The sequence below is a fragment of the Emydura macquarii genome, unplaced genomic scaffold, assembly GCF_026122565.2.
Source record: "Emydura macquarii macquarii isolate MOO-44397 ecotype Brisbane River unplaced genomic scaffold, CSIRO-AGI_Emac_v2 contig_1254, whole genome shotgun sequence".
Taxonomy (NCBI): Eukaryota; Metazoa; Chordata; order Testudines; family Chelidae; genus Emydura; species Emydura macquarii.
The window spans coordinates 5849917-5994095 of NW_027131391.1; the positions used below are offsets into that span (position 1 = coordinate 5849917).

General features: G+C 44.1%; 1 protein-coding gene and 2 long non-coding RNA genes across 3 annotated transcripts; 1 reads left to right on the plus strand and 2 right to left on the minus strand.

The window, feature by feature from the left end:
- Positions 1-9507: 9507 nt before the first annotated feature.
- LOC137154478 (uncharacterized) lies at positions 9508-40370 on the minus strand. Its single transcript, XR_010920219.1, has 3 exons — positions 40256-40370; positions 38329-38451; positions 9508-10001 (listed from the first exon to the last, which is right to left on the minus strand). It is a non-coding gene; the product is annotated as an uncharacterized lncRNA (long non-coding RNA).
- Positions 40371-41592: 1222 nt separating this feature from the next.
- On the plus strand, positions 41593-87934 carry TBX5 (T-box transcription factor 5). The gene is made up of 9 exons (XM_067550158.1): positions 41593-41856; positions 44212-44387; positions 45956-46050; positions 48844-48963; positions 49711-49858; positions 53700-53852; positions 61968-62059; positions 75795-76021; positions 85986-87934. The coding sequence occupies exons 1-9, from the start codon at positions 41838-41840 to the stop codon at positions 86564-86566; spliced, it is 1611 nt and encodes a 536-aa protein (XP_067406259.1). The 5' UTR covers positions 41593-41837; the 3' UTR covers positions 86567-87934.
- LOC137154477 (uncharacterized) lies at positions 55102-70113 on the minus strand. The gene is made up of 2 exons (XR_010920218.1): positions 69397-70113; positions 55102-55927 (listed from the first exon to the last, which is right to left on the minus strand). It is a non-coding gene; the product is annotated as an uncharacterized lncRNA (long non-coding RNA).
- Positions 87935-144179: the final 56245 nt, after the last annotated feature.

Sequence of the window (144179 nt, forward strand, 5' to 3'; positions counted from 1 at the left end):
CAAAGGTGAGGAGAAAGTGGCCCTTTGTCTGACCCATGAGAAGAATATAAGTGTTGCATGCACCACTCATGGGACATGTTTGCATTCATGTAGAAGTCTAGTGACATGTGCAACATACATTTATGTGGGCTGTGGGTTTGCAATCTTTTTTTTTTTTTACTTAGCATCTATGAGAAATGCTTGGAAAGGAAACCTGCAATATGTCATAGCCAAGAGCGTAAAGCCAAAGCCATCATGCCCAAACCCCAAGCCACAGGGCTAGGCTGAGTGATTTGCAGCTGCAATGTACTTGTGGATAAACAAATAGAGGTACAGTCCACTACCTCATTGATCTCCCCTCAACTCCATTGGCCTCCACTTCAGAAGGTAGCTGCATGGCAGTGGATAGGGAACTGGGCTTAGTTCAGGTCAGTTGGGCACTCTTCTCCGACAATGACCTGTTGTACCACCCTGGTCAAGTCTGTTTCCCTTTCTTTGTCTTGTTTATTTTGTCTGAATTGTCCCATACTAAGTATTTGTATTAGCGAGTTCTGAAATTGGTCGGGTCCTGTAAGCACTAAGTAATATAGCCAATAAACAGCAGCTATGCCTGTTCCTGTTCCAATTTATATGTCCACTATGCAGAGTCAACAAGGGTTGCAGCCTCGCACATGCCTTATTCACTGCACACACACCCCTTTCCACAGCTTTCTACTCGGGAGGAACAGAAACTTGACTATGATCAGAAAAAGATGATCCGGTGATTAGGGCTTTAGCATAGCGCTGGGGGGATGGATCTAGGGTCAAGTCCATGCTTTGCTACAGGCTTCCAATGTGACTGAGGGCCAGATAGTCAAAGGTATTCGGGCACCTAAAGATGCAGCTTGTCACCTGGTGGAATTTTCAAGACGCACCTGGGCACCTAACGCCTCTTCATTTCAATACTGTAGAAAATCTCACTTGGGCACTTAAATACCTTTGAAAAATCTGTCCTTTCATCTCTCTATGCCACTGGTCCCGAGCTGTAAAATGAGCATAATAGACCTGCCCTACCTCAGAGGGGTGTTGTGAGGAGAATCACCTTACAGCTCACAACAGGCTCAGATGCTATAGCAATGGGGACCATATAAGTACCTAAGATAGGTCGGGGGGAGCAAGCCCATGCCACATGTGGAGTTCAGAGCACTCCAGTGGGTGACCAACACATGTACTGTAAGTGGGGGGAAGTTATCTGCTCCTGGGCTACACATTTAGTTACTTTGTGCACCCCTCCCCCCCATATTGAGTCTTCCATTGGGAAGAGCATCCTTGTAATAAGAAGGGCCTAACTGATGTATGTTGCCTTCAGTAAAAAAAATGTTCACACTAACGTAGAGCTCAGATTGTGTGGCAGTAAATCTGCATAGCCCCTACCGGCATTTTGAGGAGTTATACACAGATACGTATGGACGGGAAAAAGAGGAATGTCATTGGGACTGTCACTTACCCAGCATCCCTCAGGATCTGATCCAGTGGTAGCCTTGTTTGAGGATGGAATTCAGGATTTGTTTCCCCCGTGGATACAGAGAAGGTGGATGTGTTACATCCCTCATAGTGCCTGGCCTGAGCTGTAGAGTCTGCGCACAGTCCTTCCTCGGGCAGAGCCCCCATTGAAATCGAGAGGAATGCCATCTTTGCCCTCAGTGGGAACTACGGGTGCTCAGGACCTCTCAAAACCAGATTTGTTATTTAGGTGCTTGAATATGGAACTAGGTGCCTGACGCATGCCAAGGGCCTGATTCTGCTTCCCTTACTTTGGTTGAGTAGCACATTACTATATCAGCAGTCCCATTGTTTTCAGTAGCACATGCAGTGGAATCAGGCCCTAAATGTTGGCCATATTGCTAAGCTCCTTACTTAGGAAGGCTTCCCACTGACTTCACCAGGGGCACTGGCTGAATAAGAAATAGAGGCTTCAGACCTGCGTGCCGCTGGGGCTCAAATCTACTCCCAGTGAAGCTAGAACAATGTCTCCGTTCACTACAAGGAGAGCAAGATCAGATCCTTACAGCCTAGCGGGAATCAGAACAAAGCTGCCTGTAAAGGGGTCCCACTCGCTGCCGCTCCACCTTCTTGGGGCTAGGTGTGGGAAGCAGCTCTCTCTGCCTGATGCCCCCTTCCATCAGTTACTCACACTGGGACCTCTCTCTCTGCAATGCAGGGTGCTTCCTTTCCATGATGTGGCCCTCTGGCCAGGTCACTATGCAGTCCCTCACCTGCTGGGGTAACAAAGTCCCAGCAGACAAGCGGTCTGGCTGTCACCCCAGATGGTCTTCCATTTCACATCTCCCACTCCTCTGCCACCTCTGCAGTGGGGCTAGGAGGGAAACCCAGGCATAGCCATTACTCCAGGCTCCAGCCCAGGGACACTATGACTCGTAGTCCAAGTCTGCTCAGACTGAGACCTTACCGTTGTTTCCCTGGGCTTCTTCCTACCTCACATCTCTATCTCTTTCCCTATCTCTGGTTTACCACTAGAGATTCCCCTGTTCCCCCTGGCGACTTCACCCTTCTCAGTCTCTTGCTGGACTCCACAGTCCAGGGCAGGACCTCAGGGCTTACTCTCCCCCTAGTTCACCTCTTTGTCCCCAGCCAACTCCCCTTCCATTTATGGAACGACTTCAAATGTCCTCCCTGCTACCTCCTTCTACTGTCAGCTTCCTGGTTTTAGTGTGTGCCCCAATTCTTCCCCAGCTGCGCTCCAAACCCAGCTAACCCTGCTCCTCCTTCTCGCAGGTGATGTCAGGTAACCTAACTGGCCTCAAGGCTGGTGGGGGATGAACACACCCATCATACTGCCAGGGCTGGATTTAAAGACTGTGAAAGCACACACTTAATTATCCAAACAGTTTGATACAGTGGTAAGGACGTATACTCTAAACGTCATTAGAAGACTTGGCGTCATAAAGCTGTGCCAGGTGTTCTCTATAGAAAACCAACATCCTTCAATCACGGTCAAGCTGCTAACTTCTAGGTACGGGTTTGTCTGAAAAGCTCTCCTGATGAATGCTCTGTGCCCCAACCACACGGCTTGAGTCAGTGGTTTGATAATGGCCCATTTGGAATGATTTAGCCAGAGAACCTTGCAGCCTTTCCTTACTATATGTCCTTTTAGGATGCCCAGTTCCCATGGTGAGCCAGTGAATGTAATAGCAACCAAATGTCTTCAAATAATCCAGCACCATTTTATTTTCACTGCACTGGTAATACGCCTTTACATGTTAACTTTTGGCCTCGCTGGGTAACCTCTTATTTGAAAGTGACTTAATTGACTTTACCAGGATTTGGTCATTATTCATTTCTTCCTAAAGGGCTCCTTATTAGAGATGGATGTCTATTAATTGGCTCTCTCTCTCTCTCTCTCTCTCACACACACACACACACCCTTTATCCTCCCTCATCATTCATGTTACCAGTCCATAATCATATTCATTACTTCACAGGTCTCATGATGACACAAACAAATATAGTGTTTTTTCCATAATACTTAAGTGCTATGTGTTAAAAGGGAAAGAAATAAATGTTAAATCATCACCACTTAGGGAAGAGTGGTTAAAAGTATAATTGCAAAATAAATGGACATGATGAGAATTAAAATAATGGACCTGATTCCCGACTGTGTTAGTCCAATTTCCTGCTGGTGTAATTAATTTCAATGGAATTAGAATCTTTAAAATTGGTGTCATGCAGTAGTTAATTTAGGTCCATGTTTTATTTTTTACCTCTTGGAAGAGATGGGCTCATTATCACTTACAAAAGGTGGAAAGAATTGTATTCGATTTGATTGACCTACAGTGCTGCGACCTTTATGATAAATAGACAGATGTATGTGCTAAAATATAGTGGGCTAGATCCTCAGCTGGACAACATCAAGGGAGGTCTGTTGTGGTCAGTGGATCTATTGTGCTGCACATCAGCTGAGGAGCTGATCCAATAAATGGAAGTTTCAGAAGGGTAGCCCTGCTAGTCTGTATACAGCAAACAACTAGAGTCCTGTAGCACTTTAAAGACTAGCAGAAATGACATGTGTCAGTCTTTAAAGTGTTACAGGACTCTAGAGGTTTTTGCAATAAATGGAAGCGTTGTGTCTGGGTTGGTTTAAATTCTATGACCTGTAATTTACGAAGGGACTTTGAATGCCAAATGTGTAGATGTGTTGTTGTAGTGATGTTGGTCCCAGGATATCAGCGAGATAAGATATTACCTCATCCTCCTTGTCTCTCTAAACGTGTACGAGTTTGTTTTGTAGCTGAACCTCGCTGTTATTCTTCTAACTGCTGAGAAATGATGTGTTGCTTTTTCCTTTGCACCCCTTTCTGCTTTAAGCCCCAAAATGACCCTCACAGAAATGAGAGGTGGCAACACCTATTAGATCATCTGGTTCATTGCTCTGCCAAATGCAGGTTTTGTCCTTATTTTACTTTTACTAGTGTTTTTTTTCAATCTATGTTCAAATGCCCCAAGCAATGAGGTTTTCTAACACTTTCCTCAGCTTAATACTATCAAGAAAAGTTCTGCTATTCATCTTAAATGTTCTTTTGCTTAATTTTATCCCACGTCTTTTATATCATCCTCAATAATGCCTCTTTATCTATCTTATAGAGCTTCCCCCCCATTCCCATAGCATCTGAGTGCTAAACAAACTTCAATGTATTTATCCTCACAACTCCCCTGTGAAGTAAGGAAGTGCTGTTTCCCCCAGATGAGATTATAGTATGTGGCCAAGAAACCTGTGCCAAGCTGGGACTTAAAGTCAGGTCTGTCTATTCCCAGTCTAGCCCTGTAGCAACTGAGTCAGCCTTCCTCTCCTATTTATATATACCCTTCAGTTCATTATAGACCCCTGTCACGTCTCCCTTGCTTATGGACAGTATTTACAATAATAATAATGTGTATATATAATAATAATCTATTATGATAGCACAGAGAGATCTCATAGTGGTCAAGACCTCATTCTGTTAGTCACTGTCCAAACTCAGAGTAAATGAGAATCCTTGCTCCAATGACTGTGAATCAATCCTTTCAGACCTTTAATCATTTTCCGTACTCTTTTCTGAATCCCCTTCACTTGCTCACTAGCTTTCTGCCAATGGGGTGCCGAGAACTGAATGCAAAAGTGGGAACATGACCTTCCTGCCACACACTGTACCTCGGTGTTCACAGCTCATGGATGTATTGCCCCCTTTGTGTTTCTGCAAGTATTTTGCACCACAAACACAAGTCTAATTTGCTGTCCAATGCCTTTACATTCTCTGGGCCTGATCATTGATTCACTGGGCTTTGGATCAGGCCCCCGTTGAAAATCTGTGTTTTGGATAATTTTCCTTCAGCTGTATTTAGCCTATTTGTTTTCCTAAATTAAGTCTAATGCATTATTTTCTACCAATATTTGTACTCTTTCTAGGTCCCTTTTTAAAATTTCCTTACTGTTGTTCACAACTCTTCCCAACTAGGAAGCATCTGCCAGTTTTATTCATAAGCTGCATACTCCTTTCACTAGATCATTAATGAAAATATTAAATCAGACCTAACCGAAGATCCTTGCAAAACCCCATGAGATACCTCCCACAAACTTAATCCTTGGCTTACGGTCCTTTAGCCAGTTTTCAAGCCACAAGATATGTTACTATCAGATGACAACAAGAGGTCCCAGCCAAGAGCATGGCCTCTTCTGACTGCACACACATTATTAATTATCATCATCATCATGATGATTTTTTATTAGCAGATGTCTTAAGTCTTAAACATGTGTGTGTGTCTGGTGGGTGTAAATAGATACACATGTATGTGTGTATACATATAACGACTGTATATAAAACACACACATATATAGTATCGTCAGTGTGTGTGAATGAATGCCTAGGACAGGTCTCTGCAAAAGAAAAACAAAGGCATCTCAGTCTGAGTAGCTTTCAGAGCAGGGCATTTTTCGAATTTCCCCCACCATACAAAGCAGCAGAGCTCCTTATGGACCCAGGCGAAAACAAACAGGAGTTCTGGGGTGGGGGGAGAAATAAGAAAGTTCCTATTGAGAAAGAAGTTTCTGGCTATGTTGGTTTTATGGGCCTGGTGGAACCCTATAGATTAACAACCAGCAGCAGCAACCCACCCCCCAGCCGGGCCCTAAGACATCCAGTAGAAGGTGTGAGTTCTATTGGGTGGTAGGGCTCAAAAGAAAGGAAGCCGGAATGTAGGCATGTGTGTGATGTGATTGTTACCAGAAATACCTCGACATCTCCCCGCTGTCCTGGAACTGCTGCCGGTCGTTCCGCGGAGCTCGGAGCTAAGGTGCTGACCGTGGGCGAGAGACACACTGCGATACCTTATCAGCACCAGGCAGTGGGTCCCCTAGTAGTTACAAGCGGAAGCGGGGCCGGTGGCCAAATGCAAGTGCTGGCAGGGGAAGTGCCGCACTTCTCATCCATGGTACCCCTGCCGCGGGGCCGACTCCCTGCGCAGCACCACGGTCTCGAAGGTAATCTTGGGTCCTTGGTCCTTTGCAAAGCACAGGCAGGGGGTGGTTACCGGAGCCGGGGGCTGCGGTTTTCGGCCGGGAGGGGGAAGGGAGAGAGTGAACTAATCCCAGCTGCAGGGCGAGGTGAAAGCGGGGTGTGCATCCCCCCGAGCGAGCGCTCCCGGCTCTCAGAGCGCGCGCGCGTGTGTGTGTGTGCGCGCGTGTCTGTTTGTGTTGTGTCTGCGCCTCTGGCTTTGTGCGATTCTTTCCGGCGTGTGGTTGTGTTCGAGGAGCTGCACCGACCTGCCTGCGCGCACGTTTCGTGTGCGTGCATGTGTTTGTGTAGCGGGCTGTGGGTTTACACGTGTGCGTGGAGCCGCGTGTGCAGGGCAACAGATGACCTGGGAAAGGTCCCATCTTTGCTTCCCGACTGTATTGTTACTGCTGTGTTCACCTAGCGCTCTGCAATCCATTTACTCTCCCCTGTTTGTATCTGAATGATTCCATTTACCGGGGGGGAGGGCAGGATAATCTGCAACAGGTGTTTTGATTTAGGGTCACTCCTTGAAAGACGAATATCACAATTTGGACACTTGTTTTTTCACCCCTGCATGCCACTCCACCCTCCCTGTATTGTGAATTGTTTAGAGTCTGAAGGACCTGGCCACGGAAAACTCATTTTCCACCTCGTACACGATAAACGGGATCGGTCATCCGGCGTTACAACAATACTAATACAAGGCACAGGAATAAAAAGATGCCATGTCATGAAGTGAATTTACAAACTCCCAGCCGTGTCAATTACTAACGGGATGGTGGATGGGGTGACGGTGGGAGCGCTGGCTTTCACACATCTGAAGATTGAAAGAAACAGCATGAATGGGGAAAGTGTGTCCCACGAAACTGGGGCGGGGGGGGGAGAGTTCTCAATGGGAATTCCAGAGGCTTTGGGATAATAATGAGCATGGAGGCCTGGAGCACAAGGTGCAAGCGATTTCACTTTGCATGTGCAGAAGTTTGCTTTCCCAGCCAAACCTTCGCGTCCCTGCCATAGGAACTCCTGTTTCTCTGTTGTTCTAATCTTGAGGTCAGGGGGACTGTGGGGCTGGAGTGGGTAGCCACAGGCTGGTCCAGAGGCCTAGCACTGAGGGGCAGATTGGTGGAGCTGGGGGAAATGCAGGGAGAACCAATGCTGCATTGTGCTTTCTTTGGGAAGCGCTCCATTGATAATGGCATCTAGAGAGGCAGAAGGACAGGGCCGATACTTGCACATAAAGCAGAAGTCTCTCCTAGGAATAACGTCTGAAGTATGCTAGCCAGACAGTGATCAAATAGTGTTCAGGGAGGTTTGGACTGTAGCCATCAAGTTCCCTGGTTGCTTCTGTGAATGTCTAATACACATGACAACATGCAAAAGTATATTCTCTGAAAACAATGAAAGCCATTATTCATATAGCCATGGGCCTAGGCCTGCGATTCTCACTATGTCAATCAATCGATCGATCAAACCAGTCAGAAGGGAGGAACTATGCCTGAGTGAGGACTGCAGAACAGGGCCATGCTCTGCACAGGTATATAAATATATGAGTTCAATTGAATATGAAACGTATGCAACAGCTGGATGTAGCTTAGCGATTAACGTTCAATAATAAAAGCAATGCTCCCGGACGGTGCTCAGTCTAAGAGAACAATGATACAAACCTTCACTTCTAAAAGTGTATTGAATAGACTTGTGAAGCCGGCTGGAGAAATGATAGGATACACACCCATCTGTATGTATGTATGGATGTGTGCTCAGAGATAATTACACACAATCTGTGTGTGTGCCTACAGAAGCCCAGTAATTACCCAGAGAAAACTAACCTAGGTGTACCTTGCGTTGATGTTCAAGCGTTTTTATTTTGTGTCCCAGCGTAATGACAATCGCATGCACGGAAATCCTCTAAAGACACGGGGGAATATTTTCGACAGCGTCTCAGTGGCAGGTCCCATTCACTTTCAAAGAGACCTCGGCTTTTAGGTGTCCGAGGCACTTTTGAAAATTGCAACCAAGAGCTGACAAGTCCAGGGCCCGATCCTGAAAACACAAGGGAGTCGCTTTGAGTATCCCTGTGAGCACCCCACGGTACCCGTGTGCATCAGTATTTTCAGGATCGGGCCCTCGTTGTGTTTGTTTGTTCTTGCTTTAGGTTTTCAAAACCCAAACAAACAAAACATGGGTTGTTTGTTTTTTTTTAAATCGCTGTACAATTGTGCAGGAGACCAGGATACCTCTGGAACCCTTGCCGGTCTCCTATACCCTCCTCCTCGTCTGACTCAAGGTCACAGGCTCGACAACACCTGGGGAATTTGGACAAACCTTTTTAACATTCGATGCTAAGTTTAATGAATAAAACCTACCCTCCCCCCCCCTTTTTTTTTTTTGGCTTTGCTTCGCTTGGAAGTCTGCGTCCAAGCTTTGGTTCTGTGTGTGTACAAAACCGCTGTAACAAATCTGCACCCTATTGATTTTGAAGCAGCCGAAAGGAAACCAGGAGTAATCATCTTCAACCTAATTTGAAGAGAAAGCCCTGTGAAAACTCTTCAGACACCCAGACCCGCAAGGGATCTCAACGAGGAAAGGCATATTCATGACTTCTCTGCGAGGCCAGCAAGTGCATTGCAAGAACTCACAGCCACAGATTATGTATGGTTTAGATTATGGAAAAGAAAAGAAAAAATAAAAGAAAAGAAAGTGAAGTGTTTTCCTTCTGTAAAGCAGAGGGAATTAATTTCCTTGTCAGAGAGAGAGAGAGAGAGAGAGAGAGAGAGAGAGAGATGTGTGTTTCTGTTCTTGTGATTAAATAACATAATTTATCAATCGAAAGACACTAAATTGATTGCGGGAATAAAATGATGCATTTTTCCAATAATGAGTGTGACCAGTAGCTTTGTCCCAGACGTCTGTCTCAGGAATTCATTCATGCTCTAACTGCTCAACCCAATACGATCACTAAAAAAGGCAGGTAGGTATCTCCTATATACTTTTTCAGGAATGAGGGACTCAAGTTTATTTCTGCAGTAACCTAAAGGGCAAAGAGCCAAACACAAAGAAAACACTAAAATCAAATCCAGACCTGAATGTACCAAGAAAATCTATAATCCCGGTTTGCTACGTGAAGAAATCATTCGTCAAAGTTACTTCGAACACGAATTTGTAAAGTGCTTCTTAGAACTTTTCTTCCTTTCTCTGCGATAGCCCTGGAAATAGAGGCTCCTTCCTCCCTCAAAACACACACACTTGTCAGATAAATCTCAGTGTTTCTATTCTTCTAAAGGATTCCAGGTTTGGCATGAGGGAGAAGTGAATGTAATTTCAAAAGACGATTTATACAGCCCAAACAATGGAAACCATAACACGAGATGACTTTAGAAAGTTGTCGGGAGGGATTTAGAGACCACAAACACATTTTTTCGTAACCATACAATATGGAAACTCTTAAAGAGCTGTATCTGCAGACATCTTGCAATGACTGGTCTTCCTTGTCATCTAGAGGAGAAAGGGTAAAATATATTAACTGAAGACACAATCTAAAATTACTTCTACATTTTAAACATGCTGGCACAGGTAACTAACTGCCTGAAAGATTTCCTTCTTCTGGGGTAAATTAGTTCAAGTCGTTTCTCAAAGATATTTCTCTCTCTCTCCCCCCCTCTCTCTTTCTTTAGTTTTATAAACATTTTAATTTCAGACAAAAGAAAATCTTTCACCCAAGTGCTAGCATTCATATTCTGTCAAGAAGACCATACCGGAGTAATCATATGACATATAAATAGACCCGATCCTGCGAGCACGTGGACCTGCGAGAAAAAAGGTATTCACCTGAGTAACTTTACTCACACGAGCAAGGAGTGTTCCCAAGACAGAGCCCCCCCTGGTAGACGCGAAGTTGTGTGTGAGTGTGTATAGGCACGTGTGTGTATACATATTGTCTACCATCCCATGTATGCCATATGGTGTTATGTTACACACGTGTGTGTCTAAAATTCACCTACCAGCAAATGTAGCACATTATTTTCTCTGCTAAGGAATATTCTGTCCGAGACAACTTCATCCAAAGCCGAGAACTGCCCAACAAGAATACATGCTCGTTTGAAAACCGCCCTCTGCAAACAACTACTCGCTCTAAGTTTGTACTTCTAGTCATAGAGCTGAATTTTCAAATACTTTCCCCCCCCCCATTAATACTCGTAAGGACTTTTTAAAAATTGGAACTTGCCGTAGAGAACAGAGAAATTGCGGATCTATTTCTGTCTCTTTCAACCTATCCAAAGGTTCCCTAGAGTCTCCTAGAAAATTCTTTGCTCGAAAGTGACCGGCAATCCCCTGGTTTGTACCCAGAATCAAAGTACAACAATTGCACTGGCATTTGTGAAAGGCACCAAACCCAGCGTTTGTGTCGCTTTCTTCAATCCTAATGACCCGAGTAACCCGGACATGGTGAGAAATGCAGGCTGCGGCACGTACAGAAAAGGTTATCTGTCTTATTGTACGCAAACCGTGTGGATTTCATAACCTGGTTCTGTACTATGGTCGAGGGGAAGGAGATGTTAGATTAAAAAAAAAGATGGGCCACATTAGATTTGCTCACTTAGGGACCGATTCTGAGCCTACTGAAGTCAGCGACAAAGCTCTCCTTTACTTCAGAGACGCCAGGCGCACGAATGACCCCATGATTTCCAAGGGGTTATTCCTGGATATAAAAACAACCTGGTCCAAACCCCACTGATATCCGTGGGGGTCTTTCCATTGACTTCAATGGGCTTTGCATCAGGCCCTGACTCAAGCGTGCCAGGATCGGGCTCTTGCTTTGTCAGCTTTACCCCCACCCCACACCTCCATTTAACCCCATTGCAATTGCCAGCATGTATATAAAAATATTCCCCCTTGGTTGGTCTTCAAACTGCTTTGCACTGAACAACAAGAGGGTGGGTTTTTTTAAAACCCTCTTTCAAGCTGAATTTATGTTGGTGTGATGAAATGCCCCTCTGTGTTTAACATTTCCAACGATCATTTGTTTCATTTGCTACATTAGCCTTTTATGAGAACGCCTTTCGCCCGGGCCTGTGAATCACCCTCACTTACGTCATATTTTCTTTGGGATAGATTCACTCAGCCTACTACAACTCAATGATTTCCTTACACACCAGCTGCTTTGTTATCTGACCTGGCCCGAAGGCTTGTGATGGGCGAAAATGTTTGTTTTTTCTAGGGTTAAAAAAAAAAATCGCATATTGAGTTGAAAAAGTAAAGAAAACCCGTCTGAAGTGTCCCTAGGAAGCAGGGCCTCTAAGTGCCCCTGAGAGATGAGAGTGATTAAAAGGGGCTGTAATAGTTTTAAGAGGATATTTATTGTGTTTGAAGGGTCGGGCTCCGCTAGATGCCAGGGGATTTTCCTTTGAGAGATCGCTGCACCAGGTCCAATCGGCTTTTATAGGAGAAGCAGCTCCGTGCACAAAGCACCTCAATCCCCTCCACCACCACCACCGAGAGTAAGATCGCTGTAAGATTACTACAGAGCCCTTCCTCACCCGAGCGCCCCCGAGTAGAGGTTAGCACCTACTAACCATAAGGCTTGCAAAACAGAACCAGCTCCAACCAAGACCGTCTGGAAGGTGTATTTGGGGCTGGGGAGAGAGAGCCCCTTTCATTTGAAATAACTTTACTGTAGGTTTTATCAGGATCTTACATCGTAAACACGCTGCCAGCGCTGGCTTCTCTTTGCCGACTTTTGAGGGATTTCTTCCTTGTATCTGTCTGTCTGCAGACTGTTTCACCGCCACCCTCCGGTGTATAAAAACGCCAATCCCAGCGATTTTATTTCTTGCAAATCAAATGTGCAGCTCCGAAGGGCCCCTGGATTGCACCCGATCCAGCAAATGTTTCCCCAAACAAAAGTCTCTTCGACCTGTCGATTTAAGGAGCAGTGCAGCTGCCAGCTATGTCCTGTGTCCGTCGAATAGCTTATTCCAAACTTCTTGGGGACGCTTCTTTAAAAGGGTCTCGCTGCCACTAAAGAGGTAGGAGAGCGAAATCTTGCAAAGAGCAGAAGTCTGGGGCGTTGTGCAGAGAATCTCAAACGTCGGCTTTCGGAAATTTAGGGGAAAGGCATGGGAACCCTACCTGGTTCTGTCTCGCTCTGTCTAGACGCACAACATCTCCAAACAGCTGTGAGGACTCACAAGCATTCACACGCGTGCCTCCCCACACAACCACCTCTGCCCTGATGGACGCGTGCGCGTTCCCCAGCTCTTTCACACTCACATCGCTTGATCAGTAAAACTCTTTGGGAGCAGGGATGGACGGGTATCTTCCTACGGGATTGTACAGCGCCTGGCACAGGGGCACCTGATGCTGCAGTTAGGTTCTACAGCAACACAAATAATAACGACATATATCTCATGCTCCATTTACATCCCCCATCGTACATCAGATGTGCATTCAACTCAGCAAAATGTTGTAAGAGTTACAACCATCTGTTAAAATAGACCCCCACCAATTATTTTATTGCGTAAAACTGATAGCTGGACCAGATCTTGCTCTAGTATATCGGCGCAAATAGGACACACTCCGGATTGACACCGGAAAACTGAATTTGCCGTTCGTTAGTACCTGCCTTTCAGACCAGTCTGTTCTAGGGCAGAGCTAGAAGTCGGAGAGCTTTAACGTTGATGCTTTATCACAGAAAATACGGGCTGTGATCAAGTCTGCGGATCGTAGCAACAGACAGACCGTTACAGACGCCTCCTAGGTTTATGAATTCGACCCCTCTTTTCTCCCGAATAAATGCCTATCTTCCCCCTTCTCCCCCCCAATAAAATGCCTGTGTCAGACTAATACCACCACAGTTTTTCTTCTGCAGGGCTCTTGTACCTTTCAGTTTGGCTATTCCCATTCTACCCGTCCTGCTACACAACTCGAGAGGCGAAGTGAAATATCCCGTAGACTAGATATTTAGTAGCCTGGAGCTTCCAGGTCTACTGTAATAAAATCATCATCATTAATAACAATTTGCCATGTATCGAGTCTGGATCGCAGCACAGATTGAGTATGGCTGAGATTAATCGCTTTAAGATATGTCTTTGTGGGGGGGAATATGCCTTTGTACGTTGTATAAAGTGTGTTCCAGGGAGTCCCTGGGTGAGGGGCAAGGTGTACATCAGCCTGCAAATTCATATTCCTACCAGCCATATTTTGGGTTCAATTGATTTCTTAACCGTGTCAGCTGAAGGGCTCGGTGATTCAGTGCTTGCTTAGGGTAATCACCTGTTGATTTGATTGGGACAACAATCGCCTGAAGGATCGGGCCCCAAGTCCATAAGAACAGGTTTGCAATCTATTTGCATCCGCATTATAAAACGCTTTCATCGTTCCCTGAAGGTTGTTTTCGCTCCCGTCAAATGACTGCCTGGATTTAAACAACACCGGACTTACGGCACAAACTGACCAAAGCCAAGGCATTCAATGTTAAGACTTTCGACTTTGCCCGCCAGTCCTGTCTGTGACAAAGGGTGCTGGTGAGTTACAAGTTTCGGAGTGAATTCGAATCGCCTATCTTTTGTGCGGGTGTGTCTCAAGCGTAAGACACCAACTCATACGCACCGCCACACACATGCATTCAAACACACACAGACTCACAAATTATTGTTTGCAATCAAGTGCCCTGGCTTTATTAAAGCATTGCCTGTCCTCTCTCACACGTGTCGTATATAGGAATCTCACACGTGCCACCTCTGAGTTTTCACTAGCGGTAGAATACGGTAATTTGTGAGCGCCGGTCCATATATGTGTGTGCGCGCCTTTATTCTTGTTGCAGAAATAAAGCCCCTAACGGATAGTTATCGTGGGTTTTGTTAGTCTGTTTTTTGTAAGTTTGTTTTTTATTTGTTTGTCGGGGTTTTTTTTGGGGGGGGGGGGGCGGGGAGGGAGGTTGGTTGTGTTCTCTGAGAACAACAGTACACAATTGTTCCAGTAACGTGGGAAGCGTGTGTCAGTTTCCTGGAGCAGCTTTCCCACTTAATTTGTAGACTTCATTAAACATATAGACTTCAAACTTAGTTACCACCGGCAGTTCTATTAGAAAAAGGTATCACCCGGGTCAGTTTCTTTCCAGGGTCTCACTAGCTCTTGCTATTTCAATTTCGCGAATTTACCCACCAGCTTCTCAAAACGAGACTGCAAACCGCGGGGCATCAGGAGAGCTGTTTAGTTTTCAGTCCTTGTTGGCTCTTCCATTCGATTATTTTACTGCTGCAGCTTTCAGCCCTATATTTATTCTGACTCTCTGGCGGTGCCTTAGGCGAGCTCTCGGGCTCCGTGATTTCTCTTTTTCCCAGAGTGGGGAAATTACAGGGTATAATGGAAATGTGTAAATTATAGGTTTATTAAAATGTAGGCAACGCAGCTCTCTGGCCTAAACAGATGTAGGGTGGCTTTAAGTCAGCCCTCCTGACAAACAGCAGAGCACACAGCCAGTGGAATCATTAGAGAGGTATCCCCGCAGGGAGAGAGGAAGCTAAATCTTCCTGTGGCAGCCTGTCAAGAGAGGGACACATATTGCCCTTTAATAAGGCTGCCCTGTGCCATAGTTAGAATTACTCTACCTGACCAGGGAGGAAAGTTAATTCTGCTCGAGGCTAATCAGGAATGGAAAAGGCAGCTTCAAGGGAGTTCTTTCCTATTACATATAATGACCATAAAACAGCAGAGCACTTTACCGTGGGTCTACAAAGAAAACCCCGGAGAGGAAAGCTGGTTTGTTTGCTCTTCTACCCAGCCTTAAAGATCCGCCTCGACTTGCATTTGTGAATTAAAAATCCGTTGTCAGAGTGCATAGTAGCGACATCTGCCTGCCTGCCTTCCTCCGACCCACCAGTCCCAGTGGGTTTGACTGGGAGCAAACGAAAGAACCTTGTTGGGGTTCTTTTTTCTCTCTGAAGTTGGCGCAGTAAAAGATTCTGGGGCACTGATTTATTCTGGCTAATTCTCACTTTATAGTTGCGCTTTTTCCAAGATTAATTCAAAACGCTTTTCTATTCCTCTGGTGAAAAAAATAAGAGTTATTGGCGGCTAAGGAATTTTCTACCGCCCCAGAAAGTTATTGAAAACACCGCGATTTTTAGCCACAAAAGAACGCGTGTATCTGTCTGTTTCACTGGGCTGGGGATGGGGAAAACTTTCCCAGCAAAGTTAAGGGACATAAAGATAGGAGGGGGAGTCCTCTGTACATTTTCAGGGACTGGTACATGAATGAGATAAAAAACAAAACGAAAAAAATCTCGAGGAAGGAAATGTGCCTGGAAACTCAGCCCAGTGGCTTTCAGAAAACACCTTCCTCTCTGTATCTTACATCTTGCTCTCTTGCTACAGACAAGCCCGATGGCTGCCTGTATTAGCACAAAGGAAAACAGAGACCACAAGAAATGCGGAAAGATCCCAAGATCCTGTCCTCGGTGTTTCTCTGTTTTCAGCTACTTGTTTGCCTCGCTCATCCCAGGGAGCTGGGGAAATCCTGTCTTCATGCTGATGAATTCACAATATAAGGTTTCAATATTGCAAATGGCCCCCTGTTGATTGACTTTAGCTGCAAAACAAGCGGCCCTGCCCAGTCTCTCGTTGTTAATAAGCATGTTTTCAATCGCCTGTCTTCTGCCCAACGGCCAGGTTCTGCCTGAACTTGGAAGGTAGGGATGGTCTAGCAATCAGTGCAAGCTGCCGTTCACACAGGACTACCTCCGCCTCCTCCCCTTCCAAAGCTGCCCTTTCCTTGGACACTGCTACCACAAGTTTGATGTGGTTTGCTACTGTCGAGCAGAGCCCGGAGGCAACGTAACTCCGCAGCCCAGGGCAGTCATCCTGGGTGGGACGCCCGATGCATAAGAACTCATGGCAGGATGGACATTTGGGGTGGGATTTCTCCGAAGCGCCTGAGTGACTGGGGAGAACAAATCTCGTTGTAAATCAATAAGGTCCCCACGAGGGAAATTCCACCCTTGGAGCCGTTGACCTCAGTTGCTTTTAGAGCAGGGTCGTGACGAATTTCGGGAGATCCACAGCTGCGGGTCTTCGTGTAGCCAAGATTTCCATCACCGAACAGCTGATCACGAGCCAAGCGGATACCGTCAGATTTCACCACACACTGTTGGCCTCACCGAACTCCTGGCAATTGCAATCTTCGTCTTACCAAGTGATGCGTGCAATCCTCTGAAAAGCGAGCAAGTCCCATCAAGAAACTCTCCGATTTCTCTCTTTCGGATGGCCCCACGTAAATATCTGTGCAACATGAAAGGCCAGATGCGGACTGTGGCTCAGAATGAGTACGAGGTACCTGCTTCCATGACTAGCCCCCACTGAAATCTATGAGGCTACTCACAGAATAAGATACTAGCCAGCACGAGGAAGGGTGGCAGAATCCGGTCCAAGGATATTACATTACGAGCTCCACAGTTCTTACTTAAGGAAAATCTAAGGACGAAGCTTTTGGGGGCAGGGACCTCATTTGTCATGTGCTTTGAGATCTACTCATGGGAAGCATTGTATAAGAGCTAGGTATTATTACCCACGGTTCTCAAACTTCGGGCCATTGATTCCACACAGCGGTTATCTATTTTAAGGGCACCTTCCCATTCATTCATGATCACACGAACCAAGCCCCTGCAATTCATGATGAGGTAACATCCCTCTAGCAACTGGCTTACATGGAAACACATAAGGAAAGTATTTAATGCAGGCTTAGCTCCCCATATAATGTAATGTAGCAACTGGAATCAAGGAAGAAAGCCAGCTAGGTGACCAGTTCTTCAGACCATCGGCGAGTTCTTCATGGATCACCAGCCGTCCAAAGAACACAATCTGAGAACCAACAGGCTTTATTATATGGTCAAGGGGTTCAAGTACTTCTGGGAACTTCATTAGCCCACACCTTATCTCAGGGAGCAAGATGTTGTCATTGACTTTGCAGAAGGCTTTGTAAAATGGCAGGTTGAGAGCTACACCAGCTTCCTATTGGTTCCAAAGTGGTTGAATATATACATTGTTACAATAAAAAACAGCTGTAATTTAATTTCTGGAGATATTCCCCAATATTTGTCAAAAATGTGAAGCAAACATTCTTTCCAGTAAACTTGTTCAACTGTGGCCTGCTTTGACACCTCTTGGAATGGAAGCGTAGCTTCACCAGGCGTTGGGTCTGATGCTGGAACATTTGCAAAACAAAGCAAACACGAAAGGGGCACAAAGACAGCCAAAGAGAATGTATTTTAAAAATCCAGCTAGCATCCACTGAATGTTTGAAGTAGATAATAATATGCTGTAAAAATGAGCATGATTGAAAATATTTTCAGGCACGCACATGGTCATTCCCTTAAAGTCTGCTACCTAGATCTCATGCCCACTTCGTAATTTTGGCATAAAAATTTGCCTATTGGACAACTCAGCTTCTCTCAGTGAGACAATTAGAAATTCTGTGAATAACCCTTGCGTTCTCTGCTTGCTCTACAGCACTGGTTGTCAAACTGTGGTCCAAGGACCACACACCATTGCTTTTCAAAGAGGTGGACAGTCACAGTGTGTTGTCTCCGCCTCCTTGTTTCCAGCTGCTACCTTACATTAGAAAATTAAACCCTTTTCTAATATTAGTTTTCCATGTAAGGAATTCCTGTAGTTGCCACCAGGGTGATAGGTGCTCACAAATCCACACAACCATGAATGGAAGGGGACATGGTGTCCATATAACCATGAATGGGAGAGGAAGTGGAGTCCAGGCATCGGGGAATAGTAGGTGAGGTGGGGATGGTTGATGAGGAAGAGAGGGGGGGTGGGCCTGGGGAATGGAGAAGGAGAAGTAGGCGGTAGACAATGGTGGTTGTCTGGGGAAGGAGAAGTAGGCGGTAGACAATGGTGGTTGGGTGAGGGAGATAGTCCATGAGACAATCTCTGTATTGTATTATAGAAAAGCTTGAGAATCCCTGATTTAAAATAATGCAAAGCTTGCAGAGTGGTTTCATTTTAATTAATAGTTTGCTCTCTGAAAGGAATAAGGAATGGTGGGTTTGTGGATACTGGAAGCTCAGCACTGGTTCTTGATTTAAAGTCTCCATCTTCTCCTAAATGGAGGTAGGAGAAGAAAGGGGATACTTGCTGAATGAAGAGAGGCCTGTTGTAGTATGAAGACTGCTCATGCATTGAACAACTGCATTTTCAGTGCAAACAAGGTCATTACACTGAAATTTTGAATAAACCATATGTTTGGGAAGAGGATGTGCCCGAGATATCATATGAAATTGACCAAAATTAACATATGAAATGAATATGAAGAACAAATATTGTGAATTTCTCCCAGGTCTAATAAAGATGGCAAATAGTGTAGCATATGTAGAGCACCGTGATCCTAAATTCCTTGATTGGGGCTTCTAGGTGCTACAACTACTCCTTCTAGTAGGGAAGCAGTGCTCATTCCCATAAGAAAAGAGGGTTTAGGTACTGGGAATCTACACAGTGAACCCATTTCTGAAAGAGTCAGCAATACAAGTTTTTAAAGCAGCATCCCAGAGGCTGTTTTCCCTTTCCGCCACTGCATGGGTGTGGGTCACTTGCCAGGATCATCTGAGTCTCTCTCACTTAATCAATTTCCTGCCATTGCAGGAGCCTCAGGCATTGGTGGCACCTTGATCCTTCCTGTTCTCCACCTGTGGTACACCACCTTTCCATCTCCCAAGGCCTGTAACACTTTGATCTAATTCTGGTTGTCGGGTTTGTTGGGGGTGGTGGTGGATGGTGTTTAGTAGCCTGTGATAGACAGGAGGTCAGACTAGATGATCTTGGGGACCCTTCAGGCTTTATGACCATATGAATTAACTAAAGCAAGGCTATTAGAGGAACAATCTCCAGTTATAAGGTGTCCCATTCGGACTCTGTTTTGCTCACAGTGAGTGTAGATAACGTTTCTCGAGTCATATGGCAATGCCCTCAAGCAGAGGTTGTAAAAGTTTTGTTGTGTGTCCTGCGGATGACACCTGCGTTATTTCAAGTGCAACTGAACAATGTAAGGGAGATTTTGCTTCACTATTGATCTCAGGTTCCACTTGCAAAGACAAATAGATAACTCCACGAGCCACCCAGGCTTTATAGTTGCTTTTATACTCCACAGGAAGACTTCTTATGCCACAAATGCATCTAGGATCTGCTGACTTTCTGTTCACTCTTATGCCAAATTTGCCCATCCAAGTCATGGTACAGGAAAATAACAAGGTCACACATTCTTTCATTGTCTTTCCTCCTGCAATTGGAACATCTCTGAAGGACTATGTTGCATTTTGATCACCTGCCAACAGAGATCACTTCTGGCACAACTGTACATGTTTATAGGGTCAAAGTCTGTTAACAACGTATCTGTTGTTATATCAATTTCTTGTCTCCATGCAATGGAAGCAGTTGTCTCTGTTCTGGTTCCTTTTGCAAATAATGTTGCTTAGCTGGTTGAGACAGGCTTCCAGGGCAGTGTAATTTGTTTTCTTCATGATAAAGACAAGATTTGGTAGTTTATACATCAGCTGGACAACTGGGGGAAGGGCAGGAGTGTGTGTGTGTGTGTCCATCTTAACAATCCGTTCTCCACATTGAGATCCATCTCCCTTTTGCTTCCTACCAGGGTTCTGGTTCCTCTTCAAGTTACTCAGGATTTGATCTCTGTTTTATATAGAAAGACCACATAGACAGAAGGACTTTATAATGTGGTACTGGATTTCTTCAGGGCAGATTAAGGCATGATTCCCAAATCCTTAGGATCAAGGGCCGTAGTCAGAAGTGGCCCAAGTACAGTTAATCTGAGACAGAGTACCAAGTAGCATGTAGCATACAGCTAATTATTGATGGATGGAGTATTTATAGCTATGGTTTTGGTTTCCTCACTTGGAAAGAAGATCCAGGATTCAAGAATGGGAGGAATATAAGAGTCCATGGGATGGGATGGGGGAGAGAGCACAGAGGGAAGAGTTTGGAAGGAAAACAAAAACTGTGTTATGACTTGGTCCTGGGTCCATCTCTATATCCCCACTGACTAGTTTGAGGCATTATCTCTATTTTCCCTCTCCAGTGACAACACTGACCTTTTTCAGTTTGATAGGATGGAACGTAGGTGAATATAAAATACGTAGCACCAAGGAGACCTTATCAAAGTGAACAAGTGAAATAAATCAGGTTGTTCTGGAGCAGCAGTGGCAGCAAGTGAAAACAATCCCCAAAAGAGGCAAGGAAGTGGTAATTACACTGCTATGATATTCTCCTGCTAACTGGCCAGTGAGCTAGCTAATCACAACACATATCTATCTATCTAACTATCTATCTATCCAGCGACCATTACCATAGCACCTAAAGCATTAACGATGCTATCACTAGTGATGCAAGGTATCTAGCAATGTGGAAATCATCATTACACCATTAACAGGGAAAGCCATAAAGCTAAATCCCAGAACTGTACTGTAATATGCCTGTTTGTGACCCCACACAGTAAAACATTAGCCTACGAAACCAACATTATATAAAACTATTGGTTATATTTTACTGATTGCAGAGATGCCATGGTCTTGCTTTAGATAGATAGATAGATAAGATAGGAATTCCTCACTGGTGCAATGTCTAATGGATGATATAATCTCATACTGCCCCGGGCTGGTGTAACAAGGCTAATATTACACCAACCAAACAACATCCCTAAAAATGACTTAAAAACTAAGTTTTGCCACCAACCATGTATGAATGCCCCCTCCCTTCTCAAAAAAGAATATTAAAAGTAGACTTGCAGCTGCCTCCTCCCCTGAGATGTCTGCTGTACACTGGAAAACAGAGTCTGAGACCAGGTATTCCCAGTATACAAACATGATCCTTGTCCTGCAGCTTCACAGGCAATTGAGACATGAAATCAAGGTGGAATTAAAAGTCGCTTTGAAACCCCTGAACACTGATTTGCTCAGGTCAGTAAGAGGTGGGTGGCTGGGATCAGAGACACAGGGCTAAAGCATTCTTGGTCCACTCTCCTATGGGCGTTTGAACATGCCAAATTCAATCTGGCTCTGAGCGGAACAACTTGTGTGGACACCTCCAGAGACTGTGCCTCCAAACCCACATGACACACCTCATGATTGCACTGAGATACAGAATGAAGAGGCCTGTCCTTATGGGGGAAAAATCTCTAGAATTCAATAGTAATTTCTAACTCTTCTGTAGATTTCTATAGGGTGTTTAAACACACAACAAACAAACAAAAACTATAGAAAATAAATTACTCCCTATTAAATTTTGTGGGCCAAATTCTGATCACACTTCCACCAGTGTAAATCCAGAGAACCTCCATTAATTTAACAGGGACTGCTCCAAATGTAACTAGGAACAGAATGTTGTGCTGTAGGTTTCTAGAGTAATTTCTACAGAACCCTAATGCTTTAATATCGGTACATTTTCCTCCATTGGAATGGGGTGAAAGGAATCTGGGTTAGACGTCAAGGCTGGTGGCTGTTCTTTGCAAAAGGCAGGTGAGGCATGGCTAAGAAAAGCCACTAAACTGAGCATCCTGAAATCACAAAGGAGTGAGGAGGTCCTGAGCAAAGCCTTTCCCATACATTGACCCTGTTTCATATGCACTGTAGTGGATGCCTGTGTTTTGATTGAAATCAAGTATATAGAGGAAAATCTTGCCTCGTGGGTGCAGAGGATCCTCTGATCCTGATTCAGTGCCTCCCTGCAACGTCTGCTGCCCACCCTTCCCAGGAAGCCTGAGAGAAAGCAGTGTGTCCATACCACTTGCCCTCCATTGCAGGGAATGGCTGTCTGTTGCAGCGCAGGGCATCTCACTGCTATGGAGAGGTGTAAGGTACACTTGCTGCCTGTGCCAGTTGCAGTGAATCTGACCTTGAGGGTGTAATTTATGCCATAGTGTGCTGTGTTTTCTGCATCTGACTCCTGCTTTCAAGGGGACCAGTTTTCGACACAAATATTCTTTATTATCTGTATTACAGGAGCATTTAGCTGAGATCAGGACCCCACAGTGTTAAGTGTTGTACATACACATAGTGAGTGTCAGTCCTTGTCTCTAAAAGCGTGCAGTCTAAACAGACATGGCAGACAAAGGGTGGGAGGGGAAACAGAGGCACAGAGTGGTGAAGGAATTAGCGTAAGGTCACAGAGGAACAGAGGCAAAGATGGGAATAGCGCTCAGGTTTCCCGACTCCCAGGCTCAGCATTTCTGCCTGGCTTGTAACCAGAGTATACACATTATTTTGTAGGTTTACAACCGCCACCATTCAAATATATATATGAAGAAGAAATTTTACACTTTACTATATTACACGCATAACTGCTTGCTGCTTTGACATAGAATCTGTGCCTCTGAATTATATGAGGTGAATTAAATGCCCCAAAATCCAGAGCAATTATATAGGCACTTTTAAAAAATGTATTGTATTTAGGCAAAATATATTGTCACCATCCTCCTTTATAAGGCGCCAAAAGTGTTTTATGTGCTTCAAAGAAAAGTATAAATCCAAAGGGCCAATTTTTCAAAACATCCATTAGTGACTTAAGCCACTGAAAGCCTCTGGGATTTAGACACCTAACTCACTTAAGGGCTGTAGAAAATACCCCTAGGCAACTATCTGCATTTTTAGCTGTCTCAATACCTTTTAAAAATGGCTTTAAGGCCCAGATCTTCACAGTTACTTAGACACTGAACTCCCAGTGATTCCAACGGAGTTAAGCATCTAAATACCTTGGATGATCCGGCCCTAAGTGCCTAAATCACATTGAAACATGGGACCTGGCACTTTTGAAGATTTTTCCAGAACTGCCTGACTAAGCAGCTTACTCACTGTGTGTATATAAATTACAGCTGCTGCTGCATACTCAATTTACATTGGACATTTGGGCTTCTTAACTTGTATATTTCACGTGAAATTGCCCCCTCTCCCCCAGTCCTAAGCACCATTTTAATATCCCATTTACTGGTAATGAAGGATTTGCTCTTATGACAAATGACTTATATTTCCTGCAGTCTCCACTGCATTTTCCTCCTTCACTTCTATGTTCCCTTTTGTTTGATTTTCCACACAAACTTATGGTGGGATGTGCAGTTCTGAGGGCAGTTAGCTGAATTGCAAGGTACGCGTATTGATAGCCAGAAAAGGACAGTATGGTCTCCACCTACAAGAATGCACAAAGTAAGATGGGTGCCTGATGTCACAGCGAGATAATAATACAACTATTTATTCAGCGTCAAGAATGTGTGCAGGTGGCCAAAGAGAGAATGAATGAATGAATGTTCAAATGAAGTTAGACTGTGATAACATTGTAATAGAGTTTGTGATAGATAGATAGATAGATGCTGAAGTCCTCCATTTATACAAAGAACATATACAACTAGTGACCTCCAAGGTGTAGGCCTGTACAAACATATAGTAAGAGACAGTTCCTTTCCCAAAGAGTTTACAGTCTAAATACACAAGATAGACAAAAGAAGTATTATTATCCCCATTTTACAGATAGAAAACGGAGACAGCAAAATTAAGTGATTTTCCCAGGGTCACAAAAGGATTCTATGCTAGAGCCAGGAGCTGAATCTAAATAATCTAAGCTTTAGTCTGTTACCATAACTACAAAATCAACCATCGCCTTCCCAGCAAGCCTTACCTCACTCTTTATATGGGAGACACCTCTAGAGCTGAGGAGGGAAATCAGTCTCTAAAGTCCATTCAGCTTCTGGCCTCTGAGCTGAAACTCTCAACAAGCCTGCAAATTGCTGCCAGGTCTGAAGGCAGCTGGTGTAATGAAGACAGCCGCGCACTAGGGTCTGCACAGAGACCATTCAACTACTTTCACATAGGCTACCAGACACGATTTTCACAGGGACCTAAGGGACATAGGCGCCCAAATCCCATTGACATTGAGCTGAGCACCTAACTCCTGTAGATTCATTTGAAAACCTCTGCTAATATCCTGTCCCAGAACTTCACAGTGCGCTGGAATTACCAAAGCTCCTTGAGAAACAAGGTGGATGAGGTAATAACTTTTATTACACCCGCAGATCCTCTATTATTAACCGGCTGTAAGACTCACCAACGAGGGAGCAAACTGGACCCATGAAGGCTGGGGTATGATATAACTCAATGAGATTTTTACCTCGGTACTTATGTGTCTCTTAGGGAATAGGGGAGCGGACAATAGACTTAATCGCACCCTTCATTGCTAATCAGCAGCACAATACCACACCCTGTTTTCACAGAAGCTAATGGGAAAAACAAACCTCCCTTTCCAATGAGAGCCGGACTAGGCACGGAAAGTGCTGAGGGTTAAAGGGGGAAGAGCAATGATTATTTGGACGAGACAAATCGTTCAAGAAGCATCATGTCCCCTCTGTTATTTCTGGGCCCTCGCCTGGAGTACATCCATAGGCAGATGAGGTCGATTCCTATAACCACCTGCTGTCCATCGGGTCAGGGGGAGTTTGGCATTTGATTTCACACGGGATCAGGATCGGGCCCCTATCTATTCCTATTGCAATCGACAGGCGTTTTATCGCGGATTATAACCGGGGCGGGGCCGGCGTGCGCCTGCTGCCGCTGAAGTCAGCGATGTAATCGTCACTGAGGCGTTTACACGGCTAAAGAGCCAGGTGTCACTGAGAGCGGGGGTGCGTCCCTCCACCCCCCATTTATAGGGTGGATGTTTCCCCCCACTCGGAGCAGGTTAAAAGCAAGCGCGGAGTTCAGTAAAACTCTTGTTACAGAATAAAAATAGCCCAGGTCAGCGTTGGGGGGGGGGGGGTTGCGCTTTTTCCATTAAAACTGACATTTAAACCGAGGTTGAACTTGAAACATCCTCGTCAAGCAGCGCTTCTGCCTGAGCTCTGGGATCCGGCTCCCTCCGGGGAGTGGTTCAGGTCGCTTGTAGGGGGAACTGCACCTCACCGGGCAACCCCGAGCGGGCTGGGAAAGAGGCGACGGTGGCCTGGGCTAACTGGGCCGAGGCGAGCTTCTTAGCTCAAGCCACCGTTCAGGAAAGAATCGTAGCGAGGGGCTTAGCCGTCCCGCTCCAGGACGTGCGTCCGTCCGTCCGTCCATCCATCCCCAGGCAGGGAAGAGTCTGAGCACGTGCTGAAGTGGGAGCATGTGCAGGGCCTGCACTGCTGGTCCGAATCGGAGCGCCTGGCCCTGTTGAGATCAGGGGACCAGTCCCACTGAGTTCAACGGGGCCAGGATTTTTTCTAAATGGGTCGGATCGTGCAGCTCTGACTCAGGGAAATCGAGATGCAATCGACGCTCTCCCATTCAGGCGAATGCTGCCTGATAAAGGCTGCAGGGCTGCATCCCACCCGTCCTTTCTTTTGCAGGACTGGAGCGGGGAGGCAGAGCAATCCGCACGGCGTGGCTTTGTGAGATTTATTCTGGGGGTGCCTTTCCTTTCCTTTCCCCAGTTCCAATCCCCGTTCCCGTCTAGACAATAGCTCGGCCAATGAGATGCGCAAACCAAAAGGAGCAGAGCGTGGGATTTGCTGGGCTGGTTTTCTCTTCTTTGCAAAATTAAGCAAATTTTACAGAGAGAGAGAGAGAGAGAGAGAGAGAGAAACCACACGCAGCTCCCTCATTTCCCAGGACTCATTATTTTTATTGGATAATTTGAAACAGCAATACCTTTTTATTTAAATGCATTTGGAGACATTAGAATACTTCATAAAGAAGCAACAAGTGGAGCGGATTCTGGCAGGGAACCACGTGAAATCCCGGCTCCAATGAAATCAATGGGGGGAATTCCACTGACGTCAGTTGTGGGTCAGCATTTCACCCACTGTCCCTCAGCAGGTCCCGATCCGGATTCTATTACTGTCAACGGGGACTTGGGTTTTTAGTTTAGCAGGAGCTGGATGGGCACTTACTAGACAATCGGCCTCTCTCGGCAGAAAAAAAATGCCCAGATCAAAATGATTGCAGAGAATTGCCTGAACTGGAAAAAAAAAAAAAAAAAAAGAAGAAGAAGAAGAAAAAAGAATTATAATCTCTCTCTCTCTCTCTCTCTCTCTCTCTCTCTCTCCACACACACATACGCACCGGATCGGCCCTAAAACACACAACCCGCTCACTAAAACCCCAGAAGTCCAGCGTCTGCACCGGCGAGTGTAACACTAAACCAAACAGACCGCGGAGTTCATTCAAAATTCATTAATAAGCTTATTACCAGCCTGGAAGCTGGAAATGGGTCTGGCCTGGCTGGGGCAGCCCCCGGTGCGTGGAAGCCTCAAAGAAGCATTTACTCAGTAGTAGGGGTCAGAGTAACCTTCACACCGGGCTCTTTGAATTTGTTTGATTCATGCGCATGCAACAGCAACAGGTCATAGAGTCCATTAATCCTCCTCCCCCCCAGAAAAATAAAAGGGGGCTCCGAAATTAGTGCAGCAGGAACTTTCCAAGATCCCTCTGAGGCTTTCACACTGAGTTGGACGCGACCTCGGAGTGTAAGGAAATGTGAAGCTGTGTCAGTCCAATAGCAGTGTACTCTTCTTTTATGCTACTGCGAGGGAAACCAAGGAAAGCACATGCGTGCAGAGAGCCGGGACTTGGGTTAACGTTCACCCCACGGCCACAGGGCTCCGCTCTGTGATCTCAGGTATAGTCCCTTGTTAAGACAGGAGCAATGAAAACCACTTAGGCCGCGAGAGAGCGCGCAGACCCGCTCCGCTTGTTGTCCTCCTCACCGCGCGTCGGCGAGGCGCGTGTCGTGTGGGCACACGCACAAATGTGCATGGTGTGGGCCCTTGTTCGTGCGTGCGTCTGTGTTGGCCGGGGTGCATGTGGTGTGTGCATACACACGGGGCTGGCGAGGCGTGTTTGTTTGTGTTCCTGTGCGATCCTTCGCACAGCAAAGATCTAGCACACCCCTAGAAAGCCAATGCACTTCCTCTAAATATAAGGACCTCGTTATAGACGCTCAAAAATAAAATCCTAGTCAGCGGATCTCTAATGAGTCCGATGGGGGGGATAGTTCCGTATACAGAGAAAATAACCAACTCAGAGTCAAGCAAGTGACACCCCCACCGCTACCCGTCTTAAAGATGAGCTATTTTGGGAGTAATCGTTTGATATCTTCTTTCAGTGATATGGCTACTTCTTGCCTCTGTCACACGGCTATTGCTTGTCTACCCTTTAAAACGAATCCAAATCACTAACTAAGGCATTTTAATCTGGAACAAAACCACCGTCGCGGTCCTATCTGCCGGGCAGGAATGATGGGGCTTATTTTTAATTCAGTATTTGATCCCGTCTGATGATTGGTGTTTTCCTTACATTTCCCGAAGTTTGGGAGCCTATAGCCGGTTGAAGGGGCTGAATTAATTTGTGATTGCTGTAATATGTGATATGTAGCTGGAGCTATATATCTATATCAAAGACAGTGTCTAGATCTGGCCCGTTTTGTGTAGAACAACAGACACCCCAGCTACATTTGGGCTCCTGTGACAATAGGGAACCTTTGTTCGTGAAGCAAAGGTCGAGAAAGGAGGCTTTACCCATCACCACCAAACTCTAGCAGGAGATGGAAACACTAGCGAAGTTTTCATGATTCATTGAAGTTAATGGCAACACGTCTGTTCACTTAAATTATGAAGCATTCGGATCCATACCTATCTCCCTATCTAGTCCCTACCCACCCACCGACCCTTTGAGTTAGTAGAGTTCAGAAAAGTCTTGCTACTTTAAAATTGGTTAAAAACCTGAAACGCATCCCAGTTTTGCCTCGCGTTTCCCCCCTCCTTCCAGCCCCCTCGTGTACCCCTAGCTTCAATAATCTCTCAATTTCTAATAGCAAAACTATTTTTCCATGGCCATGCTGCATATGGGATATCACTAATGAGAGGTTATAGGGTCAGGAGTCAGTAAAACGGTGGGAATAGAAACTATAAAGAAAACAATCTGGTCTCCTTTCCGAAAAAACTGGAGGGGTGGGGGGAGATGAATATAAAGAACACAAAGAAATCAGTTTGGAACGTTATCCCTCAAAAAACCTGGCCTGTAAGCTAACCCATATACTCCTTTTTACTATTATTATTATTTCATCTTGTTATTATTATTTTAGTGCCCCAAAAGGCCATAAACGAATTTAAAAGACTGCGAGAGTATATAATTTAATGCGGTTGGCACCATTAAATAGTATGGGAGGGCAAAAGTGTCAGTACACGACACTCCAGAGCAAAAAGGAAAAAAAAAAAACCCTGCAAAATGTCATGCTTCCAGATTGGGAGAAATAGCAGTGTAAACACACCAGCGAAGCGGAGGGAGCGGGGGGGACATATCACTTTTGCAGCTGAAAATAGTGTATACGGAGAATCAGCACTTCGGAGCCTGTACTGGGCAAATGACCAATTAGGGAATCTTTGTGAGATTCAGAAAAGCCTAGATAAGTATGTTTTATCAGCCTATAAAAATACCACTTTCACTTATCTGGAGCTACCTTCGCCACACAGCTGCAAAATATAAGAAGGAGGTGGGGGCAACCCTGTACTTGCATAGAGGAGGAGTTATGGAGTGTAACTGACATCCAAGGTTTTGGAAATAAATGTTCTATTTGCAGGGAGATACAGTTTCCCCGAGATCAATATTTCAGGATTTTAGCCACCTGAAGCTCCCACTGTTGGTGACGTGTTTAAGAAGGTTTCTGTCAGTATCAAGGTGTGCCCTTGTTCTCTTTGCCTTCTCTGGTGGACTTGTCAGCATAGGGAAATTCTTGATGTCCCCGTCTCAAGTCTACGTATCAGACTAGGAATCAGTCAGATGAAGCAGAAGGAAGTGAATTCTCTAGGCAATATATGTGTATGAGATGTATGTGCGTGTAAACATGGGTACATATATTCTGTGCATTATATGTATACATATACACTTGATGTGTCTGACACATATTTATACACACCCGTGCACGTGTGCACACACACGTGTGCATGTGTATATATGCACACACTCATATGTGCATCTATACATGTATGACATATGCAAACACACATACTTCTGCACACATATTCATGTAAATAGGTATATAAATATTGTACTTGTGTATACATAGATAAATTACAGCTAAATATATGTATCTATCTAGGCACACACACATGTATGTGTGTTCATTTACATATGTGTGAGTGCATAATATGTATGTTTGTATGTATACACATATATACATAAATATCTGTGTTTGTGCATGCACGGACATACATAAACATCTATGTACACATATACATGATATTTATATGTATATGCAGAGATAGATAATGTGTGCCTATATATATATAAATACACACACACACACATACATATACACAGGTAGTGATTATATATAATACATATTTTTATATAATCACTGCCTTTCTCTCTCTCTATATATATATATAATCACCGCCAAAATATTGAGATATATGTGTGTCTGTCTGTATTTGTGTGTCTGTATGTGTACACATGTGTTTATATGTGTGTGTGTACTTACAAACATACAAATGCACTCACGTACATACAGCTGCATATTTGTACCTACATATATGCCTATATATAAATACAGACAGAGATACAGATAAATATATTTGTAAATATGTGTATATAAGAAGTACATATTTGTACATATATACACACACGTAATATCTATGTATATATATATACATATGTGCGGGCATACACACACATACATCTCTCACCGATGCTAACACACCCTACGATTGTTCAGAAAAAAAATGTACTTTGGCTATTTTCTCGGAATGATTCCAGTGTGGTATGTGAGCTGTGGGGAAGCGAGCAAAGAAGTTTTCTATACTGACCATTTAACCAATCCCTCCAAGTATAACTCCAAGCAAAAAGAATAGAGAACACTCCAGTCCTGACAAAACACCACAACTAGGGAACAGATTGCTGGAAAATGCAGGCAAATACAACCTTTCATTAAAAAACCCAGCAAAAACCACCCTCTACGTGCTAGCTTCGAGGTATAATCAAACGTGAATAATATTTGCTTGTGTGTGCGTGTGACTGTCAATGCACTATTCTGCCCCTTCAGTCGGGGCTCCAGGAATGCGAAGAACTATACAAGGTCCCACGACACCTTACAGGTTCTCAGCACAGTAGCACCAGCGTGCAGTATTTGCAAAGGCAGCGAAGGGGAGACATTTTAAAGGTAACTTGTCAAAATCTCATTTGAACTTTTTTTTTCCAGCGTCTGGTTTGCTGGTGAAGTGCGTCTCTGGTGCCGATGTAGCATTTAAAAGTAAGAGTTGGACGGAAAACTAAGATCAAGGTAAGTGACTCTTCCAAAATGCTGCTTTTCTCTCCATTTCTACATAACGCAGGCTTTTGAAACCGCCAGGAAGACGGTCATTCCCGTTTAGCACACTCACGTCCAGTGTTTATGGAGGGAATGATCTGTACACTCTCTTTCTAGCAAGAAGAATCTATATCTCGGGATTAAGAATGAAATAACCAACTCAAAGAGGAGATCTTGAGTGGTTGTCAAGCCCCGCAGTCAACTCTTGCTTTATGCAGGCGAGATTGCACCACGCACCTTGGTAATATTTCACTAAAGGAGATCTCAGATTATTTCAGGATTTATTTCTTAGGAACCAGGATCCCTGTTATCAGAGGGCGGTGGGAATAAGGTAAAACTGGGTGAGAACTCTCTCCAGGCAAAAAGAATTCAAGTAACAAGTTGGTACAACAAAATCTTCCTTTCCTTACCGAGGATGCAATGTGTCTTTTGCTTAAAAATAGACAGGGAAGCAGGGAATTGACGTTCTCTGATCCCAGGAGGAAGATGTTGCACCTACATGGGGATCAGTGCAACAGTGGGGACTGCCTGTCAGCTCTGAAGTGTTGTAATGCAGCCCATCAGCCTCCTCGCCTGCCTGTCGGATTTGCCTGGTACCTTTTGCACAGTTTTGTTGGAAGGACTTCTAAATTCTTTTCCAAATATAGCCCAGGAGCGACCCGCGGCCCCGCCACCCCTCCCTGTGCGTGCCCTTCACAAATATAAGCGGCGAACTCTGCAGGCAGGGCAGACAAGGAGTAGCTAGAAAACTAATCAGAACAATAAAAACAAACAAGCGTGACCCAAAACAAAATAATAAAGAGCTAGATATTGCTGCACGCCTGTCAAATTTTATGACCTCGGATTGTTGCCTGCCATATCCCCGACACACACACTCACGAGCACTTTATTTCTTGCACTGAAAAAGGGGCAAAGGCATCCCTGGCTGTCAATAGGGCAGTAGAATAATGTAGACTCCGGTTCGGAGATTCTGTGAAATCCGATTTCAGGTACAAGAGGAAGAGGAGCTCTCAGGGCAATGAGCAAGAAAAGGCATTCCAGTCCAGGGAAGGCAAATGCATTTGTAATTAGGCGAGCAAAAAGCATCGCTAAGATTGAATTGAGCCACGTTTGCTTTTGTTTTGGCGAAATAAAACCCTTTCAGGTGGTTTGTCTTGGCAGCTGCGAAAAAGGCTAATGCAGCTTCCCCAAGACAAGAAATAATGTGCAGGGAGATGGACAAATCTACCTCTGAAGGTTTTAAATATACAAAGAATTGCTTGGTGGGTTTTTTATGTATAAAGCGGCCGTAAAGTAGGACCCAAATATCAAGAAAAGGGCGTTCTGGAAACACTGTATTTTTAAAAATAGTATTATTTCTTTATCTGTGGTTTGCATTCGTATTCTTTCAACTTCGGTGCGATTCTCGCTATATCTTAGATCACATATGTGTAATATGGGGGGAAGGATACTTAACTAGTTTCAGTAAATAGGCGGGTTGTATTTAAATTATTTCTTATTTTGACTATTGAACTTAAAATAAATACAGGAAAAAAGTCTCCAAAAAAGTATTACGGGAAAGTAAATCGAAGCAAACCAATTGCTGGATATTCTGTAGCCCGAATAAATGCAGATGCTCGCTCGCTAGCTAGTTTATGAAAGAAACGCCCCGTTTTATCGCTCTCTACAAATATCTCCATAATCAATATTCGATACGAATGTGGAATTAGCTACGTTCAGCTGTAAGTGAACTAGTTCATGTATTTTAACTGTATACACAGGAACACGGGCGGCTCTCTTTAAAAACAAAACATAGGATTTGTTCGATTTCAAGGGAAAATGTAGCTTTAAACAAAATCAGAGCCGCGAACTTTTTCAAGTTATGTCAAAGGGGGAAAGAACTTTCGGGTCGCAGAAAATCTCTATTGTCCACACAGGAAAAAAAACCCCGATGTGGTCTCCTATATGTTCTTTGCCTTTCTTTGGCTTGGCCTTCCTTAATTTTGCACACAGGCGGCCAGCAAAATCCAAGGAGCAGGTTTTAACTTTGCAATTAACTAACCATGGCGCGGAGGTTCCCAAGTGACATGGCAGCTAAGGACTGGTCTACACGACGGACTCTTGTTGCCAAAAGTCAATGGCGATGTACACACTACAGTGCCCCCCCCCCTCCGCCGACAACACCCCAGGACTCCCTACTTTTGGCTTTTCAAATTGCAAGCGTCTTCCCCCGTGAAAGAGGGGAGCGAACTGGAGAAAAGCTCACCCCGCGAAGCCCAGAGCTGCAACAGCTTCTTGTGCAGTTCTGCCACTTTTTTACAATTTATTTTTCATTATAAAATTCTTAGACTGTATTATTTCCCCCCATCAGCTTTTATAGCAAGATCAAGGCAGGTTTTTTTGTTTGTTTTTTTTTTAAAGAGCTCTTCAGGTTAAACCTCTAAAAAGTTTGCAATTTGTTTGGTGCATTTTTTTTTTTTAAATAAAGAAATATTTGATTGCCTTCACTAGTTGGAGGCATGGGGGTGGGAATTGATTCTACATTTCTCTTTTATGTTGGGTCTGGTTTCTGGTGATTAAATTTCTCTCTTATGTGTACTGGACCTATGGACAATTGATTAATAACATGCCACTTGGCGCCAACACAGAGGCTCCAATGAGGTCCAAGGCCTTTAATCCGCAAGATGCTCAAGAGAACAGAAAGAAACATAGCAGGACAAAACCAAAGCAACCCATCTCAGCCGGCTGCTCTCCGCCTCTCAGGATTTTTTTCATCTCTCCTGTATTTCCTGCTAAACTCGTAAACTTTATTTGATTTACAGCTATTTCATGAACCTGCTTAAACTAACATGTGTTCCGCCTTGTCCAACTGAACCATAAAAAAACAGACTTGGATCCAAACAAGAATCGCTTTTAAGAAATGTGTTATTAATGACAGAAAATAAGCGTTGTCTTGAAAACTAGTTACCTCGGCCAGTGGCAGTATGAAAATCTGGGGTCTACAGGCAGTCAGAAGAGTTGTGAGTGTTTCAAGGTAACGACTGTTTTCTATGACAGTGGCTTTTGTGTAAAAGTTGGGGATGGTTAACTTTTCAATCTGAGAATTATCAGTTAGGAATTGTTTATAACAGACACTCACACCCACAAATGCATATCAAAACAGATACCAACGCCTATATGTATATATACACACACACAAACACACACACGCATATACACTCACAAAAACAGGCACATACATAGACGAAAATAAGAGGAAAGGGAGGATGAGGTCGGTATTTAAAAAACTTTATAGCTATCTCGCGATCAAATTGTCTTGCGGAGTTTTTAATGGATTTTTTTTCTACACAGCCACTTGCCCAAAACTGAATGTTTGTGGACTGAGTGTCTATAGCCACTGATGCCCATATAAGCAGCAAAACCTCCGGGAGACAGAGAAGATATGGCTGTGTCAATAGTTTTGCTCCCCCTGTAAGAATATTTTTTTAAAGGAATTCTAGTCTCAAATCTCTCTCCCGGCCAGGAAAACTCAACACTCTTTGGATAAGGAAAAGGCTGCATTTTTTTTCCAAATGAGATTTTTGTTTGTTTTATAATTAGAATCTGCTTTAAAAAAAAAAGTAATATATTAAAACTTGGAGGGGAAATCGGTCCTTCCATAGGGAAATAAGAGGCAAAAGAAAACACCGATGTGTTGAGGCCATGACGCCAACTGAAAATGTGGTGCAGGTTTTTAGCAAAAGGAAAGAGATTTTACAAAGATATTTATTTTGAGCGAGAGAGAGAAATCAGTGATACGTCTGAGCACACACATATTCGCTCAAATATTAACTATAGAAAGATATTTTGCCTAAATACCATTGAAACTTCATCCTTTGGGCACATGATGTAAGTTAGCACACGTAATGTAACATCTGCATTGTACACATAGTATAACATGTGTATATGTGTATTTTTGAGCTGTTTGTGCTATTAGAAAGAAAGAAAGAAAGAAAGCTGTTTTCCCCAGATGACAAAGTTGTTTGAATGACCTTCCCTTGTTCTCTCCCCCAGTTAAGTACTTGTCTTTCAGAAATAGCTGCACCGCAAATGGCATTAAGAGCCGTTTCTGACTCGTGTTATGGAAAAGGGGGAAAGAAAAATTGCAGGTGTCACAAGTGCAGAGTTTTTCAGTGAATGATTCTGAGCATTTTAGCTGGGTTCCCTCCCCCCCTCCAAGGTCATTACAGCAGAGATCACTTTCAGGGAAAGGCACAGGGCACTGAAAACTTTAGCCCCCTTGCCCCTTTAACTTTCTTTCTTGGCCTGGAGTGATGGCCTTATCTTATTTTATTTTCTTCTTCAGGCCAAGATAAAGTACTGATTGACACTGTGTTTGGTAATAGCAGATTAGCGTTGCTATTCTGGCATCAATAACATGCTTTTATCCAGCTGTAGCGTTAGTAATTGATTAAGGAGTTGGAAGGGGCGGGGAGGGGTTGTAATGGGAAAAGATGGATTCTAGGCAGATAAACCCAACAAAGCATTACCTTAAATGACTCAAATTACTAAGGGTCTGGTTTAAATGCACAGAAGTTAGAGACATATCCTAGGCTTATGTACAAGAGGACAAAATTAACCTTGATTTTCCTGGCTTTAAACCAGACCCTTAATACGATTTGAACTCTGGTTTGTGCGCGCGTGTGCATTTAATTTCCGGGGGGATGGTTTCCTTAAAACCAAGGGCAAAAAAAATCCATCACTGAGATGTGTCTGATATCACGGAAGCCAGCTCAGCTCTGAATCAACAAATCCGTTGGATTTATTCCAATCTCTGGCCCTTCAGCTGAGCGCTACTGACCAAAGACCTTAGCATCGGTATGCCCTGTCCTATCCACAGGTATTTTAGCGACCAGGAACCATCAGACGGTGGAGGTGAAAAGCACAATGGCTCATTCTCGGTTCCAATAGCCTGTTGTGCTCATTTACTATAGGGAGTTTTCTAATAGGGACAAGACAGACGGCAAAGTTTTTGACAAAACCTCCCATCAGTGGCAGTTTATCCGTGGATGGTTGACACCAGATTATTCTGGTCTCCGGACCGGTCCGTCATAAGAGTGTACACGACCAGGGCCTCTTAATGGGCGGGTTATTGACACACTACCCACCGCACTGTATATCCATGGGCTATTATAACATGCCGCGCGGTCCCCTGAGTCAGACCACGCATGTGCAGAACTATGAACGTTCTGAAAAAGTAGCTACCCCGCCAGTACAATACATTCTTTTCAAACCTCGGTGTATTTGCTGTTCTGTTTACGGGGCATGCTCGTAACTATTCTACAGCTTTATTTCGCATGGGAAATTAACGGGGATCAGGAAAAAATTAAACGGTAAACTTTTTTTTAAGTATCAATGTGGGGGAGGAGGAAAGAGGGGAGCGGAGAGAGAACCTCAAAACTTCTAAAACATGTTGTCCATCTCTAATTTAAAAGTGATCAACCCAGACTATCATCACCCCAGCAATTTTATTCTAGCGCAGGCGAGTTATATACCACTGAAAAACGGGATTTTGTAATGGAAAGACTGACCCGACTTGAACCAGCGTGGGCGTTATTTTGACACAGACATAACTATGACAATCCTCAAATGAATGCATTAAGTCAAAGGCCCAACCATTTAGGAAAGAGTGAATTTCTTTAAATACTGAAGCAACTTTTAAAAATACACATTATAGCCAACAAGAAAGAAAGAAAGAAAAAGAAAGAAAGAAAATGTATTACTCTAATGTTTCAGAGCGAGTGATGGTGTGGAAAGAGAAAATGGAAATCTAAACAGAGAGGTATTTCTGTATTGATAAACTCTCAGTGCATTCTGATGCACTCCCTTCTTTCGTGGACACCATGTTGTTACTAAAATGTTCAAATATCACCCTACAATTGTATGTGAGTGAAATCCTTTACCAAAAAGGGATTCCAACCAGCCACTATTTATTGTTCTTGATACCTTGACCCACTGCAAGACATCAACTTTGTGATCTCTCTCTCCTTCCCTGAGTAAATATTTAGATAAACAAGTAACGGATGCGAGGGACACAATGCAAAGCTGGCAGGCTAGCTGCATGGCTAGACACATGGGATACCATTTGCAATGGATGCGGGGCATCTTAAGGCACCACAGGTTCCAAAAAAGACTTCCCCGTTCAACGGTTGTTTGTCGGCCTGATCCTGTATTCTTTACTCGGGCAACATTCCCATTGAAGTCAATGGGTGTTATTGCGGGAATAGAGACGACAAGGACCGAGTCTCTGTGCAAAAAGTGAGAGAATGTCACTAGTACATACGTATGTATCTACACGCACTCCTACATACATACATATATGCTACATACGTATGCCTACACACAAACTGTGTGATTACATATATATCCAAATATATGCGCACACACATATATAAAATATGAGTAAACAACTGAGCAAGAAAAGAAACAATATGCATCTCTCTGTGGGTGTGTAGTTATAGATGTCTGTTCGCGGGGGGGGGGGGGGGGCGCGCGCGTACACAGAAGCATACATATATGTATTATGTGTATTATTAATTTTTAAGTATATCTGGCGTTGTCTGAAAACCCTAAAGGAAAATGATCAAAAATCTCCAACCTGTTTCAGTGGAAAGGTTCCACGCTCGAATGAAAAGGCAGAAAGTAATTTGTTCACTGGCGACACTAGGAGTTGAGCTGATTATTTGAGTGGTGGGAAGAAAAAGCCTTTAAAAAATAATTGCAGCGGCACGGTACCTCCGTCTCCTCTGGCTAGTAGGAATTTGTCAATTTCAGTGCAGGGATCGGGGCTGGGGGGGGGACATGATAACCAGTGTAATGTGGGAATGGGAACTTATTTTCATTTCAAAGGAAACAGCGTCCTGACACTTCGAGGCGAAGAACACATTTAAAGGTTAAAACTGAAATTGCAAATATAGGCAAGGCAGTGCCAGCCTGCTGTAGCATAGATAAAAGTAGGACCGACTGGAAAGCATCACGTTTCTAATGGGATTGTTGCTAAATTGTCCTATGTTGGATCTCCGTAAGAAGGAACTAACTCCTCTCTGGACAAACGAGTGTGTTTGTTTACTACCCACTCGATCAGGGAGCTCTGAGTAGGTTTCGCTGGTGATGAAAATCTCCATGCTGTGTAGATCTGGGGTGTGTCCCCCCCTCCCCCCAGTTGTGGATGCATTGCTTTTTAATCGGCCCTCACTCCAAAGAGAGGTTAGCTCTGCTCTTGTTTATTTGCGATGCCGAGGATGGACTGGGAGTGATTGAACCTGCACCCGCGGCTTCTTTTGCTCAGAGAGCATGGGGAAGCACTAGCCCCAATATGGTTCTGTGGATGAAAGTCTGGAGGAGGGAGGCGGGGAACACAACCACCAGAAAAAGCCATGTCACTCGCATGAAATAAGGAAAACCGTAGGGCAGAGAATCAGTGAAACAATAGCTGGGAAGCTCACGGGGTCTCTTTGTGTTCACTTACCTTGAAGTCCACAGATCCTGCTGCAACTTCTGGCTTTGTATCTAGGCTTTTTCTTCGAGTTGTCTGCGGTCCAGTCTATTTTCTTTCCTCTCGATTTCTCTTCCGATCTCTCTCTCTCTCTCTCTGTTGGAGGACACACTGTTTTAGCATCTTTTGGAAAATCTCTGTGCCCCGGGGGGGGGGGGGGGGGTGAAACGCAACACAACTTTGCACCAGCTTTAACAGAATTGTTGTACGTGCTCTGACTATTAACTGGCAGCGACTTATTAGCGTTTGAGAGGAGAAGAAGTTTTTTCGGGTCAGTTTCTTTTGGCAAGAAACCGCCTCAATTTACCATTTTATTATCAGTAATCGTGGCAGATAAGTGTGTCCCCAAGCACACTCGAGTCTGTGCAAATCACCAGGTAATCATTTGAGATCTACAACCCACTGCCCTTGCTTTCAGAGACGCCTCGGCATCCATATGACAAGTTTTCCTACTAATACTAACTGTATATTTTTAAAAAATTAAACTGCACCGTGCCAGTACCATTGGATTAAGTGAGCTGATCTTGGTAAGTCAATGGCTGTGATAGTAATTTCCCCCTTCCATTCCAAGACAGGATTGGACTCTGATTTTCCAGTCCTCCCCCTTTAAATATATTTAGCACGTTTGTTTGGTTATATTCTCTCTTCTCCCCCTCCCCCCCCCCAGCCTGGCTGTATTTTGCATTGCATTGAGTGGTTTCTTTGCAAAGGGGAAAACCTAACTGATAGAGCTTTAAAGGAAAAGAAGAATACAAATTAACCTTCCCCTACTGCTGCAGTCAACCATGACAGAACGGGCCAGTTGCGTGTATGATGACGTCTCTGAGTCCTATAGGTGCAAGGGTTGGTGAGATAGCAGCTATCGCCTTGAACTCTCTTTATTTTATTGGAGTATGGCTGGTAATAAACAGTAATATTTAATTTGTCTGAGACCACAAGTCGGCTTCTAGCTGGACGGCTCTTTCGCCTTGATATATACAGTCCTGGACTAAAGGTCCTTTTTCCTAGATTATTATTTTTTTTCCAACCTGCAGAAGGAAATAAACTCGATTTATTTGCGTCGTTTTCAACTTTTCTTCAAGGTCCTTGAAAAAGCTAGTTTGGATTTGGAGAGGTGAGTGTTTCCATTGCAATATTAGAGGCTGCAGGCAGAAGCGCTGCCTGATCTTTGATCGTAATGTCCCAAGCTGTGGATTGCAATTTAGACTAGATCATCTGACTTTGCATTTCTTTCCATTCGTGCTCTTTGGCTGTCATGTGGAAAACGTTTCTGTGGAAGCAACTTTCTAACTTGATTTTTAATTCTCAAATTTCACTAGCAGAATTCCATTTATGAGCCTCCCTATTTTGAGAACATGCGCGTTTCTGGAATTTTATAAACAAGCTAATCCTTACAAAATATACAAGACACTTGACATGGTGCCTCCAAGTTGCTTACCTGGCAACTTTCATTCAGAAAGCACTTGGGGGCTGCAGAAAGGAAGAAATGTCCTTCTCTTTACTTAACAGAAACAGAGATGCGATCTAGTGAATTTTACAAGATAAACAACAGGCATTTTCATGCTAAGGCCATATAAGCAGCTTGATTTATTCTGATATTTGCACTATTCATGGGGAAACACCTTTTTGCATTGCTCTGCACGGAATTTCCCCTTTTAAAAATAATAAGAAAATACTATTTTTAAATACCTGTCTCTGTTTTAATTTGTTGGTTGTAACTGTAGGTTCAGCTGTGCACATTTTTAAGGCATTTACTACTTCGCTAATTCTTTTCAAGTTGCAATGAAACTGGAGGACACATGAAGCATTTTAAGTAGATGCCAAACTCCACAAACCCATACACACACGTAGGCACGCACATATCAACATTTTGCACAACATTATCTTATCCCTACTTCACCTCGAACTTTCATAGGAATCCAGAATTAGCACGCCAGGGGCTTGGTGGTGGTAGTCTGGGTCGATTTTTCAGCCTTCCGTGAAAGTCTAATTGCAAGAAAGAAAGAAAAAGAAAGAAAGGGCAGAGCAGAGCCGATCTGAACCATGCCATTTATTCCAACTCTTATCAAAAATACAACCCACCAATCTGGTTCTCTTCAGGCTGCAGAATGCGACAGGGCGGCTGTTTACCCTGCGTTGACCTATTCAACTTTACCCTCAAAATAATACATTAAAAAGAGAGCGCGAGAGAGAAGGAAGATGCAGATAAAAACACATCCCCGCTTCCCCTGACGGCTTGATTATTTGAATACAGCAGAGCCTCTGAGCTTTTGTATATGTTTGCATTTTGCAGTGGAATGGATCGAGAATTCCTGCCCGCTTCGCAGAGGTGGGGGGGGGGGGGAGTGGGGGGGGGTCGAGGGGGAGGAATCTATTTTGTAAAAAAAAACAAAAAACCCCAACAACTTTGATCTTTCTGCAGATGCAATACAAAACGCAAGGCACCACCTTCATTGTGTGCTAAACCCATTTGGATTTTAGGAGGTTGAGTAACGAGGTGCTTCGGTTCCTTCTTTGCCCTGGGTATCCCTTTTATCCAATCTGGCTCGGGTCAGAGAGTCCCTTTTTCATATGTCAAAGTCCCCCAAGAGAACTAGAAAATATTGTTTTCTGAGCTGGTTTAAAATCTGTCCCTATAGATTCAGGGGTGTTTGGGGGATGGGAGCGGGGGGGTCGATGTATGGTTTGTGTTAGGGAAGCCGATGGTTTCTTTAGGGGATTCTCAGGCTTTGAATTTTCTCTCTGGTTGGGAAAGATGGATGGAAGGAGAGAGGGGGAGGGGGTTCCTGGTGAGTTTGCGGGGTTGTCTTTGTGCCTTGTTCTTGTTTGCCTGCCAGAAAAATAGGCTGGGAAGGGAGGGGGGGGGGGGCGAGGTCTGTTGAGAGACGGAGAGAGTCTCTCGGAGCAGGATCAGAACTGGTTGGCCAGAAGAGCTCACCACTTTGCGAGCAGAGCTGAGCCATCCCACGTCACTGCACCCAGCGCTTCCTCCGCATCTATTTCCTATGTGCAGCTAGCTCTGCTCTCCAGAGAGAGAGGCGACTAGCCAACATCACAAACCTGCTGGGGGACGCTGCTCCTGCTACACAACGACCGCCCTCCCTAAACTTTTTTTTTTTTTTGTTGTCGTCTTCCTCTCTCTCTCTCCCTGTCTTTAGAGGAGGAGGGCGGTGTGGGGGGGGGGGGAGAGAGGGGGTGCAGTGAGGGGGGAGAATATGTGTCTTCCCGATCAGGCTGAGAAGAAAGGCTCTGTCTTGGTCTCAGGATCCTTTCTGGTGCGTCTGACAACCTGGAAGTGTTTGGCGAGACAGAGGGCCAGAGGCAGTGTGGCAGTGGAGAGCTTTTTCTTCCAGGCTGTGCTTTAAAAATGCGGGCCTGACACTAAACACATTCAAAGGACATGCACACGAGGAGCCTGATCCCACTGTCATTTTTCCATTGCAAGGGGGGGAAAAACCCAATAAAGGCGATGCATTGATTGCATGGAATTCAACAAGCAAGGTAACGGTTCTTCCATTGCCCTCTATGTCGGTCACTCCCCGTGTCCGTGTGCGGGAGAAAAGGAGAGCGAAAGTGCTGGGGGGGGAGGGGGAAAATCACCGTGAAACAGACATCGTCCTTCCCAAGGGATGAAATCAGCAAAGGGGTTTCCCTCCAGGTGACCCCCTTGAGTCGCTGCCGGGGGAGGGGGTGACGAGCCGAGAGAAGAGAAACACAAATAAATGATGGAACAAAAGGAGAAGGGCTCGCGTGTGTGTGTGTGTGTGTGTGTGTGTTTTTGCCAACCCACCCGGTGCCAGCCAGCCGCGGAAGATGCATTTTTCATGGAGCGATCGAGGCCTGGTTCTGTCAATCTCCATTTCCTCTCCGCAGCTCTCCGGGAGCGGGGGGGGGGGGGGGGAGGGGAGCAGGGCGCGCGAATTGGGTTTAGACGCTGCGGTTATTTTCCCACCGCCCTCCCTTCCCCTCTCTCCCGGCTGCTTAATTATGTTTAGACCTGCCGACGTGTGGAGCCGGCCTCGGGAGCTGGCTGGAGGGAATTCTTCGCCGCCGCTGCCATGGCCGGGCTCCTCTTTGTTTTAAGGAACGTGCCTGGTTCCTAACTTCGCCAGCGGAGGGTGAATAATAGAGACACGCGAGGGAGAAATCGATTAAAAATGGATAAGGGCGGGCGTCTAGCGCGCGTGTAGAAACGGAGTGAAAACAACAGCCCAGAAGAGGGGACCTTAAATGGTCCCTGTCTCTTGCGCGCCTGGAAGAACAGAATTGCCATTAGCCCTCATGGTTTTTGAATGGACCGGTGAGACATCCCATCCAGCCGTCATGTATCATCCCTTCCGCCCCACACCCGCTCTTTTCACACACCTTCACTGCATGGAACCCCCCCCCCTTCGCCCTTCAGCCACTTATTACAAACCATCTGCCTGTGTGTTGTGGGAAAAAAGCATTTTAAGGGGGGGGGGAGGGGAGAGAAAACGAGATCTTTTTTTTTAAAATGATATTGGAGAGAGAAAGTCCCTTCTCTTTTTATTTTAAATCATCTTTTCGCCTACAACTACAAGTGCAAACACACCAAGTCCTGCCTCTATATTTAAAGGAGAATTAATTCAATCATTAATATTTAAAGAGAGTATTTTAACTACTGCTAGAGAAGCACACAGCTCATTGAGAAGCGATTATTTTATTATACTTCAAATATATTACTTTCTCCACCGGACATGTCTTTTAAAAACGGATCTGTTACATTATTTTAAATAGGTAAAAAATATTTCAAGTGACATTAATCATGTGAGTCCTTTAGAAAACATTTATTGGGATTGCTTTTGTCCCTCATTGCTGCCGAAAGGACCATTTAAAAAAAAAAAAAATCTTTGAAATTCACTTTTTCCTGTTGGTATATGATTGAAGTTTTCCCTCTCAGTTAAGTATAGTTTCTCTGATTTTGCATTTCTGCTGTAACAACATTGTAGTGCAGATCAATTTAGCTGCGAGTGTAACTGACAGACACATTTACTACACAACATTATACAAGGGCTTGATCTGTATTTGTTTGTTTGTTCGCCCCTTCTCTTCCAGTGACACTACCTCATATGCCATATTATCTATGAAAGGCAACCTCAGGCGTCGCTTGCAACGGCCTGGAAAAGTCACTTTCATGTGAGAATATTGATTGCTTCGTGGTCTGCATTTGCAAAGGAAGTTTAATTTTCTTTGAAAATGAGGTTATATAATTTGCTTCACGTGTCCCTGGGGCGGACGAGCCCTTTGAAGGAATTCAGTTCTCTCAAGGAATCATTTTAAGCAATATCAGTTGTAGATGGCTCCATAAATGAAGTGTTAGTGTAAGAATAAGAGTCAAGGGCAGTGTTCACCCCCCGCCCCTGCTTGCATATTTTCTTTAAAAAGTTAAATTTGTGATGAGTTATTATTTGCAACCCAACGCTTCCCCCAAAACCCAAAATATCCTGGTCCTTATCTTTATTGGCCTTTGCAGATATTTAGCCACAGCTCACGGGGAGGGCAGCTAAACTATATTGTTAATCTTTTTCGTGTGTGTGTGTGTGTGTATGCGTGCATGTGAGATGATTAATAAAAAAAAATGCTCTGCCTGCGTGATGTTCGATAAAAAATTTAATCTCTCCTGCGGACTGGAATAATAAATCGAGTCCTATATTTGCCCCCACCAGTTAAAGGGTGCGATATTTTTCTCTCCAAGCAGCTGAAGAGGAGTTGCTGCCAGAGGGCGTGTTGGGGGAGAAGGTTGTCTATCTCTATAGCTCTCTCGATACATTTTCTTAAATGCCAGCTTTGACTTATGTCTCTCTTATCTTTCCTCTCTCCTGTGTGTGCCTGCAGTGGGAGATTCAGCCAGGGAAACTTGTAACATGGCGGATGCCGAAGAAGGCTTTGGGCTCCCCAACACGCCAGCTGAATCGGAGTCTAAAGAGCTTCAGTCTGAAACCAAACCCGAGAGTCAGCTAGGGACCAGCAGCAAGTCGCCGGCCTCTCCCCAGGCAGCTTTTACCCAGCAGGTAAGCAGAGGAGGAGAAACGTTCGCTGGTTGCATTGTCTTTTCCCTGGTTGGGATTTGTGTTGAATTATTGTTGAGATTTGACTGGGTTTCTGCTCTGTAGCGATGGGTAATTCTAGGCATGAGACTGAGCCCTGGTGTCAGATTAGACCCGTTACAACTGCCGTAATAACACGTAGTTATTTTAATCACACGCACCCAAATGTACACGTATGCAGACCCAAAGACACACACCTAGACTGACACACACAACCACCGACGTACAATCAATCACGTACACATACAGATTTGATCGCCTGTCTCCCTCTCTGCCCGTGGACTGTACGCGTCTCTTCCTGCACCCGAAGGATTTGTTTTTAAATTGTAGAAATAACGGGCTCTGCCACGGCAGGACGCCCATCGTTTCTTTTGAGACACCTCGGACTGCTCAGCCTGGTGGACTGATGTTACTGTCTCTCTCTGGCGTTTGAACCCAACCGTTTCAGATGAAAGTAGGCCAGGACGCCGCTGGTACAGTTCACGTATTGTTCCGGCCTTTTAAACTAGAGCCTCCATCAGGGATTGGGTCGGTGGCCCCTAACACAGCAGGGAGGCACTGACACAGGCAGCACTTTTTCATGTCGATATTCAACTCAGGAACACATTTTTAATCTCTCTCTTTTATTTTGGTTCAGGTAAATCTAGGAAAGGAAAATTATTAGTGGGCGGCGAAAAGTAGAGACTAGAGAGATTCTAGCATGACTCTCCTTATTCGTATCTGAACAGTGTGTGTGGGGGTGTACATTTTAAAAACAGAACCACGAAACGCCACGCGATGATTGTTTATTTTGACCCACAATTAGGCGTTTTACTTTTGTGAGGGGGGAAAACAGATGTTGAGGCCCGATTCTTCGTTCCTGGTGTAGTTTTGGGGGTTGCAGGACGCAGGCTCGGGGCGCTCGATTGTCAATAGCGTATTGTTACAGCATTTCCATTGCAATCTGTGCACATAGATTGGGCTGCATGCTCAGCTGGTGCGAATCATGGTCTCTGGTGGAGTTATGGCCCGTTTACACCAGTAGACGATCTGGGCAATTGAAGTGTCCGGGGCAACTCTCCGGCTTTGCAGAGGGTATTTTATTCTCTCTCTTTCTTTCTTTGAATCGCCTCTGCCCAGGATCACTTTCCTCCCAGCAAACTCAAGCGTTGCCTCGCCAGACCAGCCCAGTCTATTTTGATTCCACTGGCCCTGTGCCTATCTCTAGACACATATCGAAAGGCTTCAAACTTCTCCTACGAGAGCGGGTGCAAGGCAGAAATCCGGCTCCTCGCTGAAATGCTTTGCAACCGCGTCTTTGATTTTTTTTTCCTGGAGATTTCCCTTCAATGAATCATCCCTCTGCGCTGTTCTGGGAGTTACAGTCTTTTAATGTCACGTCAGTTAGCACTGTATAGAAAGCAGAAGCGCTCGGCGCTGACATGCCAAAGTTCAATCTCTCTTCTGGGTCTCCTCTCCTGTTGTACCATAGCTCCTTGAAAACTCAGAGCTCGTCCTCGGCTTGGCTAACTCACTGCTTTCTTCATTTGCAGGGAATGGAGGGGATAAAAGTGTTTTTGCACGAACGAGAATTGTGGCTAAAATTTCACGAAGTGGGAACAGAAATGATCATCACAAAAGCTGGAAGGTAAGATTAATAAAATCGGTGGCTTCTATTTTTAAAAGGAATACGTATGTATATGATATATAAACGGATGCATATTATATACACACACACATAAGTACACAGATGTTTATGTACAAATATCACACACATATATGTACTCGTGTGTGTGTCTACCCAGAGAAAAAGATTGAAAACGAACTGTTTTATGATCAGACACATGACGTATAATAGACAAATATATGTATATTGCATGTATATATTTGTGTTCGTGTGTTCTGTGACACATTTGTGTCGTATGAGTCAGAAGTTCATTTGAAATTAATATAAAATCTAAAGACGTATAATAGCGACGTACCAAGGCATTTTCACAAACTAGAGTTCAAATAAACAGAAAGAAATAAAAATACGATTGCCCATTTGAAACTATAGAAATGTTGATGACATTTTCGACTGGTATTTCAAGGATTCTGAGTAGATTAGTGAGAAAGGCCGGTTGGAATATTTTCAGAGTGGGACCTCCACTGGAATATATACTAAAACAGAAGATATGTTTCTTCTGGCTTTTTATTTAACCCGGATAGGGTTATGGTTAATCCATTTCATTGGAGAATTTCCAAACTCATGCTGGTTGCAATCAGTTGGCCAAAACCTTACATTGTTTCATGCAATACAACTCGGTGAACGATTTAATTTTTTTTAAGTACAAGGAGTAGTTAAATATTTTGAAACGTATATTTTTCTCTGTTCCGAGACATTTATTTTGTGTTCAGATCTAGACAAATATACACACATGAAGAGAGACGCTAGACACTTCCCAGTCTTTCTGTTAAAAAGTATATATGATTCTAGTAAGCTACTATTTATGTATCTGTCTAGAACAACGTACAGGTTTTCAAATCTAAGTATACGGTGGAGAAAGAGAGATCGATCACTTCCATGGTTGGCTTGGTAAATCTAATCACTTAACCCCCCTCCCTCCCCCATTTTAAGCATTTGGTGCAATTTAACATTTTCCTTACTATTAATGTGTTGGGGGCACCGCAGAGCCAGTTTTGCTGAAGGAGCAGGGAAATAAAAGTTAAGCAGAAGAGGAAGTGATCATTGACTGAGACTGCCCAGCACAACGCTTAGAGGAATCGACATATATTATTTTAATTATTATATTCAATTGAACAATGTTCATGCCATCAGCATAAATAGCTGTTAGTTCGAGACAGTCAAATAGTCACCAGATAGAAAAATAGTTATAGTTCAAAATTATATTTACACTGCAACCGTACAACCTAGACTCAAACCTGCATTCAGTTCTGGTATACAGTGCTCGTTGGTTATGGTCTCCCAAGCCGTGCTTTAGAGAAAGAAGATACAAAGTTTTGCAGTGGATAACAAATAGATCTGTATAACGGCTCGGCTTCCCTTTGTACATACCGATTGTTGAAAAGATGGTATCGTTTTAAAAAGGAGAATATTCCACAGATAAAGGGACAGGATATAAACAAAGGGCTCGAACTCACCAGAACCATTAGGGAGTACGGTTTGCATAGAACAAAGTTGACTACATTAATTGTCCTGCTGAGAAAAGGGGAAGGAGCTTATAGAACATAGAATCCAACGCCGTGAAATGGTCAGCACATTACCTTGTTTCAAAATGTCAAGAATAAGTTACTTTGCAAATGATCACAGTGTACAGAACTGTGAAGAGAAACATCAAACATAGAGCATAAAATTCAAACAGATATTCCAGGATAGGCGTGCATAGAAGTGACATCTGGGTAGTAATGAAATAAACATTCACAACACAGCACTTTTATAGAAAGTAATTGCATAAATCACCCAGAATACACCAAAGAGTTTTACCTATTTATGTAACACTATTTTTATTGTTGTATCGCACTTGATTGGTTCTAGATTTAGGGATATAGTTATATTTCATTGTTTATGGTTTTGTTTTGTTTTTTTACTTTTCCTGCAGGATATTAAATATCAGGTTTTGCAATTTTTGATTAGCTACTTTGATCTGCACGTGTTTCCCCCTCCCCCCTGGTTTTCAAATCACTCAACAATCTGAACGAAGTAACAAGCAGGGCCTGATTTCATATTGCAAAGGTGTGAAAGCAAATCTAATTTCAGAAATCAGTCTGTTTAAGCTCTTTGTGTTTAAATTAAAGGATATAGTTTCGTATGCTTATTTCTAAACGCTAGCCAAAATAATATTGGAGTTTAACTTGCTTGTAGTGAAGGAAAATATTTCTAAAAGTCATTTTTCAAGATTGTTTGTTTCAAAATATTCGTCGTGTGTTTATTTATATGTATACATATTTTGTGTGCATATATAACAGTTAATGCACACACACACACAAGTATGATATATGCACAAGTATGTTTTATATCGAAAGGCCTATAACTGAGCAAAAAAGCACCCACCCTACTTACTTATGCAAGTGTAATTTATTCTTTGTAGGGATATAAATATAACTATTCTTGAAAGAGATTATATACTCCTGTATTGGAAAAGAATGACGAATTGAACTTCTGGGGAATTGATCACAAGAAGAGTAAAAAAAAATTCCTATCTATAATTAACTCTTGATAAATTAACTATTTTTCCTTAGATAGGAACTAGAACAGCGGAGCAAAACCCACGAGGAAAAAAGAAATGTTCTGTGTGTTTATGTTTGGCGAGTGAAATAGCTCCTGGTTGAATATTGTTGAATCACCCTATGGAATAATTCCTCCACAAGTGCCTGACTTTGCGATCCTCTTGTCATGTTCTCCTCTCTCTGTTTATGTTTATTTGTTTATTTGTTTTTTTAGGCGTATGTTCCCCAGTTACAAAGTGAAGGTCACTGGACTCAATCCAAAAACTAAGTACATACTGCTCATGGATATCGTCCCGGCTGATGATCACAGATACAAATTTGCAGATAACAAATGGTATGCATGCATGGGGGAACGGGAGAGGTGTAGAGATAGGAGAAAATCTGTGTGTCTGGCTTGTACAGTTAGCAAAACCTAGTTTAAAGGGGTTGAAAAACAGCGTTTAACTGTCGTCTTGTGCTATTAACAAGCTACAAAAGAAGAGCTGGTAGGGGGGAAAGGTTGCAGGAATTCAGCAGAATATCCCCAAATAGTTCCAGTCTGCCAGCCAAACTCTTGGGGGGGGGGGGGGACGGGGACAAAACAGAGAGGGGAAAATCTATTTCAATTAGCGAACAATAATGTTAATCCTGTTTGACGATGAGATTATTGGTTATTGTGGGGACAACAATTTAATTGCGTTTGAGAGAGAAAAATCTCCATGAAGGTAAATGTTAAGAATGGCCACATGGCCTTTTCTTTGGGGTTCGCCTGATGCACGCTAATTAGGAAGGGGTTAAATGGGAAAGAAGGGGGGGGGGGAGAGAAACCAACGGAAAACATGTAAAAAAAAATCTCAATTCATCTCCAGAGCAGTGTGTGTTCGGGTCTCCTTCCCCTGACAAAATATGATGGGACGGTCCCAGCCCCACTCCCTTTCCAATCGGGGAAAGGAGATCGAGCGTGGGACGCGCTCCGGTTCGCTCTAAGCCGGATCTGCCCGTTCCAGGCGTGCCTTTGACTGTGAACACGCTGATCTGGTGCTGTGTAGGCCTGACTCCGGTCCCCAGGGCGCTAAGCTGGCTTTGTGTACCTTTGGTTTAGGTCAGTGACAGGGAAGGCAGAGCCCGCCATGCCAGGCAGGCTGTACGTCCACCCGGACTCACCAGCCACGGGGGCCCACTGGATGAGGCAGTTAGTTTCTTTCCAAAAACTCAAGCTCACCAACAACCACCTTGACCCATTCGGACATGTAAGTACCTTCGCGAGGGAGAGCGCTCCTCTGTCTGTTACCAACTCAACTCCCCGTGGGGCTGGAAGGAGCCCGCACCCTACTGGGGGCAATTAGCAGCACCGCCCTGCACAGAACTGCCCTGCTCTACCTCCCTTTAACGTGAAGGAAACCCAGGCTCGGCCGAGCCTGGTGCAAAACGATCGCAACACAAGGATGCCGGCTCAGGGCTTAGACACTTGCTGGGCGTGCTGGGGTAGGTCGGTTGTCCAATCCCTCAGTGCATGAATGAATAGGGGAGCGTCGATTCAGGCTGATTTTTTTTTGGCACTCGTTGGCTATTTTTGTGACATCTCAGTTTGTCAGATGAAATGAAAAGTCAGCAGGGGAAAAATACTGGAGCGGGATAGAAGTTGCATACGAGTAACGTGGGTATTAATTTCATTACATGGCTTTTGATGCACGCTGGTGGCTGACAGAGTCCTAGGACTGTTGTCAACAGTTGGATATAATTGAGCTGTTACTTCGTGCAGACGTTCCCGTAAGACACATGGTGGTGGTGCGGGGCGGCGGGGATGCTTAGCGAAATAGAAAACATGATTGCATGTCTCTGTGCAACTTGGTACGGTGCTGGATCTGATCTGATGTTGTCCCAGTAACTTGGCAGCTGTACTCCAACACTACAAAGCGCAGGCCCGTTTAAAGAAACAGTGGAGTGTAATTCTTAGGGAAAGGAAAACCTGAAGAAATCCTATAGGGGGCAGATGCAAAGCTTATGGGGATGCAATGTAAGGTAATAATGCAGCGGGTGGGGGAGGGGGCCAGGCACTAGAATGAATGATCCTTTTACTGAAAGAACGTGGTACTTTTTGTATCAAGGGATGAAGCAAAGCTCACGTTCACACCCACCCACGCCCCTTTCTTTTTTTCATACACATCCTGCATCAGAGCACGTGGCTGGATGTGAAAACCTGCCGAGGTCCCATTGTTATGGCTTTTTCTCTCGCCCCACGAGTCTAACACAAAAACCACGCTGTGGCCCTGTTTTCATTTGCAAGTATTTTAGCCTCTGTGTGCATCCTGGGGTGCGTTGTCTGTCCTGGATCGGATTGTAGCGTCCCAGGGCAGTCGCGTTCATTCCGATGTCATGGGGTGGAAAAGTCTTAGGTGTCTGGTCAGTGGGAGAAACCCGAATTCATGTTCATTCGAAACATTCTTGAAAATTGAGGTGCATTGACTAGGAGTTGCTTATACAAATCTCCCACAGGGCATGGGCAGTGTTCTTAAAACAGGCTAAACACCTCCGTGAACTGGGTTAAAGGTAAAAATCAACCAGGCCTATTTATTGAAGGAAATACGACGGACTGTGTTTTGTGTGCCCCGCTTCCAAATGCAACAAGGCTCAACGCCCCCCTCCCCAGCAAGCGCTTCATGCACACAAACGATTTCTGCCAGTCCCCTCGGGGTAGGTGCAGGGCAAGGCCAGCGTGTGTGAATTGCCTAGCCCGGAACAGTCGTTTTTAGAATAGCTAGAAGTAGACAGCAGGGTATGGATCAAGATCCCCCAGGATCTGTTTCCAAGAGTGTATTTTCCAGTCTCGTTTCAACACTTTTTTTTTTTAAATTGACAAATCTTGTGCTATTAAATCCATATACACGTGATCTCCACGCCTCGAATGAATTCTCCATGTGTGGACTGCTATGGCAAATAGCTAGTCACGTGGAAGGGGGAGCTACGGAACTGGGGGTGGATGTGAGATCCCAACCGAATCGATCCCCATTTTCCTCTTTTTAATGATGGTCCGCTTACCCCTCCTCGGCCGGCTCCCCCCCAACAGGGCATCCCCTCCCTTGACGATTCTTCCCTTAGATTCCTTCCCCCACTCCAGGAGAGGGGGAATAATTCGTGCCCAGCAACTCCTGGCGCCTCTTTGGAGGGTTAGACGCCAGCAGCAACTGCCCCTTCCCAATTCTCCCACCCCAAGGCCGTCCACTTCAAAGAGAGTTTTAAGGAAGGAAGGGGGAGTAGGGGCTGATCCACGCTGCCCTTGGAAGGAAGAGGCCAGCAACCATTTTACCCCCTGCTGGGAGCAGGCGGCGATATGAAACAGTCTCTTTAAACAAACCTAAGGCCCTGCTAGACAATAGGGACTTCAGAGGATAAGATGCACCAGTAAGACCCTCAATTAGAGTCGCTGTAATGAAATTAAAAATCATTAGATCGTTCACCGTTGATGTCCTCGATTTACCGGGATGTCAAAGCAATTTGGCTAAACCCCCAGGATGAGAGGGCCTGGCAGGCAAGGATGACTTCCAGGGGCCGGGGCTGGCGGGACAGACTGCGTCTGTCTGTCGCCAATGTTCGCAGCAGTCATTATCATTACAGAATACAACCCAAGGAAGGGTAAAAAACAGGGAGGGGGTGGGATTCTTTTCTCCCAAGCTTAGTCCTAGTCGAGGGCCAACCTTTGAAAAGAGACAGGGTCTGGTTTTACTGGCATCCAGAGATGTCTAGGCAAAGGTGGGTGGCTTGGTTGGGAAAATCATTTATCTCTCTCCGTCTACGAGGGGCCATTTAAGACCATGCATAGCTCCTAGAGGAACAAACTGAGGGTCAAGGCTCAAACTGCACTGGTGGCCATCAGAGATCAGCCCCGAGCTGTATCCAAACAAATAGCCACGCTTCCTTGTGCGGACATATTTGTTATCCATCCGGGCCCAGATGGATGGATATCGGAAAAGGACGACTTTTCCAAAGGTTGTTCTTGGAGGAAAGGGGTCGCTCATTCGAAATGTCTTTCCTCCAAGAATCTTTGGGTTCTTCTGAACCATTGTCACATTTTGAAAATGTCAAGCTGCTCCAGTTGTGTAGCTTTTTAAAATGTGGATAATTAAAAAAAAAAAAAAGGGGGGGGGGGGGCGCACAACAGGACAGTCAAAGAAACAGAGATTTCAGTGTAGGTCCGAGCGAGATCTTCATTCCGGCTGTGGGCTCCACACTCATCCAGCTCTCTCAGTTCTGAAGGGTGAGGGTTAACCCTTCCACACTCAGCTCAACAAGACGACGCCGTCCCTTCCCCAGCCGACCCTGAGACAGCTTAATCGCTGAAGGAGGCACGTAAGGGAAATCCAGTTGAATTATCAATCCACATGGGTCTTCAGTTCAGGCCTTTCCCACCAGATGAGCAATGAATAATTTACGATGCCCGAGGAATTAGATTATGTAATTTCTGCGGGGTCGGATTTCCTTGAGCACTCAACCCCACCCACCGTAATGTGACTAGCAGTGCAATAATCATTGCAGTCAAAATAAAGAGGAGACTCAGATCTAGAGCCAGTGAGCCAAGTGCTTCGTTTTCGGTCATTGCTTTGCACCTGGGAGAACTGGTGGCCCCCTGGCTTTTATTAAATGTAAATACCTCTGAGAGACCCAGGCGCACACAGGTCCCAGCAGTTCCTTACCGTGATGTTATTGCACGATCACGCTTACCCAGGAACCTAATTTATGGCCATGCTTGGTGTAGATTCCTTGCTGGGATGAATTTTATGTTCCTGTTGGAAAATAGCCCCACTGCTCATTTCTGCTTCCGTTGTCAAGGGGCTGGCTTTCAATGGAGCAGAAGGTCGGCCTTGTTGGTAAAAAAAAATAGTTCAACTCTTTTTGCTCCTTGGGAGACCCATAAAGGTGCAAACACCCCATTTTTAGAGGGAGTAAAGTCTATGAATGATCAAACCAGCTCACGGGGGGCTCAGACGCGCCTTTCCCAGCCCCCAGCCCCCTTGCACTGGGCTCCTGGCCCGAGGAGAGAGTGAAGGGGCGAGGGCTCGCTGCTTAACGCGCCCTTGTGTGTCTCTTTTCAAGATCATCCTGAACTCCATGCACAAATATCAGCCCCGGCTCCATATCGTGAAAGCGGACGAGAACAACGGATTCGGCTCCAAAAACACGGCCTTCTGCACCCATGTCTTCCCCGAGACGGCTTTCATCGCCGTGACTTCCTACCAAAACCACAAGGTAAAGAGGATGGCTTGGCCACGCACCAGGGAAGCGTCTGAGTGCCGGGGCCAGAATCTTTGCCATTAACGTGCAGTATTTCCCGTCTCCCCACGCAGTCACACAGATCCCCTCCCCTTTCCCTTCCCCCCCCCCAATCACACAGATCCCCTCCCTCTCTTCCCCGCCCCCCTCCCCCAATCACACAGATTCCCCCTTCTCTCTGCACTCACTTACAGAGCACCCCTTTCTTTCCCCCTTCCCCAGCGTCACCCCACAGCGTTTGCACGGCTCGCTCCCGGTGTGTTATTTCTGCCATACTGGGTAAAGATGGATTTAGGAGTTCAGTGAAACAGGATGAGCTGCTCAGAGGCGAGGCGGCCCGCTAAGGAATTTGGTTTTTATCCCCCCAAATCGGTCAAAGGTTTCTAATCTGGCGTTTCGGGCTGGGCGCCCCAGCGATGTCCGGGGCAGGTGTCCCTGCTCGAGCCCAGGCGGTGGGGCTGCGGCGGGGCTCGCAGGATTTGCCGGCAAGGAACCCAGCCAGGCAGCTGCGTGGCTTGGGGCGCCTGGCCGGGTTTCGCGGTGCGCCTGGCTTCCCGCAGCGAGCCTGGGCCGAGGCGGGTCGGAAAGACAGCCACGTGCACAGAAGCGATACAAAGGCGTCGACAAAATAATGCCTGGGCTTGTTTTTCCGGCAGGAGAAATCCGTGCGTGAGAGATTTCCTGTGTGTGTGTCTATAGGCCAGCATAAAGACACACACACACACACACACACAGGCCCCATCGAGCTTTTCCGAGCTATGCTCTCCCGTAGGCCCCTGGGCTTCGGAGCGCGCTATTTTTCCCCACTACAAGTTTCTCTGGTTTGCTATCTCGGACTGAAAAGCACCCAGCCGGGGTTTTTGCTTTGGAGAAGCTATTCCTGACCAAGTTTTTCAAGGCCAGCGGGGGCAAATCGCAAGTGAAGTGGCACCAGTAGCATGATAGGAGGAAAAAAGGATGGAAGATTTTTAAAAAAGGGGGACGGGCTAGAAGCAAAGAGTAAAGGTTTTGGGGAGGCTGAAGTTACTAACTAGCAATCACATGAGACCTCTTACAGGCGGGGGTGTCGGTCCTTTAACTAGAGCCCGACAATCCCGAACTATGAATGCAGAAATAAACCTGGAGCAAGAGTATTAGACTAGAGGCAACAACATTACTTTCGAAGCACGGAAGTGATTTTAAGGTAAAACTGAATTTTAAATCTTTTAAAAAAAATAAAATCCCCCCATAAACTGTTTATAAGTCAGGGCGAGGGCTTTTAATTACACGGCTGGACTTGTAGAATGGTTTCATTGTGTTTAAAAAGTTAAATCATGTGGTCAATTTCAAACCAAGAACGTGTCACTTTAATACTCTGGATAAATTATGGATGTTTTCCTGGATATGTGGCTATAAAACGCCTGAGCCACTTTAAACCTGCTTCACTTTCTCGATCTCATCTCCATTAACCAATTAGATACAAAAACGGAGGGGTTTGTGAAGAAAAAGCATCTCTGGCATTAGGGAGGAAAAGAAAATTGCTCCCCTTCGTTAAAAATAAGAGATGTTGACACTGACAGAACAATCACTGAAAGCAAAGCGAATCCAAATTAAGTCTTGGTCAATTTATGCCTTAAATTATAACCCCGCTGTGGATGCCATAAAATCAGGTTCAATTTGGTTCACCGGTATTGTCTATATAATCAATATAATTTAATGGTAGTGGTAAGAATAGGACAGGGCAACCACTTTAAATACATTTCCTATGGAGGCTCAAACTGAGCTTTTGAGGTCCTCGAGTCTACCTGCTCTTTTTGTAGAAGGAAGGAGTGTCTTGTGAACAAATACCAAGAAACTCCAAATGTGTGGGTGCACTTCCGTCCGGAGAGAGGGATATTGGATTGCAAGTCGTCTGTATTTGATTGATAAGAAATGACTCCTGTGTACCGATGTGCTTTTATAGGTTAACGAAGGACCCAACTGATTTCAGATCAGTGGATTTATTTCTCTAGCATTTCTGCAACCCCCTTGTTGGATTCGGGGTCTTTATTTCCCTGGATAGTTTAGGCAACCTGAAAAAGATATTTAAACAAACTGAGGGTCAAGCCATGAAGAAAGTTTTTGTAAGGGTTTCAGAGGCGTTGTCAGCAGCTCAGTGGAGACCCACCCCTCACCCCACCCCAGAAATATTTACGCGTTAAAAGAAGTCACATAGCACATTTCATTTCCTTGCGGTTTACACAATGGACGCATGCAATCAGGTTGGTTCCCAAATATTAAACTTCCCCTGCAGTTAAGGACTATTTTGCTGCAGCTTAAATCATGGTGTTACTCGCTCATATTTATTAGGTACTAGCTTTCTGGTTAGGACCAGGAAATGAACCCTAATAGACAGAAATAATTAAAGTTCTGCCCTCGCGAGGGTTCTTTCAAAAGCAAGAATTCACAACAATTATTCTCATTAATTTTTACAACCTACTGCTCCCCTAGCTGGACCCAGGCTTTATATTGGCTCCCCCCTCCCTCAGGATATCCGGTTTTATGCTTATTTTTTTGTAAGTTATTTAACATGCTTTATAGCTCAGCTCTAGGAAAGAGCAGCCCTAGCTAAAAGACACAGATGTGGATGTGCAGAGGACAACGCACACATTAGAACAGCATTGGATTCACGGGTCATTACAGATGAGGGTTTATATACATACATGTATATTACATACAAAAACCTTGTAAAAAAAATAATCACAATCTTAATGAAGTCAAGCACGCCGATGGTAGGAAGTGACAGTATGAAGGGTGCCTATGCAATCTTAATTTGGTCTCCCTATGTGTATGTATCCTACAATTTGCAATTGCATGACCACATACTATTTTTTCCCCTATGTTTGAGGGCACAGGATTGATGGTGCTTAGTTAAGAGCAGCTATTCAATATTTTGTTTCATACTCCTGGTTTAAGGCTCCTGGCCTTGTGAATAGTTTGCAGTAACTATCTGGCTCTTGAGACAGGATTACTAGTTTTCTCAGGAGTTTTCTATGGCACTCATCACTGTAATATCTGAATACTTCAAACATTAATTTAGTTAGCTTCACAACACCCCTGTGAGGTGAAGGGTCCGTATTATCCCCAGTTTACCAATTGGGAGTGAAGGCAGACAGGTGGTCACCGATTTTGGATGCCCAATTTGAGATGCTTAGGACCTGGTTTTTCAGGGTACTTAGCATCGTATAGCACTTTGTATGTTCAAAACTTGGCAATTCTGCAGTTCTACCCCCAAGGTCTCAAGTCAGGCCCCCAGAAAGTGAGGAAGACAATTAGTGACCACCTGTCAAAAGGATTGTTTAAGTGACTTGCCAGCATCACCTAGGGATTGTCTAGAAGAGGCTGGGGTTGACTACGACTCTGGAGAACTGGATTCTATCACCTCAAACATGCGTCAACCCTTTAACTTCTTGCAATCCTCAGTCTCCCTCACTTCCTACCTTTCCGCTTCGGCTACAAATAAGGCAGGAGTCCTACAGGCAGCAGCCTCCTTTCTTTCACAACCTGGATTCATCCCTAGAGCACCATGCAGCCTGTGCTCCAAACAAGGCAAGGGGCCTGTGGAAAAATAGTTAACCTACCACTGCTATCCATTACTCCATTGGTTTGCCTCATAGATCTCTGCCGCTTGGAGTTAAAGGTCCCAAGCTTGCTGGTGATCATCCTCTGTGGGGACCAGCACTAGAAAGGGATGAGACATTTTACCAGCAGCTTTCACAGATCTTTGCTGACAGCAGAGGAAAGAAGATGCAGAAATCCTGGGTTCCATTTTGGGCCCTGAAAGCAGCAAGCTCCACTGAGCACAAACTGACCATTCCAAACTTGGCCCCATCTGCTACACCCCCTCCAGCCTGTCCTAGTCCCATCTTGGGCTTCTCATCCCAGTCCCCTGGCCCAGTTCTCCTGTTCTGGCTCCTCATCCTGAGACTCTCCCCCATCTCCCAGTCCTACTCTCAAACCCTGGGTTCGTCATCCCATCTCAGGCCAGATCTACACTACCAAAAGTCAGCTTTTGTCTACAAAACAGTGGAGGTGCACACTCTGAAATGCTTCTTCCGCCAGTGTAACTCCCCCAGATGTGTGGGCCTGGTTCCTGCTCCCCCTCAATCCCCTCGGCCTCCCCTGCCCCGCTGTGGGGGCAGGGAGTGCGGTGACAGTGGCATAAGAAAGGGCAATGCCCCTGGGTGCTGGCCTGGGGGGGGGGGGGCACTGGCTGGGCCGTCCTTGAAGCCGCCCCTGCTGACATCCCTGGTGGTTCTGCTGACCAGCTCCTCCGGCAGGGAGTGGTAGAGAGGGGCAGAAGCCCTGGGCTGCCTGTCAACAGAGGGCTGCCTGACCCCTGCGTAACCAGTGTCCCCACAGCTCCCTCATTGCACCCAGCGTGTGGGGTGGAGCGGCCAAGTCTGTGCGGCTGCCAGGGATGTCAGCAGGGGCGGTGGCGAGGAGAAGGAGGCCTGGCGCCTGGGGCATGGCCCCTTCTCATCCCCCCCTTAGTATGTCAATGATTACCTATTAGGTCAACTTACATGAAATGTAAGTCTACTGCAGTGGTTGTAAGACTGTAGACACCAGTCTCCCCTGCCAATCCCTGCCCAGATCCTTGCCCAATCATCCCTGTCCCTGTGTCCCAGTCTTTGCCCAGCTAGTCCCAAATGCTTTTCCACACCCCAATTCTTGGACAGATCTGTCTCCCCTACCTTGGCAGCCCCCATCCCCCACAACTAGTTCTTAGTTCTAGTCTTTGTCCAGACAATCCCAATCTCCATCTCATTGCCGTCACCAGCTCCTGGTCTCAGTCTTCTTGTCCAGCCAGTCTCCGTCTCTCTCCTACCCCCTCCAATTGTAGTGTCCCTGGATTTCTTATCCCAATATATTTCTTTTCCCTGACCCAGGTCCAGGTTTGTTCTCACTGCATTCAAATCAACCCGATTCCTCTCCACACTGCAGGGGTTCCATTGAGAGCACAGGAAAGACAGGCTCCTGTCCTCAGTTTCAGTGCCCACCCCCATCTTGACCTGGAGCAGTTGTGAACAGCCCTTATAGGGAAAGGCCAGCTTCACCAGTGTAGCTCTGGACTAGAGAATTATGCAGGGGAAGGCTGCATTACAAAATTAAGTCAACCTAATTTACATTAACATACAGCATAATTAAAACCACTTTTTCATGTCCACACTATGCGCCTTGTTTCAGTGGTGCGTGTCCTCATCAGGAGCACTTGCACTGATTTAGCAATCAGCGTGGGGCATTGTGGAACGGCTTCTGAAAAGCCATAGCAGGCAATGTTATCAAGGCGGTGTCCACACTGACACTGTGTCAGCCTAACTACATCGACTAAGGGCTACACCTCTCACAGAGGTGAAGTTAAGTCAGTATAGTGAGCAAATCACATCTGTGGGAGTGACACTTTAGGGTAGCTAACAAAGTTTAGCAAATTCTGTAGTTTAGACCAGTCCTCAGGTCACTCTGTGGGAATGTGCATGTAGAGTCTGGTCAGAACTGAGGCTGAGAGGGGCTGAAGTATGGTCAAGGAAGGTGGAAGCTTCAGTTTTCAGCTGCTAAATTCAAAGAAGTCTCCAATAAAGGTGTGCAAACTGCATTTTTTCCAAAGGCATATAACTCGACCAAATTTGGGCAGATTTCCAGGGGGACAGAAAAAGGCACCTTCCTATCACAAAGGATGCCCCCTTGCAAAATTTTGAGACCTTGTTCCAAAATAAAGGGAGGCTGGAACTGTTCAGAGAGAAAAGATCTCCAGAATTCGTTTTTTTTAAAAACCATGGGCGCCAAAAAAAAAAAAAAAAAAAAAAAAAGTTATTCCCAGCTTGGTTTTCAGAAATAGCTGTACTGTGTTGGCTGAAACTATCCAAAAAATATTAATCTCAAGGCAGACAAGTGGCATGGAAAATGTCAGTCCTAATGGTTAAAGTTTGGCAAAGTTAAAAGCAACTGAAAATAAGGTTTAATAATGAGAACTATTGGGCAACCTTAATATTTGTGTTGTATTGGTAGTACCACCTAAAGTATCTAAAATTGTGCATATAAATGTCTATATATACTTCCATTATTTATCTGAAATGTTGTGTAAACTAAATATTATTATGGACGTGTGTCATGTGTACCTGCCTACCCCCTCCACAACCTCTGTGCAGAAGTACTTTGTGTCCAATTTATCAGAACAGAGGAGTGGTAAACCAAAAATGAATCGATAGGTCAGATGAGAACTTTGACATCAGTTTCCTTCAGTTACCAAAAAGAGTACAGTATTTAAAGTCCTGTATTTTTATTGCCTCCATACTTTATAATGCAGCCCTGGGCATTCTGTCTGACTATGAGAGCTGCTTTTTTTTTTAAAAAAAATGATGTAATTGCCACTTGACTTGGACTATACATCATTTAGAAAAGTGAAAAAAAATCTGTCAATTAGACTCAGTTTCATTAAGGTAATATGAACCTGCTCATTTGCTTTCACCATGGAAAAGCTTTGGCAAGTCAGACTAAAATAAGCAAAACAAATATTCTGATCAGGCTGTTTCAAAAACAAAAACACCCACCTTCCTGTAAAGTATGCTTGTAATACACTAGAGAGCTAGGACCTGATTCAAAGTCCACTGAAGTCAGTGGAAAGATTCCCTTTGACCTTAGTGGGCATCAGAGCAGTCCCCTAGCAAGGGTTTTCTTTTTTAAAAATAATACACTGTACTAAAGGATTAAACTTCTCTTAAGGGCCCAAAGCTGTGAACGTACATTAACACTGCTTATGTGAGCAGTCCCACTGAGGGAGGACTGACACACATGCCTAAGTGTTTGCACTATGGAGCTCTTAAATAATATTTTCATGGAAATGGAGAGAATTCATGTGTGTATTGGTACCAGTACCATAAACCCTAACTTACTAGAAGAGTTCTCACTCAACCAACTATTCCCATTGTGTTTAGCAATTCTATTCACTAGGGCATGGTATTGCAGAATGCAAGTAAATAGAGCAAACTTCAGAAAAAGTGAATAATGATTATTCCTTATGCACACCGGAGATGCCACTATCTTCCAAGTAGAAATTTTCAAGTAATTTTCCTCTTCTCAAAATACATGGCTGGATGTCCAATTATCAATGTGTTTTTATTGTAGAATTTGTTCTGGTCACACAGCTGGGGAATAGCTCAAAAGCAAAGTAGGCCAAACGGTCATTTCTCTTTGAAATCTGAAATGACCGACAAAAAGTAATGCTATATTTATGTATTGAATTAGGCCCTAAGTTAATGGGAATTCACATGGATGCAGGTGTCTGTGGTACAGGGACCCACTGTAAGATCAGGGCCTAAATTAGGACAAGTGAAAAAATCAATCAAGTGGCTTTAAAAAAAAAAAAAAAATAGGACCAGCAAAAATACCATAGTAAACTGACCATGAATTCAGGATCCTACTGAAGTCAATTTGAGTTTAAGCCATTGACTGCAATGGAGCCAGGATTTCATTCATGGATTCTTGCAGAGGCCCAGGCTCTGTTCTCTTAGCTGCCATTAGGTTGTGCCATCTTGAGCAACTGTCAGTTTCCTCATTTATAAAATAGGAATATTCTCCATCTTTGTAAAGTGCTTCATGCACTCTAGCAAGGTCTATATAGGTCAGTTAATGCACAACATGTGGGTGCACTTTAGAATTCACACCCTACACCATGTAGACTAGCCCCTGAGATGAAAGGCACCGTGGGTATCGGTTTGAAGTAATGGGGGAAATTTCTATTCACATCAGACATTATAAAAATAAAACAGATGTTTAGACCAATGGGTCCATAATCTTGTCAAGTCCTCTAGGTGGTACCACAATATAAATGATGATTAAGCAACGGTCAGCTGAGAAAGGGCTAATTCTGGTAAAACCTCATTCCTGTAAGTGTCTTTACTCATACAGTTTTGTCATCAGGGATGCAGCATAAACCCTAAGAAAGAGGTGTTGTTGACTGGGCCTTCTTGTCAGCTCAGACTTCTACTTCTAGGAAGCTTGATTTGTAATGGCTAATGCTATGGAGTGGCAATGACGTGCTCATGATAAACCACTTCTGGTTCCTTCCTTCAGATCACCCAGCTAAAGATTGAAAACAACCCCTTTGCTAAAGGATTTCGAGGTAGCGACGACATGGAGCTACACAGAATGTCAAGAATGCAAAGGTAAGATATTGATACATACAGTTTGAAAATGTATTGCCATTGCAGTAATTTGCCTCATGTGCATTACTTTATGTTATGTCAGATTTAGTCCTTAATCCTGCAAACATTTATGTACATGCTTAACTTGATGGGGGCGGGAGGGGGTGTAAAAAAAAAAAAAAATCAATAAGACTGAAAATAGAAGAGGATAAGAGAGGACAATCATGGTTTACAAGTACCTACATAGGGAGAAGGTTTCTAATTTCTGGGTTCTTTAATCTAGTGGACAAAGCAGAACAAGATACCATGGCCGGAAGCTGAAGACAGACAAATTCAGACTAGAAATAAGGTGCAAATTATCTTCATGGGTAAAATTAACCACTGGAACAACTTAAGTAGGGAATGATGGATTCTGATGGAGATGGAATGTCTGTCTGAAAAGAGATGCTTTAGCTCAGCCACAAGCAGTTGGACTTTCTGCAGGAATCACTTGATGAGGCTTTCTGGTCTGTGTTTATACCGGAGCTGTCACTAGATGATCAGAATGGTCCCTGGTAGCCTTAAAGTCTATACATTTACGCATTCCATTGCATGCGGAACTCCCATGTGTAAAGCTACTCACACATGCAAGCAGTGGCAGGATCAGGGCCTTAACGGCTATGTAAATCATATCTCTAGACAAAAAACCAACATCCTTGATATGCATGTGACTAATCTTACTCAAATAGACAAACTTGCTCACATGTTCAAGGGTTTATAGGCTCATGTCCAAGAGAGCCAAAAAATATTTTTAGACATTATACATACACATTTGCAATAATCAGACTGTGTCCTGTGATCCTTCGCCTATAACCCAACAGTTACACAGATCCTGGCAGGTAGCATACTTTTTTTTTTTTTAATTACACTGAAAAAAAATGAAATAGCTTTTCCTTCCCTCCTCCCACCTCCTTTAAAACCTGAACAATCATGTCCTGACAAATTTTTGCAGTTAAATTACCCTATGGCTTTGGTGAATGGAAAGTCTTGAACCTTTACATTCATGACTATTTTTCCTGGGGGTGAAATGCTAAAGACTATTAGAAAAACTTCATGCCATATGGAAATCATGGCACATAGCCATGCTGAGCTGGTGCTAAAAAACTCAGTTTTATGCAATCCTGTGGTTGTGGATGTTGATATAGTGAACGGAAACTCTTGGAAATACACACGGAACTGGAGTAGTTGAAAGGGTTAAGATATTCTGCAAAGTTGGCACAATGTATTTTCTGATGCTTAATTTGCTTCCTAAATAACTTACTATGTGGCAGAGGATATTAAAAAAAAAAATCTTTATGCTTTCACAAAGAAGTTATTTAGGAGAAGGATGGGGAAAGATTGGTTCTTTATTTAAAAAGAACATTCAGCATTGTTTCCTAAAGGAAAATATAAGACAGAAGTGTGGCCTGACCTTTCTAGCTGTGTGTGTGTGTACGTCTGTGCACGCACGTAAAAAATAGTTTTCAAAATGATGGTCCAGATATGGAGCTGGGGTAAATGGCTACAGCTTCATCAATGCCAATGGAGCTGCATCCTTTTATGCCAGCTGAGAATATAGCCTGATATTTTTAGAGCAGCCACTTGTTATACATATTTTCAGCTCCTTTTTCTAATAAGGCCACTAGAAATTGGTGACTTAAGATCTCCCTAGGTTAGTGATCATCTCACTGGGTAACTTAGCCATGGATAATGAATTTTTCATGTTGAAGGAAAGGGCAATATGTCTTCTCAGTTCTGTTTTGTTTTAACTGCTTGTCTGTGGTTAGTGCAGAAGGACATTTAACGTAAGACAGCAGAATCAAAACAATTTGCAAAGCTAAGATGAGGCATGGGACAGATGGGGAGCATTGGCTGGTTATGGATTCCTGGTTCTCTGATGGGTCTGTCCTAGCACCGGTCCCCATATTAGGTCAGGCTGGGTCCTAAGGGATCATACCCCAATGGAGAATCCACCTCAACATAGACCTTCCTGCCCAGACATGTGCCCCAGTACCCAGGTTGGAGGGTAAAGGGTTCAGGGACACTAAATGAGGGGACTGCTTAACTCTGGCTGCTTTCCAGCATCTTTGAGTGGCAGAAAGGGGACCAAAAAGCAGGAGAGTATCTGGTCCACTGGCTCCAACAACACTTCTGAAGTCAGAGTTTTGACATTAAGTTCAGTAGGATCCAGACAGGCCCATTACCACCTAAAAACCCAACACTGTCACAGGGAGCATTATTTGTCTTCCTTCTGGGCAATATTAGAAAAGAGAGCAAGTATGGAACAGTCATGTGTCTTGAATTACCCTCTCGCTTGCAGGGTGACCCCCATCTCTGTATGTGTTGTGTGCAGTCAGTATCATCCTTCCCATGGTGAAAGACATGGGACAGGTAGCTGAAAACCATTGCAGTCCTTAGAGGCCTGGAGACTTTAGGGAGTTCTGGAGATCAGGAGAAGAATGGGACTGATGGAAACATGAAGTGACAGAATGTGCGTGCACAGGTGGGGAGGGGGGCACATTCTAAAGCCAACAATGGGCCAAGATCCAGGGGAATATGCAGCAGGATCTCTGGCTTTGTAGAGAGCCCCTCCCTCCAATTCTGGATTCCCAAAAGGGCTCCCTCACCCTCAGTGTGGTAGCGTGGTAGGCTTAGCTGCATTCCCACTACTTTCTGCTCCACTGTGGTGATTGTCGAATCTATAGCAGAACCATATGCTACTTGAGCAGCATTAATATATATACACAGCAGAAGTGAGCATATAGACCTGTCCAAGTAGAAGGACTCAGCCAACTGGGTGATCAAGCCAACACCTTTCAACAGCAGAGAATTCATGTGCAAAGAATAGACTAGGTCTGCAGCAAGATCCACATTCTAGGTAGTGCAGGCCTCCAGTACAGGTTTATCTTCTCCTTCATTAGCAACAGGATTATTCATGATCCTTTCAGTTGCATGCATACTTTATGAGCATATACCTTGTTAAGCTGGTGAGCTTTAATTTGTGAGATCAAATCTGTTACTTTCCTGGTAAGACAAAGCGCGTGCGCGTATCCTTGTTTGCCTGTTGCGTTCATGCTGAAATTCAAAACCAATTCAGGAGAAAATGTGTGTCATTGTGATGCTTGGGAGTTTTAGGCAAAACTATTTCTTTCACATTCGTACCTCAGATCTCCCAGACTGGGGGATCTTGGTGCATATTTTGTCCTAGATCTTTGTCTAGAGTGGGAAGAGAGAGAGTCAGAGTTCAGGGCTGAAGCACAGAAAAAACAAAATTTTTTAAACCCTTTTTCATTCTGAGCCTGTTTTTTGCTGAGCACTTGCAGGTCCTATTGACATCAAGTGGAGTCACAGGTGCTCAGCACTTCTGGAAAAAAAAGCCCTAAATACCATTCAAACTAGTTCAATGGTTTTTTTTTTTTTTTTTTTAAGTTTCACATTTGGGAAGCTCTTTTTTGGGAAAATTATATGAAAGCAAAGCTCTCAATGACTTAAATGAATATCCTCGACCTTTATAATGTGTGACAAAGATCTAGAATAAGGCATACAATAACAAAGACAGTATAAGAGGCTTGACGTTATACTGTGGTTCTCTCGAACAGATAAAGGGCCAGATTTTTGCTTTTGTTAGTGTAAATCCAGAGTAACTGCATCGGCGTCAAAGGCGTTGCTCTGGATACATGTTGGTGTAACCAAAAAGCAGAATCTGGTCCAACATCTACTATCGTGGCAAGATCTAGATTTTTACCTTTCTAAAAGGGTTTACAGAACTAAATGGGGAGATGTGACCCATGGTTTGTTCAGTATGGTGATAAATATGGATCAAAGTTAGTGCCATGATTCCAAACTGGCACAGTTGAGATGTATGCATGTCACTGTGTGTGTTGGTGCTAGTGGAATTTTTGGGTGAATCTGTGGACTCACCAAGGACTGTCTGCTCAGGATGGCATGCAGACACTGAATCTGTTCGCTAGGTTCATCATGCCTAATGCTACTGAGTTTTGTTCCATCGCAAGTTACTGCTAGTCTTACCATTGCAACTCAATATGCATTTTCATTTCCTATTTTCAGTCTCAATGAAGTCTCAGCAGCTTCATACGTCACCTTAGGTTTTCTCTTAAGTGCTATCTTACAGTGGGGCTTAGCATTATAACCCTATGTGGGGAAAGGTTGTTCAGTCTGTACTCTACCAAGCGGACTTCAGTAGACAATTGCCTGGGTAGGAAGGAAGGATGGAGTATAAACCTGAGGGCCTGATCCATATAGTTCATGGATTTCAGTGGGATTAGGATCAGGTCCAGAGTAAGACTAAGGAATGGGCCCATCTCTGCAGATACCAGAACAAGAGAGTTAGCCACATCTCCATTAGGAAGGCACAATATTCCCGATGCTTCCTCCACTGCTCTGGTGCTCATAGTTACTAGGGCAACCATCCAACAAGACATTATCTCCAGAAGATCACCAGTTTAAATGCCACTTAATGCTGACATCCAATTTCCAGGGTACTTTCCTAGTGCTTTGCCCTGCCCCCCCCCACATTCAGCAACAGTGAAGACTAGATATTTGCCCTGAGAACGTGCGTTTGCATCAGGCATGAGTACAACCATTTGAGTTGAGGGTCATGCCCCATACCCTCCAGCTTTTCACTAGCCTGTTGGTCCCCCACTTTACTACAGCTCTTGGTCTCCTGTATTCTCACTTCTGGTTCTGCCCACCAAAACTCCCCCGCTGCCCATCAAGTTGCACCTCTGGCTCCAGGTGTTGTGTGCGGAAGCACTGGGTGTTAAGCAGTTACCGGAACCTTCCAAGTTGGTCTCATTAAATCAACTCTCAAGCCAGGATGCAGGGGGAGGGGGAAAATAGGCTCTTGGATAGTGATGTAGAGACTGCAGCTGTAGAGATCGATTAATGCAACTCTATGAAGTCTCCTGCCTTTTGGCTCATTCTACTAGGTAACCCTCCCACTCTGCTGCTTTCCATGGGCCTGCTGGCTTAGTGAGGAGGGATTTTGTAGAAGATCAGGGAGTCATTTGGTGAGGGAAAGCAGGGTGTCACAGCTCCTTCTCCTCTGACTTCTCTTATAATGTGATTGTCCCAGGATCCTGAATTTGGTTACTCCCCCAAGAATGTTTGTAAGACACCTGTTTTTAATTACATAGGGCGGTAATTTACACAAATACATTAAGGTGAATTCAAATTTACAGGCTTTTTTGGTTGGGGGGGGAATGGTCTGTTAATACATTCCTTCTTCCTCTTTCTGCATCAGAGGTGTCTAATCTCCATTCCTTTCCTGACCTCTGTTCCTAGCAGTAAACAAAACAATTAGCCTGGTAAACCTAAAAATCAAACACCTTTGTGCCAAATAGGCACATCTGCACTTGGGTTCATACCCAGTTCTGTCTCTGCAGCAGTAGAAGGGTGCATCATACTGATGAGCTGCTAAACATAAGCCCTCTCTGCTTACGATGGATGACCAGGTAAGCATTAAAGATCTCATGTCACTATTCAAAAAGAGCAAAGAGTAACCTCAGCATCTTGACCAGCTTTCCCTTTCAGTAAAACCATTCCTGATTGTCTGAGGCTGCCTGAGAGTGGTGTCAGTGGATATTAACTATTTACAGTCACAGACATTGTACTCCTCTTATTTAGCTTAGGAACACAGGACTTGCCAGACTGCATCAGACCCAAAGTCCATCTAGCACAGTGTCTGACATTGGCCAGCATCAGACACTTTGGAGGAAAGTGTAAGAACCCACAGGAGATGTGGAATAATCTGCCCCCACATCAGGCTTTCAATGCTGCAAACTCTGCCAGAGAGCTTGAAAAACAAAAAATCCACACACACAAATTGTGCTCCTTCTGCCACCTAAACCCTCAACAACAAAACAGCTTCTGGGCCTCCTCCCTGTAATGCAAAATGACCTTAAAGCTGCTGTAAACGTTAACTGAGGATTCTTCCAGCACTGGGGAATCTTAGACCTAGCACAGTCATTGTATCAGGTTTGGCTGTGAAAAGGAAGCCAGAGAAGTGACAAGAGCAGGATGCACTCTGTTCATTTCCAGCTAGCGGAATCTGTCTAATGGTCCTTAGGGACCATTCCAGATGGTGTAAACTAGAGCAGTCTTAGGGCTGCTCTAACTTGCACCACAGGCTAATTTGGACCTCCAACTGGTTTAGGATCAAGGGAAGCATAGTCATCTTTGCTCTTTCTCCCTTAGCTGCAGCATGTTTGAGATTTCTTGCCTCCGAGCCAGATTTTCAAATGCAACTTGGGTGGGCGTGTATCCAGGCACTCTTCAGTGCAGGTGCAGAGAGTCAGTGCAAGGACTTTATACCATCTAAGTCTCACTTAACCCCTCCTTTGCAGATTTAAGTAATGCATGCACCTTAGACTGCTTTTTGTACAGTGTATGAAATTCATACACTGAATTATTTGTGCATGCACATGCTGAAATCAATTTGTGTGCACACATTCGAGTTTGCATGCATGATGCCAGCCAGGTGTGTGTAAAACATGCACACATGCAGGAAAGTGTGGCCCTCTGCAAATAGGTCTTTGATGACACAGGAGGCAGCTGCATTGGCTCTGGGGTGATGGCGTAAGACGATTGCCAGTAAAACAAGCAGGTACAATTCAGAGACACACAAGGAGAGGGGATGTAGAGCAAAGAGGTGCTATTTTTACAGAACCATTTTTCTGACTCTTGAACAAGGCTATGTAGCACACGTTGGAACAGAAACATTCTCTGACTGAGCCTTTTTGCCCTCCCTGTCTAGTTTTACAGTTCTCAATTACTCCCTTATTTTAAAGGCCTCTCTTTTTAAAAAACAGATAATAAAAAAAAAAAATCTAGTCCTTCCAAGTCTAATTATCCATAATGCTGATGAAGATGATTTCACCATACACACAGATGAAAAAATATCTCCACTAATTGAAATTTACAGTTAGGCAAAGTAATAAACATGCTGCCTGAGAACTCAATAGAATCCCATCTTAAAGTGTATAAAACGCGCTGTAATAAATGCTGCATGAAGCATGTATTTGCAGCTCTACTAAAACAGCCAGTTCCAGCTTTCACAGAAGAACTGGAGCTGCAGATAACAAGGCAGCATTCATAAAGCTTTACATTTTTGAATCTCCATGTTAGTCATTAAACAATTACTATCTGACTCCCCCATAATTTAAATAGAAAAATACTTAAAAACCCATCAAGGTAATCAGTCAAAATGATGAAAAAAGTCAAATTCTGCCAAGCTTGTTGATAATCAATAAAACAGACAGGCTCGTGAGCTGAACCAGCACTTTGAGTTTAGAAAAGGTATAGTACAAGAATGGACTTACCCGCTGGTGTGGTTAGGCATGACGAAATGGCTTTCAGTTCTAGAGCTCTCTGCTGATAGGTTGCTCTGGTTGTCTGTTCTCATGACTCAGCCCTCTAGCCAGGTCACATTTTAGTTCCATCCTTTCTGGGGTGATAAAGTCCCCAGACAAGACAATGTCCCTCAGAAAGTCTTCAGCCCCAACTCTGGGCTTCACACCACCTTCCCCCATGGTGCATAAAGGAAGCAAGGCCCTCACACAACACCAGCATCCAGTCCAGAGACCCTATAATCAGCACCCAAGGTGTGCTTGGTCAGATGCCTTGCCGCTGCTGCCTCTTTAGTCTTCTTTCTACAGTAGCCGGTCAACAGGCCCCTCGCACAGCTTCTCTAAGTTCACCCTTCTGTCAGGGCCAGGGCTCCCTTCTGGAATCCCTCAACAAAATCCCAGACCAAAAGTACAAACTTAACCCAACTGCCACCTCCTCAGGCTTGACTTTTCTTCCACCTAACAGGCTCTCTCCCTGGAAGGCCCAATCCTGCTCTTTTATCAGGGATCCTCAGCACCAGAGCTTGTTCCAGGCCTTGAGGCTACTCATGTCTCTTCCATCAGATTCATCTGCTTAGGAGAGGATCTCAGGGCCAATTCTTCCCTGCTGCTTTTTCCTTAACTGTCCCAGTCTTTCCACTTTCTAGTTCCAACGAGTGAGTGGAGAGTCTTTTCCTGCAGCTCCTTTCTAACTCATATTTCCCTTCTTTATGGTCACCGCCCAGCTCCCTTCCCAGGTGGGCTTCATCTTTAATTAAGCTGGGCCTTCCCTCCAGGTGTAGCCAGGTAACATAATTGGCCTCTCACAGACACACATTAACCCTTTCATTGCCTGTGGGGCTACACATCCCATCACAGAGGGTTAACCCTAATGAAACCAAAGCAGGCATGCTCACCAATCAGATTTCACCCCTGGACTCCTAGGGGGGACCTGCACTTTAAACCTTCAGACAAGAAATCTGTGTTTTAACATGGGCCCTGAGCAGAGATGGGTGAATAACATATTTTTTCGGTTCATAAAATAATTTTTTGGATTCTGAAAAATAATTTTAAAAAATTGGTTTTGGGTTGACCCAACGCCAGCATTTCTTAAAAAAAAATGTCAGTGAATCGTAAACTTAAAAAAAAAAAAATCATTTGGGGTTGAGCAAAGCATTTAGTTTGGGCAAAATTGAACTGTTTCATTTTGGTTTTGACCATTTGACCAATCAAATGTCTTTGGTTTTTTCTTTTAACAAAAGTAAAGGGCATTTTGAAACAAAAAGTTGTTTAGAACCAAAGAAACAAAAACCTGGAGATGTCAGCGAGATGCTGTGCGGGTGCCTGGCTCCACCCCCATAGCACTCCTTGCAGGACTGGGGTCATGAGAACTGACCTGATATCAGAACAGTGCATGCTTTGCTGCTAGCCAACAGCCATCCAGAGCACAGTGGCTGGTCGCGTGGAGTTGAGTCTGTTGCTCAAAACATGGAGCTCAGGGCTATCCAGGTAAAATGTCTAGTGATGTCAATGGGAACTGTGACTGAGTGAGGACCTCAGGATTGGCTCCCCTGGACATGCAATAGATTTTACTAGAAATGGGCACATCATTCAGCACAGATCATTTATTCCCCCAAATTTCTCCCCTTTTCTGTTCCTGAGCAGCACAGACGGTGATTTTCTCTGATTGTTTCTAAGCCCCGGGGGCTGCTGCTGAGCAGTTTGTTGTGAGGATTTGGTATCTAAAACGTGAGCTGATTTGACACGGCACATAGGGCACATGGCGAGTTCCCCTACTCTGTACCCACTGCCTTTGGCCTCCATGTGGTGGAGCTGCTTTCTAGTACCGCTCGCCAGGCTATAGAGAGACATTCCAGTATCCCCACCTCCAACCACTGCGTTTGGTGCCGCTGTCCGGCAGGCAAAAGGCACTCCAGAAATCCCCCATGTCTTGACCTCCCTGCTGCTGCTGGTCAGGAGGCATGGAGAAGGACCTCTGTCCCCTGCCCCCCCTTTTTTTCCCTCTCCTTCCCCCCTCCCTCCTGTCAAGGGGGCAAATTTTAAAACAGCAGTATAGGGTTTTAGCCATATGTCTCCCATTGGCTTTGAGAGACAGGGAGGCCTTGTGGTTCGGGTAGCAGACTCAGGCCTGGGCTCCACTGAAAAGCTAAATCAGCATAGCTGCGTTTCTCAGGGGTGTGAAAAATCCACACCCTTGAGAGATGCAGTTAAACTGACCTAACCCCTAGTGTAGACAGCGCTAGCCTGACGGAAGAATTCTTCCATCGCCCTCCCTACCACCTCTCGGGGAGATGGATTGCTTAGACCAATGGGGGAACCCCTCCGTTTGGTGTAGTAAGTATCTACACTGAAGCACTACAACGCAACAGCTGTGCTGCTGAAGCAGCTTAGGTATAGATTGAGCTGAACCAGGCTCAGTTCCTGTGTCTGCCACAAGCTTTTGGTGTGTTCTTGAGCAAGTCATTTAACTTCTCTGGGCCTCGGTTCCCCAACGGTGAAATGGTAATAAAATAAAAATAATACAGTCTTCCACCCACCTCTTGTTTGTTTAGACCTTGGGGGCAGGGACTGCCTCTCACTATGTGCACGTACAATGCCTCGCACACTGGGGCCCTGATCTCAGATGGGGCCCCTCGGTTCTATTATAAAACAGCAATAAAATACAGTAACTTAGCTGAACATTTACCATTAGTCCTCCAGAAAGCTCTGAATAGGTCTGGGCCAGCTTCCCTCCTTGTAAATTCTTTCCTAAACCAGCCTTTCTATATACAATTTTTAATGTGAAAAAAACATAGTACATTAACATCCTCATATAAAATAACCCTGGCATTCTGGCTGTATGACAACAGTGTCTCCTTATTGTTCAGAAGGCTGAATACACTTGCCAGTAGCAGTCAGCCTTTCACGTTCTCCCATCCCCCCTTTTGAAAAGCAAAAGTCCTACACCCCACGATCTTTCTGTGCCAGCAATAAGTAAAACCTTTCATTCCATTAAACCTTTGGCCTCTGATTACAATTGGCTATTTTTGGAGCAGTCACTTTTAGGCACTGAAAAATGTCTAATGAATTTTTAAAGACCAAGGGGCAATCTCAGATGATAAATGTTCACTGTACATATCAAGTGTGTTCTGCAAACGTTAATAAATGTTTCAAGACGACGGCTGCTTTAGATGGTGCCAGAGAAATGTCTTTGTGAGAACTTAGACCCTGCAGGGAAGACCAAGATATAAATATATAGAAGATTGTCTGTCTGTCTAGATAGCTGGAAGAAGGACATTTTATATAGAGCTGGTTGAAACTAAGGTTTTTTCCCACGGAAAATGTTGAATTTTTGGTGAAAAAGCAAAATAAAATATATTTCAGCTGAAAACCAAGACATGTCTGCTCTGACAAATGCCACCGAGGTGTCCCATGGGAGTTGTAGTTTGAGTTCTTTCTACACACCACCCTCGCTGGTCAGACTTCATCTCCCATGGGTTTCCTCCCTGTCTAAAGGGAGTCGGTGCAGCATGGAAAAGGCATGGTCATTGGGCATCTTCAGGAAATAAAGTCTGAGTGGGAAGCCCAGCCTATAGAGGAGAATGGGACCATGAGATACCCAGACTACAACTCCCATTAGGCACCATGGTGGCGTTTCCCATCAAAACACAGTTGTGAGAGAAAATTTTCAACCAGCCCTAATTTTCCATCACTTCCTCTTGAAGATAGTGGTCTATCTCGTCTGTGTGTATCTGTAACTTCGGTGTGAGCGTGAGCTGTGCACGTGACTAAAGAGGGGTGATCCGTTCCTACACACACTTACCAACTCTCTCATACTGTGATGGGGACAAACACAATGGAAAGTCATCTCCATATTCCCCCAAAGCAGCCGCAGAGAAGGAAATGAAGCAACGTCACATTATCCCCTACTCCACACCTATGAGAGCCGCTCCATATGACTATGCACAATGTGGGGAGTCTTAGGGTGTGTTGAGGTGCAGGGAATACGGACCAGGGATCAGGAACTGCCTGCAGCATGCTTTCCTCCGGATTCAAGGGGAAATGCGAGAGGGAGTTAAAGTGTAATCGCCCCTTCAGCCTGGCTCCTCTGAGAGAGGATAGAGAACTGCTGTAGCATGGGGAGCCAGGCTGCCAGCGGGCTGAGAACATTACTCCTTGCTAGTCTGTGATGGGATGATCTCTTTAAAATTAGTCACATGCGTAATCAGCAGGTGGCCTCCCATTGAGAGGAGTCTCTCACAGGATGCAGGCAAATCAGGTGCTGGCCGAGTGCTCAGAGTCTGGAGGATCCATCTTGTCGTGTAACTAATGAACAGAGTTCTGGTTTACACTTTATATCCGTGGTCTCACTCTGGTTCTTGGAGTACAGAGGTTGCAGCATATACACGAGGCGAACACTCTGGACTGCTGACTGGGCTGGAAAGGCCAACATAACTTGGAGGCCATGGAGTGGGGGCTGAGCTTCATGATGTTTGGGGGCCATGGCCCTCTGCCCCATCCCAAAGGCAAAACCCCTCCCCTGACAAGAGCATAGGGCAGAACCCACACGGGTTAATGCCCCTGGGTATGGAAGGCGCATCTCCAAGCCCCTGGCAACACAAAACTGCCATTGGCTTGTCTGGGAGTGATCCGTGCTGCAAGATCGGGCGATCCCACTCCCTTTTCCCTCTTTCTCTTCCTGTACAGCCTGGGTCCCGGGCGTGTGAGACAGGCCTCTGCCTTCAAGCTTTTCAGGCCCCTACTTGCCTTTCTGGGAGCAGCACCAGGGCTTTCTGAGGGGAAGGGACCCCACCTTTGCAGTGCTCTCTGCGTGGCAGACAACCAGAGCCCAGATTGTGGCAGGCTCCAGGGCACGACGCTAGACACATTTATTTGGCTTTGAGCTCTCGGTTGACTTTTTTCTCCCCATGACAGCATGGCTGCTAATGTTTCTGGCAGCAGCAGAGGCAGTGGTTTGGATGAACGCTGCCTGCTGTGGGGAGTTTTATATAATTGGCTTTGTTAAGTTTTGTAAATAAGCTCCTTGTTGCCACAGTGATGGGTTCTCTCGAAGGGGCCTGATCCTGCATTCTTTCAGGGCTCCATCCTGCAATCAGGATTGCCTTTCCCCACACAAGATATCCCACTGATGTCCCAGGTCCTACTGATGTGTTTGCAGGATCGGGCCCATACTCCAGCTCACAGACAGTAGTCAGATGAGTAATCTCCATATGCACATCAAAGGTGGATACAGCAGTGGATAGGCCAACTGAAGACCTATTTTCTATTCTGGGTTCTGCTGCTTACCTGCTGTGTGAACTTGAATAATTCGCATCGCCTCTCCACGCCTCAGTTTCCCCCTTGCATTCTTTGTCTGCCCTGTCTATTTAGATTGTAAACTCTTTGGGCCAGGGACTGCCTCTCAGGTTGTGGCAATTAATGCATCCTGTGCCTTTCCAGACAGAACAATGGGGCCCTGATCTTGATTGAAGCCTTTGGATGTTGCTGTAACACAAGTAATAGAGTGGGCGCGGCTGAACTCAGTGGGCCTGATCAGTTTCTCTGACGGCAATAACCAGGCCTACCCACATTTCTAAAGTGTTTTGCGAACCATGGATGAAAATTGCTATACGGCCTTGTGTACCATGAGGTTTTTAGTTAGTAGTATAGCTACAATGATGCTTCAGACCAGGTTAGCTGCAGGGAAGTGAGTCATAGTTTACACTGGAGCAGTATCAATGATTAATTGGCAATGAAAGAGGTGCTGGGGTTCAAGCAAGTTTTCTACACTTAGAACTGGTGCAGCAAGCCCAGAAGTACCGGAGCTATGAACTGCCAAGCCCGGAGGTTCTGGCAAGCCCTGGCACAAATTAAACACTGTGCAGTACGTCTACACTGCGGGTTTGTATTGGTTTAGCTACACTGGTACTGTGCCCCCAATGTGGCCAAGGCCTAAATGTTCATCTAGATTATTTATAATTGATTATTTATTTATGGTAGCACCATTGTATGCTGGGTGCTTTCTAGAGACACTGCTCTGCGATCACAATCTGAGGACAGACAAACTGATGGAGGCTGGGGACAAGGAATGGAAATAGCAATAGGCAAGTGATATATAATTTATATCCAAGTCAGCTTGATTCAGCGTAAGCAGCATGGCAGAAGTAGGTCTGGTTATTATTAGACATGTATAATAGCAGTCACAGTGGTAGAGGTACACGTTTAAAGAGACCTAGGGGGAAGAAAAATATAAGCTGTGCTATGATCCCCTGTAAAGTATTATACTGATAAAGCATGAGTAGGACGTAGATTCTTGGGAAGATGGTTCTATTGGAAGTTGGAACAAATGGATGACACTAACGTGCTGCATTTTTTTTACCTGTGTTTTTCAGTAAAGAGTACCCAGTGGTTCCTAGGAGCACGGTGAGACAAAAAGTGGCCTCTAATCACAGCCCTTTCAGTGGGGAGACCAGGGTTCTCTCTGCCTCCTCCAACCTAGCATCCCAGTATCAGTGCGAGAATGGGGTGTCTAGCACCTCCCAGGACCTGCTACCACCTGCCAACCCGTACCCGATCTCCCAGGAGCACAGCCAGATCTACCACTGCACCAAGAGAAAAGGTCAGGCACTGGCAACTTCCCCTCATCTATTTTATTGTTTGCCCATGCAAAAATGGAGGTTAAACCCATTTTGCGTTCCTCACAAATACCTGATTTCCCCAGCCATGGTTTAAAGTTAAGTCCTTCGGATGGGCAAAGATTTGTTATCCTGGGTCAGTATTGCGTGCATTACGTGCATTGGGCCAGATCCTCAGATGTTGTAAATCCCTGCAGTTCCACCGGCTGAGAAGTATAAACAGTCTTGGTTCAGCTTCATTCCAAAAGAGCAGCTCAGATGAAACACAGAGGTGGCAACACAGTGAAGTTGAATCCACATCCAGAAAGATAACTAGTGACTGAGATAAAGATGACTTATCAGTCTCTATAGCCTCTGAGAAGGTCTAAGGGTTAATCTAAACATGCAAATACCTAGATATTCTGGGTTTAAGGTGGTGTTTGATGAATACAGTCTTATATTTGGGTGAAATTCACCCCATGCAGACAGCAGGCATGGGGCCTATGCTCTTTTTAAGTCTTTGGTCCAGTGAATAGGGAACTGGGCTGGGAGTCAGAAGGCCTGAGTTCTTTGCTACTGACTGTGGCGTTGCAGATGAATCTGTGAACCCCGTGTTCAGACTGAGGAGCAATTAGAGGCATGAGTAATCCTGCTAACTTCAATAGGATGGCTTTAGTGAGTAACTGCTCACCAGCCGGAGTAAGGTGTATGCAGTCAGTCCCCATGGGAGTAGTCTTTGCTCTCTGAAATCAGTGGGAGGAAAAACTTGCGAGATTGGATCATAGAGGCATGCCAGAGGGAGAAATAGAGTGACTCCCCTAGGACTGATTCCCCAGGCATAAGGGTGTTATAGGTCATTTTAGCAGCATTATGATAATGCCTAAAGGGTCCAACTGAGATCACCCACCTTTCTAGCTGCTGTATATACACGCAGTAAGAGATGGTGAATGCCCTGAGCATCTTACAGTCTAAACAGAGGTGAAGTGACATTCAGCAAGTCAGGGGAGGAGTGAGGAACAGAACCCAGGACTCCTGCAGCACAAGTCAGCACCCGTCCAGTTGACCCCCCTACTTGAGAGCTAGACTCTACCCCTACAGCTCGTTCAGTGCAGAAAGCTGCCACCCTTTTCTCCCCTTAGTTTGAATCCTGCCTCCAGTTCATCCGAGCTCCGCTCCATTGAACAACTAGCTTAACCTTTGCAGGCCCTCTCCCCCCCATGCTCTTTTTTTAAAACAAGAAATCCTGAACGACAACAAACACTCCCGGCAATCTTTGACTGCTGCGTGTCCTGGCAACACAAAGCAATTCATCATCTGCCTCCACACTGTAAAGTGATAAGGAATCAACAGAGGTTTCCTTCCAGTTTTGGGATACCCGCTAAGTGGTGTCTCCATGGGTGGTTTCCCTCAATTCCCCAATTATCTCACTTCCTCTTATTGTCACAGAAGAGACGATATCTCCTCAGCAATAAGTTCATCAGCCGCTTTCGGTGTGCATGGCCCTGTGAAAATGCAGGGGACTGGCAAAGGGAGCCTTCGTCTGTGCCGTTGATGTCTCCTCGCTATCTTTCCAATGGCCTCAGTGGGACAAGCAGTTAAGGGTCTTTTATCAAAGTCACCAAATACTTTAATCAAAGAGTGGCAGCGTCCTGTCAGATACCACTGGCTTCTTCCGTGAGCCCAGAACTGTACGTCTCAGGAGCCTGAATCTCTGCCTTCTCTTCTGTGCTTTCCCCCCATGCATCTAATAAATCGAAAACAGCCACCACGGCTTAAAGAGAAGAAACAAGAAGTTAATGGGAAACAGAGAGCTATACATAGCTGCCAAGTGGCTCTTTGCAAAGTGAGATTAATTAAAAAGAAAAGTAACGAAGGATGAGCAAACCAGTTGGGATAAATCAGAACCTGATACGAGCTTTCACCTGAATCTCAGACTGCATTTGTCACATGTCACTTTCCTCTAACACTGAAACAAGGAACTTTATTAGACTAAGGAAAACAGTATTACTCCAACATACACTCTCTCTCTCTCTCTGCTTCACTGTAGAACTTTATCCTACAGCCTTTCCCAGTTCCTCCTCCTCCTCCTGGCTTCATGTGACAGTTGTACAGACACACAGCACATCATCTCACGCCTTTCCCTCTCCCCTCTCCTCCCACTTTATTTTCTTTATAAATAACTTTTAATGAGCTTTAATACTTAACAAAAATATAAACTCCCCGGCTTCATTATTAAGGCAGTTCTGCTCAGCTTCTGGCCTTTCTCCAGTTGATTTACTTGGATCATCAAACCCCCAGAGGCGTTAACTCCTGGACATTAGTCTCAGCAAGAATATCTCCTTTCAGCAAGTCGGTGCTGGGGGTACCATTGCTATAGGGATCTCAGGACGATTCAGCTGGATTCAGAACTAGCTGAAGATGCTGCCTGTATCTTTTCGTGCTAAATACTTTGACCAATCTCTACCGTGAAGGCTGTTAGGGTATAACTGCAACAGCTAATCATGTCCAGTTTTCTTTTTCTCCCTTATCCATTTTTATCAGGACAGGTCTCTTGATTTAGGCTTGTGGAAGTTTTGGTCTGTATGCCAAAGACTACAGGGGAAATCCTGAGGCATCTCCCAGCCTCTCAGCCACTTGCTAGGGCAAAGATTTGCCTCTATAGTTGGTAGAACTGTTCTTATCTGTTGAGCAAAGATGGGCTTACTCTGGTGACTGCTACGGGGCTTCCTCTGTAGGTGAGCAGAAGGGCTAACATAGGACACTATTGCTGTAGAATTCTCTTAACAATCTATACTTGTCAGAGTCCATACTAAGTCCTTGTGCTTGTGGGTGAAGTACTAGGAAGAAATCATTTTTTACCCCAAAAACTCGGACTTCAGAGCTAACAATCTGGGCCCCATTGAGAGAGACAATTTCTTTCAGCATGCAAAAATGAGAAAAGATGCCTTTTCATGTTCCTATGGCCCATTGACCTGTGCGTCTATTGATAAATAACGAGAGTCCTGTAACACTTTAAAGACTAACAAATTTCTGCAGGCATAAGCTTTTGTGGGCTTCAACCCACTTCATCAGATGTATGAACTAGAAATCAGATAGGGGGTATATATACACATTCAAGGGTAAGAAACAACAATGGGGAGGGTAGGTGTAAACAAAGTCCATTTAGTTAGAGTAGATGAGGCCTATTCACAACCATTGATTAGAAGGTGAGAATGTGTGAACAGTGACAATTACTTCTCGTAGTGAGAGAACCATTCCAAGTCCCTATTCAGACTCAGTTATAGAATTTCTACACATTTTGAAAAATAACCAGTGGTTCCCAGATACGTATGTCCCTTTTTGTCACACAGGTCAAGTGCTGTTTGTTTCCAAGCCCTTCTGGGTAATGTGGGTACAAAGGGTTCTTTGACTTGTGCTTTTTTTGGTCATGCCGTGATTCCATCTTGTTATTTAGCACCTGCCCTACTCTGGGCTTCCACACCAACGTTTGGACTATCCCCTAGCGTTTTGTGAGGTCCCTTGGGGACCCTTTCTAATACAGCAGCCTGCAAAGTCTGCAGGACTAGAGTACGTGTGCCACAGATGATCAGAATTTCAGCTTTGAAGAGTTCTCCTCTTATTCCATAGGACTCACCTGCTGAATGAGGGTGCCCTGAGAAGTGATGTTCTGACTGGTCATCCATACAAAACTGGATACAGTTTGTAGTTGTTTATCAGTGCTAATAGTTCTGTCTTGCAGTGGTGAGTCTGACAGACCACTCAAAATGATACCTTCATGAGCTTCGATATCATACCGAGCCCCTAGAAAATCTGGGTGATCAATGGTGATATTAAATATGTTGCCAGCCACAACTAGGGGCTGTGTTTGGGCAATATTCGGAATAGGTCCAAATCTTAAAAAATATAGGGCATGACTAGGTTTATACCGCTTTTAATGGCGTGAGTGGCTTGCAGTCTGTTATAAGCTCAATATAGATAAGACCCTGCAAATATCTTGTGGCCCTCTTGCATGCACATACGCTCGACAAACATTCTTTCTAGTCGGGCATGCTCAATCTCAGCATCTGAAATTCATCTGGAATAATATGCTTCAGGCTTCCAGTCATCTTGGTGTAACTGAGACCTTTGTTGTTTGTGTCTTCTGAAACTGCCGTAGACGTGAAAACCTCATAAAATGGCAGTACTAGAGATGAGATCAACAGAGTCTTTAGTTACTTCAGTGCATTCCTGTGCTGTATCCACACCATGTCGGTTTAAAGAAGTGCATAAAGAGAACGGCTTTCAGATGACAGGTTAGCTCCACATTTTTTTGCTCCAGATTGTTGCACCAGTGAACTTGGAGACGATATCTTCCATGGAGGGGGGACTATGACCTTCTCTCCTTAATGTTTCATTAAGCCTCATTAGGGCTGCACCGAGATGCACTCATTTTTCTCATAACCGGCACCATTAGGGCACACACCTCTGTCGATTCAGTACTGCACTGTTTACACAATTCTTTTCCATCCTACCCATTTCTTCCTCCAACTTTGGGAAGCAGCAGGACTGGTGTCCTCTCTGCATACTGGACAAATAAGATACAGCAGAATCCACACAAGTTCTCAGATGTCAACAGAATCTGCACAAGTTCTCCTTCAAGGCCTTCTTTTGCCATACACCATCCCAGCGTCTATGAGTATTAGAAGGCCCAACTCAATGTCTCTTGTTCAGTATAAGGGGTTATTTACGGTTATCCTATTAATGCTAAAGGTACCACATGCATATTCCCTGCCAATTTATCTGTCTCCATAGGATATCAACCCTACACCCTGGGATGCTCCAACTTTGGACTTTCTCCTTCAGAGTTTCTGTACAAGTTACAGCCATCTCTGTCTCTGAATCTATTTTAAGTATTGCCGATCTTGAAATCGTTGGACCAATGGAGCAATGCTGATTTATACCAACAGAGCAACTGGCCCTAAGTCCATTCATGAGTCCTGCCTTTGGACCCGCTTCCCATGATACAGGCATCATTCACCCTTGCTAAAGCAGTTTTTAAAATGGCTCTTCCCTTTTCCTAACAGGAATGTTTGTCTTTGCTACATTTCATTGGCCTTATAAATTTTGGCTTGTTATACACACCCAGCAAGGTAAACTAGATTGGGTAGAATGATAATAATAAAAAGCATACAAGCCTTCAACAGAAACTCAAACGGAACCTACCAGCATTTTTTTAAGCCTGATGAATGTGGACAAACTTTTTCTTCTGAACAAAAACAGGGCTCAATTCTTCATTGCTTTGAAGCTAGTGGACTGGATCCTCATTGACTTGAAAGGAGTAACCCTGATTTACATCAGCTGAGCATCTGACTCACAAGATACAAGACCGTTCATATAGTTTACATTTTTGTACCTGATTCTGGATGGGACTAGTGGTAGAAATGTGCAAATTCTATTGAAAAAGCTGTTCTTGTGGTATTTATGACCCAGCTGGAAGTCGTAAATACCAAAAATCTTGGGTCCAATTATGCTCAAATCCTTTAAAGAAAAGAAGCACCAAATTCCTTGTGAGGAAGCCAGGTCTCATGAAATTTCCAGCTAATTTAGCAGTCTCCCTTTTCCTTGGATGCTTTTCCAAGAAGCTTTGCCCAAACTTTGGCTGCTTCTCCACACTCAGCAGAACCTTCAGTCCTGTTAAGTTTGCCCATCATAATAGACTGATCTTGTGAGATGGCCAGCATCCTCAGCTCCCCGTGATGGCAGTCAGAAGTCAGGGTGCTCAGTACCTTGCAGGACTGGGCTTTATGAGCATGAATACATTAGAAAGCTATCAGGTTATTAACATCAAGGAAAAATCACACAAAGACCAGTTCCTCAGCTGATGTAAATCTTGACCGTTGAAGACAATGGTCAAGATTATCTGCTATGTTCAGTTTAGACTGGGACGTGGCGGAGCAGTCTGGAATAGGGTTATGGTCCTAGGATTCTCTGTCCTGGCCCCAGAACTGTTTAGAGCTGTCTGGGGATTGCTCTAAACTACATTAGATAGCAGAGGCTTCTTAGGAACCATTTGCCAGCGTGGATTTGCTGGAGTGCTTCCTGCTGCCCTTTCCCACCCTTGATATGCTCATTCCCACTCCTGACATGCCCCCTGTGCCGTCAGGCTGTAGGGAAAAGGCACAGGAATCTGTTCTGTCAGCTGTAGGCCTGCTGGGGACTCCATGCCAGGGGAGCTCTGGGAAGCATGGAAAGGGAGCAGAGCGGACCAGAGAATCTGGCCCGATGGAACTTTGCTAGTTTACACGTGCTGAGGAACTGGCCTCTGGTCTGCCCAATGCTCTCTATTTTCAAGATGAACCTGGCATTTTTCTCCTTACCAAAGCAATTGTTCAGAGAATGAATACGGATGGGAGTTGGGAAGATGGACCAAAGGGCAGGCTGAGGGCAGTTAGGGTCAACTTGAATCTACCAGTGACTATAGAGTTCTTTTTTGAGGGCTGGTGTCAGATGTTGGGGGAAATTAAAGTGTGGAAATAGAGAGCCTATTCCACAGCTGGGGTCAAGCAGCATAGTGCCGAAAAAAACAGTTTACATCAGCCAGTCTAAATCAGCTGAGAATCTGACCTAGAGTGTTCTGATTTTACAAAATGAACGTCAGGTTTCTTTTTTCTCCGCACCTGACAATAAATCTGGAAAAGGATCTATAACTTGGAGAGGTTTGTCTGGTTATACTGTGGCAGGGAGAAGAATGTTCTGACTAAATGGAAAAATCAACAACCCCGGGTTGTAACTCAAGCAAATTCTTAGCACAATGGAAAAACGCTAAGTTCAACTATTTTTTTTAAAAGGAAAATAAACAGTAAAACCCAGGGCTGGTGTTTCCCAGTGCCAGCAGAGCATGGCTGGGGCTGTGATACAGCTTACTGCTGAAAAATGTATTAGCAGAACAATGCTTCATTTTACAAGACGTTTCTCAGACCCAGTCTTCTTATTCAGTAGTGGCTCTTGGATCCAGAATTTTGAAATATTCAGGAGAATATTCTAAATCCACCTCCTGAGATAGGCCCAGATTCAGCAAAGTACAAAGCATGTGCTTAACCTTAAATTTGTGCTTAAATCTCATTGACTTCAAAAGGACTTATATTTAAGTGCTTTGCTGCATTAGCGTAAACTATCTATATCTGTATCTATTACTAGAGATTCAGGTTTCTGCTGTTTGCTTAAAATGTAGATTTGAGTGTTGTAACATGGGTTCGCAGTCCTCCAGAAATGAATTTGGCTCCGAATACATGAATTTGGATAGGCAGGCAATTGTATACAAAGTTGAGGAGCCCAATTTTCAAAGCAGTGTGCTGTGGGCAAGCAAACTCTAAAAGTGTGTTTCACTGTTGCACCACCAAGATCCTATTTTTGCATGTTTTCCTCATTTCCCCGTTTTCCTCTGTGGGCTGGGCACTGCCGGAAGAGTACATCCACCACAATGTAGTGTGGCGAGGGACTCCATTGATGCACTGTGGTGGCCCAGCAAGAAAAGAGATCATGGCGCATTATGGGAGATGTAGTCTGACAGTCAGCACATGCAAGTGATATGTTTCCCAGGCACCCAGGACGCATGGGGATTTTTGCAGGCACAATATATGCAGACACATATTTTGGTGGATCCTTGCATCTTTGCATTTTCACTCTTCACTACAGCTTGTCTGAAAATGTCCATTCCTGTCCCTTCCCACCCCACATCTCCATGAAAATTTTGACATTTTTTGGGGGAAAAAATCAAACCCCAAAATTTTTAGGCTAAAACTGAACATTTTTATTTGAAAAAATGCTGCTGTGGTACGTAATGGGAGTTGTGGTTTGAGCGCCTCATGCTCTGATTCTCCTCTGTGGAATGGGATATCAGGCCAGATTACATCTCCCATGATGCACCAGGGTCTCCCCCTCCTGTTGGGCCATTGCAGTGAATCAAGGGTGTCCCTGGCCACTCTGCATCATGGGAAATGTAGTCTTGCTGCATAACTCAACCCATAGTGGAAAATGGAGACATGAGGAACACAAATTACAACTCCTGTGAGGCACTGTGATGACAATTCCAAATAGAATTTTTTCAATTTTGAGCCAAAAGCTGAAAATTTTTCTATTTTGTTGAGTTTCATTTTTCAATGAGAAGTCAATTTTTTGTGTGTGAAAAGCAGACACTTTTCACAAACAAATTTTTGACAGAAAACTGGATTTCTAATAAGCTATTTACATGTAAAGTGTTTGACCAGCCTTCATTTTTACATCCTTCTCTGAAAACTCAGCCTCAGATGTCCACTTTTCTAGACTTTATTTAAAGAATGGTGAGTTCTCCATCACTTGAATTCTTTAATTCAAGAATGGATGTCTTTCCAAAAGAGATGCTATAGCTCAACCATAAGTTATGGGCTTGATGCATCAATTAGTAAAGTTCTATGACCTATATTAAGTAGAAGTCAGGCTAGAACATAGTCTAGATCATCATAATTGTCCCTTCTGGCGTTAAAAACTACGTGGGAAATCTTCTTTCATTGAAGGCAATGGGAGTTTTGCCACTGGTTTCATTGGAGTCAGGGTTTCACTCTATGACGAAATACGTATTTATTTATTTAGTATTCCTCCTTGAGATCTGCACCTCGGCTGTTTCTCTCATTCCTCTTGCTGCTATGAACTCAACCACTGATGCTGCAGAAACCAAAGACAGCCCTAGAAAATCTTTTTATGGGTTAGTGGTGAAAGCTGCTTTTGTTTTCATCACACTTGATTTAGGGGTATAAACCCTGAAATTAGATGTCTGCACTCTGGAACCACTAACATAATCCCAGAGAGGATTTATGGTGAACATCAGATTTATAGATGAAGTATAACATTACGTATTGTTTGAATTACAATAGCACCCAGAGGTCCCAGCTATGATCAGAAATCCATTGTGCTAGGCACTGTACATACACATAACAAGAGACAGTCTCTGGAGCAAAGGGCTTGCAGTCTAAACAGAGAAGACAGAGAAAAATTGGGAGGAAAAACAGAGGCACAGATGTGCCATGGCATGCCAAAGGTCACACAAGGGGTCAGTGGCAGAGCCAAGATAATACAACCCAGGTCTCCCAGGCCCAGGCTAATGAACTATCCATTGGACCATACTATCTGTCATCACATACCTACACGTAAACTTGGACCCTAACAATGAAAATTTTAAATTGCTACTGTCAATTTCCCGTGTTTATTTCTAAAGGATTTCCCTGAGACTATGGTTAAGGTGTACTGTAAGCACGTCATGCAGAAAACCTAGCATAGCAACGAATTTTGTTACGTTTTGCTAAATTCTGCCCTCCCTGTTTCCTTGTAGCCTCTTTTCCTTTCTAGAATATAAAGTAGGGATCTGGGAGGTCTGGAGACCTGGACCCAAATGCCATTCTTGGTTTCACCAATGTAAATCCAGATCAGCTTCATGGAATGGCTCCAGCTTTACACCAGTGCAGCTGAGAGCAGAATTGGATCTAGCCCTGTGTAACCATGGGCAAGTCACCTCTCTGTGCCTCAGTTTTCCCTCTGAAAAAATGGGGATGATGATGATACTGAGGCTATGTCTTCACTGAAGGCGGCAAATTCACCACCGTCAGATCTTTTTCTCTGGATCGACTGAGTGGTCAGTGAAGAGCTGCTCAGTCGATCCAGAAATCGACATATCAAGACCACCTGCACAAGTAGCGTAGTGCTGTGTCGACAGGAACATGGTTCCCATCGGCACAGTGCAGTGAAGATGGTGCGCAGAAGAGAAGCAGAGAAGTCGACAGGAGTTACGCAAGTTTTTTGCATAGCTTGCGTAACTCCGGTCGACTGCTGCCGAATCTCCAGAGGTAAGTGAAGACAAGCCCTGACTCACCTTCGCAAAGCACTTTAAGATCTAGGATAGGAGGCTCACCATAGGGCAAAATGTTCTTGTTTGTTACTAAGCATTTTATTTCTCAGCAGATGAGGAATGTTCCACCACTGAGCATCCATATAAGAAACCCTACATGGAAACGTCACCAGCAGACGAGGATCCCTTCTACAGGTCCAGTTACTCCCAGCAGCAAGGACTGAATACCTCGTACAGGACTGAATCTGCCCAGCGCCAAGCGTGTATGTATGCCAGCTCTGCTCCCTCCACAGACCCCGTTCCCAGCCTGGAAGACATCAGCTGTAACACGTGGCCTACCGTGCCGTCTTACAGCAGTTGCACAGTGACTGCCATGCAGCCTATGGACAGGTTACCCTACCAACATTTCTCTGCCCATTTCACCTCTGGTCCTCTTATGCCCCGTCTCACGGGTGTGGCCAATCACACATCACCACAAATAGGGGACACACACAGCATGTTCCAGCACCAAACGTCGGTCTCTCACCAGCCCATCGTCCGGCAATGTGGTCCTCAAACAGGCATCCAATCTCCTCCCAGCATACAGCCGGCAGAATTCCTTTATTCCCATGGGGTGCCCAGAACCCTTTCCCCTCACCAGTACCACTCTGTTCATGGGGTGGGCATGGTGCCAGAGTGGAGTGAGAACAGCTAACAAGGCAGTAAGGGGAATGCAAGAAATCTAGCCATGAAAAATTGAAAACAAAGAAACAAAAAAAGAGTATTTTGCAAGACTCCTTTAACCGAATGTTCACAGTGAGCACTTGAGAGATGGACACGGATCTGATCAGCTGTTTGAAACCACAGATTAAATAGCAACCATCCTCATTGTGACTTTTTTCTATTGTTTTGTTCCAAAAGGAAAAAGATCGACAAACCAGCACACTTCCCATGCCTCCATTCCCCTCTCCAGACACATTGGCATAAAATTTGTGCCCTCATTCCTTCTGTTCTTCTGGTTTTCAGGTGAACACACAACTCCTGCTGCCTTTCTTGACACAATCAGAGTGCTTGAATGAAAACAGCTAGGATGCTACTTTTTTTTTTTTGATGTTGACATTGTTATATAATAAATAATAATATAATATATATATATTCTTGCGATTATCTCAAAAAGACACTGTCCGTTTTTACGGAGGCCTAAAAAGGGTGGATTTCAGAGTGTGTGCTATTTTTTTTTTAAACAAAAACAAATGACACTCCCACAAATCAGAGAAATAGGTATCTACCTCTGCCATGTGTTGTTTCATGATTGCAATTACTCACTGCATTGTGCTATGTTCAAATATAAATGCGACACGCCTGAAATTTGTCTCCAAAAGAAGCAGTCTAGTAAAATAATTTCCTTGCCATGCTGGGCTCTGTATTTCTCTCTTTCTCCTTCCTTTCACATCTCTTTTTCTTCCTTTTCAACCAACTGTCCTATGTCCTGGGATACTTTGAAAACTTGAAACCCAGGTTGGTATTTGGGAGAACTCTTAACAGCAGCAAAAAGTAAGGCCTTGAGCCAACCAGGGAGTTGCAGACAGCAAAAGAAATGAAAACACCTGCGTTCTTAAAGAATGGTGAAAATGTTAATTTGTAAAATCATCTCTTTCTTTTCCGTTTTTATTTTTCTTCCTCTATCAAAGGAAGCAAAGCAAAGAAAAAAAAAAACACGATTCCACATGTGTTAAATGAGACACTGAACAAAGCATGTTTAAAAAGTGCAGCGAACAGCGGGGTGGTAAGGAAGTAAAAACTTCTATTGCAGGGTTCTTCAGATGTAATATTTTACTGGTACTATTTATTTATAAACGGGAGTTCTAATAAGTAATAACAGGTAATAAAACCAGCAAAGCAGCTGGTTGAGAGTTTTTTATTTTATTGATACTCGAATTCAAGTATGGTTTCTTTTTTTTTTTTTACAAACTGTGCTACTTATATATATATATATATATATATATTAATTAAAAGTGACCCTAATTAAGAGAACAGGGTATACGTGATTATGAAGGGGAGTGAGGATGTGGGTGAATGTGTGAGAGTGTTGGTGTGTATGTGGGAGTGTCTATAGAAATGTGACCACATCTATGTTGCTAAGAAAAAAAATACTTACCTAACTATTCTTACCATACTCTTGTGTGCCAATTTATTTCTAATAAATACCACGTGCGATGAAGTACACAGTACCCAGATACCCATTTTTCTGTTCTTTCTAGCAAATGTCCACAAACTAAATTATTATTCTTTATTTGTATTATGCTATTGTCTATAGGCTCTGAAAGAGATAGTGACCTCATTTTGCTGCACATACCTATCGTAAAAGACACTCCTTGCCCCAACGAGCCTACAGTCTAAACAGGCAAAGGGTGGGACAAAGGAAATAGTATCATCCCCATTTTACAGATGGGAAACCGAGGCACAGAGAGGTTAAGCAACTTGTACTGGGTCACAAGGGGAGCCTGAGGTTTAGCCAGGAATTTAACTCAGTGCTTTCAAGTTCCATTTCTATGTCTGAAGCACAAATCCATGCTTCCTTCCAACATATAAAAGGAGTTTTAATAACAGGCGATATTTGGTTTAATAGTCTTCTATTTTACTTATCCTTCTTCATGTTCTTCCCTCTTCCCATTCAAGATCCAACCTAAAATCTGTCCTTCGCTGCAGACTGGTGGAGGGCCAGTGATGGACAGCCTTCAAGAGCTCTAGATTCCACCAGCTTAGTTTTGCAAATAGTCTACTGAAGTCAACGAGATTAGTCCTGGAATAAGGTGCTGCTGCTCAACATCAGTTGGCAGAATTTGGCTCAGTGAGGTTTATTAGGCTGTAGCGTGGTCTCACTAAAGACGTGGTAGAAGTGCCATCTCTTGGACAATTTAAAGTGAGCTGGGAACTAGCACTAGAAAATATATTGTAAGGAGCAAACCAGCATTGCCTCCCCCAATCGGGATGGACTGAGATGACCTAAAAGTTCTTCTCCATCTCTAATTTATATGGGTCCGATTCTGCCCCTATTAATAAGAGTGGAAAAGCTCCCTTTACCTTCAATGGCAGAAGGCCCACTGATCCTGTAACTTCCTGGAAAAGAACTTGAACTGGATTTCTGTATTCACCTGGAACGAACTCCCAATGATTCTCCTTCCTAGACCTCAGTCCTGTAGTTGCACCTGTCTGAGTACTTTTTACTCACTTTGGAAAAAATTTATCCATGCAGAGAGGGACAAAACAAGCTCTCTTGATCACGTACACCTTATTCTGAGCGCTTGAGTGGGATTTAAAGTTATATACAAAGGTGTTTGCTGGTCCTTTTCATAGCAGTGAATCCACCCACGGGAATTACTCCATTTTTACATGACTTCATAAAACCTGTGCTAGTCCTCCAGAATGCTCAGCATTTAGATAATCCAAGATTAATTACTAAGTACATTGCATTCTGGTTTAGGGAACAAAAATTATGATATATTTATCCTTCATTTCCATTGTATTTTCCAATGTTATTGTCTCACCACTAAACATGTAAGCACCTTAACATTATATGGCAATTTACGTGTAATTAAATGGCCAACAGTTACCATATAAGTAAAGAGGATTTACAAGAAATTTGCACCATGCATCTTAAAGAGCATTAGGGAAAATAAACCCATGTTGGTAAATTATTACTCAAGTTTCAGAAGAGACCTCTTAGGCTTTTGACTTGATTAATTTCCTTCCTTGTTTTGCCTATCTTTGTTTTCCTTAATGGAAAAAACTGAAGCTCTTTCCTGGATTGTTGGAGGTTGAGACAGAGTTGGCGACAGTGCCTTATATTTTATTTATGTGAATTATGGTAGCTCCCAGAGGGCACAATCAAAATCATGGCCTGCCTGTGCTAGGTGCTGTACAAACACACAGAGAGAGAGAGAGAGAGAGCTTCTGCTCCAGGGCGCTTGCAATATAAATGGACAAGACAAAGGTGGGACAGGAAAGAAGAGGTGACTTGGCTTGTTCAAGGGCACACAGGTCCTTCCTAGATCAAGATCCAAGAAGGTATCTCAGATCTGCTGGCTCTTGGTGCAATACCCCATCCTTAAGGAAAAGTGGCTAGATTAACAAAGGGGATGGAGCATTTCAATGTCTAACTCCTAGGTGCCCTGCTGCCCAGTGGAATTCAGGTCCCCGAGTTAGGTGCCCATGCCCCTTTGCTAAGAAAGGGATTCCCAGAAGCCACAAGCTGTGCCGAGAGCCACTTAAGCCAGCCAGGAGTGAAATGCAGATGAAAGGGGCAGGTGCACCTAACTCCCATTGATCTAGGCTTCAGACGCCTGACCGCTAGGCCAGAAGAAAGTGCGTACCTCCACCATGAACCCCTTTTCCTGGAGTTAGCTGCCTCAGCCAGGTCAACCCTTTCTTGCAAAACCATCAGAGCGACCCCTCCCCATTATAAGCAACAGCCCAGGGCTTAGAACACCCATCGGGGAGGCGGGAGACCTGTTGTCAAACCCCTGCTCTGCCACGTTTGGAGCAGGGTCTTGAAGCCACATCTCCCACATCCCAGGGACGTGCTCGAACCACCAGGATATTGGCTATTCCGAAGTGCGTGCGTGTGCGTGTGGGGGGAGTTTCCTTCAAGCTCTCCTGTTGAAACTGTCCAATTTTGTGTTAAATATTCATTAGGCTAGAGAAAGTGAGAGGTTGCCTCTGGTGGTTGGGTGGTGGCAAATGGGTGGGAAGGGGGTGCTCTGGGAATACCCACTGGATCGGCCTTGCAGGTGAGATAGGCAAGGGAATGCCTTGCTTGAGCATCCCGCCAGGGTTTAGGCATGAGTTCAGGTGCCGAGCCACTTGGTAGCTGTGGGATGGCATCAGGCATGACTTAGGCAGCTTAAGATGACTCAGGCAGCTTGGTGCACGTCTCCTGGGAGAAACGGAGGCACCTACGGGGATTTAGGTCCCTTCCAGGTTAGGCAGCGGTGGTTTTGTGAAGGCAAACGGCACCTAAACGTTGGATTTAGCTGTCTAAAGAGGCAATTTGGTGACTAAGCGCCTTTGCGAATCTAGCCACAGGCCAAACTGTTCATACTTAATGCCCTACTGGCTGAGACTAATACTGATACACGGAGCTTTAAATATATGGACAGTTCCTCTTATGTTGCAATATTTTATTATTGATTCCCCTAAATCTCCCTTGATTTATATTCTTGAAGGGCTTAAACTACAGCAGGTATGTGTCATATTAAAGATTAGGAAAATCGGCAGAGGAACAATTTAGGCCGTTGAAAAAACAGCCAAAGGAGGATGTGGAAATCATCATCTTCAAGGCTAGATTAGATATTCTGCAATGGGGGGTACTTGGGAATAACATAACCCACCCTGCTTTGGGGCAGGGGATGGACTAGCTGCCCCAGCAGATGGCCCTTCCAGCCCAAGTGGTTGTGATTTGCTAAATGGGTGTTAAAGTCTCTGAGAAGAGATCAGACAGGTCAACACTGGCTTTATACAGAGTAAGGTGTGGATGCGGGAAATGAATGGCATAAAACTAGACCAAAAGAGTGGACGTGAAGTAGATGGTGCAGTGTTACTGTGCTCACCTCTGAGCCTTGTAAACTTGGGCTCAGTTTTCAAAGTTGGCGTGAAGCCCATTGCCAGTGGCCATTTAACACATCAGCACAAACCATACGGGTTTTCGGAAAATGATTAAAGCTGGAACTTTCAAAGGATCCTAAGGGGATTAGATGCGCAGTTGCCCCTGAAATTCAATGAGACTTGGGGTTCACTTCTTTGAAAAAACAAACAATAAATCATAACCTAATTCATAGTTTTCAATGACCCATCAGTACCAGACAGCAAAGGCAAGAACAGAGCCAAGCTTTGACCATTCCTTAAAAGGAGGGTATCACCCCCAATTTACAGATGAAGAACCCGAAGCACAGAGAAGTTCAATGGCTCAATCAAGGTCACAGTGAGCCAGCATCACAGCCAGGCATAAAACCCAGGACTCCAGAGTCTGAGTCCTGCATCTTAACTACAACACTGCCCCCTTTGCTGGCATTTTTGGAGTGAGCTTTTGCACAAATGAGCAAACAGGAAATTAACCCTGATGTATCACCACTGGGTATAGACCAGTGCTTTATATATTGATCTTGATCAATAAATGCATTCTGCTCTACCCCTTTAATTAGAAAAATGTGTCTTTAAACAGAGCGAGGGAGAATGCCCAGGCTGTGACTGTGAGCTCTGTTTTTTCAGCTGCCTTCCTGGGCTAAAATATTCCCTGCATATCACACAATTTCTGCCTGAAGGGGCTGGGGAGGCACAGAGTGGGCAAACACAGGGTTCTTTGTTCAATTCACCAGCCTCCTTTCAAACTTCAAATGCCAATCACTACCGCTCTGTAGTTGTGGTGCAGGTTTTCTTTCCCTGCGCCACCTGCTGAAGGTAGCAGCTCTAAGAACACAAGTGACTTTGCTTTAGGTGATTTTCTTTATTTCATTCCTGCAGTGAACAGAAAAGCAAAATATCTTGCACTTGTCCTTGTTGGAATGAAAAACACTGGAGGTTTCTCTCTCATATATTGCATAAACCTTTGCAGATTGTTGCCAACCCTCACTATTTTATCACAAGCCTCAGGATATTTGGCATTTTACTTAAAGACCCAGCTTCTGGAAGCCTGTGATTATGTGAGAACTGCTTCACGTTTCAGACTCAAGAAGCCCCAAATAACTCGGTCGAAAACAGCTGAATTTCTTTTGGCTTTGAACTAAACCAAAGTTCCCTTGAAAAGCTCATGAAGGGCAAGCAACCCTCTGAAAAATGGATTGTGCATTGAATTCTTAAGGAAATTAGAAACCAGGTGAGTGCCATGTGTCTATTGAAAACATATCATTAAGTTCAGCTCTGTGATGATAGCTAGATAGCAAGAACGCTGTATGTTACAGCTTTGGTGTGTGGGTAAATGTATTCCAGTAACATGTATTCTTTAACCTAGCAACAAAAGCTCTTTTTCTTTTCATGGAAAACACTGATATAAAGTGGCACTCAACATATACACTGAAGTGACAGTTTCAACTATCACCGCTCCAGTTATACACAGAGTGGTTGCATCAGGGTTTTATTTGGCCCAGAACTCTCAGCCAAAGGAACTGGCTGGATTTCTTGCTGTTTAGAACTCATGTGTGACAAATATATATTGTAAATGCTTTTATTTGCTGCTGTATGGTGCATTTCCCTATCTGTAGTGAACAAGGCAGGGGAGTTGACTGTGCGTGTGGGGTGATTATAGCATGCTTTCAGTGATAGTACAAGGCACAACGCTAAGGCTGACTGAGTTTTTGACCATCTCAGTGATGCAATAATCCCCTTGAAATGCGTTGTCTCCTGAAGTCTGGGAATTTATATATATATATATATATATATATATATATATATATAAAAGGGAAATAGCCAGGTGCTGTGCATTTCCTGGCAGTTAGACACATGGGGATAAATCCTGAATTCTTAAGCAGCCTAATCTTCCATTGATTTCCATAGGAATTTTGCCTGAGTGAGGACTTCAAGTTTTGGTCCATAGACATTACAGCTATGGAGTTATGAGTCATAGAAGTAGTAGTGCAGTATTGCCTACCTTAAGAATTCAAAAATCATGAGTCTCCTCCCCCACCCAAATTTATGAGATAGGCTTCAAAATTAGTATATTAAAAAAAGAGTTGGTTGTTTGTGGGTGGGGGGTATTTTTCTTACTTATTTAATTTTCTTTCTGGTTTTTTAACCTTTCAAGCTTTTTTTCTACACCCGTGAGGTCTAAACACTTGCTTTTTAAAAAATGAAAGCGGAGAGTCTCATATAATCCCTTGCTTCCAGGAGCTGGGGATTTATAGAAAATGTCCAATATTGCAAGTTTTGTTGCAAGTCTTAGGAGTTGGCAACCCTCTTTCATTCTGCAGGAACTGGGGGTGGGATTTTCAAAAGTGCTGATTTACCTCTGCTCCCACTCAATAAACTGCCTGAGAGTTCAGGGAGAACAGGGTTAGGTCAACGCCGAGTGCTTCTGCTAACTCCATCCTGTATGTGTGCACATTCTGCACTGTCACAATCAATGAAGTTAAAACAGTTTCAAGGCCATAGTTCTCTGCAGCCCTACCTGACCTGCAACCCTGCTGAAGGAAGATGAGTTGCCCGAGTGTAGGTCAGCACAGAATAGGGTTCTGTGGGTCCACTATGACCCCACACAAAGCCAGAAGTTTACGACCAGATCCTCAAAGGTATTTACACCTAGCTCCATTGAATCAATGAGAGTGAGGCCTCTAAATGGGAGTTAGGTGTCTAACTACCTTTGAGGAACTGGGCCTTAGTGTTTAATTTTTTATACTAACTCACTCTCCTTAATTTTCACATTACTCTAAGGATGTCATTCCCATTAGAGATGGATTTCAAAAGCTACAGGGAACATACTAGGTTTTCCTGCTCACTCTGATAAATATGGCTCATATCAATAGGCAGTGACAGATTAAATAATGTTGGGGCCCTGAGTACTATGGAAATCGGGGGGAGAGGTCCCCCAAATTCGGTGCATCACAATGGTGGGTTGGCCAGGCCAAACCTGAGAGGTGCTGTGACCCCAACTGCCAGGTTGCAACACCCTCCACCCAAATCTGGTGGCTGGGTGGCCCCTCTGAGATGAGGGCCCTGTGCAAATGCACTGAGTGTACGTTGGTTAATCCAGGCCTACCAATACATTTTGTCACACACTAAAACATTAGGTCAGGGTTAGCTGGATCAGATTATTTGCACCAGTCTGGAGATTAACTTTCTATTGCTCACCATACTTACTCACATCATCCCCCACCTCTGAAGCATAGCCCACTTCTGGTAGAGCCACCACTGTAGAAATGGTACCATTGCATATACTGCCCTTTGCTCACCACAGTGACCAAGATGTTCTATCGGGAGTGGGGGATGTCTCTAACCATCCTAAATCAGTCAGCTACTCTAGGTAATGTCAAAGAATTTTCATCTGTGCCAACTACCATGTACTGGCTGCTCATTCCCCTGTGTAATGATCAAAGGCATATACAGTGGTATAACTATCCTTTTGCGGCTGAGATTTTGCACACTCGACCTTAGTCCACTAGTGATTTTTAATGGGAGTTAGGTGCCTAAATACCATTAAAATCTGTAAAATATTGTAGATGGATAGATAGAGATACACACTACATTACATGTATTTGCCCATATACACACCCACTAAAACTCTCTATAAAATACATATAAATATAAACTGTGCATGAGTGAGTGAGAATCAGGTACATGATGCTGAGAAGGAAGGAAACTGGCTTTTATGAATGGCGTTTTTATATCACCAGTGTGATATTCTCGCTCAGGGGTGTCTAATGTGTTAAAAGCCAGGGGAAGTTTGACCTCAGCTTAAGACCTAACAAATGACTTTTAGCCTGCCTGAAGGTAAAATAATGTCTGAATTCTGAATTGAATGGGGCAGCCTCTGAACTGGAAGGGGAAGGGAGAGGAACCTGCAGCAGCATAGAGTAAAGCTTTTAATACAATTTGACTGAGGCCACTGCCTTTATTCCCATTCACAATTCCTGTTATTTTCACCTTCGTATCACTGCATTTGTCTGACACATAATTATTATTATTACTATCCAGGTCTCCTATGCTAATTATGTTTCCCCTTCCATTCTTTGTCTCTCTTGCCTATTTAGACTCTGACCCTGCCACTGACAAGAACGTATTTTTTGGTATTCCCTGAGAGGGCACCAAACTACCTGCATAGTTTCAGTTTCTGCTCCAGGAAAGATGTATAACTTTGTAGGATCAGGGCTTTAGACTATAAACTCTTTGGGGAAGGAATTGTCTCTTGCTGTGTGTTTTCACAGCACCCAGTGCCTCACTTCAGCTGCGATCACCAGGCTCTGCTTCAAAACCAACAGCAGCAATAATCATCATCATGGGTTAGGTTTACTTGGTCCTGCCTTAGCATAGGAGGCTGGACTGGATGACCTTTCAAGGTCCCTTTCAGCCCTATGATTCTATGATCATTATCATTTAATGACGTCCCAGATATTCAGCCAGGCCTCAACCCGGCTCCCTTTTCACAGGTGTGTCACCCTCAGAAATCATGTCTGCATTTATATTAGAGGTGTGCAAATAACCAATTTATCAGTTCGCCAACAGCCCAGAAAAAAGATGAAAGATGTCCATACCTATATCGATCAACATCTTTTGGGTCAACCTGAAATTATTTCTTTAATTTTTAAATGTAAATTTTTGGCAAACCAAAAAGTAAAAAAAAAAAAAAAAAAAAAGTGTTTTAGGGTAAAACAAAATGTTTTGCTTCAATTTTGAGTGTTTTTATTTATTTTTTAAAAATACAATTGAAGGACATTTCTAAAGTAAAGGTAATTTCTAAGACAGAAATCAAAACATTTCATTTCAAATATATCAAAGTGAAACATTTAGTGAAACCGACATGAAGTCATGAAAATTTTCTTTGTCATTGAATCTGCATTTTTTGCTGAAAAAAGTTTCACCCAAATTTTTTCCCCAGCTCTAAGTTTAACTCCCTTAGGGACTGGTGGGGGCAAATATTAAAAACTAGATCCCTCTGACTAAGAAGAACCACGATTGGTAATCACATAATGCCCCAGTGCTGACTACAGTAATTTCTTAGATGGGAACTTAATAGTCGGAAAGCCTTGGATGTATTTTTAATTGTCTTTCAATGAGATGTAGCAAGGAGGAGAGACAGCACCATGTGGTTCACTGTAATGAGATATTGATGACCTCCCTACAGTATATATGATGTTCTAAAAATATTTGCTGAGATTCAGCTATTTACACATCTGTTAATGGAAAATATAAGAAGCAAGACTTGTTCTGTAATTGCACTGGGGAGCAGTTATAGCACTGCTACCACTCCCACACAATGATGACAGCTTCATTACTCTATCGTTACTAATTAGTTAGTTACTATTATTGTCTTAGCACCTAGGAGCTCTGGCCATGGGCCAGAACCCCATTGTGCTAGGTGCTGTACAAATATATTATATGTCTTCCTGCTCTCCCATTGCTACATCCTGACTTGAAGCTGCGAGGCCGACAGGTGGAATGACTTTGGGTGAAATCCAGGCCCCACTCCAATCAATGGGATTTTTGCCATTGACTTCAATGAGGCCAGAATTTCACCTTTTCTCTTGGTTTGCAACAGTTCCCAGATCCACTGCTCTTGTTTCCCATGCCCTTGGTTGCACAATAGGCTCACACAGAGTACAAGAATCAGGAGACAGCACTAAGGATGAGAGATGCAATTAGCCCAGCTGGGAGCACAGCAGCAGTGAGACAAAAATCCAGGGAGACATGAAGCCAAAATCGGGAATTTTCTGCTAGGCCACGAGGCAATTTAACAGGTGAGCATCAAACAAGGAACAAGCCAAAGTACTTAACTCCTCCAAAAAGGGTTATGATTTTAGTTTCCATGCACTATACTGGTTCTGTGTATCGTGCACGTGTGGGGAGGGCGGGCTGAAGGGGAAGGGCAGGGAATTGTTTAGATAATCAGATCTTATTCTTTATAAAAATTAATGTTTTGGATAAATAATCATTCTTACTCATTATTTACGTAGCACTACACTTAAGCCATGCACAAAAATCAGGATCTCTACCCAGGAAGTTAATGATCAAAGGACCTGATCCTGCAGATTCTTCGGGAACATCTACACAGCAGCTGGGTGTGGGCTTCACAGCCTGGGGAGACAGCCATGCTGTAGTTCTCTTTGAGCCAGCACGCTTAAAAATATCAATGTGGCCACAGTGACCTAGGCTAGCTGCCTGAGTACGTAACCAAGGGGTCAGGTGGGCTTGTACTCCCATGGCTAGCCCAAGCCATCACCTGTGCTGCCACAGCTATTTTTGGTGCTCCCAGATCCTGTGTAGACATACTCTTTGGCACTGGAGTAACTGCATTGACTAGTCCAATGGGCAAAGTTACACGTCTGTGTTTGTAGGATCAGTCCTAATGACACACATGTTCTAGGAGGCTGAGTCAGATTAGCGGATATATGTATGTAGGGGGGGAAAGTCTTTCCTGGACCCAGTGCCATCTCAAGTGTGCCCTCCTGGGGTGGGAAAAAGGATCACTTAGCAGTACATTAAATGCATCTTGAAAACCCATTCTTACAAACGCTGGGGAGAGTGCAACAGCAATAGTTAACAGAATTATCCTGTGGAACTCTCTGCCACAAGTTATCATTGAGACCAATTGTTTAGTAGGATACAAAGCCAGGATTAAAACAAAAAGAGAAAATCAAGAGCTTTGGAAGGGATATAGGCCCTCATGTACTGGGGCATAAACCCACCTCTAAAAAATAAAGTCAGAGGAATCTTTTCCTGTGGACAGGCTAGTCCATAAATACCTACTACAATGCTTCATGCATCTTCTTTTGAAGTATCTAAGACCCCACTGGAGACAGTATACTGGACAAGATAGACCACTGATATTTGATGCATGAATGTGATTCCTATGTGTCTAATTATTAACATAATGAATAATGAATATGAACTCATTATTACCTTTGAATTCAGGAGATTTTGCTGTGTTTCTTGAAGGGCCCTCCACAGCATGAATTAAAATTGTTTGTGGAGTTTGCTGCCCTTTCCCACTCCATCGCCTTGGTAAAAGAAGAATGGAAAAATCTTCATTGCTACCTGCCTCCATTTCTTGAAATGAAGGAGATGAGGGGAAATGGAGGAAAGCCCCTTATATCACTGTAATTTCTAAAACATAAAAGCTTTTCTTTGAAAGTAAATCTATTTTTTTTCCTTGTGGCATTAAGGCTAAAGAAATTCCTCAGAAAATAATTTGTCAAGACCCCGTCTGATCAAAGACACATATAAAAGGACCCTTTTTTTAAAGGGGAAAAAAAGCCCCCTCCGAGCTCAGAATGAATTGGCAATTCATTTACTGACTGTCAGATAAAGTAGCTCAATCCCTATCACATCTTTAGCTGGAGCTGTGGCCAGAAGGAAGCAATTCCCGGCCCACTGTGTGTACATGTTTTGGGGTATGTTAGTGATTAGGGTATTCCTGCCTGGGGGATGCAGAAAAATATGACTCAGATTCGCAAAAGTGCCATAAATCTCCCTCCTTTTATTCAAAATGTGTGTTTTATAGCCATTTCCTGGCCAATTGCTGCCTCGAATAAATATGTAACATATCTGTGTGTTTAGCTTTTAGATCCAGAAGTGGACTCTGTCTCACGACTAAAGTGCGTGCATGCATGTTTGCTAAGGCAAGGAGAGAGTCAGAACAAGCTTCTCTGCTGTTCTTTTTTGCTCCCTCAAAAAATAAATATTTTGGGAGTTTGTGCTAATTGGCTCGTCTTTGGTATAATCACACCTGCTAATAATCTCTCTTCTTCTAGCCCGGTGAAACTGACCTCTGTGAAGAAAACCAACACAAAGCCTAGGCATCATGTGAGTCCTATGGAAGCCCTTTTTTGAGGGTTGATGTAGAACTTAGGTACTCACAGAATCATATCATAGAAATGGAAGGCTGGAAAGGACTTCAAGAGGTCATCTAGTCTGTCCCCATGCTCTGAGACAGTATTGAGAATACCTAAACCATCCCTGATGATAATGTACAGGTCTTGTGCTGGCTTTCTTCACAAGGGTGAATTTCAACCTCAGTAGCAGGCAAGTGTCAACAGCTGTGAAGGTTCTGGTATGCTATCTCACCAACGTTCAGAGGCTTGCCCAAACTTAGTTGTATGAGCCCTTTTGGTTTAAAAATCAGGCTGAAGATCTGAGCCGAACAGGTTATGAACACGTAGAACAGAACATGTAGTCGTTCTGGCAGAACTTCTGGTTCTGGATGGGAGAAGTATCTTCTCGCTGGATGATTCAGTATTTCTGTTTTCCATCAAAACAAGTCATTCCAGATGCTCCTGGAGATCACAGCAAATAGAAAAGAACGGTTAACCAAACTTTTTTGATTCTTGAAGCAAAGGGTTGAGTTCAGGTGGTGGGTGAAGGTGGAGAACAGTTCTCACTTTATCTGAGCCAGTGTGTAACAGGAGTGCGCCATGTCTATATATATGTCAGTATTTAGTAGTCAGTAGATTATGCTCAGGAATATGTAGCATAGTTACTGTGTTGTGTAGAACCAATAAAACTTGCTGTTGCACATTGCAAATGCCTTCCTCTGTGTAGCTCAGTACATGGAACTCATAAAGCAGGGTGCTCGTCCCAAGTCTACATACACCTGTACTCATGTACCAGCACACACTCAGTACTACCAGTCATAGGTGGATTTTCCAACCACGTGCACAGAAATACCAGACACTGCCTTCACATGAATGTACTGTTAAGAACAAAGATGCAGAAATGCCGACAGAGTGGTCAGAATTAGAATCAGAATTTGGTCAGAAAATGGTGGTGGTGGTGGGGAAAGGGAAGTAGTTTGGAGAAAACTGTTGACATTTTTAATTTTTGTTTCTCATTGAAAATTTTCTTTTCAGCAAGGATTTCCAACCAGATCTGGTAAAAATGAAGACGCTAATAGAAACCAGTTAGCAAGGAGTCACAGCAATTCTGATGGGGACAAATGTTTCATGAGACATAGCACAAAGACAAAGGGGATATTTCACCTCTTTCAAATTTCCACCCTCCAGCATCGCACTTGAGACATACAAGTGAAACAAATAAACCTGAAATAGTTGTGAATATTTTCAACAAAAATGTTGACCCATTTGTCAACCAAATCTGCATTCAAGTTGGTCCCAAGAATGGGTCCCATTGGGCTGGAAGAACAGCTTGTTCAGAGATGACAATATCACACAGACCTTTCTAGTAAAGAGTGTGAGTCTTCCAACTCATAAAAAAGGACAATCTTCCTAAGAACAGCAACAGGACAAAATCTCTTACACACAGGAAAGCAGAGCAAGTCTGAGACCCTATGATACCAACACTTTATCTTTAGCCCTTCCTTCTGATCCTTTAATACTGTAGTTCTTTTCTGCTTCCTTTTTCCTGAAACAAGGAACTACATGTACTTTGGGCCTGATCCAAACTCTTGAAGTCAATGGCAAGTCTCCCATTGACTTTAATGGGCTTCGGATCAGAGGTAAATATTATGTGATGAAAGACTGATGGAAGCACAAAGTTTATCTAATTGAGGACTTAATCCAAAGGCAGCTGAAGTCAATGCGAGTCTTGCCAGTGACTTTGATGGGCTTTGGATCATGCCTTTACACAAAGCCGTTTCTCTGGCCACCACATTATTTTAAGCACAGATGCTCTTTAAAAATAACACATGCATAGTTGCAAGAAACTGTCCCCAAAAGTTTGCTAGACTTTTGTCCAGGATTAGAGCTTCTCTCACCTGTACAATATAGCAGTTAGCATTCAGGATAAAATAAGAAAGACACAGCAGGGCAATAACTGGGTAGAAGATGGTAATTGCTACAGAGTGATCAGACACATAGCAATACAAAGAAGTTCATTGGCAGGAAAATAGTCATCCACACTTATTTTCCAAAGGCTTATTTCATCCGAGGGCACGTAGGGGGAGAAGGTCCTCCATGTCAACCAAAGAATGTTTACGTCCTCCTCCAATTTTCCTCTACTGTCTCTTGCTTCCTCTCACTAACCTCCTCATTCATTCTGCTGCAGTAGATCCACTCACATACTATCAGGATCACACCTTGACTTTGCCTTTACCAACAAGATGTCCATCTAGATAGACAAGCAATCCCGTGATCTTCATTGTAACTAAAGATGGTGAGAAAAAATTCATCAAACCATTTTTTTGGGTTGGAATTTGCCAGTTTGTCGACCCTGAAAAGGACTACAGCGTGGGCTGCCCCGGAGTCAGGGCTCCCAAGAGAGGAGAATAGGATTCTGTTTTCCTGAGAATTTTGAAATCTGGGGGGTTAGTTCTGAATTGGAATGAGACCAAGTCTAGAAATCTTAAAATCCTCTGCAAAATGGAATTGCCGACCCCTGTCCAGCTCCAGTTGTAATCTTTGTTCTCCTCTCCCTTTTTCTGGCTGACCTGAGTACTGCGATTAGCCCCATTCTGCTCAGAGCAGTGTTTCCAGGACTGGAGCAGAATGTAAAAAGGGCAGGGAGTGTGACTTTTCTGCACTCTGTCAAGGGTCCAGCATTGCTTCAGGCATGATGCCCCTGATTTTCTCAGGTTCCCACTGGCTACAGACAAGACCTGATCAGAAACTGGAATTTCCATCCCATGAGAAATTTGGACCTTTAAAAAAAATTAATTCCAAGCCAGAAAAAAAGCCCAAACTTCTCACAAAATGGAAATTCTGAGAAATTTCAATTTATGACCCTCAAATTGTTTTGTTTCAATAATGTCATATCATTTTGTTTCAATCATATTGAAACATTTCAGTAAGCTAAAATGTTTTGTTTTAACTTTATCATTTCAAATCAACTTCATCTCAACTTTTATATTATATTAAATATTATTGTAACAGCGTTACCACCTTCAGCATTGCCCCCTGTGGCAGAAGGTGGCTCAGCTGCAACCCTGCCTCAGTTTCCCCTCACTAGGGTTTTCTGTCTCTCCTGATGATTCACATGGCTCGGTCCTCCAACTGGGTCCCTCTCAGAGTTCAGTCCTGTTCTGGGGTACTCAAGATCCAAATTAAACACCATCTTTTGACAATACTCCCAAGTTAATATAAACAAAAGGTATTCTGCCCGTCCTGGGCTTCACACGCTAATTAAACAAAGTCTTTTTCGCTCTTACCGGACCAATGATTTCCAGGATTTTTCCTGAAATCTGGCCTCTTCTCTGCCTTGGCAGGCCATTTCCAGCCCTACTTAGCTGGAGTAATTTTCTCTCCTGATATTTCATAGAATCATAGAACATTAGGGTTGGAAGGGACCTCAGAAGGTATCTAGTTCAACCTCCTGCTCAAAGCAGGACCAACCCCAACTAAATCATCCCAGCCAGGGCTTTGTCAAGCCGCACCTTAAAAACCTCTAAGCATGGAGATTCCACCACCTACCTAGGTAACCCATTCCAGTGCTTCACCACCCTCCTAGTGAAAACGTTTTGCCTAATATCCAACCTAGACCTCCCCCACCGCAATTTGAGACCATTGCTCCTTGTTCTGTCATCTGCTACCACTGAGAACAGCCTAGCTCCATTCTCCCTGGAACCCCCTATCAGGTAGTTGAAGGTCGCTATCATATTTCTGGGTCTCCTGCCAGAACTTTCTAGCCCTCTGTACTTTTCTCCCCAGGCCACTGGGCCAAATAATGTAGCAGCTTGATTGAGTGATATGACCTACTGGTCACATGACCTTCCTCATTCTTCCCATCTAGGAACATGAGCTAATTGTGTCTCAGGTGGGGCTGGGCACATCTTACGTTACCCTGTGATAATATAAAATATAATATAATTAATATAATATAATCAAAATGATAAAGTTGAAATAGAACATTTTTACCTTCTTGAAACAAAACATTTCAACATTATCAAAACAAAATGAGAGAGTCAAACTTAATAAAAAATTTAGCTGACATTGACATGCTCCCACAAAATGTTTCGATTTTGACAAAACTGCATTTTTCGATGGAAAACTGTTCAGCTGAAATTTTTTCGACAGGCTGTGCAACAAATGGAGTTGTGGCTGCTCAGCTTTTCCGAAAACCAGGCCCTCTATAAATTATCAGAGTAATTTTTGAGACTCCTTTGTCTGTCAAAGATATCAAGGATTCGATGTAACTCTCTGCAGAATCTACCAACAAGAACCTTTACACAGCCAAAGAGGTCACTAAAAATATGCCAACTCTGCATTGTGCCAAGATTAGAAACTCTAAATAGGGTATCATTAAAATACACTGACTTATGCAGAAAAAAACCCAACATAAAACCCGTAAGACAGTTTAACAACCTCTGGAAACACTGGTCAGCCCCATTTCTACCTAAATTAAAATTTCAGACATTCTAAAGAGGCTTTGGTTTGCTTTTATTTATGTTTTAAAATATAAAGAAGCTTTTCTCTTAATAACTAATCCCCTCCACTCACAGCTCACACCTCCTCCTGAGATTTAGTATGCCTACACTTGAACTGTAAGATCTTTGATCTCTTTTTGTACAGCGCCTAGCACGATGGGGCCCTGATCCATGGTTTTGGGTCCCAGGGTGCTACTGCAATTCAAATAAAAAGAGGGAGATGTCCCACTCTAAGACCTCACCCTCCATCAGGTGGAGGAGGGTGACTCGTAGGAGCTGGGCTTGTTTTACTAATAAACATCATGTTCAGGGAGCTTGAGCTGCCAGAGATTTTCCGAAGACTGTCTGTCTTCAGACAAGCACTATCTCACAACTAGGCCCAGGAGAAGAACATGGAAGTGTGAATAACGCTGACAGGGTCTGTCCTGCACCAAGTCATCCCATTGGAAGAGTTCTCCTCTAGCCTGAAGGGGGCTAGGGAAAGGCTTGTGGGGATGAAGGAGGGGAAGGCCTGAACTATTTCCCAGCTCCTGTTTGTAAAAGAAAATCAAAGACGTGTCAGGAATGGTTTTTGACACCTCCCAGTGCTCTCAGGCTGCGAATGTCAAAGGAACCTATCAGAGTTCAGTAGTAGCCTCACCCCCAACTCTTCAAAAATCATAAATCAGGAGTTCCCAAAATGATGAGATTGGCTTAAAAATCTAGAGGTTTAAAATACTAATAAATAATATAGTTTCAATTATTTTTATTTGCCTTCTGGTTTTTGAGCCATTCAGATAGAATCAAATCACATTTTCAGGCTTGTCTCTGCAACCATAAGGTCTAGAAACTTTTTTTATTTAAACAAAAGCTGAGAGCCTCGTGTATTCACATGACTCCAGCAGCTGAGGCTTTAAGAAGAACACCAAATATTGTGAGACTCACAATGAAGTCACGAATGTTGACATCTCTGTATGAGGTGACCAATTCCCATTGAAGGCCTAAGCCACACCCATGGGTAGAACACTTAGCTGGTGTGACTTGTCATACCTCCATTGAAACCACTGACCGCTGAGAGTCTACCCCCTAAGCTCCATTTTGAGGGCTTAAATAGGACCTTCGGCAGACCCTCGTGGGCAGATTCAGAAAGACAATTGTGCCATAGCATAGCCAATTGGTGATGGTTCAGTGATGTAAACACATGTGGACTACAGGAAGAAGGATGGTCCAAGTGGTTCAGGAACTAGGCTAGGACTTGGGAAACCCAGTTTCCATTCCGTTCTTTGCCACCAACTTTCTGCGTGACCTTGAACACGTCACTCAGCCTCTCTGAGCTTTAGTCCCCAACTGTAAAATGGGAACAATAGTACTTCATAGATGTGTTATGAGGATACAGTAAGAAGACTTTAAGGATCTCAGACATTATAATGACTGGGGCCACATCAATACCTTATATAGAACTTATGGAAATGAAATCATTTTCTCCAGTGACCAGAAATTAGGTTTCGAACACAGATGTTAGTGGCAATAACCTACACCTCAAATCCAATTTCAGCAAAACAAAGGACATGGTGTTGAAGACCGATTACAAAATATCCCCCTGCCCCAGGCCTTCTTATTTTTACATTATTTTCATTCTACTTTTTTTCTCCACCAAAGCACTAAGTAAGAACAAGAGAGAAATAAGAGCCACAGTGGATTTTCCAAAGAAAGAAAGGGCAGAAGGACAGAAGAAAGAGCTGGTTCAAATGTTGACATCTGAAACCCTGACAAATCCAAATTTTGAAATTTCAAATTTGGGAGGAGGGATGGGGAGGGTGTATGTTTGATGACATTTTCTGTGAATTTTTCTCTGCATTTTCTGACCAACAATTCAGCTGGGGAAAAATTTCAGTGTGGCCATAGGATTTCCATGATTCACTGTCTACCTTCATCAAGAGGGTAGACTGTGGAAAGCCATGAGAGATGTACTCCGACCAGGAAAACCAGCCTAAAGAAGAAGATATGATCATGAAGCATCCAAACTACAACTCCCAAGAGGCACTGAGGTGGCATTTCTGAATTGAATTATTTTTAGCTGAAATATTTTGGTTTTGGCCAATATAATTCATTTTTTGATTTTTCAACAAAAATTCTAAATATTCCATGGGGAAAAAACATTTTTTAGTTTTGTGGGATGTTACCAGTTAATTATTGGTTCATCACCAGTGCCTTAAGGGTGACTTAATGACTGGGTAGTTGATGCTGCTGAAAAGTTTTGGATTCTTAGTCAGTCAGCCCTATTGTGGAGACATGAGCAGAAGCATATAAGAAAGAGAGGCTAAGTCTCTACTCTGTTGAAACCAATAAACTGGTTGCTAATATGGATGACAGAAAAGAAGTTGTGAGAATAGAGATCTAGAAAAATAAGGCAAATTAACTAAGAGCAATAAAGAGAGGGGCAAAATTAAAAAAAATGACTGTCAAGCTGCAGACAACATTTCAACTAACATTACAGTTTCCTCAAAAATGAATGCAGAATAATACACAATAATGGCGAGTTGGATATGGGAATGCAGGGAATTGTTAAACAATTAGTTTACTTCTATCTTTTTGAAAACGTAGATAGAGCTGGTCAGAATTTGTTTCTTCCCCACAGCAAATTTAGACAAAAAGGAAAAAAAAAAAAGTTTTAATTAAAAAAACCCCGCAAAAAAACCCAAAATTGATGGAAATTGAAATTTTTCCATTAAAAAACTCCTGAAAGCCAAGAAATTGTCACATTTGGGTGGGAGAGTTGATTTGCTAATGAAATATCAATTTTTTATTTTATTTTATTTTTGAGGAAACCAGACACTTTCTATGAAAACGATTATGTAGTCAAAATCTCAGTTTTTTGTTGGGGAAAAAAGTTTCAATATAAAATGTTTGACCATATCTGAAGGTTGATACTAATGGATAGCCACTCAAGGAAGGGTACATATTTTTCCTGGTACTCGATGATAGGAAAGGATCAGTTATGAGTGCGAAGAAAAAAAATTGAAAAGATTTCTTTAAAAACAAATAGTCTAGATTCTTTTCAGATGGTCAGATACCGAGATAGAGGATCCATAACCAGGAGTTATGATCACATATTGTAAGACATTCTCTGAGGATAGCTCAGATTTCTGTGGACAGGCAAGAGGCAAGCAAGACATTATCACGCAAAGTAAAGTCAAAGAGTTGGCACACGGCAAGCAATTACTGACTGGTTAAAAATCTGCATCGCAAGGAAAGCCTTCAAAACAATCGTGGCAGGGTTTTGTGAGGGAACACCTGGAAAAGATTGATTAAGAGACAGCCAATATGCGTGTGTGATTTATGAAGAGCAGGCCTTGCTTTACTAGGAGTTCTTTAGAGATATTGCTGCCATGGTGCCTGAGGGAAAAACCTCTGGATGTTCTATAGTTACTGGATCATCAGAAATCACTTGATAAGGTTCCACAACAAAGATTATCAGCTTAGTGAGAGAGAAATAGAATACAGGGTCAAATAGACTGTGGGGTAGAAAACTGCCTGAAGAAACTGAGAACATCTATCTAGGTTCTTATATGGCGTCCATCATTGTAGTATCTGAGCACTTCCCAAGATTTTAAAACAACAAACATCAGTCCGTCTCTCTCTTCCTTTCTAGCAGGTAGGAATAAATTACTTGGTTAGATTGTTGGGGACAAGAGATAAGAAGAGGGAGCTTCTCTAGCGGGATGAAAGTAATTACTGGGACACTTGGACCTGTCATTTATCACACATGTAAATGACTTGGGCAGAAACATGGCCTGTAAGGTATCAAAGCTGCCTGATGATACCAAATAGTTGGTTTGTGTTTCAAGATGCAGCAAACAATGAATAACAGCCTGCTTCAGAACTATGAAGATTTTGACTGGGATTTTCAAAGGGAACTAAGGGAGTTAGGCACCCAACTCCCACTGAAATTCAGTACAATTTGGTTGCCTCTGGGACAGATGTCCAAAGGTATTTAGGCACCTAAAGATGCAGCTAGGTGCCTAGTGGGATTTTAAAAAGTATCTGTGTTAGGAATGTAACTTCTGTTGATTTCAAAGGGATTTAGGCACCTAATCTGTTTGGGTGCTTTAGAAATACTACTAGGAGTACTCTACATGCCACCATAAGGAGTGTGCTGTTTAGACATACCCTGAAACTATTGTGCCTTATTTTATGATCAAATTAGTAGCAATAAGAACATTTTAAATAGATTAAAATAAGGGAATGACAACAAGTCTCTCAGCTGTGAGCTGGAAAGAGATTGGATAGGAGATTACGATCACCTTTACTTTTTAACTTGAGCAGCGGCATCAAAGACATACTTGGTTAACACTGGAGAAACTGATGTCAGTGAAATCATGGCCTAAGAACTCGCGGTGGGTAACACTGCTGAACTACTCAGTTCTATATGTTTTACTAATTGTACCTTTGAAAGGTTTCAAGAAGAGCTGGTAGATTTTAGTTTTTAATTTTGCAGTTTTGATGACATTTTGAACTTTCCAAAACTGAAAAACAAATGGGGGACAAATGGATGAAATATCCTTCCCGCCCCCCGCCCCACTGCCATTTAATACCGACTAGAGAACTGGCTGCTATTTTTTTAATTTCAGAATTCTGAAAATTTGAAATGTCAAATTTTGCAAAAGAGTAGATAGATAGATAGATCGCTCTTACTCCTGTTCTTGCTCAAGGCAAAGATTACCACAATGCTCCTTTGTGTTCTGCTCTTCTTCAAAGTCCCACGTGTAGTCAAATAATAAGATATTTGTCATTCCCGGTCAGCAATCTCTCTTCTCACTACAAGCAAAAGTACATACATCTGACATCCATATGATAAGGCATCAGAATAACTTTCAAGGTTGCATTGAGAAGCCAGTGAATTAGGACAAAGAAAAAGGAAGGGTTAGGGTCTTTTAATAAATCACAAAAATCTTTTGATGCCTTCAGCTCTCTCTATGGCTGCAGTGGGAAAAAAAAGGATAAGAAAGAAGAAAAAAAAAAAAAAGACAGACACTAGGATATTGGGGCTGCCTCAACCAAGGGATCCGATGGAAACCAAAAGAGGGGATATAGTTACTGTATTACTGTGCGAGTCGTAAGTTAGACCACATCTGAAATAATGACTGCATTCACTTGTGGTCATAAGAAGGAGATTACTGCCCGGAGGAGAGGGGCAACTGGGAAGATTCCAGGTTCTAAAGAGACTCTAAGGAGAGCTGAACAGACGTTTTCCAAATTCGGATGCAGGAGAACAAGATAAATTAATCATTAATCTTTTAGGGCAGAATGCTGTTTGCTAAGCCACATGGCAGACTTTGGCGACCCAGTACTGTGATATCCCTCTATGTGGAGAAACCCCTAGTTTGAAGTAGGATCAAACTGAGCTTCCCTTGCAGTCAGCAGGAGTTTTGCTATCGATTTCAGCAATTTAGCCCATAGTGAAGGGAGAACCTGAGAGTCAATACTTCTGCTGGGAACACTGGCTCCCAGAGGCACTTATCATGGTGAGGCACTCAAATAACAACGTAATGAGTGCAGTATCAGGCTGGAGTTTACTACCGAGCTCACAGGAGTTAGGCACCCAAATGCCATTGAAATTGAATGGGATTTGGGTTCCTAACTCCTTGAAATCTCATCCTCCATAACTAGACAGACAAACAGTGGAATAAAGAGAGAGACATGGTAGATGGAGCAACAGAGAGATCAGCTTCTGCCACCCAGTTCTCATTGAATTCAATGGCAGTTCCATACACCAGACATGTGTCTGAGGCAGATGATACTTTTTTTTTTCTTTTTTTAAAAAGCATGTAAATAAATGACTAAAGTAATAACTAAAGCAATACAAATTAAGCCTATTTTTAACTGACAACATCCCAGCTCTGGCATGGGACTACCAACTGGTTTCCTCCGCCATCGCTCGCGGAATTACAGTGTTGCATGGCAGAGAGCATGAAAATAAATATATGAAGTTCTCCGTGCTTATGTACCATACAAATAGCAAGAGATATACCTGGCTGCAAAGGGAGACTGAGCAGATGGAGATTTGCCTTTTGGGTGGTGCTCTCCACCCTTTGACAAAAAAGACACACACACAAACTCAGGGCCTGAGGTTATGGCTGTTGAAGTCAAAAAGTAACCTTCGACTGATTTCAATGGGCACCTGGTCAAGCCCCTAATCAGGAAAAATCCTTTTCTACTCTAACTGAATAAGCTTGGTTCAGGATGTTAGTAGGACAAACGTATCCATAGTGCAACTGTACCTGGGTTATTAGCCCTTTGGGGCCGGGACTATCTTTTCACTATTCCTGTGGAATGTGAGCGTGGATCTTCTCATCATCCATGGAAAGGTTTAATCTATCTTTAAATCCCGCTCAGCTTAATATCTTGTGGCAGCAAGTTCCACAGGCTAATTGGGCTTTGTGTAAAGAAGTATTTCCTTTTATCAGTCGGAAGTAGATTGCCTTTCAGAGGATCATGTTGGCCCCCAGCCTTGGCCCCTGTGGCCCCCCACTAAAGCTACCCTCCATCTTCCCACACACACCATAGAGAGAGAAAAAAATCCCTTCCAAATCAACATCTGCAGAAGCTGGCAAGGATGTGGGAAAGGGGCATTAGGGTGTGGAATTTCCCCATCAGACTTGGGCTTGGACAGGCAAAATCAAAAAAGGCTGCCAAACTCTACAGTTTCTCCGCTTGGCTAGGCACTTGGGAGAGAGAGACGGCCTGTATAATTCAGGAGTACTGGCTGGCCTCACCAGGGAGTAGCCTTAGAGACATTTCCATTATACAAGGCCACAGTCCAGCAAAGCACTTAAACACATGCCTAACTGTAGGCATCTGGATGATCCCATTGAACTCAATATGAATACTCAGTGCACTTAAAGTTAAGCACGTGCTTAAATGCTTTGCTGGATCAGGACTCAAGAGTTTAGCAACAAGAGAAAAATCTCCAACCTCATTTTTTCCACAAGTTTAAAGTGCTTCGTATGCTCCTGAGCCCTTAAAACAAAATATTTGGACATGCAAGAGTAAGCAAAAGAGCTGCCTTCTATAGGTTGGTTTTTTATTGTTCTTTTTTTGAGGTGGTGGGGACAGGGGCAGTTAAAAAGGAGGGGCCCTGACCCTAGGAAAATATGTACAAAATTTTCTTCCACGGGCGAAAGTGAGATGAAAGAAAATACCATTTTGACAGTGTCACAAAGAATTAAACATTTTTTCCCCTGACTTCCAGTCTTAGGTGACCATGAAAAGCAGTTCAGTAGGGAAAGTGGTGGGAAAGTCGACATACAGTATATAGAATAGTTTCGATATTTAGGCCCTGATTCTCCATTGTCCTGCACCTTGTGCAGTCATCAATTTACAGCACTGACTTCAACAAGCGTCAGAGTCACCCAGCACCTCTGAAAATCAAGCCGTAAGTGGATATGAGGGAAGAGAGGCAGCATGGAGTCCAGCGTGGTGAAAATGGAGCATGTCAGAGAATCAACCCTCTGGCAGAACACTGTTGGTCACTATCAGCCTGGATTCGAACCCGCTACTAAAGGTGAAATGCTCTGCACATTGCCTATCCTCACCCACCCAATCCTTCCGTGTTAGATGCTTTTACAAGTGGAAAAAAGTGTGTAAAGATTCTCTAAAGTGAAAAGCCCTGGTTAATTGTCATTTAGGATCCTGATGGAATCTACAGCTGAGAGCTCCGCTGCGTGTCTGGGGAGGTGACTGAGACTATCACCGCTTGGCAAGACATTGGTGGGCGGCTTCAAATTCAAGAGCAAAGAACGTCTCCCCGCCTGGCAGTTCATGTAGAGCATGAAAGGGGAGCACAGAGAAACCTTATGAGATTGCCAACTCAAGCCTGTAGAGGCTGGTGGCTTTGGTATTGCATTGTGCCCTTGTGTGCCTCCAATAATATGGAGATATGAAACCTCATATTTTGGGGGCTACGAGGATCACCTGTGGAAACTGGAAAGGGATTTTCTTTCTTTGCCCAACAGGTGAGAAGGGTGGTGTAGTGCAGTGTTTCTCAATAACCCATCTGTGGACTGGCGCCAGTCCCAGGGATCTCCCCGACACAGGTTAGGAAGATATTGGTCCCTAGTATCAAAAAGGTTGAGAAACGCTGGCTTAGTGGGGACAGGGCACTAGCCTGCATTTCCAGAGACTTAGATTCACTTCCTGGCTCAGCTCCCAAGTTCCTGGGTGACCCGGGGCAAGTCTGCCCTGTGTGTTCATGGCCCTGCAGTTCAGACTGTGGGGGTGTGAACTGCACAGCGCCCTGGTGTGCTCTGCTGTAGTAACTCCCCCGTGTGGGCACTGCTGGTGCAAACTACAAGGTACTTAGTGCATGTTAACACAGTCCTGTCTGAAAGTGAACTACCTTCACGGAAACTAGATACCACCAGCAACATCCACCGCTAATGCACTGCAGTTCACAGCCCCATAGTCCAATCTCCAGGGCCATGTAGACAGAGCCTGAGGTCCCCATCTGGGGACAGCACATCCCTGCCCCTCGGGGTGATGTGAAGATACAATCCATTAATGCTTACGAGGCAGTACAGCCAGTGAGGAGGGCCATGTATGTAGACAGAACAGCAATGTGCCGCTGGCCAGCTACATAATTGTGTGCGTGGAGAGGGTGGGTCCTCTCCCATGAGCAATTGTCCGTGGAGGCAGGATGTTGGTTCAGAAAGACCAGTAGTTTGATCTGGCAAAGCAACTTCTACAGGTCTAATACACAGCGTTGTGCTCACCAAGCATTTACGTCTGTGCTACGTCTTTCCGGCCTGCGTTCCACGGACAATATTTGTGTGAGCCAGGCGGCGCGTTCCAGGCTGCCCTGTGACCTTACCTTCCTCGGGAGTATATTCGCCAAAGAAGCGGTCGCTCCCACAACTCATCACAACGTCACAGTCTCTTTTTCCACCCACCGGCAGTGAAGGCGCAAGAGGAGACTCAGGAATCTGGTGACAAGTTTCCCCTTTCAAGGCCCACCGTGTTTTTTGGATTTAAAACTTCTCCCTGGGCCTGCTGGGAAGTTTTGGCTTCTCCGGTTTCCCACCCCCCACCTTGCTCACTCCTTCCATAACATTTTCACAAGTGCCTTGGGAGAAGCCAAAGCACCTGCTCCGTGAACTCAAGTGCCCGGGGTAATTTGCCAGATGTCTTCCTCCTGGGCTGTTTTGTCTAAAATCATAGGTTGGCGTGAACTTTTCTCTCTCTCTCTCGAATCACACATAAACATGCTTTCATACAGGTCTCTTCCTTTTCTTTCCCTCTCCATGGTATCATTGCCCCACTGCAATATCTTGGGCAATGGCTTACCACTGTTGCCATCCTATTCCCCTGGCAGTTCCTTGACTTTTTCTCACTGCATATTAACCGATGAGCAAGTGGGCATGCAGGTTCTCAAGGAGAGTCAATAGAAGTCTCTGAATCAGCGAGCCCATGACCCTCCTTTCCTCACCCCAGCAATGTGTGGTCTCACACACGTCTGTTGCCTGTGACAAGCTCATTGCCCCCAGGATGTGCCTGATCTCTACCGGTGAATGAGAAGGTCACTCCCCAAAGTCCCGTTTTGCACAGGGTAAATAACTGCATCAGTTGGCTGTGCCAGCTGCTGTTTCTGCCTAATCCAGTTTTAGGAATTCAATCCAGGAGTCTAATCTAGAATTACAGGACTGGTAGAAAGGATTTCATCTCATGTTACAGTTGGTGGTCGCAGTTATTCTGTAGAGATACAGGCAAATAGATAGGACTTCTGATACTCAGTTTGTTCTGCGGCAGCCCGATAATTCTGTACATTCAACTTTGGATGGCTCTACTATTGTTGTGGAAAGGGGAAAAAAATAGCCAAACTAAGCTTGTGCAGGCCCTTGAAACAGACTCAAATGGAACCGAAATCACTGCCCGGAGTGAGTTTTGGACTTAATTTCCCATTTCGTGTCCAAAAATGACTTTGAAAGATCATGTACAGCCAAAGGCCTGGATCTAGTCTGCATCCCTGTGCCTCAGCCCAGACGTAGGAGAGAAAGAACAGGCCCTGCGAGATGAAGAGAAGGATTTAAAAATATGTTTTCAAAGCCCTTCTGTTCATTCAAGGAGCTGAGAAAACTATTTAGAACACACACAAAATATTTCCATGGAGCAGCAGGAAGAACCTGCTTGGCCGCGGCTCAGCCTGGCGACTTTCAAGGCTTGAGCGGCAAGGAAGTGGTGGCTGTAGGCTAGGAACTCTACCAAAATCATCTCCCCGGTTGGCTAGCTCTGTGCATTTAATGGGGTGGGCCGGGGGAGGGGTCCCGGAGCTCGAAAGGGAGCTGAATGAAACACTTTAAAGGAGGCCAAGTGCTGGATGCTGTTTTTACGGGTTGGGTTATTTTTACATGAAAAGCTCGTTTGCCTGTCGGAACGGGCTCTGACTGTAAACCTCTCACATGCAAGCCTGCCAGCGGCAGAAAATCTCCCTCTGGCACCTATCTATTATTGTCATGCAGCCCCATCCATCGGATAGCTGTGCGGTATCTTTGTCATTGTCCACCCAGGGCTCAGTTCTGCCTTCGACTGCACACCCAAACGGGAGCGTAACTGAGGAATAAGAGCCTCTCTTAGACTTCTCTGCAGCTTCTCTAGCCTTTGGATCCAGACGTACAGGGCGAAGACATTCGGGACACTGACTATTTCACACCCCTCCGGGGCGGGGAGTCTAGCTTCTGCCCCTTCCCCATCAAAACTTCAGACCAACAGACTCATAGACTTCCAGGTCAGAGGGGCCATTGTGCTCATCTAGTCTGACCTCCTGCACAACGCCGGCCACAGACCCTCACCCACTCACTCCTGCAATAGACCCCTAACCTATGACTGAGTTATTGAAATCCTCAAATCATGGTTTAAAGACTTCAAGGTACAGAGAATCCACCAGCAAGTCACCCAGGGCCCAGGCTGTAGAGGAAGGTGAAAAAACCCCAGGGCCTCTGCCAATCTGCCCTGGGGGAAAATGCCTTCCCGACTCAAACATGATGATCAGCTAAACCCTGAGCATGTGGGCAAGACTCACCAGCCAGACACCCAGGGAAAGAATTCTCTGTAGTAACTCAGAACCCCCCACCTAACATCCCTTCACAGGTCATTGGGCATATGTACCGCTAGTAATCTGAGACCAGTTAGCAATTTATGACTTCCTTGGAGCAAGAGGAGACAATTGTGCTACCTCGAGGCACGATTCCCTTGCTGCATAACTGTTGGTGTGGCACGGTTGGCTACGCCCTGTCCTTTACTCAGGGCAGCGTGCAATAGAGCAATATAGCCCTTTGTGGAGAAAAAAATGCATTTTTTAGTGCTTTCTTCAAGAGAAGGAGAGGTTTGGAAAACACAAAATTTAAATACGTCTTTGACTGCTACCTTAAACTAAGTGAAAGGAGGAGGTAGCCCCCAGAAAGGTAACGCTGTGGTGCAGCAGATGAAAATACGGTGCAGCTGCCGTCATCAAGAGCGTCCATGCAAACCACCTTTTTTCCAACCACTCCAAAGAGTCTATGGAGATGCCAGTATAATCACTGGAGGCTCGACTCCGCCAGCCTCGCTAACATGGAACTAACACTAAAGCAATGGGTGTACCATGGAGCTAACACTGAAATCAATGGGGCTGGTCAAGCAGTAAAGGGCTCCCTGATATCAGTGAGGGTGGTAAAAACTGGGCTAACTTCTGATCTCAGATAAATGTCTCATGTGTGAGGACAGCCGGGCAACTGGATGTGGCTTGAGCAGAAGTGCTAGCAGGGAGCCCCCCGAATGAGATAGCAATACTGAGCAGACTCCAGACCTGCCTTGGGGTCACCTGGTGAGACCCTGGCTTGTGGATTGGCTGGGACCTTAGGACTGGCAGGTGATTATCAGAGCATTCATCACACCACGGCCTTGCCTCTCACTCAGACTAAGGCTCCTTTTCAAAATTTTGGCCTCATAAAGGAGACTCAGAGGGATGGGCCAAGGGCCAAGGGGCCTTCGTACAAACGGAAACCCAGGTTAATGTGTGCAGGCACAAAACGGGCCAGGTCCTACCAGCTCATGCACTGGATCCAACTGGGAGAAAGGGTATGATGTGTCTCCCAAAAGAAAGTGCCCCAGACACACTCTTTGCCTCCGTCTCACAAAGAGATTGCATCCAGGTACTGCTGCTAGCGTGGTGTCCTCCCACGCCGTCAAACATGACAGGGCTGAGAAAGCCACAGCAATCATTCAAAATATTCTTATCATTTCCCTCACTTACATGCTGAGAGCTGGGCCCTCGGCTCTGTGTTCGCAACAGCCCAGGATTCCCAAGGGCCAGATTTTTGCTTTCAATTTTAGTTGTGTAAATGCAGGTAACTCCATTGGCTTCGGTAGAGTCACAGCCTAATTACCACCGGGGCAGTAAGATGAATTCTCACCACTCAACCTAGCTGCACTGATGAATTGGGTGACTGTGATATACTCACAACACTGCAGGTGAGAGAAAGAGCTGAGATCGAGCCATAGATAAATAGGGCGACAGATCGATAGCTCAACAGAGATTCATCTCTGTTATGTGCATGTACCTCCACTGAATCAAACTCTCACAGTACAGTATATTGTAAAAGCTTGGCGGTTTACCTTTAATGGCATTTTAATAACAACAGCCATTTATCAGCCAGGTAAGGGTTAAAAACTTCCTGCGCATGTACAACTACAGAACTACTCTGAGAAGACGCAAGGGAATATTTCCATCTTAACTCTGATAAGGAGTGAAAATGTGCAACTCATTCCATATGGCGGCTGAGAGCCATAAACCCAGTGGAAAGCCACTGACGCTGCCAATGTGTAAGAATTTGCAATCCTGATAAATGAGTGCATTGGTTTGGGAAAGCCGGAGCCGAGTTTACTCTGAAATGAAGCAGCAGCAGAAAAAAGTTAGGGGACTTTAAAAAAAAATTGCAAAAGTTCAACCATTTTTTATTGTTTGGTGGCCGCAAGTATTCCTGGAATGTCTCAGACATCAAAGATTTAACCAAGCTGGGATGTTTGAGGACAAGGCATCATGCAAAACAAAACAATAAAAAGCAGTGTGAGGGGACTATTTTATCTCCTGCTTTATAGATTGATCCTGGATATATTGCCATACAAAACCAAACAAGACACCTTTGTACACACCCAAACAGCTACAGGTAGAGGTTATTTTTATAAGAAGTCCATAAGGACTCATGGTGCTCCACAAGATTCAGTAATGGCTTCACACTTGTCCTGCAGCTGCGTTTTAAAGGCATGTCTTGGGAAAACTGAAAAAGGCTAAAAGAGTCTGGCTGACAGCATCAGAATCCACAAGGCCCGATTTCCAAAAGGTACACAAATGAGAGCCTCATCTCATTTCTATGAACCAGATTATAGATTTTATGAGAAGAAAGATTTGATTTGCAGGGTACATTTTCAGAGGTTTAGTGGGTGATGCATGTTTATGAGCACTGGAAGGGAAAGTTGATGGCAGAAGAACACAAGGCAGGAAAAGAAGATCTTGGATGGATTATGAGGTCTCCTGGGTAGCTCAAAAGGAGTATTTATCCTCACTAAGGTTAGCAGAGGATTGTACAGATTGTGCTGCCATGACTACAAACCTCCAGTAATGGAGATGCCACATAAAAAGAAACACCACTGAGACACTTGCGCTCTCCAAGGGCAATGATAATGCCACGTATGAAGTGGGCAACAGTTGGGAACAAAGCATTCTTGGTGACTTAACCAAGGTCACATAACAGGTAAGTAGCAGAAGCAAAGTTTAACACACAGGTCTCCTGAGTCACAGCCCATGACCCAATCCATCTGCCGCACACCTCTGCCATAGCACAGTACGCACGAGAAGATATTTGAAAATTTCTCTCTAATACCCTGTGGACCGTCATTATTTTTCAGGAATAGGAGCTGGAGACGGTCCTGTTTAAGACGGGTTTCAGTCACCCATCTTCCTACGCTTCAGTCCATGAATCACTCCTCCACCTCCTGTCTCCTCTCTGAGGTTCCTGATGCTACAGCCTCCCCCACTCAGCAGAGCCTTGTTTGGCTGGCCCCAGACTAGAATGGGACCCTGTATGGGAGTCCTGTCTAGCAGTGTGATCCAGCTCTCACTCAGGTGTAGGAGAATCTTCAGAATATCCATTGATGGATCTTCTCCACTGTTAGCTAGTTTTGTTATAATTTAAGAAAATGCTAAAGAGGAATTTTGGATTTGACGTCCTAGGCAGCTGCCTCTTTCTTTTTCCCCCATCCATCCATCCACCCACCATCCAGCCAGCCATCATATTTTAAATCACCCATCACTGAGGTATATAGGCACTAATCTTATGGCTTGATTCTCCATTGCCTTGCAACTCATGCTGTCATTCATGCCTCTGTAAAATTAGTGAGTATAACGTACACTCCCCAAATCACAAGCCTCTGATGCCAGTCCTGTTCCCCTTTCCCACAAAAATATCTTAAGCTCCTTGAGGATTCTCCAAGTCAGTGCCTAGGAAATTCCAAACCTCCTGTTCCCCTAGCTGGACTGAATTTTCTCTATTTATTTCAGGCCATGTTGAGGAATCAGTGAGCTCTGTACTGCCCATAACTAAAAGTAATCCAATCAAAGGTGACTTCAGCAAGACAACTCTAAGGAATCGGCCTCTTTTCTCTTGTTTTCCATTTCAATCGGATGAAATTCAAGGTTGTTTAAATATGTTTATAGGTCTTTTAAAACGTCTCTCCATGTGAGTAACAAATCCATCAAGGCCCATCCAGGACAAGGATAGCTGTCAACTCTGCTTAAATGCATACCCGTGGTGTGCAGTAAATCTTCCCCCTCGGACTGCTTTATCCCATCATTGTAGCTGAGCAGTTTCATGCAGAAGTCAGTGAACAGCTCATCGTGTTCCCTCTAGAGGATTATTCTTCAACTTGGTATGCGGCGGAGACATTGCAGGTCTTCTTGGGAAGAACTGAGCTCTCAGACGAGAGTTCCCACAGACGCCTGGATATATCACCACACCCGCTACTGATCGCCTCTGGGAAATAATGCCTTGGCCCTCACCCAGTTTACACCAGCTGGGGATCTGGCCCAGTCATTCTCTGGTACCTTGCTTGAAATGGAAGCTCTTTCCTGCGCTGCTACTATAGCTCAAAAGCGAGTAGGTAAAACAGATACCTTCTTACTTCACGTCTGCTCAGGAATCTTTGCAACAAGCAGAACCTGACTTCTGCCTCTCTGTTCCCTGCTTGCTCTGATGCTCTGGTGCAGCAATGGGAAATTGTGTGTCTGTTTCAGGTCAGTTCCGGGGTGCTTCAGAGATACAGCGTGACAGTGGCTAGGGCACCAGATGGCGAATGAGGAGCCCTGGACTCTATTTCTGGCTTTTCCACTGACCTCCTGTGTGACCATAGTCAAGTCTGTGCCTCTGTTTCCCCTCCTGCCTTTTATCTTGTTTATTGAGACTGTCAATTCTTTAGACCAGGGAGTGTCCCTTATTATGTGTTTGTGCAGCACCTTGTGCACTGGATCTTGATCTTGGCTGGGGACTCTCGGTACTGCCACGGCACAAGTGAGATGATAAAAAGTGGGGGTTTTGTTGATTTAGGCCCTGGATTCAATAAGGTACTTAAGCGTGTGCCTGAGGTTGTTCTCTTTGGGCTGCTCAGCCCACACCCTAAATCCTTTTATCTTCCTCTTAATAATGTTCAGATGTTCTGCTGGGCTCCTGGGGCTTGGTTCCTTCCTGACTGGGAAGGAAAAAAAAAAAGTGGTTGTCCTCTCCCAAGCATCACCTGCTCATGGCTGTCACTCCCATTAAGTCTGGCTGTCACCCACAGTTAGTTACCCCTGGGACACGTTTTCAAAGTTTCCTTTGCAACCATAACAGCTAGAATGTTCACTTAAAATGAACAAATAAATAAATAAAGGAAAGCTCAAATCCTGGAGTGCAAGGTATTTAGCTCCTAACTTCCACTGAAATCAATGAACTGGTTTCAGAACAATGTAAGCCGACATCATTAGAAAGCTGAGATAGGCAAAGTTCATTTTAAGGTAAGATTTTCACAAGCGACTAGTAATTTTGGATGACTCAGTTCTTGGATGCCCAACTCCAGACCCTTCAAATGCGCCTGATTTTCAGAAAGTGTCCCTGCTTACCCCATCTGTTTAATGGGGAAAATGCTTAAGGAGAAAGAGGGAATAATGGAAACATTTTCCCACGAGCATTCATTCACAGTGATTTTTAGGTTTGTCCATGCACCTTTCATAATTGCTTTCCCATGACAGACCCACAAGTCCCAGAGGATCTGAAGAGAGACCCCAGTTTCTCTACAGCAGCCGTGGAATCCTCTTCTCAACCTCCCACCAACTTCTTAACAGAGCCATACAACCAGCACTTCCTCCATCCACTAGTGTCCCTGGAACCTACACCGTATCGAACAGTTCCACCATACAGAAAGGGCTCCATGCAAAAATTACCACAGCCTTAACCCACGCTATCATCTTGCTGGATTCACTCATTGACACAAAGAGTGAAATCCTGGCCCTACTGAAGTCAATGGCAAAACGTCAATTAACTTTAATGAGACCAAGATTTGACACAATATGTGTCTTTACAGAGTGGCCCTTCTACAAGTGCATTTGATCTACTTTCGAACGTTGCTGCTTTCTCTGCACCACCAGCTCCTGAAAGTTTCCCTGTCCGGGCTCCTGCAGTGGGTTTTGGAGGGGAAGAAAAGAAGTTTGATTGCTTAATCCTTTCAGCTAAGTAATATCATCTGCACTGGCAAATTCTCCGGGAGATGTACAGTTCACCGCTTGTCAGGCTAGGATATTAAATTAAGCAATTTTCATCAGATAACACATCTTCTGGTTCATGTAAAATGTCCGGCAAATCGCTGAGCTCATAATTCAGCCTGATTGAAAGTGAGCTGCTAATCCATTTCACTTTGTAGAGATGCAGTAGAACGGCAGCGAGGCTGTCTATGGAGGATATTCCCATTGCAGCCATGCATGCAATCCTCCTCAAACTTGCCTCCCCTCCCTGCCCCCTACTTTCTCTTTCTGTCCACATGCAAGGTCGTGTTATCATTCAAATAGCACTACAGTTTGCCGTGATACTAGCTGACGCTTCGGGTGTCACATATCATCCTGGAAATCATGCCCTGGTTATCTGCAATCTGGGGAATTCCTTTTGGCGACACCACTCTCGGTCCCTTGGACAATCATTTAGTTACGATTCAGTTCTCCTCCCCTCCTCCCTTATTTATACCAATTGACTTGAGAAATCTCAAACTGGAGGGTAGGTGCCTGTTAACTTCCAGGATTGTCTGAGCATGTTATCCAACTGCAAAGGGCTAATTGAAGCTTAAACCCTATACTCGATGGGGTCCAGAGCTGCACCGCTCTAGTCAGCCAACCCAGAGACATTATGCCCCGGGGTCCTTGGCATGTTGCACCGCACTTTTGGAGAGTGCAGCATACACTACTCAGCACAGCCAGCCAGCTCTGCTCAACGCTATCTCTTTTGGTGTGGCTAGCAACCAGGGGCCTTAGCAAGGAGCTCAGGAGAGCAGAGGGACTGCAAGTGTGACAAGCCGCACTGCAGAAGGGCAGGAGTGCATGTGTGTATCTATACGGGCACATGGGGCAGAAGTCCGTTTGTACATTTCCTTCCCGTGAATCTGTAACCTACTCTAGGGTAGTTCTGGCCAATACCTGGCAGGCCCTCAGTGTGTGACAACAGTATTGCCAAAATGTTCAGAACTCATGCGTGAGCCAGTGCCCGTCATAACACAGAGAATCTGGCTTCAAAATCATGGGATTAAAAAAAAAAATAATTGGGGGTTCTTTTCATTTACCCTCTGCTGTTGGATCCTATAGGGTTCATGTTTTCCAGCTTTTCTCCTCAAACATGAGGATGAGAAATATACTTTTCTTTTAAATGAAAGTTGAAATTCTCATGTAATGACATGATTCCAGAAGCTGGTGCTTGAAGAAGGAAAAAAACTCCTAATATTGGGAGGGTTGGCAACATCGTCTGTCTGCCGCATTCTCCCAAATCTCCCTGGGAATGTGTATTGGCTGCACAATATAGAAGCTCTGAATACGACTAGCCTCGATTAACTTTCCTTTACTGAGGAGGAGAATATACACAAGTCTTCAGAGGCTGAGGTTGGAATTAAAGACAGTGACATACATTTCCAATGAGATTAATGAGCTAGAAATGAAGCGATTAGTTAAAGACAAGCTCCCTGGGCTGTAGTTTAATTATAAAAAGGACAGAGAAAATCTTATAGTCTCATTGGCCAGTGAAAATTCCAAATATCAGCAGCTCCCCTCTTCACCCCAATATATCTCCAATCTTCTAAGACGTTGACCTTATGGTCACTTGTTCATCAACTCTTGCTATCCAGCTGTAAGATTCAAGGTTTACATAAGTCACAAAGGGCTGGATTTTTATTTTCTCTGTTCACTTCAACGAGCATTTTAAGGTAGATCTCTCACGATCTAGCACCAACGCCTCCTATAGGCACGCTCCCCCAGAATAATTACAGATTAAATCTACTGACCTTACTATTTCTTGAGAAGCAGTCACCTCCTGACAGAGCAGTCTTTGGACTCTCAGATGAGTGGGCTGGATTCCTCTCTCAGTTACAGTGGTGTAAATCAGGAATAACTCCAATGAAGTCAACAGACTGATGCTGGTGTCAAACTGGTATGAGAGGAGAATTAAGATAATTTTTCTCCTTGATGCTGGATTTTCTTTAATTACCAGTTTGTGCTAACTAGAACATTTCACACAAACGACTAGGCCAGTGGTTTTCTCCATCTCCTCTTCCATGAATCCCACCACTGGCTTCTGTCACTTTTGCATTAGGGTCAAGATCCTCACCCTCAAGGCCCGGCACAATTTTGTCCTCTCCTATCTCTTGCCTTTCATTTCCTCCTACCATCATTCCTCCCTCCCCCCTTCCTGCTGTGTTCCAGATCGCAGGGACCTCTCTAAATCAAAGCACTGAGCCTTGACAGGAAGGTGCATAACCAGGGGATTTACTAATCATGTGTCCACCCAACACTGAGGAAACTCCCAAAGCTCTGCCCCAGAATGCATGGGGCTCAATGAACACCTTGGGATGGGCTCTCTCAGGGAGTCTCTTGTCTTCTAATGTTGTTCCAAAGTCTTGGCAAGGATGTCCCCTGGACATTACACTCCCCATGTTCTTCTCTCCTAACTGCCCCATTTGTCTTCCACCTCCATTCTCGGCTCTGTGCCATATGTCACCCCCTGTGACTAGAACAGCTTCCTATTAGTACTTCTAAAACATACCAGAGATTCTCACCAACCAAAGCCCCATCTCTGAGCATCCCTGAATTTCAGGAAGGTTGAAATCCAAATCTAGCCTAAGACCTGAGTTTCACAAATGCTTCCTGTCTTTATCAAGGGTTTAGCCTCTGCTCCAAATACCCCAAAGCATGGAATGTTCCAAATCTGGATCCAGATTTTGTGACATGAATCCTTAGATTTCCCACTGAGATTCTGAAAGGAGCGAGGAGCATACATTGAATGGGAGTTGGTCCCTAACTCCCGTAAGCGCCTTTCAAAATCCCATCCATCTACACTGAAGCCAGGAGGGACACGTCTGCATTGGAACTGGGGGCAAGCCTCCACTGGTGCTGCAGTGTCCACACAACTGTTTTTAGCCCCCTAGCATGAGCCTCAGTAACACTAGTCGGTCTAGCTGGGCTGGGGGGCTCGCCCCAGCTGCCATGTAGACATACTTTAAGAGTTTTGCTTGGAGAAGAATGGGATTTAACCTATTGCTTCTTACATATTCTGAAAAGAACATTGTAACTGAAGAGGACTCAGTCTCTTGGCAAATTTTCACCATTCTGACGTTCGTTAAATTAGTTAGTTCACTTCAGACTTGACATGCCACTAATTGCGTAATTGCGTAATTATTAACCTGTGTGCCACACAAGTGTCCTTTCCACCATATTTTGTGGCTGTAGTCTACGTACATGCCTTAGGGCCTGTAATACACAAAAAGACACAGTTGGATTTATTTTTTTACCAAGAGATTACACACCAGATGTTTAAGTTTCTATTATTTCTTTACCTCCAAAAATTGGGATTATTTCCACAATGGGACTTTTTGCTGCATTACGATATACCTACTGGAATAAAAAGAATTTGGCGTTGTCTTGCGGAACATCTAACATCCACATTTTTTTCTGGCAGGGACAGTTTGTGAAACGTCACTGTCATTTGCAAAATGCAGTCATTTAATTGTGCTCTGCAAAGTATTACTTCTGTGAATTACAGCTTCTCTCCACTCACTGTCTCATTGGGGGAATCACTGATCAGGGAAAGGGGAGATGAGCAAGAGAATGGTGAGCTGGAAAATAAATCCTTCATATGAAATGTACAAAGTAGGATGCCGTCTCTGGCAGTGTACTTGGAGTTATGGCAGCACAGAATTTGGCCTGGTGTTCTCCAAGTAATTGTTCTTTCACTGGTTAATTGTAATAGTTCATTAGAAGCCTGTGTTTTAACATCTGTTTTCTCATGCATTTTTTCTTTGCTTTCATTCTGAGTACAGATTGATTTCATAGAGGGCTTTCACATACGGTAAGTTGCACACTGCCTAGGGCTTTCATGAATGATGGGCTACATACACGGTTTATTATAGGGCTGCTCATGAGCACTGGACTGTTGGCATTTTTTCCCCGTTAGCTAGAAAAAAACCCCAAACACTATGGGAGCATGTATTGTAATTAAAGAGACAAGGTGGGTGTGGTAATATCTCTTATTGGACCAACTTCTCTCTTAGTGAGAGAGACAAGCTACATAGAGATCTTCCTCAGGCCTGGGAAAGGTGCTTCGAGTGTCACAGCTAAATACAAGGTCCAACAGACAGAACAGGTGCTAACTACTTATGCAAAACTGTTAATGGGCCATTTCACCTTGCATGGTCCCTTAGAATATGTGAAAGGTGCAAGATCAAGTCCTAGATGCTTTGCTGTGAGAGGCAGAGCTACAGCAAGGTCTGCGGAGTTGAAATTAAACAGTTACAGATTACCAGATGGGGGAATACTCGTTAGAATTTATACATTTTATATATAATATCTAGCTCTTCTCTATCACTTTTCACCCATAGGGCTCAAAGCGCTCCACGTCATTGTCCTCATTCTACAGATGAGGAAACTGAGGCATGGAGAGGGGAAGTGACTTGCCCAAGGTGAACAAGCAGGCCAGTAGCATAGCAGGGTTGGGATCTGAACCTAGGGATCCTGACTTACGGTCCAGTGTACTATCTACTAGGTTATAATGCCTCCATCTTGTCTCAAATACTTATCAAATATCTACATATCTACTGAGATGAAGTGACAGTTCCTCCATTCCAGAAGGCCCATACAAAGTCCTAGGTACACTGAAGTCACACTTAAGTCCTTAGAATAGGCCACTGTTGGTGCACGGACCAGCTCCACTGCACGGAGGGAATTTCACCCAATGAAAATAAATCAGGGTTGTCACTGCCAAACTGATCTCCTGCTGGTAGCACAGAGGAAGCAACTGGTCAGGGGACGCGATAAGTTGACTAGAGCTGGGAATTTTCCATCAAAATGAACTGCTGTCAGAATGAGCATTTTATGCAAAGCTGAAATTTTCTGTGGGGAAATTTTGTTGGTTTTATCAATAATTTTAGATTTTCCTTTGGGAAAATCAAAATGGAATGTTTCATTTTGGGTCGGTTCAATCTGAATTAGAATATTTTGTTTTTCAAACTGACCTGACATGTTTCATTTTGAATCAGTGGTCCATACTGAGATGGGTGCCTCCCTTGCAGTTTGGACCCCCATTCTCTTCTACGGGCAGGCTCCCAGGGAGACTACATCTCCCAAACACAATGCAGACTTTGTGCATTATGTAGGAGTCGGAATACTGGATACATTATATGAGCTGTAGTCTGGCTAGGCCGCCTGTCCCAGTGGAGAGAATGGGGACATCTAACTCCCAACTACAGTTTCCATAAGGCAATGTGCCGCTGTGGGATAATGCAGTTTAATAATGAACTGACTCCAAATGTAGTGTTTTGGTTCTGCCATTCCATAAACTGAAAGGAAACATTTCAGAGCTGGGCATGGCAAAATGTTTTGCTTTGCTTTGATTAAGAACACTCTGACATTTCCAAACGGAAATTTTTTGCCATTTCTATTCTGCAAAAATATTTTAAATTTTGTCCTGATTTGCAACAAAAACAAATGGTGAAATGATGGAATTTCCCACTGGGTAGAAATTCCAAGTTTCACTCAGCTGTGATACTGACTTTTTGAAAAATGTTGGTCAAACTTAGTAGTTTAAAAAAACCAAACAAACCACCTTTCCAAATGAGAACAGAAAATAATAAATGAAAAGTAAATTATGTTATCTACAAAGAAGAAAATTCTTGCTATTCTGGTAGGTGGCTGGTAGCAGAAAATGAAATGCGGCTAATATTTTTCACACAAGTTCTGGCCCAGAAAAGATGCTTTTACAGCTCCTAAGTGTCTTCTGAGCAGACAATTAAATTAAACCATTTTATGCATTTACCGCCCCAATGGTAAATAGCATCCACTACTATAAATCTGACTATTTACCCCAAAATGTGACCTACAGATAAATTCATAGTTAGTAGCTAAGTCTTTCAGATGTGGTATGAAACAGTTCAGTTAATTCTCTTTTTCATTATTCTTTCGTGTTCAATTTACAATGCATATAGGCTGCTGCTAGAGAAATAGGCAATGGAATATACCTTTATATATTAAGCCATTGTGTACAGAGCAAAAACACAACAACATTAAAAATATGAGGAAACCACAGCTGAGTTCTAATAACCATGGTTACTAACTATATATATGAAAAAACATACAAAACCTAACTACATATAATATACATATATATGCTGCTGTTATGTTTTGGTGGCTTCTGCAACGGAAGACAGGGAGGGGTCACAAACCATGCTACCCAATTCCTATTTACAGCCAGTATAACACAGGATATGGCCTTAAATCATATGTCATAAATATTGGCCAATGAAAACATCATGGTATCCACTTTGCCGATTCTGGTAAAGCACGTTTGCATTCAGTTAAAATATATCATAGTAAAGTTCTTTCTCTCAATATTTCTATACGTTTCTCTCTGAATATTTTTATATGTTTATTCCATTCTATTCTATTCAGTTTATAAGAATGTCCCTGTGCCTCATGTTTTTTAATTGCCTTCTGGCTGCAGTGACATGACATGAAAGACACAGCATGAAAACCATTTTATAGCATAGAGGCCAGGGTCGTTTGGTTAGGGACCTTCCAAAGAGAGAGCTCTTCAGAGAGGACCTCAGGTACATTGTCAAAATTCTTCAGAACAGCATACAAGCATTGATCACCTAAAATTAGTCAATGCACTTTCTAACTGGATGACCTTGGGTATCATTGCTGAATGGTCACCAAACATAAACTTTCAATATCGCATGCCCTTGTTAGATAAGCTCTCTAGATTGTTCCTGTAATGAAATACATATCAATAAAGAGGCCTTTTACTTGGATTCTTTGGTGGCCAGCATTGAAGATGATCTGAAAGCCACTGAGCTTCTCATAACAGCAATGGCTTGTAAACTGCTCTGTGGACTTATCCCTCTTTTGAAATGGCATGTTGCATTTGCCTCTAAATTCCTTCCAGCTGCGAAATCGAAGAAAACACTGATAAGATTTTCCCCAGTGTGGGACTGAAACATTTACCAGAGGTAACTGAATGTACCAGTTTCCCACTCCTTCAGCTTCCAAGCATATGGAATATATTGTGGTTGGAGAGAAATATATTTTAGGAATTTCTCCTGCAACTTTTCAGGGACATTCCAGAGTGGATTATTGCAGGTGTCCAGAGAAGTTGGTGGGTTTGTCTCCCTCCACCTTTATTTAAGTTGGTAAGCAACACTCCACTTCAAAACTGGCGCTACAGATTGGGAGAGCGGGTCTGCGGAAAATAAGAACCAATGCAAAACTTCAACCAGAACCTGAACTGAGCTTTTTCTGAGGGTCCAAAATGAAAAGTTCTGCTAATATTTGGTCTCAGGGGGGACTACATACCAAGACACCACGAGTGAGAGACTGTTCTTGTGGTATTTCCAGCCTAGGAAGAACAAAGAAATATGTGAAATTGTCCAAGAAAAACCTATTCTAACAAGGTGTCTGATCGCAGAAGATGCTAAGGACACTGCAGAAGGCACTGTGTCCTCTCAGCACCCAGATGAGTGAATCCCACAGTCCTGAGTAATTTCAGTGAAGTAAATGGGATTACTCTGGAGATAAACTGTTATAGGTGACTGTCTAAGATGGCTCTTAATTCTTACTCCAGCCTCACTCTTTGATGTCACTGGGGATTTTGCCTATATAAGGATCAAATAAATTCTTCAGGATTTGGCCCAGTGGTTTCAGTGGGAGTTGAAGGAGCTCAGTTAGCACCTTGTGGGAGGCTATCAGCAGTTGGAAGATATGGATCATATTCAGCTGAGATTTACAGTTCTATTCTTTTACCAGTGGTTCCTATTAGCTTTAGACAAGAATCCAGATCGAGCCGAAATACCAGCATTCTAGGGCATGTTCATCGCTGAGAATCAAAGCTTCAGCTGCAGGGTTGATGGGACCTCGCAGAGTCAGATAAAAATCTGTTCATTGACCCGGGACTGAGAATGATGATCAGCACGGAAAAACAGCTGACCTAATAGTCTCCCAGGAAAAGGCATATTGAAAAATACGTCAGGAAGGGAGGGAAGGAAATTGGGAAAGACAGGTCATTCCCCTTGGAAGATTCAGGCTCTACTGCAGGTTTAAGGCAGATATTTCCAAAATGTTTTACCATGTGCAGGAGTTTCCCCTTAGTGATGTTTTCACCGCAGCAACTGAGCCGGGCCTGATTTATTGCCACAAGAGGTTCCAACACATTTGGGGTGTTTTAGGTTTTGTTTCAGTTACTGCTGAAAATAAGTGTCTGAACTCCAGCTAGCACTGGGCCTAATACTAGAAGTCTCTGTGCAAACTTTTGCTTTGCCCAGGCACCTTGCTCCTGACCTGCAGGATCCTCTGTTATTCCAGTCCTGAACAGACCTGTGCAAAATTCAGTGGTATCATTTTGCAGAGAATTTTCAATTTGCCTTTCTAGGACTCAATCACGAGCCCTGCTGCATGCTAGCACAGGGGTGTAAGAGGATGTAAGGAACCCCATATGCATGGAGAGAGAGCAGCTACCATTAAACTGCTACTGCCCCTGCCACTCAGGTAGGCAGGGAGTGTGCAGTCTTGACTTTGCTCCTTCAACTCACTAGCCAGCAAAGAAGATCCAGAGGGGGAAGAAAGCTGCACTTGAGAAAGCATTGGCGCAGAATGTAGCATATTGGAAACTGTTAAAATGACGAGATATTACTTTAAGACTAAGGAGTTTCTTGGTTTTATTTGAAGGTGAGGGAACACTGTAGGGAAATGTATTATCTGGGTCTTCAGCAGTTTGTTTGTAGAAAGCCAGCCTAAAATAAGGTATGTTGAGCTGTACCTCTGCTTTAGGGAGCAGTCTGCTTTGTCTCTTTCTGTTTCTGGGTTCTTGTGTGTTAGGGTTCTGAATTCTAAGAAATAAAGTAGCATTGCAACTTTCCAGCAAGCGGATTTTACAGTTTTTTCTAACTTCTCTGTTTTGTATGCTGTGAACATAACACAGAAAACATCTCACCCAGAGCAAGGGGAACACTTACTACATTGTGATTCTGAGTCCCAGTTTCATCCCTACCCTGCTCCTGGAGAAAAACTGCTATGCACTGGGGCTTGCAAAGTTCCAGTCCTGTCAGTAGAGATTCCCAGCTCCTTGGACAGCTGGTCAGGCTGAGCATGTGGAACACGATCTGCCTCTTAGGTCTGCCAATAGTAAACAGGCATACCTCTCTGTGGTGCCGAAGGCTTCATCCGCCTCTTCAGAAACAAAACTTTAAAAAAATGCCAAGTGGAGCAGGACAGACAGAACCACTGCAGGGCTCATGAAACTTTTATGCCCTCCTAGAGCTTGGTGTGATTCATTTCATCTGCAGAACAGTCTCCAAAGCCTGTGGGACTGGTCACTGTTGGGCATAGGACACTGAACTAGATGGACCATTGGTCTGATCTAGTGTGACAATTGCTATGTTCTTGTTAAAGGAGCCAAACTGAGTTGCTATATAACTCCCTCTCTCATCAGCTCTCCCTCACCTCCCCTATTCTTCTTCCTAACAGTATCTCATGCATAAGTCAGGCTGCCTGTGTGGGTTAGCAGAGTACCAGTGCACCACGCTGCTAACTATTCTTGTGCATCCCCTCCCTACCATGTCTGAAAGTTGGGGAGGTGTTGGTCCTGGCTAGCCCCCGGAGACTTGGAGGGATACAACAAAGTGCAACTTGAAAATTTTGCCGCCTTGTCAGTGAGCCGTGTTTAATGGGTCAGGCAGAAGGAGGTGTAATGAAATCAATAGAGTTCGCCTGGTGTTCATGCTGATCAGGGATCTCCACCGATCCCCTTGTCGCCAACTTTGATCCTTTTTCACCATCGCACCAGAAGTCTCTAAGCTGAACCCTTGTGAAGGGTGAGTTTCTCAGTGCAGGTGCAAAAAAAGCCCTGCGGTGCCGAGTTTGCTTACAAGGATTGCCTTCATTTGGGGTGGGAGAAGAATGTTTTATTCATTACTTTTAAAAGTACCTAAATGGATATATATCAAGAGTCTAGGTTTGACTGTCACTCTTCTTCTGTTGCAGACTTTTTGGGACAAGGGGTATGTCTTCCTATATGGATGTCCAACACCCAGCACAAGAGAGCTAGAGTTATAACTCAAACTTTTTGAATCTCAGCATTTTCTGTCATTAAATAATTATTGTCTGACTCACTTGTTGACTGACAACCCATCATTTCTTGCAGTCTGAAAACATAAAATCTCGAAAACCAGAAAAAAATGCTTAAAATCAAACATCCATATCTATTGAAATTATAAGAGATAAAAATTGAATTCTGCCAAGCCTATATGTGCGTCTATCAATTAACACATGTGACCTTATATATAAATTATTTCAGGTTCTAATCTTTAGACACACCATATATGAGAAATGAGTTGCATTGATACACCCATATTTGTTTTGATAGCACTTGCTCTGTAGTCATGAGCATATTCAGCACATCAGGAGCGAATTAATAAAACACAGTCCATAGCCTGTTGCATCCTATTGTTGGAGAGCTGCCTCCTCCGTGTGGGTTGAGGAAGTTCCTACATGAATTCAGTTCACAGTCAGGATTTTTACTGGCCTTCCGGGTAACTCTTCCAGGAAGTGGCATAGAACCAGGTTTGTCCTGCAAGATTCAGGATGGGCAACCAGTTTGAGCTGAGAACTACTATCAAAACCAGGCCAACAGAAGGAAGTCCTTATACGTCTGCCATCTTTATCACTTTACCTTGCATTTTATCTATAGAAGCCCAGACCCACATTTCATACTGAGAATGACTTACATTTCTATGATCACGAAAGGATCCCAAAATGTTTGCTTCAAAACCAACTGCTTTACAAAGGAGTGAACTAATTTTTTTTGTATGTTTTTTCAGTCAAAACAAAAACACCTTTGAATGGAGAGCAGACCTGGTAAATTTCACCCCAAAAGGAGTTTATCAGAAAAAGTTACATGCAGAGCTGAGTGAGTACTGCAAAACAATACTGAAGAATAGTCCTTCAAATTCCAAACAGCCTACTGATGCATTTATGCACCTTCTTATTAATTAATATTTGGGCTAGTTTTTGTTGGCATGAATGCTCAAGAAACAGAAGTCTTTGGTATGATGCCTGTATTCACATGCAATAAACACAACACCATCAGCACTTTTCATCCATAGATCTCAAAGCACTTGACAAAGGAGGAAAGTATTCTCCTCATTATACAGATTGAGAAACTGAGACACACAGAGAGAAAATGACTTGCTTAAGGTCACCCATCAAACCAATGACAGAGCTGGGAATGGAATCCAATTCTTTCAAGTTCCAATACAGTGTGCTATCCACTAGGCCACACTTCCTCGCCCCCCCAAAAAAAGGTTATTTGTTGACAAAAGTGACTTATCTGTCTTCAGTTTTAAAAATTTCAGTCATTCAATCTGGAGCAGAAACAATATCATATGACCTTGTCAACCAATCACAGCCCATGAATAATGATTAGCAAATGGCTCACAAAACAACCCACAGGCTGAAATTTCTTCACCAATACTAGTTGACAAATACTTTAATAAGAGTGTTTGGGGATAACTTCTTGGCATGAGAAAGGATTAAATTCATTGGATAAATGATCTATTACAAAACAATTTGATGAACTCCAGATATCTCATGAGAAAACCGATTCTTGAGAGATTTCCAGTGTACTTTGGCAGACCCAAATGAGTCTCATCAGTAGTGGTTTTATACATTGGAATTTTATGGAGGGTTTGCGGGGTTTTTTTCAGTTACTTTATTTTGTAGCAGTGATGGTCCCAAGACACCAAACTGGATCCAGACTTCAGAAATCGCTGAAGTTCAGATCCAAGGTTTCAGTAAGAACACAACTCTACTCTAGCTTTTACTATCTTTTAAAAATATTGTTATTGTTTAAAAAATGCCAAAGATTTAAGAGATCAAGTCCCATTGACTTTCAATATGACTTGTGCTCATAAAGGCTCAAAAAGGCCACCCCTTTTCATTAGTACTATTAGTGGTTTGGGTGCTGAACTAAACTCAAGGCTTGATTGTTGGTTGCCCTGCACCTTGCGTTGGCATTTACACCAGTGAAAAGTGGATGTAAGTCACTACTCTTCTGATTTGATGACACAAGGTGCAGAACAGGGAGAATCAGGCCCTTCGCCTCTAAACCTTTTGAAATTCACCCACCCTTAGGCTAAAAGCAACCCCCTTCCCCTCCACACACTGCTCTGACTATTTATCCCTTGCACACTTTCACTTCTTTCTGTGGAGTAAGATGCTGACTGCCTGCAATGCTGTACTTCATATTCCAAAGCGAATGATATTTAAACCTGAAGCCAGATAATCTCTATTTCTTCTGCAGCCCCCCCCCCCCCCCCCCCAGCCCCTGCAACTAGCTACAAGTTCATCTTCTTTCCAGACAGAGCAGCCGTAACGCTCTTGCTTGCTGCCAGAGATCCCTTTTTATTGAGGTTTCATGAAGATTTTATTACACTTGCGGGATTAGCCGTGCAGCCGCTGTTATTCATGCCTTGTTGCACGGCGAGGAAAGCAAGCCAGAGACTTGTCAGCAGATGCCGGTGTTCCCACAGGGACTGTGGCACCTTGTGTGTTTTGACAGGGGACAGGCTGTTCTCCTGCTAATAGCCTGTTGGACATCATGTTCACAGTGCCTGCATTAGGAGAGAGTGGGAGTTTATAGAATCCAGGCACAGCTAAAGGTTAGGGATTGAACAATGGCACCTCAATTCAGCGCGAGAAGTGCTGGGATCAATATTTCAATCCATTACTGCTCCCCAGGGGTCAGAGGTCGGCTTGTTCTGTCTAGTCTATGCTGGTAGGGCAGTGTTCTGCCCAAACATGGGGGTGACAGGATAGAAAGTAAAAAGTATGGAGGTTCAAGCACATGCACATGCCGTTTGATCACCATTTGGAATGGCTAACGTTGACTCTCTAGCCCGCAGAACCACAGTGGTAAGGGGAGCTAGGTGGTAGCTTCCTGTCGGTAGACTAGAAGCTACAGATTTGAGACCCACACCAGCTGGTGGGGTAATACCTCCCATAGACTCCACAGCCCCGTCTGAAGAGAGAGACAGCACAAGGTTTAGTTTCCTGGCAACAACATTTCTGATAGTAACTGGCGAAGTGCTTTTTTGTTCTCCTTAGACTAGAAACCCTTTGGGATTGCGGTCGAATCTCAGTCCTAGTCAGACTCGTACACATGCATACCATCCCATATTTAAATCAACGGGATTACTCAGAAGCACAAAGTTAAGCATATACATACATTATTGTAGGATTCAGGGCTGTGTTTATACAGATCCTTAAATGAGGCCTCGGCTGGGCACTTACCACAATATAAATGCTATAAACTTGTAAATGGATGATGGAATTAGGCACCCAAATCCCAATGGATTTATGTGCCTAATTCTTTTAGGCTCCTTTGAAAATCCCAGCATAAATAAATGAGCAAACCACTGAGATCTACTCACCACTTCGGAGACATCCCAGATACTTGCTTATATAGGAGAAAAAAAAGAGGGAAACTTGATTCTCCAAGGAACAAATAATCTGAGAGAATCTGTATCAGAGACAGCAGAATTGCTAGAGGTGCTTCCCTCTCGAATCTGTCCTGCTGCAGAATTATTACAGACAGCAGCCCAGCCAGGGTTGCCTAGCCCAAATAGCCCCTACCCAAAGCCACAATGTAGCCAGCCTGGCACGAATGACATTAGCATGCAAGTATCCTCAAAAAGCCTCCACATACCCACAGGACCAAAATACACTCTAACTGAGTGACTTTGGAAAAGGATTTCAAAACCAACTGACCCATCCCTGTGTTGCATCATTCCAACGTTGGAAGTGTCATCTCAGAGAAATTAAGGCGGCTAAATAAGGTGAGAGGTAAAGATAGGCATCAAGCTGCCTGTACGGAGTGACTGTGGTAATAAGATGATGTAATGGTTGGGTGTGGCTATGCAAATAGCAGTTTGAAGCCTCTGAGCATGCCCATTGGGAACTTGTTTTCAGAAGCCTGAGCAGACTCAGTCCAAGCTGAGTGCTTGTACAGTTAGGAAATGTACTGGGCTTCTCTCCCTGCAGACAAATCTGATTGCTGATTACTCACCAGACATTACACTACCCACTTCATTCTTCTCCTTTCCTCTAGCTAGATGAGATGGTAACTCTCAAGCTGCGGATGTGACTTTTTTTTATGTTGTCTAATGGTGTCTATTCCACTTGTGTGGCTTTTTTTGTTTGTTTTAGGATTTACAATATTTCATGCTAGGAGATTTTTGCTATATGTGTATTGTTGACCACCTTGGTCGTCATCGTTCGGGATCAAACCTTGGACCTCTTGAACTAGTCACATGAGCTAAAAGACATGTTTCTCTTGGCCACAGCTGTAGCAAGCTCATCTATCTCTAGCTGGCCTAGCCACCACTAGAGGGGGACAGAGTGCAATTCCAATTCGGGTGGGGTTACACTTGGTCCATAGATCTTTCATGGAACAACAAAGAAAAAATGACAAAAACGATTCTGGTTGCAAGCTTAAGCTGCATAAATTGAAAAGGTAGGAAATGCCTGTGCAAGCTTAATTCAGCCCCCTTGTGCCTATGGATTATGGTAGTCTTAGATTACATGATCACACACTATTTTCTTCACAAGGCCGCTGCCTCATTCAGTGCACAGGACAGATAGCACCTAGGGAAGTGACATTGAAGTAACTCCGACACTCAAAATGGAATGTCCTAGGAAGTTCTTCTTTCTAACCTGCCTCCCATTAATAGATGGGAATACTTAGACTTGGTCATGAATCACCTGTTAGGGAAGCTGATGAATCAAAACTAAGGAACACTAAACCAGGTGTGCATAGTAGTGTTACTAAATTTTTGTGCGGTGTTAAATGTTGGTTGTCAAGTCTGCTAACAGGCTTATTGATTTATAAACAGAACGAAAGACCGTGCCTTTGTATGTTTCACCTTGGGGCTTCAATAAATAATAATGACAACAACGAGTGTTTCGGATGAGTTTAACTTAAACGATGATCTATGTTTGAAGGTAGAGTGAAAATACAGACTCTAATAGAAAGGTTTCGGAATGAGATAACAGTGCTGATGGAAAATGAAACATCCTAAATAAACACACACTGCAGCCAAGCATGTGACATGACGTATACCAGTATGTCTGCCATTCTTCTTAAAAAGGTGTATGCCTGTCCAGCTATTGAATGGGTTATTGCATTCAGATAATGGAAGTAGAATTTAAAGCACTGTAGCGCAGAGAATAATAGTACCCGGTGTTCCTATGGATTCTGTTTAAGGGGATCTAGTAAAATTTAATTTGGTATGGGAGAGATATAAACACAAAACTAGGTTAGAACATTATTAAGCTTACAAAGTCGAGCATTCAGATATTAGGAGGTGCCAGATTTAAAGTTGCCCATGCAACCTTAATTCAGCCTCACTGTGCATATGTGCCAGGATACAGTGTTGAACACATGCTATTTTTTCCACGCCTGATGCCACTGAAACACGCCTGATGCCACTGAAATGGACCAATGGTTAACAGTAGGTGGAGAATATGACAAGTGAAGCGCGGTCATCTGAAATGTCGCGTTCATACATTTATTAAGGTTCTTTCTGCTATTTGGATGATACAGCAAAACTCCCATTGATTTCAGTGAGGGCAGGATACTTGGCTTTGTTTTGGTTTAGATTTAAAGTAAGCAGGGAAATCCTGGGCCCACTGAAGTCCGTGGGAACTGTGCATGTGTGAGATAGGGGAAATAAGTCTCATTTCACAAGAACTGAGTTGGTGGGAGTATGAAGTATACGGCACACATGAAAATGTAAAGGAGGAGAGTCGAAGGAGCCCAGGCTATTTCCCTACCTGGGGAATTTTGCAGCTAATGAGAATTTGTGTGATTCTGCATTTTCCTGAAATCCACACTCTTCCTGTAGATTGGTGTGAAAGACTAATCAGAGCAGGGAAGGATTCTGCACACCTGGGCGATGATAAACAAACATTTTGATGGGGCTTTATTATAAGAAAGTCAACACAAAGAAAAGCCTTGTGTGTTTGGGCATCACACACGGATTGGACAGGGCTTCCCTCACTTACCATCCAGGTACTGTGTGAGCCCTGGTTGGCTTCATTCCAGACCAAAGCAAAGGTCTGAAATAGGGCCCACTTCAATCAAATACTCCAGCCCACTGCATAGAAACCCTTCTTCATTCACCTTCTCTTCACCAGATTTAGCTCCAAACTCCCCTCTTCTACTATGTGAGAGTTAATTATGCCTAGGGTGACCAGATGCCCTGATATTAGGGGCATTGTCTTATATACGTAATTATATCCCCACCCTCGATTTTTCACACTTGCTAATTATGCCTCCCAGCAGGCCCAGACTTATTACCTCTGCAAATCCTTGCATACAGGGGCAAGTAACTGGTCTTTCATCTTGCCAGCTTCTGGGTGGCCTCTATACTCTCGATCATGGCCCCATTTCAGTTTAGTGGCTCAGCCCATTCTGTTTACACGGTGGTACTTAACACTTACAGTCAGATTCACTGAAGAATGATACTGGCTATAAAAAAGAGGAGCAGTGATTCCATTGAATTAGACGTCTTACTAACGGATAAACTACATTTCAACCACAAGTTATTGGCCTACATGCAGAAATCACTAGGAGAAATCTACAGCCTGAGTTATGCAGGATTTCAGACTAGATGAGCATAATGGTTCCTTTTTCCCATTAAAAAAAAAAAACTATGATCCTGTGAATTCTTGCAATAAACAGACACATTCCACCTGCAAAATCAGACTCCATACAGTCGACCTTGCCCATAGATAGCTTTTTGCACTTTTCAAAGCACTTTATAAAACATTACACAATTGTCTGTTTTCTCCCTCTTTATGAAACGGAGGTGAAAAACTGTTGTCAAAAAGCCAGCAAAATGAAATTCTTGTGAGATTGTATGTTTTGACTTTGTAATTCTTTACAATGGTTTTTAAAATGTATATCTATGAATAGATAATGAATTATTCACAACTGGAATCAGTGGTCCTTGAAACAGCTCTTTGGGGAGATGCTATTTTAAAAGCAGTAAGATCAGATCAGTGAATTACAAACTGTCTGACAGGTGTAAAATAAGCGATAATGCTGTATGCCACAGGAAGCTGAAGATCTAGGAGGGGGGAAACCCCATTTAATCCAGTAACATTTGGCTAACAGGCTTATCTGAAGACTTTTGTATCAAGGAAAGCTGGTCAAAATTTTTTCAATAAAATGATTTTTCAACAAAAAATACATTTCCATCAACACTGAAATGTTTTGAAACATGTAGATGGTTGTTTCTGAAATGACATTTCAGTAACAAAAACTAAATGAAGCATTTTGATAAGGCTGACATGCCTCATTTCAACATATTCAGAAAGGAATATTTCTTTTTTTGTTTTGAAATGAAATGTTGATATCAGCATTCCTTGTTCCGTGTATAATTTTTAAAAGTATAAAACGGGCAAAATTGGAATTACGCATTTTGATTTTAATCAAAACAAAATCTTTGAATTGATCCGAAACTAACTCCTCCCCTCCCCCCGGAATTTTCGTTTAATGGTAAATTTCAATTTTTGTTGGTTTTTTTCATTTTGGAATAGAAAAAGCCAATATTGCAGAATTTCCCATGAACCCGAAAATCCAGTTCCCGCCCAGCTCTAATATCCAGCTCTCATTACTGTTTAAAATGCGAGCCCTGGTCTTCGGCTGCACACTGCTGGCTTTGCGCTGCTCCATCAAAGCAGATCCAGCCCCCAGGAAGTATACCTTGTATAGGAAGAATCTCAGATGAGATGGCACAGCAATCCCTATGTCACCCCCATTCCTAAACCAGCTGCCAGAGTAGGACTGGGAAGGGAAGCATATCGGACTCCTTTTCATTCCAGCGATCCCCATCTGCTATATCAGCCCTATGGGGTATTTGACATCTGGCACAGGTTACAGCCTCCATGAGGATGCTCTGGCTTACATCCTTGCATTAAGGGACCAGACTAGTGTGGAGAGGCCCAGGATTGGGAGAGCCAGAGGACATCCTTTTGCCACTCCACACATACTTCAGATGCATCTAGCACTCCTCTGAGGATATTACTTATCTCTTAGATGGTGCTTTTCATCAGTAGATCTCAAAGCACTTCACAATCTTCAATGTATTTATCCTCTCAACACCCATATGAGGTAGAGAAGTACTATTGACCCAGTTTTGCAGACGGGGAACCAAGGCACAGAGAAGGCAAAGTGACTTGCCCAAGGTCAAAGAGGAAGTCTGTTGCAAAGCAGGGAATTGAATTGGGGTCTCCCACATCCTAGGCTAGTGCCCTCACCACTGGACCATTCTTCCTCTCTGATCTGAACCATAATAAATTGGCAGATATGGAATGGCAAAGGTAAATTATTACATTTAGGGAAAAAGAGTGTTTTGTGGAGTTCCAGAGGATGCTGAAATCTTGTAGAGCAGGAAATAATTACTTATGTTACAGCTGAAACTGACAGCTCTTGGTTCATGTCTCATATTAATGGAAGCAAAATTAGCACTGAAGCTATGATGGATGGTTCAGAGCAACACATGACAGCGGATTCCAATCCTTCTGTGCTGACCAGGATACATTCCTATGCAGGTTGCTATGGTTTATATTCGTTTGTTTCTGGTAGGGTCCACAATGTGCTGGATGAAATCATTTTCATCAACATTTGTAAATTCACCACAATTGAAACATTCCTTTTGGATTATGTGGATTTCAAAAGAGATTCCACCGGAAACCAGGCACATTTCCAACAGAATCAAGCTCACCTGTCCGGCTCCTTGGCAGCTCCCCATGCAGGCTGACAGAGAACTAAGAGCCTTGGAGCCCTGGCTCCCAGCTTCACAGCTCCTCTGCAGACGGGGCTCCCAGGGACATCTGCTCCGAATCAGAAGTAAACCAAATTTCTAAATCTTAAACTCTCCCTCAAAATGGAATGGCCCATCTCCACCTGGCTCTAGTGCTAGGTGCTGCACATAAAAGAAAGCATGTTCCTTGCTCAAAGAAATTGTGGTCTAAACCCTCATCCAGCCACTGGCTCTGCTTTGTGTCAACCCTAGCGTCCACATGGAGTCTCATGGACATATGTGAGGTTCTATGCTGGTGCAGATGTCTGCCTAAGCAGGATCGGGGCCTAAAATGCCCAATCCTGCAAAGAGTCGTGCACAAGACCAATGGGGAAGCAAATTACCATGCCGAGGGCCCTGTTCCCCGCTGAGATCACCAGCAATCAGAGGTGGGTACTGCTAGCAGGAGCAGCCCAGCTGACCTCAACATAAGGAGTGGGGTGGTGTTTCTCAAGCAGCCAGAACTCAGAGTCCTTGCCCAGAGCTTGACCACGCCTTGGGATTGATCCTGCCCCTCTGAAGTCAACGGGAGTCTTGACATTGATTTCAAGTCACATATAAGTGGCAAGATCACCACCACCTGTGCCTTCCGAAGGCTTCGCTAACGCGTAACCGAGGGAAAGGAAAAGAACTGCAGCCCTTACTTGTTCTGACATTAAAGTGAAGCCTTGTTTTCAGAAGAGCTGAGCAAAGCAACAGCTCCCGTCACCTACGGCTGGAGTCGTGGGAGCTCTGCGCTTCTGAAAAAGAGGTCCATGACATTTCATAGTCAAGCTTCATATGACAAAGTGACCGTTATGGAAACAACTGGTTGGATCAATGCAGAAGAGGCTCTCTCTCTCTACAGAGATAGCAGGTGATGACAAAAATCAATGGGCAACATATTGGTCTCCGCAGCTCATCGGGTGGAAGTAATCTTCATGATCAGCTGCACAACAGTTCCCTTAATGTGAATTGTGACGTGGGTTTAGAATGCCAGAGGCAAGCGGAGCTCTCCCATTGGCTGCAAATGAAGTCATGCCCACATCATTATCATCCTGTTAATCCACAGGATGTTGCTATTTGCCTTATTTGACTCCTTGCAAATTCCACATTGGAAGACCAGCCAGAGCCATTCCCAGCAGAGTCATTCAAGGCCACTCTTATGCTTGCAAGGTGCTTCAAATCGCTTGTGCTTCCGGCTCGTATGTCACACTGCCTAAGGAGTCTTGTAACTACTCACCAATGCACCGGCTATCATGTCTTATTGCTTGACTAGGGCTGCCCCTAAATGGACGGAAGCTTTAACTGAATCAAAGGTTTGTTATGAAATAGATATGAGCCCCCTGGCTACTTTTGGAAAGGCTGAGACCCTGGATGGGGAAGGAAAGCCCTGGGAGTGACCATTCCAGCCCTCTCAAGAAGAAGAGCGATGGAGACCCGTGGGAGCTACACACCCAACTCTTCCATTGCCAGAGAAGTGTCACCAATGACACCAGGCCTTCAGAGCAGGCTGGGGGAATGGTGGGGAGTAAAAGATGTGGAAGTGGGGGGGCATCGCCGGGCGAAGGGGATTCTGGCCTCAAAGAAAGACTGACTGACCTGAAAATGCCTAGCACCAGCTGTGGGAGTTGTGTTCAGGCTGATGGCAGACGGGATATGCCCCTTTTTTCCCAGCATGCTAGGCCCAGGAGAGCCACATACACTCTTTCTACGGAAATGCAGAGCTGCATATAGCAAGGCGGCACACAGCAGTATTGCCTCAATGACCTGCGATGACCTCTCAGGCTCCTGGTACAGAGTGCTGAGGGCATGTGGCTAGATCAGATTCTTGTAGGCCCTTGGCACCCTGGGATCTTACTCAGGTAAAAAACACTAGTTGAGACAGTTGAGCTATAGGATGAAGCAGGCAGCACATTTGTGGGTGGTTATAGCATCTCTTGCAGATATTATAAAGACAAGAGTAATACCAGACTGACTTTCAGCATTGCACAGTGCAGTAAAGACCCTAGGCACATGCATGGGCCTCCTCACCAGAGTATCGGAGCACTTCACAATCTCCAATGTATTTATCCTCCCACACCATGTAAGGGAGGGAAGAGCTGCCACCCCTATCTTACAGAGGGGAGCTGAGGCCCAGAGATGCTGAGGCCCACATCCCCAGAGGCATTTTGGTACCTTACTCCCACTGAAGTCAGTGGGAATTGGGTGTCTAAATAGCTTTGAGGATCTGGGCCTAAGGCACTTGACCAAGGTCACACAGAAAGTCTGTGGTTGAGGAGGAACCAGCCAGCAGACAAAGAGAACCCCACATTTATTTTACTATTTTATTTGGCTTAAAACGAAGATGTCAATATTCTCATTAGTTGGGGGTGGGGCTGCATTAGGACTCTGGCTTTTTGAAGAGGCGGGGGGTGGCAGTACTGCTCCTCAGCTGGGCCAGAGTCTCACCTGGTGTGAAGTGACACGGCGCCATTCAAGCTAGGCCAGTCTACAGCAGCGGGTTCTCTGGACTACCATCTTTAATGATGCAATAGGAAGTTATGCTAGGTAGATAGGTATCTAAAGACTGAAAACGGATCGCTCTGCTCATGGTGCAAGGTATCGTACTCCACAGGTAGGGTCCATTCAATGAGAGGGAGCGGGAAAAATGAATGAGTGGAATAAGCTGCTTTCCAACACAAGTGAGGTCTCATCTACACGCAAATGTTATGCTGCTTAAAGTAGTTACGGGCCCCAGCATGGCTGCAGATATAGCAGTATCAAAGTGCTTATACTGGTAGAACTATTCCCATCTGGAGGGGGTTACGCGAACCTGGGACAAGGCCGCTTTATACTGACATAACGGCATTGACACTAGGAGTTGCTCTGGGACAAGTCTTTAAAAAAAGAAAATCACACCCTGGCCAGCCAATTATATTGGTACAAAATACGCATGCCCTATGTTTATAGAATAAGCTGTATGATATTATGTGACAGGGAGGCCATGTGGCCCTGTGGATAGAGCAGTGGATTGACTCAGGAGCTCTGGGTTCTATTCCCCGCACTGGACTGCTAGGTGACTTTGGGCAAGTTGCTGTCCCTTTGTGCCTCAGTTTCCCCCATGTAAAATGAGGATAGCGATCATGACCTCCTTTGGAAGGTGCTTTGAGAGCTAAGGATAAGCAGCGCTAGAAGAGGTTTTATTATTATCTGAGAAAGATGTATGTTGCCACAGTAACAAAGGTACGTGAAAGGAGGGAGAGTTAATGCTCTGGATCTGATTCGCCACTTCCTTGCACATTGCAAAGTCACGGACACCCGTGCAAAGCTAGTGTGAAATGCTACATTCTGATTGGATGGAGTTTCACCCACTGTGCACCGGGTCAATGACCTCACGGGAGCACGGCCGCGTTGGGGAATGGGGCCCTGTAACTTCAACTTTCACTTGGACATGGCTTGACTGTTGCAATAATTTAGGCCTTGGGGATGCGGCACTACTAGAGATATATTTCAAAAAGCACCGAGGGCCAGCTCCTAAGTAGGTATAAATCAGCATAGCTCCACTGATCCCCAGGGATCTACACTGAGTTACACCAGCTGAGAATCTGGCCCTTTGGGTATTTAAAAAAAATAGCCCTCCCCTCTATACTATGCAGTCCCTAGCAGTGAACAAGCAGAGAAAGCGTACACTGAAGGGCTACTTTGTCCAGAAGCCTGGGAATTCTCCCCCTCCCACCTTGTCAGCAGAGCACCTGGTTCATACTCAGAGATGCAAGTGAATTGCTGAGGAAAGTAATGCCTTGTTTGTCAGCAAGGCTGACAAGGGAACGGAGGACCAGTGCGACTGCAAGATATTGATCTTGCTAAATGAAGGAACCTGAAAGTGGCAGAAGGAAAGTGTGAGGCCAGACGGGGCCTCAGACGACATCCCTTCCTCCCCGCTGCTTGTGTTGCTCTCAGCCAGGAGAGAGCAGGTCCTCGGAGGAACTGAAGTGTCACTTGATGTTATCAATAAATTGTCAGCCTGAGTTTCTGCGGATTGCCAAGGGTCACTTGCTGCCATGTCAGAGGCTCTGGCGTAGTTGGGAAACGGCTTCCCTTGAGGAGGGCAAAGGGGAGCCAACAAGCTGATCTGACATGTGCAGTGAGAGCCACATCAGGGAAATATTGTCGCCTGAATGGAAAGGTGGAAAAGTTTTTGGTCTCTGAACTGAAGTCTGTTCCAAAGGGACTCAACGAGATCCGCAACTGACAACATCAGATATACAGAGCTCTCCCTTTTTGCTTGCCTCTCTTATCTAAAGTGCTTTTTTCTGCCCCAAACAGCTGAGTTCCAGCAGTTCAGAGAAGGTCCAGCAGCAACCCCCACCCCTGAGCTTCCGTTTCATCTCAGAGCACCACAGGACAGCAGCCAATAGAACTTGTGAAACACCAGGTCCTTGGAAATGAGGATGCACTCCATCCCAGCACACACGTACTGAGTACAGAATGTTTTGCTGTCATGACGTAGCTCATTGCAAAAACTCATGGAGAGATGACGGTTGTGGTCTGATCTGTGCAGGGCTACAGCCACCACAAACTGGCAGCGATCTACTTAGGCAGCTGCCATCAGCACGTTCTTGTGAAGGCCGCCTGCAGTGGAACAGATTTGCAA

Coding starts and splice junctions, on each gene's coding strand:
- TBX5 (XM_067550158.1), top strand. Junction 46,051..48,843: donor ATCATCACAAAAGCTGGAAG/GTAAGATTAATA, acceptor TTGTTTTTTTAG/GCGTATGTTCCCCAGTTACA. Junction 49,859..53,699: donor ACCTTGACCCATTCGGACAT/GTAAGTACCTTC, acceptor TCTCTTTTCAAG/ATCATCCTGAACTCCATGCA.